Source organism: Strongylocentrotus purpuratus, unplaced genomic scaffold, assembly GCF_000002235.5.
Source record: "Strongylocentrotus purpuratus isolate Spur 01 unplaced genomic scaffold, Spur_5.0 spur5_scaffold_6, whole genome shotgun sequence".
Lineage (NCBI taxonomy): Eukaryota > Metazoa > Echinodermata > Echinoidea > Camarodonta > Strongylocentrotidae > Strongylocentrotus > Strongylocentrotus purpuratus.
In genome coordinates this window covers 45312407-45456585 of record NW_022145612.1, presented here as the reverse complement: position 1 = coordinate 45456585, position 144179 = coordinate 45312407, and the positions used below count along the sequence as shown (strand labels likewise).

At 37.2% G+C, this 144179-nt stretch overlaps 2 protein-coding genes and 1 non-coding gene across 13 annotated transcripts in view; 2 read left to right on the top strand and 1 right to left on the bottom strand.

Annotated features, from left to right (window-relative positions):
* Positions 1-7849, bottom strand: part of LOC580365 (mitochondrial-processing peptidase subunit beta) — an 11659-nt gene extending 3810 nt beyond the window's left edge. The window contains exons 1-9 of the mRNA XM_011680525.2: positions 7726-7849; positions 6159-6296; positions 5669-5755; positions 3976-4105; positions 3274-3365; positions 2686-2792; positions 1591-1783; positions 865-969; positions 10-48 (exon numbers count right to left, since the gene is read on the bottom strand). Of these exons, the coding sequence (XP_011678827.1) occupies positions 10-48; positions 865-969; positions 1591-1783; positions 2686-2792; positions 3274-3365; positions 3976-4105; positions 5669-5755; positions 6159-6296; positions 7726-7788 (954 nt within the window). The 5' untranslated portion in view covers positions 7789-7849. The remainder of the gene's footprint in view (positions 1-9; positions 49-864; positions 970-1590; positions 1784-2685; positions 2793-3273; positions 3366-3975; positions 4106-5668; positions 5756-6158; positions 6297-7725) is intronic.
* A 37370-nt stretch (positions 7850-45219) lies between these two features.
* On the top strand, positions 45220-45411 carry LOC115917698. The gene has a single exon (XR_004061905.1). It is a non-coding gene; the product is annotated as a U2 spliceosomal RNA (small nuclear RNA).
* A 3217-nt stretch (positions 45412-48628) lies between these two features.
* Positions 48629-136497, top strand: LOC115919156 (protein TANC1-like). 11 transcript variants are annotated; one of them, XM_030972135.1, is made up of 27 exons: positions 48629-48920; positions 69116-69323; positions 91187-91300; positions 92740-92856; positions 104290-104397; positions 105138-105305; positions 106044-107819; positions 108297-108644; positions 109488-109610; positions 111065-111343; positions 111698-111834; positions 111990-112781; positions 113459-113643; positions 114356-114412; positions 116076-116316; positions 117257-117493; positions 118194-118373; positions 118936-119029; positions 120242-120499; positions 121032-121207; positions 121961-122012; positions 122145-122225; positions 122660-122751; positions 123619-123765; positions 128067-128167; positions 128573-129505; positions 132579-136497. In XM_030972135.1, the coding sequence occupies exons 2-27, from the start codon at positions 69167-69169 to the stop codon at positions 132910-132912; spliced, it is 7287 nt and encodes a 2428-aa protein (XP_030827995.1). In that variant the 5' UTR covers positions 48629-48920; positions 69116-69166; the 3' UTR covers positions 132913-136497. The 11 variants fall into 11 exon arrangements, 9 of the variants coding, with proteins under 9 accessions (XP_030827995.1, XP_030828003.1, XP_030827997.1 ...); XM_030972137.1 differs by lacking the exon at positions 48629-48920 and adding an exon at positions 58073-58379; XM_030972138.1 differs by lacking the exon at positions 48629-48920 and adding an exon at positions 58374-58423.
* The last annotated feature ends 7682 nt before the right edge of the window (positions 136498-144179 follow it).

Below are 144179 nucleotides of genomic sequence, written 5' to 3'. Positions count from 1 at the left end.
GTTACTTACTGCTCCACCTCCGAATGAACGATCCCAACTGCCAATCAACTGAAAATAAACGAAGAAACGTTTCATCAAATCACGATCACAATCAAACCTGCCTTCATTAATTAGCCCATGTTAATTCAAATTAAGTACCTACACAAACAAATCTATGTTTATAATAATAATAATAAAACGTTACTTATAAAGCGCTTACCACCGAAGTCTCTAAGCGCTATGTACTTATGTACTTCTTTTTCTCAGAAAGCTTGCAAATTAAGGCTGGAGAGCCATGCAAGGGCATCATCGGACACACAATGGAGTTCCTTGATGCCTCCTGAGAAGCATAACAGCATGTAGTCATTGATATTTGGCCTAAATACCAGTTTCCAAGTGCTTTAGATAAAAAACCAAGTTGATTTTTGCTGAATAAAACATTATTTACACTGGATATTTAATGATAACAAATACATGACATCTGCCAATTGGTTTGCATAACATTATTTTTAAAGCTGACATTCGACAGTTTGGCTAGTACCGGTAGTCCTGACAAATACATATCATGCTGTTGCCTAATTTTGTTCTACACAAATGAGATATCACTTGATATATCTCCTACTAGAAAATACTAAGGCAACACTGACAATACATTTTATTTTTTAATCAGAAGCTTGCAGTCTGGTCAGCATCTTATAAGCCTTCATAAAACTAGATGGAACTTCGACTGCATGACCCAAGTTTGGCAGAAATCCATCAATCAGTTCTCGAGATAACGCGATCAAGAGAACGGGACGTACAGACGGACTGACAACCCGAAAACATAATGTCTCCGGCTACTTCGTAACGGAGGCATACAAACATAATGTAGTAAAGATGTCTTACCGTGTTGGCCACCATGAGAGGGATGTTATCAGGGTGGGCCCAGCCGACACCTTCAACACACAGGGCAATGTGGGCCAGTGGCATCTTGTCATCACGGACAGTGATCTGTAGGCACAATAACATATAATATATTTAACTGAAATTCAGAAGGGCCTTGGTCTGTGCTGTTCAGATAGTGGCAATATGATTTTCATTCTTAAAAAAAAGATTTCCAGTATAAAAATGAATAGCATCAAAGCATTGCAGCACAACACAGGCAGCACAACACAGGCAACTCAATGCAAATTCAAGTTAGCTGCAACTTCACCGAAATTCTAAAAACCATGCACCATGCTTTTTTGTGTATTTGTTTTGTTGAAATCTAAAATTCCTGACTCATGAAATGAGGGTACATTATACATTTAACATGCATTTAGTAGTTTCGGCTACACTCTTGTCATGATATCATTTTCATAAAAACTCATTGGATGTCACTTGATATTTTCAGGTCATAAGGAATTTGTACTGAATAAGTAAAGCAATGAGAAACATATGCTACATAATGAATAATCTATGCTCCATTTGAATGAAAGTGCCTTGCTGTTTCTATTAGGCTTTTTCATGTGTTTTTGAGGCAAATAGCCATCACTCTGTGTCCATGTTTTAGATGTTTCAATGCCTTCATGATCCTAACCTCATAGGAATTTTTATTTCAATACAAATTGTTCACAACGAAGAGGAACTTACGCCACTGCCGGTGAATCTGCATGGTGTCAGAGCTGGGATTTCATTCTCATATTCAGTTCCTAGGTTGCCAAAGTGCTTTTCAGCAAGTTTGACCAGTTCATCATGGTTGACACCACCGGCTCCTGAGAGCACGATGCGAGGCCCCTTGTAGTGAGTAGAGATGTAGTTCTGAAGATCATCCCTGTTGATAGACCTATTATGACATCACAGGAAAAAGAGTATGAATGTACCTTTTCAATAATTAATCTCATTAGTCATTTCTGAAAAACAACTCATATTTTGCATTTACTGGCTTTTATTATTTACAGGGCCCTGGGAGAATTCATTCTTAGTATATCTCCTTCACAAGTCCTCCACTACATCTGCATGAACGTATGTAAAAGGTATGATCAGAAAGGGTGCAACGTAACGGTAGCAAGAATGCATATGCTGGAATACTTTAATTGTCAGGCATCCCTTTCCTTTATTTACCATGTGACATCAATATATTTCATGTCACATGAGGGATATTTTTAACCAAAGTATCGTCTTCAACATATCTTTACACCGTTACTGACCACAAAAAAATGTAACCCCTTCCATGCCTGGGGCGGTGTACTCTACCTATGAATTATGGTAAGCTTTCCCAAAGCAGAAAAATATGACACATATTGAGAAGATTGTACTCAGAGACTAGTTACGCCTCATCTGGTAGAGGAACAATCATTTAAGTCCATCATTTAACTCATGCTAATTAATTTTGATGTATTAATGTTCATAACTGTATCGGCACAGAAGGGTATCAAGATGTAGTCATGCAAGAAATCATGTAGGCTGTGTATGCTGTCATCAGGACACCTGTTTTGAAAATAAGAACGATTGTTCTTTGGTGACATACCCAGGGGTGATAGTGAGCACTAAAAAAAAAAAAAAAAAAAAAAAATCCCCTCAACCACGCCCCCCTTGAGTAAAAAAAGAAAGAAGAGGATTCAGGGGGGAAAATGGCATCTAACAATGTCCCCCCCCCCCCCCTTTCGAGTAAGAAAAATTGGGAAATAATAGGGAAGAATAGAGAAAATAAGGGAAGATAAAGGGATTTTTATCAGGCCTGCATACCTGATGTTTTCAGTGGGTCCTAGGATAGTCCTACCCAGAGGTGTTCCTTGGTAGGCTGTAGCGTGGAGATGATCAAAGATGACTTCTTGAAGATTTGTTTCAACTTCCTATGAAAAGAGAATGATGAAAGAAAATTTATAAGATGTTACATATCTGTTTGATAAAAGTGAATCCATAGAACACAAAAGTGAGGGTGTTTTCATTTGGCTGTCTATGGAATGGTGGTACAATAACACCAAAATGTTAACTTTTTCCTCAAGCTAGAGATACGACTGCCTTGTGCATGCCACTGATGGCAACATGCCCTTTCTGACATTTTCTTGTTAAGTTTTAACTTTTAAACATATTTATCAAGTTTTCTCAAAATCAGGATATCTGTCAAAAAGTCATGTGACATTTTATCGTCCATGATGTCAAATTACAATATTCATTCACAAACACATAAGACATATCTTCTTTTTTCATCAATAATGCAAACTGTAACTTCAATATATAGTCATGTTTTACCTTTATCCATTTCCAAAAACAGAAAACACACAAATTTGCAGAAGACGTATTACAATGGAAGATACGACAATGACAACACACCTGCATTTCTCTGAGAATGACACCCCTCTCCCGCTCAATCTCAGCCTCTCCTAGAGTGCTGTTCTGAATGATGTCAGCAAGGATTTCAACAGCTGTTCAGAGACAAAAAAGAATACTTGTTATCAATGACACATTACACAATTGTTATAAGCTAATTAAATCCTTGCCTTTGGTTGGCTGTGAGCAGATATCAATAGATCTGTGGTAGTAGTAATTGAGTTTTATGAAACAGGACCCAGATTCACATGAATATGAACTTGTATCTCTGTCTCTGTATCTCTGTATTAATGGGAATAGGAGAATTGAAGATGATTTAATATACAAATCATCCCACTATGATCTGTTTAAGTCATCATGAAATGTCAGATTATTGAGGGAGTCGTCTAGAAGAAAGACATTCCCCGATATTCACTTAAAAGCTACTTTAAGTTATTAAAATTCCTACCAAGCGATTGCCAAGTTTCCTTACGAGGTTGGTATAATTTATACACTGAAATTCCATCAACTCCGCTAAAAATACAAACCCTCTCCTCAGTTATTAGCAACAACAAAATGTAAGAAATTTGATCGAATTTGGTACTTTCTTTCTTTTGATGATGTACAATATTGATATCCTAACCATCAATGAGAAATAAAGTCATCAATAACAGCAATCAAAACAGTCAGTTGAATGGTGACAGAAATCAACAATGGGATATTTACCTCTGGGGACATCTGACTCAAAGCATTTGGCATAGTATACTGTCTGTTCCCTCGAGGTGTATGCGTTGAGGTGAGCACCCATGTTTTCTATCTCCAACTCCAGCTCCATCTGTGTTCTGTTTGATGTGCCCTGAGAATGAGTCAGTCCAAATCAAGAGGTTAAAGGTATAGTCAGTTTTGGAAACTCTCAAAGAATGAAATGGAAGCTCTTATTACCAATCATGTAAAAGAATATGTTTTGACTAATACGTGGTGATAAAAAATTTTGACTGGAAACCGCCTACTAATTGATATATTTGGTAAATCATTATATCTATTATAGTAGTTGCATATACATCTTTCTGTGTACAGTGCTTGTAACTTTACCGAGACTTTGCCAAATTTCTGATCATTTTGATGATTCCAGAACCTTGCAGTACACACCAATACTTATATGCTAGAAGATCAACCTTTTCTGATCGATTCCACAACGTTTCTTTCACAATACAATAGCATGAACAGAACTGGTCTATACCTTTAACACTTGGTCCAGCATTGGCAAACAAAATTTTGGTTAAAGATGCGAAAGAACATTCACTGCCATACAGCAGAAATGCTGTCCAAAATGTATGTGATGTTTTAACACTTGTTATTATGTCAATATTTTAAACAGCAGATCCCCACTGAAATAGCTTGATTTTTTTTATTCATGTCTTGCTGAGTTTTCATCTACATTTGAGCAATAACAGACATGAGATCAACTGTATAAACTTTCATTTACAATCTTCAGTTTCAACCACAATGATCTTTCTGACCAACTTGAGAACTGTAGTTAAAATTAAAAAATTTAAGAGGCAATCAGTAACAAATTTGTAATCTGAAATAAGAATTCAAATTTTGTATAAGCTTGACAAAGACTATGGCATACCTGCCAACATTTGAAAATGAGAATTAAGAATTTTTAGCACGGTATGTCTTTGAAAATAAGAAATCTGTACCCTTAACAGGCGTTCGCACATGCAGCGGCAGTGTAATTGGCAATACGCGGTAAATCTGTGCAAAAAAGCGATTACAAATTCGCTGCTCGATCATGCAGCCCTTCAAGGCACGCAATACGCGAACTCTCACATCACGGCATATGATAAAACAAGCTTAATTTGGCTTAAGCAACACCAACAAAAACAAACAAAAAACAAACAAAATTGAAATTTTGAAAATCCGGGATATCCCGCATTTTGGGTCCTAAAAATCCATAAAAACAGGATATTCCGGATTATTCGGGAGGGTTGGCAGGTATGCTATGGTAGTGTCAGTAATTCAAACATGGATATTCCTGTCATAACATCTGTGTATGAATCAATTTCAACAAACCATAAGATGTCATTTATAAACAATCTGATTTCTAATGAAATTGGCCTATGGGACTTGGGGAAGACTTACGATTGATGGCAAAATTATATAAACAATCATAAATCCAGTTAACCTGGAATGAGCAATTTATTAAAAGCTCTTTTTGTTGATCTTTACACAAATCAAATGTACTGTAACCAGAGATCTGATGCATACAACTTTTGAATGGCTGCATGACATGGGTAATCATATTTCCCCCAAGATTGGCCCTAACAAGCCAGTGTTAGAGAGGTTTGCCACTGAACACAACTTCTTTTCCATCAAACACTGGTGTCGGTGTTACACAAGTTTATTCTATTGATACCTTGAATGCCATGTGCTCCAGGTAGTGGGCCACTCCATTGTTCTTTGCGTTCTCGTATCTGCTTCCAGCATCAATCCATAAACCAACCTGGTAGAGGTAAAAAAACAAGACAAATTATTAGTGAAAGCCAAACTACCTAAATATATTTAACTACCAATTAAATCAAATCCCATTACCTATTACTATGCATTTATCCCCCCCCCCCCCAGGTAAAATGGATACAATCTTACAGAAAAGGGAATAGAAGTTAGATCTATCAATATTTTTCTTCACAAATAACTTTAAAGCTGCAAATATCACACAAGAACATTTACTATATCTCTTTCTCTTACATGGATTTTTAATTGTTACTGAAAAAAAAACTTTGCTTTCATTGGTTTAATTAATCTTAATTTGATTTCTTAAGCCCAATGATACTACTTCTATCACATAAAATTAACATTCACACTGTCTTGTAAGAACTATATAAATCGGTAGAATCAGCACTTACTGTGGCTGTGGGGATTCCAGAGTCTTCACTGGATACACGGAACCCATTGTTGAGTGTTGTCACCCTTGTTTCCGGTACATTGACAAGGGTCTCTGAAGCTGTCTGCGTCGATCTCAATCGACTCCCTGCATTACGCCCCTGGAATACAATGCAAACAAAGGTAAATACTATATTTAAAAATTTTACGAGGTGAAATTTTTTACAAAACTTAAAAGAGTATTTAGAGGTCTAATGTGTGGCTTGCATGTTACCTTTGAAACCTAATCTCTGTGTAGATAGCTTACCAAGACTGCCCTAGTGCCTGTTGATAGTAGCGCAACACCTCCTTAGTACAGAGCATTAACAGTGTGAGGGAGCAAAAGTGCACGCATGAGCCGCAGAATCTAACAACATCGCTATGCAGAGAATTTTGGGGGGAAAAAAAACTGGCAAAAAACGTTTAAATGTTAGTGTGCTAATCATTTTTTCTGGGTACACACACGCTGAGCGAGTGACCTGATATCAGCGCACTAAAATTTAGCATCCTGCATGCGTCACATAGAATCCGGGCTAACTCGGACCAAAGACAACTCGCCCCAGCTGCAAAAACGGTCATTTTTTTTCATTCTACCCTAATTCTAACCCTAACCCTAAACCTGAACTTAACCCTAACCCTGCAAAATCTGCAGCTGGGCCGAGTTGTCTTTGGTCCGAGTTAGCCCGACTCCATCACATCACACATCACCACATTTCAGTGCTGTACTAACCACTCGACAGCACTTTCCGAAAACAAAAAGTTAATGCTTTTAATGTGCGCACCCCCTCATCCTCCTTGTTTGGTTTCAATCGCCAGCCACCAACGCGCGGGTCGGAAATCAGAATCGTCAGCAAAAATGTTGTTAATCCTTAAATTTACGGATGCATCTGTCCGCGTTTACGAAGACAGTCCTCGTTTGTGCAGATGATCCCGTTCTCGGACCAGCAGTCCAGCACCCCTACTGATAATTACCAAGCCCTTATTCAGGCTACAACTCTCAACAAAATAAAAGAAATATGGCATGGTATTCAGCAATAATGGTCAGAAACTGACCGATTTGCCTAAATTAAACAACAACGACAACATGTTAGTCAAGACTCAAGCTCGAGGAGTCGAGTCATAAATTTGAATCATGATGAATGTTTGGATTTGGGGAAAGTTTGATTTGTAATCACATTCACATTCATACTAAATATAGATCGATAAATGACTATAAAGTACCATTCAACAGGTTAAAAGCGCGTTGATAGGTTCAAAACTAAGACAAAGGAGCACCAGCACTAAACTCCCGAACTGGCTGAAATTAAAGAAGCGCTCAGGCCTGCGCCTATGCGATGCGGTGGGGTTTCGTCACCGCTTTACGCCACTACAGCTACCGGCACCGTTACCGTCAGCACGGGCATGTGCATATGAAGAATCAATTATGCAAGATTACCGGTGTTTTTATAACACATATTTTACCTGCTAAATGCATGTTAAAGATCATTAAAATACATCACTACATCAAATATTATCTATTAAACTATAATATAGAAGAAAAAAAATTCATACCGCATGTGATTTGGTTGCAAATCTGGATAGAATTCCAGAAGTTCGGGGTAGCCAAGACGCCATTTTGAAGGTTTCAATCTTCACGTAGTTCGCTCGATCACTTACTGACCTTTCTACGTATAGAATGTGTGTATACATAGCGGGGAGCAGCGAATGTGTATGAGCGATGGATACGTGCACAGACCTTTGGAAGCTCAAAAATCTTTTTTCTTTCCATATAGATTTCTAGGTCTAGTATTTGGCAAAAGTGTGTGTACATACTCTAAAGGTCAATAAAAAAATGCATCTGAAAATTGCTGGAGCAAGTCTTGAAGTAAACATGAAAAAGGCAGATCCTAGATTGTCCAACAGGGAGTCGAACTTGGCCGGGGAAATCATATGCATGAAGATCGACCTCTGAATTAAGGAATTTAGGGAAAGGGGCACTTTATTGCATCTAAAAAGGGGCACTTATGAGATTGAAAAGGGGTCACTTCTTACACCGACAAAAAGAGGAACTCACCAAGGATGAAAAAAGGCACTTATGAGAATTGGAAAAGGGCATTTATAAGAGGGGAAAAGGGGCATTTATAAGAGGGGAAAAGGGGCATTTATAAACAAGGGATATATTGCTCCCTTATTATAGAAAGGGGGAAAATGGCACTTAATATTGCTAAAAGGGAAATTATCAGAGGTGATAAGGGGCACTTATTGCAGCTGAAAAGAGGCACTCAACAGGGATGAAAAAAGGGCACTTATGAGAATTGGAAAAGGGCATTTGTCCACGGAAATGGGGTACCCATCAGATTTTGATAGGGGCATTTATAAGAAATGAAAAGGGGCATGTATGAAAAGGGGGTAGCTCCCTTATTAGAAAGGGAAATGGGGCACTTATTATTGTTAAAAGGGACATTATCGAAGGTGACAGGGGGCTTTTATGAGAAAAGTGAAGTGGCTCTAATTAAAAAGAAAAAGAGACACATGTTAAAATAAACGGGGAAATTATCAGAGATGAAAAGGGGTAAAAAAAAAAATAAGTAGGAAAAAGAGCATTTATTAGAAAGGAAAAGGGGCACGTGTTAAAATTTTCAAAATAAAAGGGGCATTTATTAGAGATGAAAATGGACACTCATCAAAGATGAAAAGATCAGTTATCAGGCGGGGAGGGGGCACTTGTCAAAGTAAAATGAGTATATATCAGATTTTATTAGAGGCAATCATCGGAGGTGAAGGAGGCACTTATCTGAAATGAAAAGTAGTAACTTCTCGAAACCTGAAAAGGTTCATTTGCCAGAGATGAAAATGGGCATTTATGAGAAGGGGAATGGGCTCCTTTTGACCCCCGTGAGGGCATCCTCTAAAATGGCTTGTTAAAAATGATCCTCACCGTATATATGAAATAGCGATAGCTTAAAAATACATAATTTACACAAAATCAAGATTACAAAATAAAAAGAGGGGAAAAAAAGAAAACAGAGAAAAGGAGGAAAAAACATTGCAGAAAGATTTGACATTATAAGTATAAGAACTTTTCAGTAAGATATTGCTTATAATTACGTTTAAATTAGTTGATTGTCTTATTATTTTTAATTGATATAGGAAGGTTATTCCATGAAACTGAGCCGTTCTAGAAGATGGAAAATAAATGAGCAACAAGATTACGAAGAATAGAGGCAGGAAGGTGGAGGACATTGGAAAGGAATTGCATAATCTTTACCTGTCATCCCTTTTCTCCTTCTCGCTTTATTTCTCCTTTCCATTATATTCATTTACATTTGTACCATTCGAAGGGAGGATGCATATGTCCACATAACTTCAACACACGCTGAATGAAAGGACAATATTCTAGTTTATTGATGCTCACGAGCATAGAGACGGGTTACTTGTATAATTTATCTGTATCATCCACTTAGCATAGCATTCATTAGTTGTTGTTATATCCTGCATCAAAATGTATGGTTTTTGATTGGTTGAGAATTCTTCACGTGACCAGAAATATTGCAACCATTTTAAGGTGGCTCTGAAAAAAGTATCTGGGAGTACTATTTGGGAGTACTATTTGGGAGTTCAATTTGGGAGATAAATTTTAAGATTTTACCAAAATTGTAAAAATGTTAAAGGTTATGCAAAGTTTTGGAAAATTTGATGAATTGGATGGATAATAATTCTTTCAAAATTTGATACATTTTGGATGACCCTGTGGATGTATTATGAGCAATAGAAAACCTAATTTAGTTGAATTTGTATACAATTTTTTTCTTTTTAAATTTGATAAATTTTAGAATGTTAAAAATGTTAACAGATTTGATTAAACAAATATAACAAAAAAAATTGCAGGATATAAAACAAATATACCTTGCCTTCTTTTCGAGGTAGTAGTTAAATTATGGGCCTCGGTGACCCCAAAAGTATAAAAAATATATACGGTCTTGAGAGGTTCAAACTGGTTAAAACTATGGGCAAGACGTTAATAGTACCATTTGCTGAGGGGCACAGCCCCGAAGTAAATGGTATTATATCCGGCATCAAAAATGTATTGGCTTTTGATTGGTTGAGAGCTCGTCGCATGAACAGAAATATTTAAACTATTTTAAGGTTGCTCTGTAAAAATACTAATTGAGAGTACTATTTGGGAGTACTAGTAGGGGATTTAATTTTTTTAGATTTTTTTTTTTATTTGATATTTTTTTTCAAATCTTAATCTTAATTTATTTTTATTTTTAATTCTTTTTTAATAAAAATTGTCTAAATTTCAATAAAAATTTCACCCCCCCCCCTTTTTTTTAAATAAATTTTTTGATGCAGGATATTAAACTAACAAACCATGCCTTCTTTTCGAGGTACTGGTTAAAACTATGGGCCTCAGTGGCTCAGCAAATAGTAGTACTATTGGAGTCCCCATTTGCGCATAGTTTTAGCCAGAACCTCTAGACAGTGTATATTTGTATACTATTGGAGTTTTCAAATATCCAGAAATGGACAATAAATACTAAATTGAATTGAATTGAATTAATTTAAAAATTGAATATTTTAACGATTTAAAAATTCATTCTATAAAAAAAAAATACAAAACATTATTTAGAGACAAATTTAAAATTTTAACATTTTAATAACATTTTAAAATGTCAATAACATTTTAAAATTAAAAACTCCCAAATAGTAATTTTTTCAGAGCAGCCTTAAAAGTTCGAAAAATTTCTGGTCAGGCGAAGAGCTCGCAACCAATCAAAAACCCACATTTTTTGTGCAGGATAATAATACCATTTTCTTGGGGGCTGCGCGGCCTGTGTCCTCATCAAATGGTACTATTGGAGTCACCTCTTGCCCATAGTTCCAACTAGAACCTTTCAAGATATTATATTTGTATTCTATTTCGAACAATCCTCATAGATATTTTTGGTTCGTCAAGTTCACTAGATAGAGCAGAATAAATACGAAAACTTGACAGACTGGAGAATGTTTGGAATAATTCGGACCAAAATTAAAAGAGCTATGAATGATTGAAAAATTAAATCACTAAATCTGTAAGAATCTCAAATTGGCAATACGGTCAACGGATTGGGACGTAGTCACTGACATCTCTCCCGTTTGTCGTGTAAACAAATATCCATTATTTCTAGGTTTGGTTTCTCCTAAGTGTCTTCTCAGTGGGGGCGATACTCTAGATATATTATGGATAGCTTATTATTTTAGAACTCCAAAAAGAAAAGAAGCTCTCTATATAGTCATACATCAAAATCACATTAGGGTAATTCCATGAATTAGTGACCAACTTTGTAACATTTTTGGTTTTCCTGTTACATAAGGAGCCCACACGTATTTTTGGCTCTGTCCTTACTCAGAGCCACAAATACGTGTGGGTTCCTTATGTAACAGGGACACCTAAAATGTCATAAAGCGGGTCCCTAATCATTTTATGGAATTACCATTACCGATTCAGCCAATTTGAATTAACCATACGTACAATGATTTTAACTTTGTTATTTTTTGTCCCGCAATTTTGATTCACACTTTAGTGACTCTCCCCAGTCTGCTTTTCTGAACTTTCCGCTTAAAAGAAATATTTAAGAGTAGATGTCTATTAAAGTTGGTTTTTCCTTTAAATTTTGTTTGAGGGGTATGTACAGTGAACGGGTGTCGGAGAAAAGGAGGTAGAATAAGAACAATGGGGGAATAGGTTCAAGTAGAGCCGCGCAACAAACCAATATGCGAGGGACAAAATGGGTATAAACTCGATGAGGGGAGCGTGTGCCCCGTCAAATCTGCTTACGTAGAAACACGTATACACATTAAACGTGATGTAAATAAGAGAGAATAAGGAGTTTGGCGGTAAGGAGGAGAGTTAAAATATAGGCGACTTGCAGACAAACGATGGTGTATAGAGAGAGAGAGAGAGAGAGAGAGAAGGGGGTTAGAATGAGTAAGTGATAAAGTAAAAAGAGATAAAGAGAGATAAAGAGAGAAAAAATAAAGATGGCTGGGAGAGAGAGAGAGAGAGAAGGATTTGTGGTTTTGCATCGCAACCGATGTAACATGCAGCGGTACATGTACACGATTTTACAAGCTAGACATACACAAGTGGTACTCAAGATTTTATATTCACGGATGAGGCTCTCTACCTTGACGCCATAGAACGTGAGTTGTTCTTCGATGGAATGGCGTCTCTCAAGTTGCATGTCGTTTTGCCTCAGGTACGGTTGTCTGCATGAAATGTATTTTCACTGGGTGTTTTTTTTCTTCTCAAAAGTATACCCTTTCCTACACTCTAAAAACTGAAATGTTAAATCTCAATTTAAAAGGGCCGAGGAGTGACCACTCTTTCAAAATGTCAGATTGTAACTTTTAATATGCTGGATTCAATAGTGTTAGATCCAGCATGTTCAAAGTGTTAATCTACCATTTTAAAAGAGTGCTCACTCCTCGGCCCTTTTAAATTGTGATTTAACATTTGAGTTTTTAGAGTGTTTCATAAATTGTATCTAAAAAGCTTATATTGCTACTTTTTCAATGCTTGTCGCCTTTTCTCCGTAGCCTACATATTTTTGAAACTCAATCTAGTCTTATATTCCTTTTTTTCCTTTTATGATATCTGAGAATATTCTTCTAAACCCGGTTTTTTCCATTTACATTACGTTCATCCCAAGCATCAAGAGTTCAGACTACGGTGTGTACTTCCTCTCCAAGTCCAGGATTTAGCCCTTCTTTCTCTCCCTCTCTCTCTCTCACACTACCCTTTTCTCTCTGATTTCACTCTTGTTCTAGCTTCCTTTGTATTTCTCCTGTCTCTCTATATTTCTCCCCATCTCTATCTCTCTTTTCAGATCCTCTCGTTACATTTAGCAATCAACTTACTTAACACCATCAAACACCACTTAATACCACCAAACACCGCCAAACGCTGGTAAACACCACTAAGACAACCAAACAATATGAACCCAATACCATTCAACACCTCCAGATCCCTCCTTAGCCTCCTAACACCACCTAACACCACCAAACACCACTTAACACCACCAAACACTAGCAAACCCTATTAAAATAAAAATCACCAAACACCACTTAACCCCTCCGCACATCCCACCATACGCTATCATGTCCTTCGTTAAAATCTCAAAATCTCTTTTAAAAAACTGACAAAAGATATCACGAACTACAAAATGTTCATGATTTTATCAAGTAACATCGTTTATTTGGATCACAACATATTCAATATGAATGGTTAATCTTGTTCAAAACAAAACGTACACAGTGTGGACTACTTATTTTCTCAGTCATCATCCACTATCATAAACACGTGTATATTAGAATGACAATAAGAATACATTTTATAATATCTTTTCATGTATTGTAGAACTATATGGCTGTCCTCTTATTATGTATTTTGTGTGAGTAATATACAGAAGTGTATTCTACTTCATTCTAATCATTGTATATCTGAAAGAAGAAGAAAATCTTGCAAGATTATCGACCCAACAACGAACCATCCATCCTATGGATAACCTTGTGATCGATTTATACTAGCCTATGATATTGTCAGTGCTATACAAAGTGTATCATAAAAAATCGGTTTGACCGAATAATCAAGATTCACTTACTGCAGTGCTTTCGGACGAAATGAAGAAGAGCATATTATCAATTACGAGGAAACCTTTATGTCACACACACCTTCTAATAATAATTGAGGGCATGGTGTTTCATCAAATTAAAAGAATATTCACAATCCAAACTACTTGTCTTTCTGAATTAGATTGGTTTATTATTCACACTGTAAGCTCACCGATCGTATTTAAAAACGTGTGAAAAAAAGCAGAAAAGATTGTGCGTTTTGTTACAGCGATAGGAATAAACCATCTATTGTTATGTCCACAGCTTTAACCGATAAGATTATCAGGAATCGTAACAGATTTCGTTGGATTCCGCTCTCGTAAAAAAAGGAGAAGGAGAAAGAGTGGTAAACAAATGAAATAAACCATTTAAGATTCCATTTTTTTACTCTAATGCTTAACAATTTACTCGGTGATATTTTCGATACACGTATGTGAGGCAACTGAAATAAAAATGCTAGCTTTTTATAAACATCATTAAACAAAGATCACGATGGTATTACATGTAAACAAGCAAAAATTTATATTCTTGAAAACAGATTACCCTATTATCAACTATATGCAAATGATCAGGACACAATCGTATCAAATGCAATGTGTAGTAAAATATACATAGGTATTACAAAAATCTCAACCATGCGATAAATTATTGATATTGTTGCCATAGCATTTGCATAGATAGTTGGCTAATTATAATAAAGTGTTCTTTGTGATTCTATATCGAAATACAATCGACTTAAACCCATTTACATATAAGCGATATTTTTTAAACGAAATATGAAAAACAAAACGAAACAAAAAAAAAAAACACGAAATCATTAGAACGACGTAAAGTAGCATATGGATTGGCGCAAAAAACTTATTTCTACTCCAAAAAGAAACATTTCTGCCTGTAAAATCTGAACAAAACTGGTTACATTAGAGGACAGCAAGTTCAGGTAATTCTTACGTAAGAAATGGCCCTTGCTGCACCTCATAGGGAAATACAAATAAAAAACATTAACATGAAAACGTAACCACGATAAAATGACATATATTTCATGATGCAAAAATATACATTAATTGTTTTTCAAATACTGATTAATTGTGTTAAAAGTAGGCTCATAACGTTTGCAAATCATTAGTGACTTTATTCTGAAATTGATCAAAACAGGTAGATACAATTTTTCTTTCTATTCTTGCATTTTCTTGAGGATGTATAGCCCAAACGGCATGACGTAGACAATTCTAGACTTTAAGGATAAGAGGGCCATTAAATAGGACCCATGTGAACGTTTAACAGCTATGAAACTACATTAATCGAGAGGGAAATATCCTGATTCACCTAAGTTCCCGATGGGACGATTATAAGTTGGAGAAGAGCTAGTGGGAATAAAGCTACAAAGGGGGAAAAGATAAGAAGTTATTTTACTTTTAAGAAATTTCCCTCTACACACCACATTGAGACAGTACCATCTTTTTAATGATATTTTAATATTTGTTCGATGACTATCTCGACGAATTAATCTTGAATGTCATAATTGTTTCTGCAAACAGCTTCGAATCAAAATGTAATGTTTCATTATTCAAATTATGTAATTGTTGAGGGAGGTGTTTACCAAACTACGCACTGAATAAAGAATCAGTGACTGGGTATAGGACTTGATTGATACATTTATTTATCAACGATTCGCAAAAATATCAATAGGGACATTTTCTAATTAATCCAGTTGACAATTACGAATCATTGAATGACGACATAATATACAAAGGTTAGTTCAGTTTGTTTTTTGGTTAAATCTCAGTCTTGAATAGAAAAAGGTGTAAAATGAAATTAATTTTCAATACAATTAAGCCCATCAAATAGATCATCGGGCCATTTTGAAAGAAAAAACTTTATATATAGACTTCAAGGTCTTTAAACAAGCCGCTTCCCTTCTGTTCCGCAGTTGATTATCAAGGATATATTTGTGTGCATAGAGTGTGCTTGCGTGTGCGTCTATATGTGCGTGTCTGTTGTGTTTGCGTATGTGGCGTGAGTGGATGTGCGTGTGTGTATGTGTTTACAGTTATTATCCTCACCTAAAAGAAACTGCACTTATTACGTCTTCATTAGATGTTAACTTACAATTAATTTAAGAACAATGTTGTTTCTGTACTCCGGTCGTAAAATTGGCGGTTTTATCATGTTTGTTTCAGAAAGGATATACATGGCTCACAGCGCACGAGAAACGCAATTTTGCCTCCAGGCCCTATACAATCACACTACATGCATGGCTCCTTATCAGATATATGTCTCCCATATACTGTGCACCCCATACTGTGAAAGGTCACTCTTGCTATTCTAAGGCCGGATTGACAATTAGTCTACACCTCACCGAGACCCGCTGAGAGTCTGATTAGACTGAGTAAATCACACTTTAAAAAACCTATTTGCAAAGGTATGGCTATAGGGTAAGAATTTACATGAAGATCTTCAGAGAAGATGTGAAATAAAATGAATAGCCTCAAATGTTCTTCCTTGAAAGTACTATAGAAAGTAATTTAAGTGCAACTTCGTACATTTCTTGTAATATGCTATTTATTGAATAGGATATTTTGGTGCGTGTGAGTGTGTGTGGGGGGAGGGGGGAAGGGATGGGTGCATTTCATCTAGTGACGTGTGGCATCAACAGTTTCAGTCTTGTGTCCATGTTATACAGAGACAGTCATGCCAAAACCTTAACATGTTCCAGCAAGCATTAATTTTACTATTGAATTCTGCAGAATGCAGCTAAACCAGAATATCTAAATGAAGCCTGCAAACCGCACGTCTATAACTTAGGACATGGGTATGTCTGTCCTAATTAGCAGCTGGCCGCTGAGTTGTAGCTAGATATGTCTAGGCCTTCAGACAAAAGGTCGATTTCCTTTCCGCTTGGATACCATTCTACAAGCCATCTTGACTGCTGAGAATAATATGTGGTGCATAAGAAAGGATGGGTACTGCACAAACATTAGTTCAAGGTACAATGTATAAATTTGGCAGAATTGAAATGAATCCATCGTTACATAATTTTTGTTTCTTATACAGCGCATGGATTTGCCTACAGGCCTATCTTATTTACTCTGAGGACGGATTGCCATTATTTATGATAGACTGTTGTTTTATGTTTATTTTGTTTGTTTGTTTTGGACATATTTGGGGTTGTCTCTGTTCATGTACATTAATCATTGCCACGCATAATCTTATTTCGAAAATCTTCAGATGAGATCTGGAAAATTAAACCTTGGACTACGTCAATCCCCAATGAGCGTATGCCAAAAGAGCTTGCCTTTAGTTTCACATTGTTGGCCTTGAAAATAAATAAAAAATCCAATATCGTGATGCTAAATGAAGGCTCCTTTTCTAGTAATAATTTTATTTTACTTCTTCAATGTTACAAAAGGAAGATATAACATTCGTTACAGAGTATTTCCTTTTTTTCTTCTTCATTCTGGGGCATAAATCATATCTTTTTGTATATAGGTCTAGAAGGCCTTTTCGATTCCAAAACGGTCATTCTCCTTTAAGATTACTAGCATAGCGCTACAGAGTGCAAATACGACATGTTTAAGTCATTATATTATTACAGAAATAGCCGCAACGATTTTGACCACCAGTTTACTAGCATAGCGCTACAGAGTGCAAACACGACATGTTAAAGTCATTATATTTTTCCAAAAATAGCCGCAATGATTTTGACCACCATTATATAAAATTGTTGTCAATTTGAAGGACGTCTTTTCCATGTCTATTCCCTAAGCTCTAAAGTTCAGGATAGTACACCCAATGTACCAGTTAAATAATCAAGAATTGCAACACACCCTCGGTTTAATTTCTATTCCACACTGTATTTCGTTTTGTGCTCATGCTTGTTTGTGCAATGTACTTGTTAAAGATTACTGTTTTGAAATGTACTTTTTGATCAAATAAACAATTAATCATTTTATTTGATGATGCAAAAGCAATGCGGTAAACGCCATAATAATATTGTCTCGTCAAAATGTGACTTAGATAGGCCTACCACATTTCCGCAGGGAACCATGCATTAATAACAACGTTATTTAATTTATTTGAATTTAAGATTGAATTTGATTATTACGAGTTAAGAAATATGTTTCTGAAACGAAATCCTTTCACGGCAGTCAAAATGTTTTCACATCTCCAGTAGACGAATATTGCCATCAGGCCTGTTTTGTGGAGACTAATGATTTAATATAATGACCCAAGGACACGAATTAATCACTATAACAAGCACTAGATAAAATTATTAGTTCATAATGGACCTTCTATACAGACTGTAAAACGTCTCATCCTTCAAGAGTATACCTTTGCTAAGAATTCCCGGGATAAACTAACTGCCCTTTAAACTAAAAATGAGGCTATACTATTAATTTTGTTTCAATTTTATGATCATAAACCTCGTCTCTTTGACACATGTCAATAATCTAAAGAAGTGCTAGTGGTTTGCTCCATCAGAAGCATTATTATTCAACCTCACACTCGGATACCGCCCCCCCCCCTCCATCACGATCAACCACAATTATTGGCCTACATACATAAATCAGCAGTCAGTTTCGTGTTAGCCAAGTGCTTTTCGCTGAGCAATTGGCCTACCACGTGCAATACTAACAGGGCGCAAGACATGTGTACTTGCCGCTGACATGTTCAGAATTACCCGTTGGATCGAGAGTGGAGTTGGATGCGACGACACAAATGTATCTTTTGTAGGCACAGTGAATAAAGCTGTACAGGGTGTATCAACAATATCCCACGATTTTTTTTCAGTGCTGTGATGTAGGCCTACTTCAAGAAATGTTTGTGCATTCGCAGCACGAGTATACTTCACCCTATTAACTGAACAATAATCAATGAATGTTACACATCGATAAATGCATTAAAGGAAGATAATGTTAGCATTATGACTTAAGCATGATGCCTTCTTGAAGTGTTTGATTTGATTTTGATAATTTTTGAAGATACTTTTCCAGCCAAGTTCATGACTGCATGCTTAATCAAATATCTTCAGGCCAGGTTCTTTAGGCTGAGATTAGTGTCGTCTTGTATCATTACAGGATCTAAATTTATTTTTGAAACCAGAAATCTGTTCTTAACCTGAAAAGGGTTCCGAATGCAATCATTCTTGAGATATAGTTTAAAGGAATATGGATCATTCGAAATTGATGGGATGCATAGGCCTACCGTTCAATAAAGAAATATGAAAATCTGCATTATTTTACAGGAGACTGCGAACAGACCTTAGATATGCATCATGTAAGATGAATGTACCATTTTGTCTACAGATAATTTGCGATTATAATCGATTGATAACAAAAATGCGTATGACCACGTTGTGATCATAGACAATCATTTTGAATGCGATTGGAACAGAAAAACGGAATCATCAAGTCCCACAATTAATTTTTTTATAACATGCCCTACCACATAGCGTGTCTGTTTTCCAACCCCTGGGGGCTCCGTGCACGCAACGGGATGGAAGCTGAGTGATATACAGCGGGAGTGAATACGAATGATGATATGTACCGTCGGCAACAATGTTCTTCGTAGCAATCTGATATTGTATACAGCACTGTGGCTGGAATTCATAGCCTAGGGAACCTAGTGGGGGATGAAGGGTGGTGGTACGACTATGGATTTTCCCACTTAACGGGTTGCTTTTGAAGATGCATTTATCATGTATAGGACGGCGTAGTGCGTGTATATAATATAGGAGTAAGCTTATTTTGTGCAAGGGTTTGGCTAATTAAAGTATACACTGATAAATTATAGCAGAGGCGATCAACCCCACCCAATTAACCCATCTCTATTTCCATCGCTTGTATTCCCCAGGGCTCCTAGATAAATTGGATACATGCCTTTACTGAATTTACGCTTGAAACTGTATAAATGTATATCATACCTCATACACACATGAACGCTGATGTGACCATTTCATTCATCATTAAAGCATCGATTATTTACATGAGGTACAAGAGGCATAAATTGCAAATAGGTATCGATAGCCTGAACCCGAACGTTCGGAAATTGTATAATTCTCCAGACTCCGCAAGTGCTACTAATTCAATATGTCCTCCGTCGCAATTACAATTCAGGTAATCCCTTTTAAGTTTGTTCAACGAGTTAAATTAGAACGGACGCAATCAGTGCTTGATGAATGTTTTAATTATAATGTTTCCTTCGGGGTCTACATTAAGGCAAGTACGGGTTGTCCTACTAATGAAATGCAATCGGCCCATGGGCATATCTTGTAATTAATGTATGTATACATGGAGATGTAAGTAGAGAGCTGCTAATGAGGCAGTAGTGACAGGTTCTGCGTGGGTTAAGACCAAGTAATAATGTCCAAAAGCAGAAAGGAGATTCAAAATCTAGAAGGATAGATGTGTATTGGAACGGTTGGCTACAGACTATAGAAAAGGAGCCATTCAGTGGATGGAAATTGACAAGCAAAGACAATTTTAGACTATAAAGGACTATAAAGGAACCTGAATCCCTTTTTATCAAAGAATTCGGGGCATCAAGAAGTTCCATTGTTTGTATATAAAATCGTGGTCCCCTATATTAAAAAAAAACGACTCATGTATAGCTATGAACCCATAACGCCTCAGTAATGTTGCATATACCATACTTGTGATGGGATGTTTAGTGATTTGCAGCGTACTTCGAATGCAGATCTTCGAACTTTTTGCTGAGCACCAAATTGCATAAGAAAGCTATTTTCATGTTGATAACATCAGGAAAAATGAACTCCGTCAGACTAGAACAATCTATGTAATTCAGTCTTAATTACCAAACCTGTAATCTACTCTATTAATCTGGCATGTTATGATGAAATTTAAAATTTCATATTCTGACAAACGCAGCCCCTTCCCCAATTTCCATTAAGAGACCAACTAAGAACAAAACCTTAAAGTCGATAAACTTGTTCATTTTTTACAGATGTCTTTGAAAATAAGCGAAATGTTCGTTGTCATGAAAATCACAAATTTACGTATTGCATTGATTTTATTTTTCATATTAAAAAAAATATACGAGTAGTCGACTTTGATGTCATTACCAACGCCATTTTACTTCTTTCATATTTCAACCACAGCTTCTTAATGCTAGCAAATCTGGTAAAGTAATCTACTGGTGATTTCTTCGAAAGTTGTCTAGGTCTACTGCTCGTCGTTCTGAACATGAACACGTGACCGAGACGAACAGCAATGGCAGCTTTGATGTACTTTGACCTGTCAATGCTCGGAAAAGGGCTTTGATATTGATTAGTGCATGTTCTGTGGCGCCTTGGCCTATGGAAATGCGTGTCCTGAGACATGATGTACCTTAATAATGTCACAACCCGGATGGGGGCGTGGGAGGCAATGGTCTAATAAGCCCAAAGAATGTCAACATCATTTCATTCCATTGGTCTTTTCGTAACACTTTCAAGATAATAACCTGTGTGGTGGTGTAATGAACTTTAGGGAATCTGTAATATTTATACAAATTTAGTTTAATTACATGAACTGTTACACAGTCATCTCAGATAAAGCCAAGGAAGGAATGGGGGCACGTCCCCCGGAAAAACGATATCTGCATGGAATACGTTAACTTCCCGTTAAAAAAAAAAAAAATTAAAATCTGTCTGCATGTCCCCCCCCCCCCCCCCCCCCCCCCCCCCCCCCCGTACCCACGGGTCCACATAATAAGGGTGAAAAGATATTAGTTATGCATTTGAGACAATAAGGGTTCAAAGTTGAACCGCTATTTCTCAGGTTTTACATTTTATAAAGCGTGGAAGTAAACGTAGATAAATAGGATGTGCTATACGAGATCCAATAGTAACTCTACAAACATGTATTTTGAGATATTCCAACTGAAAAGCATGTTCAATCTTGGATATGGGGATCTTTCTCCCCAATATGAGTGTTTCATTAATCGCAGGAAAGTACGAAATTTTTTCTTTTAGAAGCATAAAATGAACACTGCTGCATGTAATATGATACAAAGCAAGCAGTAAATTTGTATAGTGACTCTTCTTCTTCTTTTTTAAATCATTTCATCCTCTTCTAATTTTACAAGTGAACTTGGCATCGAATGAATGCGTGATCATACTACAAAGACAACAACCTCATCATGAATAATATATGCCTCAATATTTACTCATGTAACCATTTACTCGACTTGTGCCAAAAAAGAAACTTTATGATACTTATGTTTTGATAATCATGTACATTTGATATTGAGAATAGTACCAATAATAATATCATGTCAACCTTTAACGTTTTGATAATATATGTTGCAATCTGTTATACGGTAGCGCTTTTATATAAGTAGTATTTTTCAAGTACATGTATTTTTCGATAATAGTAGCCCTATCGATGTTACAATACACTCTTAAGCGATTAGATGTATGTTCTATTACTGATTTTATCATTATTACGTTGACATATACAACATCATAACTAGTACCATGGATAACTCACACAAACTAATTTGCATAGTGATGTTGGCATATGCCATCACAAACGATGTATACATCAAGTTTCCTATACATGAAATAAACACTCAATGTGCCACGAAAATGTTATAGTATTGTGGGTTATGTACTTTCAATAATACAATTATCGAATGCAGTAATGAGAAAGAAAACGTACAGTAACAAAGAAAAGAAAGAAAAAATAAACTAACTTAAGCAAATTATCAAGACTACGAATGGAGAGTCAACAATATTCATGCCAGGCACTTGTGTGCATTTCTTCATACTCGCTCTCATTAATTTCCCCGCTTAATACTATATAATGTGACTGTAAAATCTGGGCTTATATTTGTAGCGAGAGACAGTAAAGTGGAATCTAGTATCGAAAAGTTGTCACTCGTGCTAATTTATTATTTATCAAACAGTCAAGAAACGCTTTTGCCGATTTAATACGATGTTTTTCTAGCAGAATATTTTAAACGCTTCTTAAGTAACGATTCTCGATTTTATTAATTACCCCATATTGTATATACAAGATTTTGTTTCCGTCAGAAGTTTAATACTCTGTCAGTTAACTATACTTGCAGAACTGCTCATCACCCTTGACCTATTGATGGGGCAAGACTTTGTGAAACTCCTATCTTTTAATAGTACTCCATTTTTGCAATTCATTTCAAAATCCGTATCAGGGCAATTACCCCCTAGACAATCAACCCGGGCAATATAACCTCCCAGAAAATTGCCTCCTAATGACAATTATCCCCTTGGAAAATTACCCTCCCCCCTCCGGAAAATTACCCCATAGGACAATTAACCCCCAAGAACAATTACCCCTTATTAAAGACAATTGCCAAAAAAACAAGATATCATGTGCGACTTCCCCCCCCCCCACACACACATACGGGGTGATTGTCTTATAGGGTAATAACCGGAGGGTAATTGTCCTCCGGATGTAATTTTCATAGGGGGTAATTTTCCGGGGGTGATTGTCGTCGGGGGTGGTTGTCCTTGGGGGTGGTTTTCCCGCTGATAAATGACCGGGTGATTTTCCAGGGGGTAATTGTCCTAAATCAACACTTATACAATAGGGTCCACTTTATTGACCTCCATAAAACTAGAGTTCATTAACCTTGTCAAGACAGCCCTACATGTGTAATCCTTAGTCTGAATGATATCCCATTTCATCTCATATCAGAGTCATTATCAATGATTATTGCTTCGTCTGAAGAAGATAGTCAAACTATCTACATTAAGATGTAAACATCGTGTCATCACCATTAAAAAAGACATTCGTCAGTCTTTCTCTTCTCTCTTGTTCCCCTTACTTTCCTGTTCCTTTCCTTTTAATCATTCAATCACCTTTGACATGTTTGACACAGCAAAAGATATGTTGGTGATTGGTGAAACGATCCGCAAAAAACGAAAGACACTTGCAGTGAGGAAAAGATCATGGTATAAAACATCTATAAGCATGTTATTTCATAGGTAACAAACTTGGATTAAACGGTGTTTGTTACTGTACTGTAAAATATTGTTTTTATATTTTGTGCTCTAAAAATTAACACGAACCAATTGAATCACAGCCTCTTACATACTGCTGTGACGCTAACACATTAGACGCAGTCATATTCAAATCGCTATAGAATCAACTTTATAGAATAACGACAAATCCATTTTCACATTAATATATGTTTTAATGATTATACCGATGCAATTCTTCTGCTGAAGAAATCTACTCTACGAATCCAAATCACGCGTTGATTCGATTCAAAATGTCCCACTCTTGTTCTGTGGATATAGTATTCAAAGGTATCAGGCTACAAGTAGGGTATGCATCTGTTTCATCTTGCCACTCCCCATTCAACATTGCCATCATACTGAATTCAAGTACTTCTAGATGGCTGCAGGCTGGCGAATTCTTCGCCCTGAACGCGTTTGATCAGTTTAAATATTGAAAAGGAATAGCAGCGACTTGTCCTTGAACCATTCACATTTGCCAATCTATTTCAATTTCCAAGTTGTCCGCATGCAGAAAGTAGAAATCCCTTATAGACGGATTGCTATTCTATCGAATATGGAAGTAACATTGTGAACGGAAGTTATGATATTTCCTCAAAAGAAGTAACACATTATCTAATAAACACGAAGTCTACTCCTATTGCATACACACAAAATGTTCATTTTGGAAGTCAATGGTAAAATATTGGTGTACAAAATCGGGTATTTTCATCAATTCAAAGGATAAGGTACTAACAAAATAAAACTCACGACACGTTGGTGATAAATGATTTAAACGGATGTGCTATAACAATACGTCTTCCTGCTCACGTACTCCTTTCCGATTTCGACTACCACATCGTTCTCGATGCCCATTAGTCCAGTGGTATGATTGGCAGTCCTGACTACAGTACATCACCAATCGGCAGCGCGCACAAATCTTCAGTTTTTGACCTGTGGATTCTTCGGAGAGAGCACAGTTTGGTGAAGAACACCATAGCACCATCTTTACTTGTGAGCAGCGATAAAGAAACGACGCTTTCTCCGATTTTGAATGGGCCCCATGTTGGCTCGGGGCAGCAGCTGCAGCAAATCCGCTGGATCCAGGATAACCTTTGCTTCCGTGGCGAAGATATTCACTGAGACGTGCGATAAGTTCAGCGATATGGAAGCCCGATTTTGTGACGAGATCGTGCCTGAGCATAAAGTGCCAAAGGTTAGCCGCCTCGCGCATGACCTGGTGATCACTAAGCAGTGTCCGCGCCATTGTACCACCATGCTCACAGGCGAGGTCAAGGATTCGAAGACAAGCTTCACCAACCATGACCTGACGCGTCCGCCTGAGAAGTGACACGATGATGCCGAAGATTCCCGTTTGGCAACAGTATTCCATCACGTCTCGATTGTGGACCATCATCAAACTGTTGTAGAGAACGCTGAGAGTACAGATGGCAACACCCATCACGCTGTCCTTGCTTACAAGGGCATCACCATCGCTATTCAGATCACGACTGTATGTTCCTGACGTGGTCGTTGAGGAGTCACTACATGTACTAAGAGAACGGCGAAGGGCACGGCAACATGCTAACAGGATACCATGGTAAGGTATAAGAAGCTCCCGGAAGTATCCGGCAAGATGATGGAGAGCGGGTGCGTACAGGCACGACACCCATAACAATCGTATAACATTGTAAAGTTTAACGTCCAGGTGTACACGACCAACACCTGTAATTGTGCTGCACAGATATTCAATGCATTCAAACAGCAGTTCCTCGGCTAATTTCTGAACAAGTCTAAAGTAGGAAGATTTTTCACGTGAGCTAAGAACGTCTAAGGCGTCCAGTAACAAGCACAGCTGTGATTGGTCCTCCGCTCCGCGAGCGCCATTAAGGTGCCGCGCGAAGTTTTTGGCATGCGCGTCCAAGTCACCATTTAGGAGCGCCGCAACGACTTTTTCCGTAGGTGCACGCTTGTGTGGCGGTTGATACGAGAACGAATTTCTAGCTCGTGCCCCATGTCGGCTTCGGGCACCTGATGATGGGCTGCTACTGCTGCTGCTGCCGGCGGCGTCTGGGGCCACCACCGGTGTCGATCGGGTCGAGTCCATATTGGAACGCTGTCTGGCATGTCGGAACCAGGGGCGCCCTACTAGGGAGAGAGTGGTTGCATCTTCACCCTGTAGGTAGAGATGCATTTCGAGGTTAGCCCATTATAAACTTCAACGACTTAAGAAAATGTGGTTCTGGGTCGTTAACAAGAATATAGCTGGCAAATTTGTGTGGCAAGAACGGCAAGTGCGTGAAAATCAAGTTTCTTTGCTTATCAAACTTAAATCGTAGCAAATACGTTGAAGAATTTAAAGTATACCAAGAAAATGTAAAAGATATCTAGCACATTTATCCCCCAAATACCTTAGCTTGGTTACAAGGACCCTTCTATAGCGATCAGATTTCAACAATTAGGTGTCAAAAATATTGCAGCACCTAATGACAAGATGTATTATTGGTATCTGTAATTCAGATAACCCCGCGTATTTCAAATTCAAATTGCCCCCAAAGATGAACAGAGTGAACGAGCCTGCGAGGCAAGCTGCCAGACGGTGAAGCAATTTCTACTCCATATTTACATTCCATGCGGCGAGACTATTTAGCTGTCACATGCTATCTTATCACCATTAACATGGCCCGCTATACCTTGCACACTGTGGTATTCCACTAGTGACAAGACGACAAGGCGCTGTAACATCCGTCCTCGAATGGTGTATGCAACCTTCCTAATCAATTCGTTGTCGCTATTACTCCAACAGATACGCACACACGATTGAGATGTTGATTGGAGTCTGCAACACTCTTGATCGGTTACATTCTACTGAAGCCAATCGCCTTCCACTTTTTCCCTTGGTAATTAGGCAAGGGTGGTTTTCTTGACTCACAATTTTACGGAGCGATGATTAACCCACGCACTCACCCTGTTCCCGACAGACCCTGTTCTCCATGAAGAATCACAACATTGAATTCAAATCAGCAACGTCGCATAGTCCGTATCCACCCAATTACTTAAACATAACACACAAGGAACAATCATCGAAATTGGCGGGAACAATATGTTGTCGATTCTGTGCGATTGTCGGTGAACTCGTTACCGTTGGAGTTTTTTCCCGCCAATCCTGATGGTCGGTGTCCAATGGAATGAACGTCTGTCACATGAGTAATGGAGTCCTGCATGTGAAGAAAAAAAAATAATGATCACTTTAGCACGCATGAGTTATTATTTGGCGACAAATTGAAATGACAGTTATGAGACCAGCCGATGTCAAGAACCCATGACCGTTTACTCTTGTTATGACATCCGCTGGACTACCATTCCAATTTGATTACATCTCGTCGCTGTTTTCACGAAGTGACGGTAGTGAAAAAGAATTGCATTCACTTTGCGTGACGATTTTCCTCACTACCGTCACTTCGTGAAAATGGAATTTCATTATCTATCCCTGTCACCGCTTTGCAATAAATGATATCTTTATACTAGTTAGAGGTGAACTAGATATTTGTTAAAGGGGGTAGATGAATCGGTATCTTTGATGTTTTAATGCAAATAATTATGATGTGTAGGACGGAGGATATTGTTGTAAAACAATCCCAACAATACACATCAAAAGAAGAATAATCATGATCCGGGGAGGCTTGAATGAATTAATTTGTTTAATACGTTGATACATTACACATGTGTATATGACATTGAACAGCTAATCGGTATGTTAAGTTATAATTTCAGACCAACAAAAGTCAAAAATTATATTACTGCTGGGAAACATGAAGGAAAGTTTATTATATACATGTGTGTATGTGTGTATCATATATACATACATGTATTGCACGAGTAAATAATCAAATAAACCAGGTCTTCAGATCGATAAAAGGAGCAGCCATGTGTCATCACATAATTACACATTAATTCTTTATCAACCGCATCAAGTTACAATAATATTTCAATGTTACACTTTCCACTTTCAAATTCATGTCAATGAATAAATTGTGAAAAACATTCTGGACTACAGTGTCATAAATGATACCTTACTCTGACGGATGTTGACCAACTATCGCCTCATTCATTATTTATAAGAAATTGTGAGAATGCAGACATAGGTGTTTCGAGGTTTTGCCTGCATCTTAACGTACCTTACGTAATTTATCTAAATATCGATGCAGCTACAAATTCGAAAGGCCAATTTTTATTGTAATGCTTTGACATTTTTATATTTCTAGCCCAATGGAGCCTCACGTCAAACACGCATCATAAACATCTGTGGAAGAAAGTAAGCGTGGATTCATTCAGCGCACAGAATAAGTAATGCTTTCCCCGTATATACTCACATCCGATATACGTCATTTTATTGCATATAAATTGTGCGCTGGGGATATGTAGGAAAATCCCTAATCCGAGGTCAAATTCTGACTACATCATTTTCTTCCATGCATGCAGGGCGAACCTATTGATGTCATCTCGAGTCCCGAGATACAATATTTCCACGATGGTGAGCCTGAAGCTCATCCTCATGTCGAATCCAATACATCGTACTTTGGCGCCATACAATGGAACGTCGAATCTTGGGGAAGTGACGCCATGAATGGTTTTGGGTGTTCAGCAGTCAAAGAGGAGGGGGCATAAAAAGTGTTTTAAAACGTCTTAAATGTAAGTAGGAGGGCTATAAGGCGAATTTTGGAATATGGAGAATTAGACAATTATTCATGTTTTGGAAAAGCTGGGCACTCACATAAATTCAAGTAAGCATAAAATAAGTTTTTTTCTTTTCTTTTCTTTTCTTTTTTTCTTCTTCTTTCTTTCTTTTTTCCTTTTTTTTTTTTCCTCAAAGCTTGTTTAGTGGATTCTAAAAGCACAATATCTTCGACATCTCAGGAGCCTCGTAAGCACATTGATGCAAACCATAGATGACACTGATATTATTTTGTTGAACAAAATGGTAATATTCTGATTTTAGTATATCAATACTACATGGGATGAAATGGAATAATGTAAAAGACTATGCGTAATAGATTTTATTCTATAATCATGATAACATATGGTTTACCTAGAACCTCCGAGTCCTTGAAATGTCTCGGTTGGAATAAATTTATTTTCGTGTCGTATATGGGTCTAACGTAAAGACCTATATATGAAACTGAAATTGCTTTTGGTACACGATAAAATTCACTTCCAGATAAAGGCCGTGTAAACACAAATATGAAATACGGAGAATATTAATCATGTCAGAAAATCACATAGTATAAGTGAATCTCGAGTAAATTACATGGCGATAGGGACAACTATCCATGCTTTGATCGCTTTGGGACATTCCAGGGTCCTATTTGTCAACTCTTCTTAGAAAACACTTCTTCCTTGACTCGGACCAGTCTTCCTGCGTAGCTCAAGCTTTAACTCACACGTTATGTTTATCTAGCAGTAACTGGGCGATGGTGATGCGCAGTATGAACGCTGGTCGATGCAGGCGTGATTCTTTTTTTTTATCATGAGGCAGAATGATATAAGGCGTCGCGTGCGCCATCTTAAATCCGCATACCACCCTTCGGCAGAACAACGTATGAAGGATCTCGTAGACTTGCAATCGGATTTAAAGTGAAATGAATTCCATACGTGGAAAGCTTTTTCCTCTGAATCGGATATCATAGTACATACTGGAGGAACGGGTCCTTATAAGTTCTAGTGACTTTCAATACCTATGAGAAATGATCGGAATACACAATTTTTTATTTTTTTTAATCATAATACTTTTTTTATTTTTTATTTTGTTAAAGTCTTTTTAATATCTACATGTATATAAAGGAAACATAAACGTAGCAAAAGCAAACGCTAGTTTTATGTATTGAATCAAATAAACATGCCAGTAGAGGAATCTCTTTGGCGGGAGGATTATTTGTAACTTTGTGTTAGAGGGAGAAAACTTTTTTTTTTTTAGCAAAATGTGAATACAGTGACAACAAGAAACCGTTAAATCTTCTAATAAACACTTCGGAATTATTCATTGTTCACGGTATGTATGTATTCCATCTCACATTATTATTTTTATTGAAAAGATAATTTAGGCGATGTGACAGATTAGATGAATAAGAAAACAATGCTAACTATCTTTAACTTCATTTGTTCTGCCTCCCTCATCATTGACATATCCTTGTCTTTGGTTCACATAAAATCCTTACACTACAATATACCCAAATCCTTCAGACTGTACGACTGTTCTCTGGCTATGTCACATCGTTTTTCATTTCGAGAAAAGCAATAGGAAATCGAGGGGACTTGTAACTGTGAATACAGAGGACGATTCATAATTACACCTGAGCGAGCGAGACAAAAAAAGGACGGCACATAACATTGACTCGTCGTTGACGCGTCTCGTTCGAGTGAGAATCACCCCCATCCTATCGCCGTAAACATGCATGTATGCGCTCTCATGAAAATGTCGAAATGTCGTAATGGGGTTATGCGTGCATTGCTAATGTGTCCAACTGAGCGTGTATAACGCACGGGGGTAGCCGGGTGCGATAGAGAACAGATTGGCTGTCATGTACTGGGTGATAATTATGTTCGGTAGGGCTATGTGCCATGTTGCATGTTTCTATTGACATCGTGGAGATGTAGGGTGTCTCCATGGCGTTTGCATAAGCTGGCGGGGCGATTGCGAAAGCGCGCACCCCTTTGGCCCCATCATGCACTTGGTCGTTGCGTGCTCGGAGAATAATGTTAGACGGCTATTGATTAGTACATGAGATGTGTTTCCTGAAACGGGATTCAGAATGATGCATGATGGATATGAATCCGTGAATTTCTCACAGGCGTGGATTCGTTTTTAACGGTGAATACACAAAGTTGCTGCAAAAATAAAACGGGACCTGTAGTATAGCGTAATGCTTGTGATGCTGAGAGGTCTAAGAGGGTGTATTTTCATGATCGTCATTGGCTGGATTGGAGTTTATTATGTAGAAATAGTATAAAAATGCCACACGTACACTCAATAATTGAGGCAGACGGGGTGAGGTATAGAAGTAGTATGTACTAGTGACAATATTACATGTCTGAAATGTATTAAAAATCATTGTTCATACTATGAACTTCGGTCACCTTATAGTACTATAGTGTATCCTCACAAATATATGAGACACTTTCATTAGGAAGAAACAGAAAATAGAGATTTACATTCGGTCTAAGTGCAGTTTTCTGTTTTAACTCGACGATACACTGATACTAGCATTAAAAAGCCCGTTTAAGTCCCTGTATTTTACGCGTGCACACCCACACGCACATACGCAAACCTCGCCCACAAAGTCATTAGCAATACAAATATTCGTAAGGAGATACATGCATATCATTCTTATGAAGAAACAGATAATATAGCTTTAAATTCGGTCTCATTACATTTTTGGGGTATTAAATCGACGATACACCGATACAAGCATAAAATGCCTGTTAACATCCCTATATTCTATGCGCGCACACCCACACGCACGGATACAACCCTCGCCCACACAAAATAATTAGTTATACGAATATTCGTCAGGCGGTACGTTCATATCTTATGAAGATCTTACACCTATATGTCAGCGTAGTAATTTCCCTTTATTTAACCCCAATACAATTACGATATTGGAGTGTCGGTGACATAAAGGTCTGCTGTATATCATTAAATATTAACTGCGCAGCTAATACGATTTTGCATGACATCAGCGTCTATTTTTAGCCAATATGTTATTTGACCTGATACATCAAGACATTTCCCCTTTTTGAGCCAAAGAAAGCTTATTATCCGCTCTAAGCTCTTGAAAGATTAATGACGATAAACAAATATTGTGTATAAATGAGCAAATGGGTAGACATTTAAGGCCAAATTTCTCCGTAATCTTGAAGACTAGGTTTGTTATTCATCTTAAGACGAGCAATAAACTTGTACATGTACATGTAGTTTAACGATGCCGTCCGCTGAACGGCGCTTAATCGGTGATTAAGTGAGCAGTCGTTTTACAAGCTGAGGCATAATTACTGCTTTTAATTACCTAGTCTAAACCTTCTCTTTTTCTCAAATTATCAAGGCTTTGCAGTGTGTTCAACTGAAAATGATTTAAATCACGTTATAAAACAAAATTTCACGTGAGGGAGGACCATACAGTAAAGTCTAAAATAAATGTGTGACGTATTCTCCGACCTACTTCAGATATACGACTCATGGAAGCATTACCTTTTCAACATAATGGCTTGACAAAAGAGATATGGGGGAATGGTATGGATAATGCACAGGTTGGCTAAACACTACCTGCCTGGTATTTATAAATACATGTGTTTGCAAATAAACAGCTAAAGTATCATCATAAAACCATCTGCTTGCTTCAGTCAATAACACCGAGTCTCGTGTTTGCTATACGAGTTGGAATTAAACCACCCATTTGTGCGACTAATTGCCTCGTTAAGGTTCTGTATATTTTGTTCCATCACGAATAAAGGACCTAGAAACGGTTAACCATCTTTCAATTTCTGGCTTCGGTAACAACGAAGGATTTATCAATCAATTTGCACAGTCGGGTAGAAAATGGATTCTTTTTTGTATCTCTACTTTACTTTATTAGATCAAAGGCATAAGAATGTCGATCTATTTAAGAGGAAACTGGAGAATAAAATTCCTAGACAAGCATTATGAATAATGTGTGTATCAAGAATGAGAAGAACTAAGACATTCTAATGTCTAATGATTAATAATCTCCTTAAACTAAACTAGATGGCAAACTTTACAAATAAATTCAATTAATGCTAACATATACACTGTGCAATGATGTGGACGGCATTTATTTTCAATTAATATGAAACGTCACACCGCACTCGTAAATAAATGATATGCAAAGGTCTACTTTCGTGGTAACGTTCCCTCAAGTCCCCATAAACTGGAAATCATACACACCCGTTATGTCTTCCATTGCAGGATAGACTCACACCAACCTTATCTTCTTGGTCACCTGACACTCAATGCATATTGCATAACTCGTCTTGGTACTTCACGTGAGTCAAGTGGGTCCTGATCATCGTTGACATCAATAATGCAAGGTGTTAGATGGTGGGCAGAGAGGTCCATTAAGGGAATAGAAATTGAAGGGACCATAAGTGGCACCACAGGTACATGGGACTGTATTCCACTAATAGCCAGACCCACGGGGGCAATCCTAGCAAGAAAGTGTGTCACGTGTTCAATCCGAAAGGAATTATTTTGGTCTACTGTGTCTCTTACAAGTGAACGTCCCCACTCTTGTTGAATACTAGATGTACAATGTGTGAACACCGTAGCTAAGTGTGCTTTCTATATAGACAGGTTAGGTGATGACTATAGTGGTTTTCATAAAAAGGCAGTTATGATGGCAGAGTTTGACATCATTACGTTTTAAGTATATCGAGGCAATGAACCAGTGTAGGTCAATTATTGTGTCACCGCCAAAAGAGAATGAAGATGAATAGTGAAGCAGTTAGTTTTTAAAATCTTAAAAAGAAATAGATGTACCTTGAAAATCATTGTCTTTACTTGATTTTGTGCTTTGGCACTAAACCAGCACCTGTACCAGTGTGATTTTTTACACGTGTATCAAATCATATAGGGTGTACCAATACAAACGTCACTCCTGAGCCCACAGCATGACTTTTTCGTTCCATTGAACAAGAACACGCGGTTTAATTGACTGTCGACGATATGGCTTGGTGGGAATACATGACGTCATCGAGGAGATGATCCCATTATTATTATGAGTTATATGACTAGAACATAAGATGCAGAACGTCTTCCGGTTATAGCTCGCAAAGTAGAGCACATCATACAGCTGTAATAATCCTCAGTAAATAAACATTGAAAGAAAAATATTAAAAATACCATTACCATAACAATCATGATAATAATTCTGTTTTCTTTTAAAAAGTTACGGTTCTTGATGCAAATTGTACATAGGATTTAGGACACTGTATGTCTACGTAATGTACTGTTCCATTGTTTATTGTCAATATATCTCTTAGGACTTGATGGTTGGACACGTTGCCCCCTTACTGAATCCGTTAGAAATTCTTGATATATTTTGTTGGTATTCATCTCCCAAACCGAGTGAGTGTAATATTGTTTTAGACTGGGAGAGAGAGAGAGAGAGGGGGGGGGCATACTCTCTGAAAGTACGTCAATGCTAAATCAGAAATAGAAATAAATCAAGAAGCGCACACAAATACCAACCCCTCCCCCTTCTATAAAAACACCAAAAAACTCTGGATTCTCCTCTGAAGAATTCGATTTTAATTAATAAGAATGAACAATGACAAAACTCACAGTAATTTTTTCTCACTCTATTTTAAGACTCGTTCAATGTACCTCTACTGCGGACTTATGAACTACTCTATGTGGTGGGTGTTGTTACTGCACAAACTAAAAATACCCCCATAAAACCCCAGCAATACGAATATTTTGAATGGCACAATATTCAAGCATAACAAGGCATCGGCATTGTCGAAAGAGCAAGCGAAGGTTTAAAATGTACATCTCTGTACCGTCCAATTTCATCTGCAAATTGGCAATTTCGTTGTATTACCTCCTAAATGAATGCAATCTCGGCACGTAGGATATGACCTCTTTCTCAAAACTCATCTGATATCTTCCACAAATATAGACGAGGGCATTGTAGTTGGTTGGGATATCCATAACATTTCGTATAATGCTTTATGCGATCAAACCTGCTACACCTTCATGAATTTTGATTCCATCTTTATAGAAAGTTAAGATGATATATTGGAATATACTTTTGGGAACAATTCAATAAGGCGATGGTCTTTGATTAGATTCTATAAACAAAAACAAGAAACTGTGACAGAATTATATTTGCAGCTTTGCTTTTCAATCAAAATAATGGCTAAACAGGAAAGCACCTCAACAGATTTACAGAATCTATGCCAAGTCTATGCAAGCCAAAATATAGTGGTAGGCATACAGGACAGGAGTGTACTTGGAGTAGAATCGGAAGGTCCCGAGTTCGAATACATGATAACATACCTTCATCCCTTTGATAAAACTAAGCATAAAAGGCCTAAAGTTAATCACATACACACATACACACACATACATATATATATATATATATATGATACTTTTATGAAGATAAAAAGCGAAATTCATTCAAGATTATGTGTATGTAACCTTGCTTAAATCAATTCAAGGGTAATATGCCAATTCCATGTGGGATTGTCTACAGAATTAATGTTGGGATTACGGAACATGCCACTGTAATGTAAAGGCGGTACACAGGATTATTAAAATAAACTATGGTTATTTTGTTAAAGCTTATGTTGTTAGTTTTCATTTTTGTGTTTGTTTCTTTACTTTTCTTCGCGTCCTATATATAGAGAGAACAACAATAATAATTGACGATTCAACCTTATTAAAGATTGAAGATCACAAAATAGTTCTTAAACATATTGTTAACCTTTCATCCATCCATTCCTCTCTCAGCTTAATGCCAAAAGACAAATAGCCAATTTCGCACCCATTTACACTAAACAAAATCCACTCTCGACACACATAACCTTCCAATCGTGTCGCTTTAATGTTCACAATTTAGCAATCTGTCGGCAATCTGTCGCTCGATCGATTAAAATGAGGGTTCATATTTTGACTAATGTATACTAGGTAGTTGATGGTTGAAATGGAAAATGGAGTGTGGGTGGTAATTACACACGACCGTGATGGAAAGTGCATTAAAATGTGTTTACAGATCCGTGCGCTGGTGTTCACAACCCGTTTGGGTCACCCATGCATGAGCCGTGCCTGTTTGATTATGTGCGTTAATATTGCATGGTTTAGGTGGGTTTAGGTGGGTTTACGGTGGGGGAACAACTAAACCCATCGCTGGAATTTGCTGTCCCACTCAAAACGCCTACGCGCTTGACAATGGTAATTTGTCAGACACGTGCGAAAACGAAAATCATTTATTCCTTGAAGTGAATACACCTCGTTGTTAGAGTAAAGTTTTTTTGTTGCAGATTCAGTGAAGGTCTACTTGTTATCTCGAAAGCTATGTTTACAAAAACGAAATCGTATTTTTGAAACACTAGAAATTACCAACAGTGATTTAGATCTATTTTGGTATATCCACAAGTTATCGTTCATGATTCATGTCAACATAATGTGAAAGCCCTTGGTTATTGTGAGTCCATATTTAGTAAAAAATTTAAATAAACATTTCTCTACCCACCACACCCTCCCCCTCTCTCTCTCTCTCTCTCTCTCTCTCTCCCTCCCAGCAGAAATTAGAACATTCTGACTCTCCAAGACACCCCTCAAAGGCTGCTATTGAACGGAACCATATGAAGAAGCACTCTGGAATCATTATCTGAACTGTGAACTTTCAAGAACAGATTCCTAAGAGGCATTCTGATGAACATGTATGTCCAATGTCTTCCACAGTCGTCCAATGTCTTCCACAGTCCAGCATGGATGTATATCCATAAATGTGCTGGAGGACATTTAATAATAGCATTAGAACCGAAGAACTACCAGTAGCTAAAAGTAATTGACGATGGGTCAAAGAGGGGTACCGTTAACCTGCTTAAAATGCCTGGAATTCTATCATATCCTTTACTTCGAATAGCCTGGATTAACTTAACAAGATTTGTCTTAAATATTCAAACACTTATCCAGATGATGGAGGAGGAACAACATAATTTATTTTAAAAGAGAAGCTCTTAGGGTTCAAACATTGATAGGTCAGCTATTAAAGAGAATGTTGAGTTCTGGGAAAGGTGAAAAATAATTTGTGGGATTTTGTTTTCATTCTTTTTATGTTAGCTTTAAAGAATATCATAGAAAAAAGTCCCCTGTTAATTAGGATGGCTCTTCAAATGCTCTCATATTCGAAATATGACAATTGACAGCTACAGGTCGTGGACCGTAATTTCATGCCACAAGTTTGTGTAGGCCCATATACACATTTCTGTGTGCAGTGCATGGGAATTCCAGCAAGACTGTGCCAATTTCTTATCATGTTCATGATTCTAGAACCTCACAGTATACACCAATACTTATGTGCCACATGAACAACCTTTCCTATATAGTTTCCAGACAGGCTTTTTAAAACAATGCTATCAAATGGCCAGACCTAGGCCTGAACAACCATATTTGGGACGAACTGCATCAAAAATTGACTCCTAAAACACTCACATGGAATCATTTTATAATGAATTCAGAAATGGTAGGAAACCGGTATCAGGATTTGAAAGAAAGATAGGCACATATTAACTATTATGTGCCTAGTTGTATTAAAATGGCTGTACAAGCTGGAGGTAGAGGTAAATACAGATAATCTACTAAAATCTTGGTAACATGGTCAAATGGTGCTTACTAGTCTGACAATACCCAATTACTTGACTGAACAACCAGAAGTTGTGGTAATACCTAAATAAGTATTGATGAATTTATAGAACCACATTAGAGTTCAAGTAAAGTATTTCGATCAAAAACAAGTAAATGCGTGTTCTTATTTAAAAAGAAAAGGAATTACAATATGTAGAAACATTGGTTAATCTCGGTGTGGATACTAAAAGAAGGAATGTTTGAAAAAAATCTCCCAAACAAATTTAAGATAACTTGTTACAGTCTCTATGTGTCACTGTGATAGACTATTGTGATTTGTAAATTACCGTGTTTAAACAAATTACTGTCTTATCAAGAATTCTAAAAATAGAATTCTGTCTTCTATAAGACCTATGTAGACCGTGGACAGTGATACTGGGAATAAATCAGCCCCAGATGAGGAATGGCTAACGTTACCCTTTTAATGAGCACCCATATCATCATAACTGTCATCCTTGTAACTGCATCGCCCGTCATGCATATCGGGATCTTAAAACAATACCACCCGATGAAATGTAAACAGTTCAGTGACAAATATAGCTCCACTGTCAAAGTCTGGTCGAGAGTCAGAGTAAATATAGCATGACGTCACGCTGACGTCATAATGGGTTGGGGGAAATGAGTATGATTTGGAAAAGGGATGGTATCTGGATCATGTGACCGAAACAAAATAACGGATGAATTACCTGAAGATGTTGAGTGAAATAAAATAAACAAAGAACTAAAACCAAAATAAATTTCTCCCATTTCTTCAGCAGTATACTCCTTGCACTTTAATATTTTAATGTTCTCTATTATTTCGGAAGTATACCTTGATGTTTACAAGATTAACATAAAACACCGAATTTTATCTTTCATGAAATCTTACATGTACAAGTGTACAATTATCACTATCCTAATTTTAAAATCATGGGAGGTGATCTAACTGCAAAATCATTTGGTGGGAATATATAAATAATACATGTTAGCGAGTGCATTAGTGAATATACATTGTACGTAGATGAAGTCACAGTAGGATAATGAACGAGACTTAACCAAGTGCAGTGCATATCACTAATGCACGAGCTTAAACCACGTATTATCTGTTTTAAAAGATGGTCTATAATATGAGTATAAAGTCGAGAAATTGACGGTTGTTATCACCATTGACACCAAAATGCACACACCGTTAATATTCGTTCCTGTTTTCACGAAGTGACGGTAGTGAGGAAAATCCGCACGCAAATTGTATGCGATTTTCATTCACTACCGTATTATGGTGAACATTAATGGACGCACACGTGAGCCATTTCGACGCTTCTCATTGGCTACATTCTTTAACTCATTTTATACAATAGTTTATATACTCCATGTCCAATTTGGGTTTCAGAAGTAAATTACTTGCAATTTTCATTCTGTATTTTCAAAACATAATGTTTATACTTTTTCCGTCAGGTTTTTTTGTGTGGATCTTACCGATCAATTCAGTTTTATTTTATCCAGTCTCAGGAATTTTGGACCACCCCTCGATTCTTATTGAGAAGAAATTGGTCTCACAAAATTAGCAATCCAAAAAATGTATCCAGCATTACTGGTAAAACTCCAAAGCTGACGATAATTTATCGACATCAGTGGTGATTTTCTTTTTAATTCTTTATAGATACATAAGCAATGTCATTTATGTACAGTGTGTGCCACAATGACCTTTATAGTGAGCTACTACTACATTGCATTTGAATATTAAAGATGACGTACTCTTTAACAAAAAAGGACTAGGCAGATCTAATGACAAACAAGGTTTTCTGGTGAAAATTGTCAACGACTTTTCTAAAACTGTTCATAAAATTTGTAATCTATTGGCCAAAGTTTTTGGTCGTTAGCTCATATTATCAGGTCATAAAACTGTTTGCATAATATTTTCCATTCCGTTTCATGTTGTTTTCTTAAATTAATTCGCCACTACCACTATATTTGAGCACAGCTTTTCCTTTGCATTTATATTGTACTTTGATTTGTTACAATCGCTTACGTTACAAGCTTTCACTCATTTGTTTACTTTGTACTTTTGATGAAAATCAATGAACTCATAAACTTATGAACTTACGTTTGAACCAAGATCAAGGACATGTTAACATTTTATAAGAGTATGGGGGATTTTAAGGAATTGATAAAACCATCTGTGGAATATAATTGCATCTATCAAAACCAATTAAAACCTCCATTATAACGGTAACACAAATTTGGTGAATATAATCATCCTTTCATAGATATATTTTATACTTTTTGTTGGTATTGTGCATCCATTTCGTTGAAATTCACTTGTCTGAACTTGCCAAATTATACTGAATTTTCTATAAAGATCACTGTTATATTTTATTCAACGGCTTCATTATTTCTTTAACTCTATTCAAACGTAACATTTTTGAAACAATGTCATCCTTGACTGAGTAGACACTTTCTTATCTTAAATATTCTCATCGCTTCCTTTTCTTCTCTTTCGCTTTCTCACCTCTTCCCTTTCTTCTCTGTCTCATTCTGAATTCTCCCTGTTTTGTATTGCTCTTGTGTGTTTGTGTGTGATTGTGGGTATGTGCGTATACGTTGGTGATTCCTGCAGATAGTAGTTAATGGACGGTCTCTTTTTCTTCTTCTAAATGTGAGTATATACGCCTAGTAAGTTTTATTTATTTGCCTTTTTAATTTGACATTGTGTTTATCTTTTTAGGGTCTTCATGTACAAGTACAAGTTACTTCTTATAAGTCCTAGCCTACTACTTATTCTGTATTTATGATTTGTAATGTTTTTTTTTTTTTTATGATGCTAAATAACTGAATTGAATTACCATGCCTAACCCATATTACCCGCAATTGCCTGACTATATAAGTACAAATAATCATATTTTCTACAAAAGAAATCTTGGTTTCAACTTCCACGACCACAATAATAATCTATCGCATACCTCTAATATATTATATTCTATTTTGTAATAAAGTCCGATATGCCTTGTTTTTATTTTACGTGTATTGGTCTGCCGTAAATGGAAGTCAGTTCAATAAAAAAAATCAAAATGAAATCATTGAAGTGACACACAATGGATCGATTTATATGCAAACTATCTGCTTTGCTTATTTTGAAATGGGTCTAGAGAAAAAATTACTCTTGACCCCCCCCCCCCCCTCCTCTCTCTCTCTCTCTCTCTCTCTCTCCCTAGTCCCTATACTTCCCTTCTCTCTATCTCTCTCTCTCTCTCTCTCTCAGCCAGCTAATATCTGTATTTTCTGGAATTTCTAAGCCATCAAGTAGCAGAAATAATTCTTCACCGTATAATACAGCAAACATGATGACGCATAATATGCCTATATCACAGTGCTAGCAACATCACGGGCTAAACGCCTTGCAGCTAAAAATCATAAACACGCGTATGAGAGTAGAGGGAATTAAATTGCGATATAGGGCGGCATGGGTAGAATATATCGCAAGCACTTCTCTCATTCACATACCGGCACATACATTAGCTCGTTCCATGGAGGATGGGTTGTGCAAATCCTAGGCCATCATTTATAATGTATGGGATACACTCACGCCTACGCGTAAATTTGAGTACAGGGAATTTAAATCGATAAGGGCCTGCACAGCTTTACTCGTGAAAAATGCACGTTTTTCAATTTCTGTCAAACAAAGTAGGTTTCTAATAGTGATTGAGAGGTCGCAATAAAGTATCTAACTTGGCAATTGTGTAAAAAGATATACTGAACATACATACCCAATTTGTGAGCTCGATATGATTCCTCCTATCGTTTGTTGCATTTATAATATCTGCAAAACACACGATGGGTTTATTGATGCAATACAGACGAGATAAGCCTGCAGACGATCTACGGTAGATTGTAAAGTATAGTCGAACAAAAAACATAGGGCGGGCAAGGCAGTGGCACTCACACACAAATGGAAACGATCTCGCTCAATTCCTGAATAATGTAATCCAAAATTGTTGCTGTGCCTAGCCTGTGCATGGAATGACAGAGAGCGTGCCTCGAGTGCAAAGAGGATGAAGTATTTATCGTCCGATGTTGCGTCGCGAGATATAAAGCTCGGGAGATTTGCTCAGCGGTTGGCTGCGGAAAAAATCTGGTTATTCCAACGTTTGGCGGAAATAAAGTTCCAAAGAAGCTTTGTGCTGGGGAATGCGCGATACCCTGCCGAAATTCTGACGATCGTTTCGATACAATACCAACAAGGTTTGCCCGCTTCCTCCCCTACCGCTGCATTCCGGGCATTTTACCCGGCAAAGCGATCGATCGTCGTGCCAGAGCGCCGTAACGCTACACTGAGTTGGTGGCATGAGCGCTATGCTGCCACGGAATGTCTGACATTTTGCACACATGCATGGATGAGTCGAATCTGCTCAGGGGATTCTCAGTTTGAAGTGGATGAGGATCTGAGCGAGATCAAGGGATTTTACAAATGCAAAGGGGTGGAGGAACCATACTCTTTTCTGTCAATGTGGAACGCACCACCTCTGATTGCGATGAAACTTCATTATATAATTCTCCTGCATATTCAAGTTTCAAGTCTCAAGTTTGTTTTTTCCACATCTCATTTTTAAAAACAGCAAGTAGCCACTATAAATGTTTTGAGAATTAGATCTGAAAGCAGTTCACAGTGCATTTTGCAAGTTGGCCGATGTGGGGGTATTTTCGGGCTTTTTCATGCATACTTAATAGCCTATTGTAAGGCCCACATGCTTTTAAATTTCTTAGTATAAGTATAGGCTTATATAAATGTGTATATATATTTTTTCCCCACCATTGCTAACATTTCCAAGAAGGAGGACAGCAATGGGAACTTTGATTTAAGCTATACAACCATTAATCTCTCATTTCCTCTCGCAGTATTATACTCACATTGTGACATGATAGTAGCAGATTAAACATAAACATACTACCTTCAATATTCGATTTGAATGAAAAAATGAATGAATAAGGTCCCACCGATTCGACAACCAAGTGTATATTAAACTGAAATTCTTATATACAAGTTGAAAATCTTTTTGGCAAGTTAAACAAAAAGGAGCATTGTTGCGAGGAACTTGATGACTACAGTCCCCAATCCCACCACACCCCACTACCACACCAGAGTAGTAACCCAGAGATTGAAAAAAGAAACCGATATTTCAGGTGATATAGTCAGTTTAATTGGTTTTACAGAGGTAGAATATATTTTTCATATGAGCATAAATACATAATGATCTGAGATTAGGAAATTTCCAAAATATAGACTGTATTCAGCATTTCGGAAATTTACTTGTAAGGTTATTATTTTATCAAGAACGAGACTGGTACTAGGAAATACATGTATGTCCTGAAAAAAATAAAAATTGAAGAAAAACGAGTAGCCTATCTTAATTTTCTACTAAACGAAAAAAAAAAAATTTAACCAATAAATAAAGAGGCATGACAGACTAGTTTTGCAAAGTGGTGTAAGAGCGGGGGAGGTGGGGTGGGGGGGGGGTACCACCCTTATTATGTGATGACCTTAGGGATTGTGCACATACCTTTGTTGTTGTGTTGTAATCGTATTTGTTATTTGTAATTTCAAACCTCTCTTTACATGATCTTCCTCAAAGAACAATGCTACACACAAGATTGGGTTATATACTATTAGGTGTTTCATTTTTAGCACGAGATTGATCAATACAGTTCTAAGCTGGTTATCGTGATCATGCTACCCCACTATTTGTTAAACTGAAATGCTTAAAGGTTGACGATATTAACTTCCTCCAAATTGCCGTATTTATGTTCCGTTTCAATATCAAATTGTTACATAATTCATTATCTTCAATGTTCCAACCTAATAACATGGTTCATTCGTATTCAACAAGGCAGTCATCGAATTTACATGTGATCAATCCTCACACTACATTAGCCCAGAAATCGATCAGACATAGGGGTCCAGATGTATGAAATTCTTTACCTAACAATATTCGAAATATAAAGTCAACAAACTCCTTCAAAAGAGCACTCAAATATATTATCATTTCACAGATTTAAGATATTACTTACATAATATTCTATATATTAGTTCTCATTTTATCGAACATAATTTTTTTTACTAGACTTAACAATATACTTTTGTTGTTTTTTCTGTTGGTTTTTGTTGTTCTTTGTACAAAGTGTAAATAGTCCACTACTAAAGGTTAGGAATTGTATTTGTCCTATATTATATATTTGAAAGGTGTTGTAATGATTCAAGCTCTATTTGCTTATGTTTCATCACCTTTGACGAAATTTCAATAATTTATAGAAAAGAGTTGCTTAATATACCAACATAAACGAAGATTATCATAATATGCAGCCCCTCCCCCCCCCCCCCCCCCATAATTAAGATGGGGGCTCGAGTAACCCCGGAATTTGCCCAAATTAACTGACGCTATACATTCGTGTAAGAGGGAAAACTGTCAGAGGTAACATTATCCGAGGTCAAAATGTCACAGGTCAAAATATCAGGGTTTAAATAATTTCTGAGTGCACATCATAACCTCTGACATGTTCACCTCTTATATTTTTACCTTTCTCGTATTAACACCGAACCGCCAAAACCATATATTCTCCGTTGTACACCTGGCATACCCCTTGTTCGAGTATTCTAGTCCGCCCCAGGCTGCCAAAGATATCAAATACGATATCGAGGGTAGGGCAAATAGGACATATGCCGTGCACCATCATAAGGGGGCGCCATTACCAAGACTATGATGGAGTTTCTGTCTGAGGCAGCAATCATGAGTTAAGATAAAGAAATTTGATTTCAAACGTTTGAAAAATCGTTGAACAAGGAAAAAAAATCAAGTTCACGACTATCCTACCCGACAGTCGTTTTCCGATCACCTTCCTAGAACGAAAACACGCTTTGCTCAAAATACAGTTCTGGAATTCTCTCGATTCTGTGATTAAAAGGTCTGTAATTGTTTATGTATTCAGAAGAAAATTGAAATGTCATTATTTGAATACATATTGTAGTTCCTGATTCCTGCCTATTTTTGTCTCCAAACTGTATATTTTTGTTGATTACAATCCCTGAGTAAATAAAGGTATGGCCATGCCATCTAAGTGTTCTACTTATTAAGAACAAACTATACTGTTTCAATAAGGCAATGAATAAGCTGCAGATAAATTCCCTTTCCTTTCCCTTAGTAGTTGATTGTGGGTATCGGTTTATGTATACCTGTAATCTCCATTTCCCTGTTTTAGCGTGTATTTGTATTTTATAAACCTAACTTTACTTAAGTATGTGATTTGTATTTTATGGAGCATAATTATCGCCATCAACAAGCTCCGCTTTTAAGTTCAACTGAAGGACAATTTTTCTGAATAGTGTGTACCAGTATCGTATGTATATAATAATAATTGTTCAATATGTTGTTACACTCTTTGTAAAATGAGATATTGTGGAAACCAATAAACTATCTATCTGTCTTACTCTGTCTACATTTATGTCTGGGATCTTGATCGTTTCCTCTTTGAGTGCAGTACGAAGTCGTGGCGCGCACGCTCGGTCTCTGCATAGCTTTACATGTAATCGACAACCAATCATACGGTCAATTCCATGACCTTTGTTCTGCTTGCTAAGGTAATTCAATTATGACGTCACATGCGAGCTTTTGAATCACAAAGATATATTGCCCATGCATGCATGAACCTTCTTTTGTCATCGCTCTGCTAAACGTGTACGTACATATGAATATTCATGTACATTGCGTTTCGATGGGATTGTGGTTGTGTTTTCTCACTGTTTCCATATAAAATTGTACGAATTATGAAATAAGGAAGAGTTTCGTTCAATGTGGTATATCTCATCGAATAAATCATTGTAACAGCTTTTTAGTACGTCCGCGTCATTTTGCCGTTTATCTCGCCGATTTTTAGATATTTGGAAAAATGTAACGTTATTTTCGGTTGCCCGGGAATTTACTCACCGTCATGTGCGATACAAAATAAATGGATAATCATTCAAAATTTACAGCAATCGGGTATCGCTTCTCGGCCTTTTGGCTAAGATCATGTGTAGTATCTGTTCTTTTCAGCTTAATATCTGAAACGCGACTCACCGAGTCGCTTGTATATTAAACTGATTTTTGAATCTAGACCATGGAATAGGGGCTTGCTCCATCCTGGTCACGGGTTGGCCCGGTATTGCAGTACCTCCGGGATCGGCCCACCCCTCAGGGGGTAATAATCGAACCAAAGTCAGAACCTCTCTCTAACCCTCCTACTATATTTCTTTGTACAAATTATCTTTGATTTACACAAAGATTAATGAAAAATATGGAGAAATACTATATACTAGATGGTGGGTGTACCGTGTAGGAACAGATTGGAGGAGGGGCCGGGGGGGGGGGGGGTTCGGAAGGGGGGCTTCTGAAGGTATATTTTGGTGCATTACTTCGGCGCGTTATTATTCTAAATATTATTATTCCGAGGTTTTGTTCATCCACAGGATTATTATAGGTCCGAAAATGGAACAGAGTTCATTATTTCAAAGGTTCGTAACTGTTCTAGATACAAAGTACACCAGTGCCGCGGTGGGACTCGAACCGTGAACCATGACGATCCACAGTCCGGTGACGCCCACTAGACCACCACACCTCTCCGTGATAATTACGATATAGGATTCTTTTTCATTTTCGGAATAATTAACCTATTTTAATTTTATTTTCTTAAATTACTCTGGATCTATTAGTAGTGCAAAATAGAATGCTTGTTTTCTTATATAGAAGCTCCGATTAATTGGGAAAAAGAATTTCCATTTTCGGTTGATAAAATTTGGAGTGGACTTTAAAAGATTTTTATTAGTATTAGTATTATAAACTGTCATTTATTAAAGAAATGTCTTCATGCTTTTCTGCTCACTCTCTTCGCATTGACCAGAGAGGTTTATTTATGAATTTATTATTTCAGTTGTATACTTTTGAAGAAAAACCCAAACAAAACAATTAAAACAAACATATTAATTCTAAATGTATATTCGACATTTTTTGCAAATGTATAGTGACAACTAGCCTCTTGTCGATGCCCTCGCGCTGTTGGAGTCTCTAAATTCTGACGAGCGATCGAAGCGAGTGAGAGAAACCGAGGCGCTTGCGCGGAGGTCGATGCCCTCGCGCTGTTTGAGTCTCTAAATTCTGACGAGCGAAGCGAGTCAGAGAAACCGAGGCGCTTGCGTTTCGGTTTCTCTGACTCGCTTCGCTCGTCAGAATTTAGAGACTCCAACAGCGCGAGGGCATCGACAAGAGGCTAAGTGACAACCGACTCGAGTATAATATTATATCGAGAAGTCGCCCATAATACTTCCGACGTGCGACTTGAACGGTTGAACAGTCATCAGGTACAAAAATGGTCAAGCGCCATCTACGTCAATCTTCTTTCAACATTAAGCATCGCCCTTTTTGATTTTGAAAAACCTATATGCCGTTCTACTAAAAGTTGAGCCCCAGAATGGTCACCTAACTTCAGGCGCGGATCCAGGATTTCTTAAGGGAAGGGGCTCAACTCTTTTTTTTTTTGCTCCCGAAAATTTAAAAATTTGCACCCCCCCCCCCCCCCCCCCCCCTTTGAGCTCCAGGGGGCGGGGGAGGCCCAACCCCACTAAAACGTAAAAATCACGTGTTTTTACATGATTTTTTTTTCTCAAGGGGGGGGGGCGGCGGGTCCCCCTGGGCCCCCGCCCCCTGGATCCGCCACTGCCTAACTCACGACCCCCCCCCCCACACACACACACACAGACACCACCTCGTGTCCATTTTGTTGCATCCTTGATAAGAACATTGTCACTGTAAAAGGGGGGAAAAGCCTTTTCAAATATTGACATCGACTTTGGTTCAAAATAATGTACTGCATACTACATTTCCTATTCTATTCAGAACTTCAGACCTTAATAGTGAATAGGCTTATGTTACTTGTTAAATTAGGAATCTCTATGAGTCTATGCGCTCATTTAATTAAAGCCTTCAAGGTTTTGTTGTTCAGATTTGCATATCACCAATTTTAATTATGTGTATTTGGTTTTGATGTTCTTTTAAAGTAGTAATTAAAAGTATCATTCGATTTAACAAGGTCACAATAATGTTAGCAAATCAAATTTTATGATAATAAAGGGCAAAAGGAGATCTGTCCAAATAAAGGGTGCTCTCGAAATATCTGGAACTAAATTACTTGAAGTAGATAAGGCATATTTTGTAGGAATACAAATTGATAAGTATCTCATTCGGATTGAACAAATAAAAATGATACTGTCGAAATATTCGTTCACATATTCCCTGGACATTTTAGTGCTATTATACAAAGCGTTAATCTAGTCACATATTTTGTATGGAATTAAAGTATGGGGAACCACATACAAAACCAACTTGAATTGTATTTTCCTTACCCAGAAAATGATGATGGAGCGGTAACTTTAGCCCAAGAGGTACCCATTCGGAACCCCTGTTAAGAAAGATAAAAGTTTTGAATATTTACAACCTTCAATTCCTATCTGTCTCAACCTTCACCATCTATGCTTTGACTTATTAAATGGCAATCTTCCTCACTCCTTAACTGAATACTGTCAGGTAAAAAACATGGACAACTATATCTGCCTAAATGCAAAACCACATTTTAAATAACATTTATGGGTGTGAAAATATGGAATAGTATATCATATAAACATATAAACAGTGGCAGATCCAAGAAGGGTACATGGAGGAAACTTCACATGGCCATACACAATTAAGCATATTCAAAGTAGGCCCCGAAAATAATTACTCAAACTTTGGAGTCTTCAGATGAAAAGGGGCACCTGAAAAGATTTAAATTTCGGGGAGTGAGCACTAATTTTTGTTTTGTTTTGTTTTGCCCTCGAAAATGTGAGAATCGCACCCCCCCCCCCCCCCCCCCAGGCACGTAGCCAGAGTTTGATGTTTGGGGAGGGGGGCACATACAGTCGATCGAGGTAAAAAAAAAGGTGTCAAAAATGTTCAACCGATCTTAGAATTTTTCGGGGGCCACGTGCCCCCCCCCCCCCAACCTTGAGCAGCAGGGGATGGGGCCCGTTTCCAAATTAAAGGTAAAATTAATGTGTTTTTACCCGGTTTTTCCAAGGTAAGGAGGCCGGACTCCTGCTTCCCCCCCCCCCCCCCCCCCCCACCACCACCCCTAGATCCGCCACTGGCTTGTGTTCCAGATGTATCCTATACTTGACAAATAAGGAAAAGAAAAAGGAAATCTGTAGACCATCATATCCCCTACTCTCTGCTTTTGACCTCCCCTTAGAATTATCGAATCGTCCTCAACATCAAACCGGAAGTATTACAAGTCCACGGTAATGGAATGATGAACCTTTCTCAATCTCTTCGGCGGATTTTGCTGCTGTATAGACCTGTGACTGTATGTGTGCGGAGCGAGCAAGCCGCGCCGCGCCGCATCTCATACGATTCGATTGCGATCGAGACTAGTCGCCTGCGCCTCGTACTGTTTTGAATCTAGTGGTACCAAATCCGTTTGTACAAATTCTAATTGGTGATGAAAGATGCCCAGTCGCCCGAGTTCTTTTCCAAGTTTGAATTCTGTTTGAGCGTGTGTCTATAGACGTTTGATTGTGACCGATAATCATTTGTTACCTGGGAGCTGGAGCAAGAAAACGACCTCTCTGACAGTCAGAAAAGGCGTTCCCATCTTCTTCTTTTTTTCCGAGATAAGGTGAGTCCACTGCATGCATATGCATGTAGTAGTACAGTGCAGTGCAGTGCAGTGAATGTGTGAGCAAGTGAGTAGACTCTAGATCTAGTGAGTGTTTATGAGTGTTCGAATTCGAATGGATATCAACAACATAAAAAGTGAAAAAATAAATAGCCTTAAAGGCTTAATGATAATCATTACAAAGTTGGCGCAAGTACCACTGCCAGTGCACGTACTTTCGCATGCCATCAATGATTCATCAGGCATCAATGGCATCAGGCATGCACTTGTTTTGCACGGGGTGCCCAGCCCCAGGGTGCGAATTTTTTTTTACACGCTAGCCTGGCCAGTTTCGCCGTAATACTCATAAAAGTGCGCTGGTGGTAAAGCCTACATGTAGGCATGCACTACCGCAGTTTAACTTGGTTGCTCTCTAGCTGAACGTTCGTTCGTTCGTGTCTCCTTAGATCAAGATTAATGTAAAGTTCCTAAATTAAAATAAATTAAGTTTTTGAATTCCATCGCCCAATGGCTGCGATGGCCGTCTCATTTACAAGGGCCAGCTATGTCTTTATTTGAAGATTGTCATGCATGATGTACATGTGTATCATCATGCACCTCGCATGTAGGCTGCTAGACTAATATTAGTCGTTTCCATGGTGTTTATCATAGAAATGGCCAGGCTAGCGTGTTAAAAAAAATTGCGCCCCCAGGGTGCCTAGAATTTAAAATGTGATCTGTTCATTCTGTAGTGGCAGTCCATAATTCATAAAGCTATATACAATTAAAGAAAGGCATAGACCCTAGTTCTAGATCTTTAAAAAAAGGTTCTCTGCTATGCCTGTCTACGTACTTCTATGAGATATGCAATTTCTGCATTAACATCAGTCTTTTCTTTGCATTTCATTTAATATAGTCGACTCTAGACTCTAGTCAATTAATGAAATCACATTTTTAGGCACCCAGTAAACTTTGGCATATTTTCATCACTACAAAAAATGTCTAAGCTTCACATTTCGAATTCTTAATAAAGTCTAAACACAGCTAGAATACGCATGGGCACTTGATTTACTTTTTTTTTTACCATGTTATAGCTGAAGGAGCTCTCAACTCATTTAAGGAGTCTTAATTTCAAGACCTCCATGATTTTGTACTGCCAATCTGTGGCTGAAATGATGAAAATAATCATGAAAATAGTGATAAGTTTAGTGCATTAAGGCTCGGGAAGTGTCGCTGAATGTTGGCGAATGTTAGATCTAGACTCTTTGGGTGTAACGTTAGTTTATATGCTTTCATGATGCAGGGCAAAATTCCACGCTGTAGGTCATTTAGGTCCAACTGATGGCGAATACAGATGAATGCTTCTACAGAGCAGTAGGACATAAAAAATACTAGATATGAAGGATGAAAATAAGAATAGCACATGCACTACCAGCACCTTTGGGGGGAAAGTCCCTGTCTGTGGAGTTTGGCATTTAAAGCATTAAATTTTGCACAGGTATTTCTGAAAGGAGATATTGTCACTTCCTATGTGATGCTGATGTACTGTTGTTGCTGAGTGAGAAAAACTACATTTGAAAAAAAATAGTTGTTGGCAATAGTAGAGCAGTATAGACGGCAGCAAATTATATTAAGTTTCACCATGGCCATCACTTGGGGAATACAAAGTTATATCATAACCCTGTACATCAGATGTGTGGCAATACTCCATTGACTGTCACTGCATACAGCAAACCTTGTGTTCACCCTTTATTTTCATTGCATCTCCTTTGTCTTCATACCAAATAACCCACACTGTACAGTACATGCATTAAAGTACCAGGGAGGGGGAGCAACATGAATCTTTTTCTGAATAGACAAGGCTGCAATGCGAAATGTGGGCAAATAACAAACAGTTCATGAAGACAGTGAGGCGAAAGAATAAACAAAAACATGCGGGAATAAAAGATATATGCTCTACATGCAGTTCAGTGAGTCATATACATTTACCCAGCCCACACAAGGCAGAAGGGTCTTTTCTATTTTTGAACAGCGGGGTGGGAAATCTAGAAGCAGTCCAGCTAAACACCCCCAGCTGTGCTAGCTGAACCTTAGGAAGAAAGACAAAAATTCCACTAATGGTCTTTAGTCTGGTATCTAGACTTGGTGCATTTCATATTTCAATTTTGTAAATCGGTTGTAGTCACGTTTGTTCTGGGTCGTTCATGTTGTAGACGACATTCAATATTTGACAACATTTTTCAACAATTACAGGACGTTCTTTCATAGGATGTCAATTCTTTTAATTTTACTTTGAAAGCTTTATCTTGATATACTTTTAAAATAGTGCTTTTATTCATTAATTTTCATTTGATTTTCATTTCTGCTTTTTATTCATGTCACTTTCGGAAGCAGCAGTAAAATAATAAACTGGTGAAATGATTGCAAATTTGAGACATGCTTACATTTTCAGGAGGGAGGGGAGGGGGGGGGGTGTCCTTCAATAAGGAACCTGGAAAAATGTTATAAATATACTCAGTGTTGTATGCATAACTGTACATGAAATGAAGCAAAGATGTTTAAACAAATTAAGTTGATAATATTAAAACAAATAAGGGAATTGTGGATATTTTTAGAAAGTGGATTTTTCCAATAATTCGTCGCTGTTTTCACGAAGTGACGGTAGTGAAAAAAAATTGCATTCACTTTGCGTTACGATTTTTCTCACTACCATCACTTCGTGAAAACAAGGACGAATTATCAATTTGCATTATTTGGTATAAACATTCTATACATTCTCTTGCAGAAAACACATATTTCTGTGGAAATGAGGAAGTATACATGTACATAATATTGTTTACAAATAATAACCCAGTGTGCGGGTAGCATTCTTGATGTAAACATGAGATCTGATAGATACCGTAGTTACCTTTGGATAATTCATAATTGTATGCATGTAGCATAACAAATGAATACTTCCTCTGTAGCAAAATAAGCCTACCGGAAAAGAAAAATGTACATGTATTCTATTAGTACTTTAAAGTTAAAGAAAATATAACAAAATATTGAGGAATTCATTTGAATATCAAATTAGCCACTCGGTATTTTGCTGTTACAGAGATAGCAAAATGATTACAAACGAATAAAGCAAATGTTTTGTAAAGCACAACAAACTTTTAAAACTTTTATTATTGTGATAAAATTTGATTCTAAGATTGGTTGAATGTTGTTTCATAAGTTGGTGAGGTGATCAAAAAAAAATTGTTTTAATTGTTTCAAAGTAGAGTATTCTCTGTTCAGTTATGCAGAGGTACATTTACATGTAGGTTCATTTACTGATTTAAAAAGGTTCAAATACTGGAAAAGTTTATTCGTAACATTTGAATGATTCTATTGTTAAGATTTGAGTGGGCTCTGGATTATCACAGATAAGAATGTTGTTTGTCACATACCACAATTCATGCCGAGCCTTTGTTAAGGTGTTGGTTTTAAGGTCACACCAGCTACATGTATATAGAAAGTTTTCAGAGAAATCAAAGTACCAGTATTTTTTCCCTTTTTTATTGGGGCCCTTTTTCAATTATCAACAAAGAGATGGCATAATGTTGTAGACTACATGTATGTGTCTCAAAGAAGCTACCATGTACACATGTAGGCTTTATATACATCTATACTTTGGAAGTCTGTTTTTTTCTGTATCGGATGGAATTAGATTTAATTTTTTTTTTTAAATGCAAATAACAAGTATAATTTTTGTATAGTGATGTACGAAAAAGATGAAATTCTGGAGCGATATTCACACATTTTATTAGGGTAAATGAACACAAACTATTCCAACATAACACTCTGAAAATGATTTCTACCAAGTTCTCCCATGCATCTAAATTTTGCTTGTCTTAGAATCCTTTGTCTCTTACTGAACCTAGTTAACTTTGGAATAGCCTGTTGGTCTCACTTTCGCCACATACATGTACGTGTAGAAGTACATTTTGCTTTTTAGCTCAATTTTGAATGCTTGCTCTATCTGTGTACATTAATTCAAAGCGAATATCAAGCTAGAAGCTTCCAGAAGAGTGTTCGTGAGATGTTATGTGTGATTTTATTTTGTAAAAGTCTTCTTAGTAGGATTAATAAATATAACTGAACTGTATAATTAATTTTCTAGCCATAGTACAATATCTTATATATTGTCAACTCAAGAGTAGATTTATGGCTAACAAGGTTTCACATGACACTAATGAAAATAAATTGACACATACATGTACTGTATGCATGCCATATAAACAATAAAACACCTCACTGTAGAGTGTACATACATTGTAAGTACATTTGTGTATGTAGATGTGTTTTCAAATCAAGCTGGGGCAGTAGACTTTATATGTTGTGTACAATGTGTACATGTACATGTATTATAAACGGAGGCCCCTTTAATGCATGCAATTTCTTATATTTTCCTTTATTGATTATACATTAAATGATCAAATGTTATTGAATTGTTCTGGTGTTTCCAGTATGGTTCAATAATGATCCATTCTGTTGCAGTCTTGCAGATCATTAATATGCTGCAAGCAATGAAGCTTGAATATATGGTTATTTTCAACTACGGTAGTGCTCCTGGATTATGCACCAGGCTTATGCACCAGGCTACCCCCCCCCCCCCCCCACCCTCCTTCTATTTCCACAAAGATAATTCCAAATCACAATTATGGCATTAAAAATTGTCATCAGGTTCTTTATTTTGATACTAATTATTTTTAGTGTGCCCAGGCATTCAAGTTCATGCAGAGTGTGTTGAGATTATGCTCACAAGAGCGCAACATCCAACCAAGCATGCATTATATGAAATTGAATTTAACATGTTGGAATGGCATGTGGAAGTACATGCACCAAAATGAGTACAAAATGTTGAAGTACATCCACATGTGTAGAATATTTACAAGTAGGCCTACTGTACATTGAGTACATGTTGCTTTCTGCAGGTCTACTGCACTGTGGTGTAAGGTACCATACAGGTCCATACATGAAATGGAACTCAATAGAAAGGCAGTCCCTCTCTTTTGTTCAACATGAATGGACCTTAAACCACAATTCATTCACTCCGACCAGTCAGTGCATTATCAAGATTGCGTGTGTGTGAGTTTGGATTGAAATTATACAAAAGCATGAATCATCACTCTCCCCCTTCTCCTCAGATGTCAGTTATTCCTCCCGTAAAGATTTACACATCCAGGGGCTATTTTTCCATCTGATACCTTATACTTATTACAATTGATTCCCCCTGCAAACTGTACTGGCTCGAAATTATTTCAGCTTTGCGGGGCAAATGGGGGAGGCATGCTGTGAATGATTAAAGGGCTGCTCATGTGAAATGCTCACCTTCATTTTGGAAATTGTGGGTTATTTCAGTGAGCTGCGAAAGAAATTCCAGAGAGAAGTGCCGGGTCGTGGATCAATATGCTCTATTCACTGTGTGCACTCGGTGGAATGTTTGCCTAAAGAATTTGATGAGAATATGACAAAAATCTGAATGGTGGGCCCTAATGGGATAGAATGTCACCTTTTTTGTGCAAGGTTTCAGTAATTTCCCCTTTCTATTTTTGTGTTTTGAGTAATAAACATTCCTTGATGGAGACAAAAAATTGATATTTTGATGATGAGTATTCTTATTTTTTTTTACTTGACTGGAATGAGAATGCTGAAGACAAAGGATCCGAGAGACCATTGGCTATACGTTTTTTCCAAGGGACTTGGTACAAAATAAAAATGTAGTTGAACATATTCTTCATTAAATGGCTTTGTTTTGAATCTGGGATCTCCTGGTTATAAGACAGCTGCTCTACTAGAAAGCATAATAACTTATGCTGGTTTGCACATCAGTAAGTTCATCCAATTATCACTTGAATTGACGAGACCGGGAAAGCTACATGTAACGCCACACGTACACGTATCATAAGACTTGACCTTGAAACGAAAGGCAGAATAATCCACATACATTATATGTAGATGTAACAGTTTTCGAAATACATTACATGTATCATCGTATGTCACTTTAAGTGTATCATTGTAATTACCATTATTGTCTCATGCTTTACACTTTATATTTCAAATTTTTCACTGCAAGATTTCAGTGCAATAAAAGGTCTTCACAAAATTCAATTGACCAACTACTGATACAGTATCCTTAGTCTAGGGTGGGAACTGCTGTGGTACCCAAAAGTATTTCAGAGCTTACACTGTTTAAGAAAAGAAGGCTCCAAAAGCACAGAGCTGAATAGATTAGAAGCATTTTAGGTATTTGTCAGTATTTGTCAATCTTTGTGCAATATTGAATAGCTTCTGGGATAATCTTGTTACGCATGGTAAACTTTATACATTGAACCTCTGATTGAAATCGAAAATGAAAAAAATGTTCAACTCTTCAACTTCAAGTCAATAGCATGACCTCGAAAGTGAAATAAATATAAACGTGAGAATGTGAATACAAAAATGTCATTTAGGCTGCCCAGTTCTGTTGCATTATTTGCAATTGTTGCATTTTGTGTGCATGATCACATAGTATTGTACATCTACATGTACAAGGAAACTTACCACCAAAATACCAAGAATAGGTAGGCTTTCAGAAGGCAGGAGCATGCTGAAGTTACTCGTCTTGTGGGTAATAACCTTTACCACTGCATAATCAGTTTGGTATGCAAAGACATCAGAGAGCCCAAGCCCTTGGCTTTGCTATTCCTGAATTTATTTCACCCCAGTGAAACTTTGCCCATGGCTGTTTGTATGAAACTGACACATAGCCCCCCCCCCCCCTTCTATCTGCTATTTTTGTCCTTGATGAGGCTTTAGCCATCTCATGTACTCAAGTTTATTATTTGTATCTCTGCAGGTCTTCCTCTACCTCTGGTAAGAGGGTAAAGTACCGCCCCTGATTTTCTTTTTACTCTCATGCACAGAAAACACACAGAAAACTGCAGTGCAGGTTGATAACTGTGCTTCAGGTCATTTGAGGTCGCCAAGGTCAAGTAATCGATACCTAGCTTACAGCAATTCTTATTCTGGGCAGGGGGCACTGATCCTACAGTGTAATAAGGTTGTTGGTAGATATCCCCATCTCTCTCTCTCTCTCTCTCTCTCTCTCTCTCTCTATCTCTCTAAAAATCAAGTATCGGGGGGGGGGGGGGGGGGGGGGGGGGGGAGAGTGACACTGCTGTACTAATGTAGACCCCTGATGGTCATTGGTTCATCATGTGCCCAGTTTAGTGGGGTTAAATCTTAAATATGATAATTAATGATATACCATGGGCTAACTGAAGATTTGGTCATCATTGCATAGACTGGGAATGGATGTTAGTACATGTATCTCCGTGGGAATTTTACTTTTATTTTAAAAACATCCAGTTGCTTCTAATTACCTTATCAAATGTAGAATGTGATTTGTACTTTTTGTTTCTGAATGTCAGGAATGAAATGGAGAATTCTCAGTGGTAGTGCACTGCATAAATTGGTTTCAATTGGTCGATCAGGTGCCTTCTGTCTCTCTCAGTCCCATAGGCATTGATGAATGTAGTGTTTACAGAAATGCTTTGAACTCTTGCTCCCCAATGTACATACCGTTCGAAACTTCAAATACCCCCATGTTCATGCCTTTCAACAGCCAATATGGTGCCTTTCGACATTGCAGCTTTTCTATTGTAAGTGCAGTAGTGCAGGTATACAGTTTTGTTACATTCTCCCCCTTCGAGAGCATAACTAGGATATTGTGCCATATGTCACTTATTTCACAAATTGTTGGAAATGTGTTTTACATTGTACATTGTATCATTGCATATGAACATATTCTATCATAAAAGGCTGAATTACAGTACATGTTTTCCAGATTTATGGCAACAATGAACATTGTCCCTGTCAAACTGTAATAAGAATTTGCTTACGAATCAGGCTAGTCAACTTGGGTTCAATCATTTGATGACATTAAACGTATTCAATTTCATGAAGTTTTATTTTACAGTTGTTAATCCACTTTACTTGTAAGTTTATATGTGGATTAATTCGATTATTGATTCATATTAAATTTATTTAAACAAAAAAAGTCTGTGTACAAGTCCACTTCAGAACGGCAGATAATTCAAAGGCCTGTCAATTTGATGCGTCTGTTTATTTTTCTTACTCTGACCAAAAATATCCTTAAAATTGCAATTACATGTAGTTCACCATGTAAACATTGGTTAAAATTCAAACACCAACCCTTCACAATCTACATGCACATGTTATGTAGCACTCCAACCTTACCCTTCTTCCACAAACTTCAATTCATTCATTCGCATTATGTATACACTCAAGTTTTCTCCACAAAAAAAGGAGGCACACATTGCACTCTCTATGCCCCCAAGTTCTTTCTCCTCTGTTCTCCTTGTTATAAACCTTTTCTTCCACAGAACAATGCAGCCAGACCTTTCCCTCAACCTTTTCCTTTGATCTCTTCATTTGCATGATAAAAGGGGGCAGGTTTCTCCTTTCTTGCCTTCTTAGAACTACTTGTTGCCCATTCACTGGTTCTCAATAGGGTCTAATAAACTTAATCAATCGTCTTTAGCTAAGCTGAAGTCCTTCAAAGCTATGAATGTTGCTTATGGATAAAAAAAAAAAGGATTGTCAGATTATCTTTATTGTTGAAACTATTCATATATATATATATATATATATATAACATATGTGGAATAGTAAGTGGTTTGATCATTTTCATCACAAATGCAGAATTACACAGAATTTTCTGATTTACCAAGCCACTTGAAAGGCTAACTTGAATGTTATAAAAGGAATGGGTTAATACTTGACTACTTGTACATATCATTATAAACAAAGTACACGTTTGTGTATATTTTTCCCATTGATTTAAAACAAAATTCAAAGTCACATGGCAAATGATTTCACAAGAACATCTCTGATGCTTTCGGATGAAGTGTGGTAGAAAACTGCATTAATGTTGGTGCATTGTATTATAAATACATTCTATGATCCTACAGGTTTATGTATTTTGCTTTACAAACTCAAATCCTGAACCCTGAATCATACAAGAAAACTTGAAATAAGACTAATGTCCATGTCCAGCCAAGTAATTCTTTGTTCATTTTCCCATATGAGTCTGTGGTTGGACAATGAACTATACCATGAATGACTCATAAGATGACAAGACCTGTGTTTACATGGCGGTCTTACGGTCAGCCCTCCTTTGAATGACCATCGATTACAGAACCATACACTCACTGACCCAAAAGCATGCATGCATGTAGGGAGGCATTAATCATTCAGGAGGAGGGGTGCTTTAATATCTTGTTTTTAAAAAGAATCATTGATTAGTTTTTACCAAGGAGATGTAATCCTAGTTTGACCGATTAGAATTATTCAGGAGGCATGGCTTAATAGTGTGTACTCGTGAGTTCTCAATTGCACCTGCATTGAAAATGATTTGTATGCTGACTGTACATGTACTCCTGGGACAAAATAGTAAGTGGTCAACTTATATGTATATCTTTTGCGACATGTTCATGGTATGTACAAGATCACATTTTAAAGAGTGAGACATTTTAAAGTTTATAGTTATTTTCACATCCCCCATACTTTAGAAGTAAATGATTATTATATAAATTTGAATGTTGAAAAGACATTCCGTTAAACTTCATTGAGAAATGAGATTTTGCATCATGATCAAGTCAATTTATGATGACAAGAGGAGTAATTTAAAATAAAATCAATAACTATATCAGTACCCATATAATCTTGCTTTGTTTACTTCGTATCGGCCTACAAAAGAGATACAGGCTCTAATCAGAGTTTCAATGTACAGCAACTTATGCTTAAAATATGAATCTGTACATTTCAAAATGGCAGATGGCAAAATTCCTTACATGTAAGCTTGTAGATAATAGTACTGTAAAGGCAATCAGGTATTAAGTCATATTTATGATAGAAAATATACAGAATAAATTAATACTGGCCGATCATATTTCACACAGGTGAAATGACAATGTGCATTACGAAGGAAATGGCTTGCAGCATGGCTTTATTACAATGCAGATTATGCTAGAGTCTTTCGAGCTGTTCATGACCTTGATATTTAATCCCAGCCAGGAATAAATAGAATGAACCCCCCTGATCCTCTCTCACCCTGTTCAAGTCTACATTCCATTGATGCCATGAGCTTGCACTCACAGTCTGTAATGGCTCTCTCTCTCTCTCATTCCATTTTAATTCACCCCCCTTTTTGTCTGCCATTGTCTGTCATACCACATACCACAAACATGAATGCATTCTTAGGAGGGGTGTATTGGCATTTTGATTTATCATGAGCACAAAAGACCTACTATGTCACTGTCCATGTTATTGTCAAATATATGACATAGGATCATTAGTGTTGACAGTCAAGCATAATGTTCAATGTAGGCCTATGTGTAGGTATAGTTACATTTAGATTTGTTTGACATTTCTAATGGACCATTTTTATGCCTCCGCTACAAAGTAGCCGGAGGCATTATGTTTTTGGGTTGTCCGTCCGTCCGTACGTCCGTCCGTACGTCCCGTTCTTGTGATCGCGTTATCTCAAGAACCGATTGGTTGATTCCCGCCAAACTTGTCTCATGTATGTATCTCACAGAGCCAATGAACTGATTAGATTTTGGGGTCACGAGATCCAAGGTCAAAGGTCACAGGGCTCATTATGTATGCAAAAAATGGCTCGTGATCGCGTTATCTCAAGAACCGATTCATGGATTCCTGCCAAACTTGAGTCATGTATGTATCTCACAGAGCCAATGAACTGATTAGATTTTGGGGTCACGAGATCCAAGGTCAAAGGTCACAGGGCTCATTATGTATGCGAAAAATGGCTCGTGATCTCGTTATCTCAAGAACTGATTGATGGATTCCTGCCAAACTTAAGTCATGGATGTATCTTGCAGAGCCAATGAACTGATTAGATTTTGGGGTCACAAGGTTGAAGGTCAAAGGTCACAGGGCTCATTATGTATGCAAAATAGCTTGTGATCGCATTATGTCAAGAACCGATTGATGGATTCCTGCCAAACTCAGGTCGTGTATGTATCTTGCAGAGCCAATGAAATGATTTGATTTTGGGGTCACCAGGTCAAAGGTCACAGGGGTCTTTATGTATCCAACAATAGCTTGTGATCGCATTATCATGAGATCAAATAGACAGATTACTATCAAACTCAAGTCATGTATGTATCTTGCAGAGCCAATGAACTGATCAGATTTTGGGGTCACCAGGTCGAAGGTCAAAGGTCACATGGCTCATTATGTATGCCAAAAATAGCTTGTGCATGCATTATCATTAAAACCCACAGATGGATTACAATCAAACTTGAATTTAAAAATTGTTTCTGTTTTGGTTTGTAAAATTGCTCTATGGCGGAGGCATCATTTTTGACTGCGCGCAGTCAAAGTTCCATCTAGTCTTTCTTGTTGTTGCTGTCATGCAAAATTAATCTAAAGTCATACAGACAGTCACAGTCATGATCTAGGAATAAAAAATGGCACCCAATGTAGCATGAAGCAAAGATGTATTTGCAATAATAAACTTTGTAATAAATCAGGACATCTGTCTCATACAATTGTCAAAGGGATATGCAAGTGTAGATTTCATGTACATGTAGAGGCACACAGAACAACTGTGATATGGTCTTTAAACTTAAGATTTTCTCAATAAAAAATATTATTGTTCACCTTCATTTATTTTTCACCACACAGGGCACCTAATGAGGGTGTTTCTATATAACAGTAATTAAGAAATCATGGGAATCCTGATGTTCCTGATGTACCAGTAAAGGCATCTTGAGAGTGTACATGTATTGTTGGCATCGTCAGGATGGAAGAAAAGAATCTCAAGTACCCTTTTCCTTTAGGAAATAGATTACAGATGACTTCCATATACAGTAAACAGTATAGCTCACTCTCTTGAACGTGACTGACATTCCTATGTTTTTTTAAATGATTGAAAATGGCTCTTCAGAACTAACATTACAGTCTAAATTAATCAAAAGTCATTTTGAAAAGAATCAGTCTAAAGGTTTTTACATAGATTTTGTACTTGGATTACAAATATAGAATTACTGATTATCATCTTTATAAATCAACATCAATTTGTTGACTTTTTTTTGGTCTTATTCTTGATTTTTTTTCCCAATTTTTTTCTGAACGTATTTCTCATCTTATATTCCGTCCGTTGAAAGTCAGAAGGATAATGTTTTTGTAGATGATTGAAAATGGCTCTTCAGGGCTAAGATTACAGTCTAGCTTTGTCAAAAATCATAATGAAAAATCAGTCTAAAAGTTTTTTTTTCCTTATCATAGATATATTTTCAAACAATTTTTGATCTTATATATTCCATCTGTTGAGAACTTTTTCATCCATTTTTTTCATTTAAGTTTAATGTTTCATTCTTCATTTTCAATTTTTCTTTTTTATTGAAGAAAAATCAAAAACAATCTAACTACATTGTGCCTTTCTAAACCATGTCATTATGTTAAAATAATACAGTACCTTTACAGGTGAGGAGAGCATTAGTAAGGCTGCCAGAGCTAAAGCTAGGGTAATAAAGTCCAACGCTCTTTGGCAGCGCATAGAGATGTTATTTCATAACGTGTTATGCGCTATACAAGAACTGAACTATTCTTATTATTATTATTGAATATCCACAATTACATGTACATCTAGTATACCTACATTCAAATGTTTGTGTATGGAGTGCATTTTTGCTATTTTGTTTTATGACATACAGGGTATTTTTTAATAGTCCAGAGGATATTTTGTAATTCTTCACAACATACTGTGAAAACTGATTCATGTAAATTTTCCTGGTACATGTACATGTACTTCAGAATTCTCATTGTGGACCATACCAAAGCGACTGTACGCCTAAAACCTACATGTATCTACATATGGCCATCGCAATATCCATCTCAGTACTTCCACACTGTAGCATTCAATGCCAAACAAATATTTGTAGTGAATAATGGGTAATGTATGCAGATTGCTTTTTCCTGAGGAAATTGTACATGCATCTCATGTTATCTTTAGGATTCTCATTTAAAGTTCTGCTTTGTAAAATGTTGGATATCCTACCCATCCTCCATGTCTTGTATTTTATAAGCTTGAAATTTCAGAAATACAATCAATTTGGTTGTGAATTTCCTTAGATTATGTGTGTTTTACAAATGGCAATTCATATGTATGGTATCAGGCATAGCAATAGGCATTAATGCAAATATCATTTTGGAAGAATTGAATACATTCAAAAGAGGGGAGTATATGAGGTAATGCTGTTTTTGATAGTGCATTGTTCCTTTGGAGTTACATAATTACATTGTAGCATATCGTTTGGGTCCTCATCTCAAATAGCAAGCAAGTTGACAGGAGTCAAAGGTCATTTCATTTTTACCCTTCAACCTTTTTGAAATGTCACAATGAAGAGAAAATAGCCACCATCTCTAATAGCATTTCTGTCAATATGCCTAAGTTTCTAATTATCACTGCCCTTCACTGGTAAAAATAAAATCACCTTTTTTACATTCAAATGTTTAATAAATTATTGTGACACTGACACACAAAAATGATATGGCCAGCCTTGTTCCCTGACCAGCGTAACGACTGTCCATCAATGATTAAATGTTCATTTGGAGATAGGTTGTATTGAGTTTTGTCCTTTGTCCTTGGGCTTTCCAGCCAGTTTTGATGAAATTTGAGCAGAGGAACTGTAGGTATTGGGGGAGTTCATTAGATATTCTGGTCAGCTACACAGCCTGCAAGGGTACACAGAATATTTCAATTTTGTGAAGGGGTGGTAAACCTGTTGGGTACTCTGTGATACAGTATCGGCATCAGTAATGTTCAACAAACAAAAGGAGGAAGAGATTTTTCAGTGACATGTACATGTAATTTTTTCAAAAATGGTATGTGAATTTCGCCAAGTGAAATCTAATGTATTGTACTTTGTGAGACATTATATTCTAAATTATACATACATGTATGTTTATATATGTGTTAAATTTGAGGACTATGCTTTCTGCTTCCAATATTTATGCAGGGACATTCTCCACTCTCAAGAAAAGGGAGGGGGCACACAGTATGAAGACGAATATAGGTCTACACTACCATATGTAGGATACAATTTATTCCTTTTTGTGTAGTTTTGGATGGGGGAGGAAAGTCCCTGATACACCCAAAGGCCAATACCCCTGTGCGATAAAAAAGTTCCCTTGCCCCTAAATATAAAGAATAATGTTATTGAATAATACTGAGAAAGTGATAATAACCTTGCTTCAGAAAAGTGCAACAAAGCCTCAAAAGTAGGAGCCTGCGTTCTCAAGAGATAATGTGGAACACATGCAATACATTTCCTCATCCTGAATAAGTAATTCCCTATAATGGCACCCCATGATGAGATTTCGTAATGCAGTCAAATAAAATAAGGGAGGAAATGACGAGCAAAGCAATCCAAGATTGATAACTGTTCACGGTTCCATGCCCAAGAGCAAATGACAGGCATGTTTTCACCTTCACCCCCCCCCAACCTACCCTTCCTCACAATGTAGCACTGTGTAAATTCTATTCAGATAATTATAATGGTTCTATTTCGGTGCCGTGGTTCTGCTTGCATGCAATATGAGATCGAGATGCATTCATCTTTGCTGGCAAATTGGTCATTTGATGAAGGTGTCATCCACACTGCCTGGACACTCGTAGCCTGACAGCCCGCAAGGGGATCTCGTTGCATGGTTTTACGTAGGCTTACGCGTGTCTCACGGTTGCCATCTGATCCGGGTCGTCTCTGATTGATTCGTTCTTTCATGGGGTTCCATACGAAAGGGAGATGGATTGTTTGTGTGCAACGGGAAAACTGGGAGGGGTTTTCATATTGGGAACACTGCGCTTGCTTGAAGAATCCACCTAAACGTATGCCTATTTAATTGAGCACAGATGAAAAAAAGTTTGAACACACAATGAGCTATGAAATGATAGGGTTGGTTAACAAAGATACACAACATTAAGGAAGGTGGGAGGGAGGATAGGAAATACAATGAGAATATATATATATTTCATTATTTACAGTGTAATAAATGTAACTTTTTATTTTTAAATCACTAAAAAAATAAAATAAATAATAAAAATAATAATTTAAAAACATACATTTGTAGTTTCCTATTTCATTTAGTATCTTTTCTATAAACAGTATTGGAACTGATAATAAAAGAATGTTGCACATTAAATTCTCGAAGCATATTAGTTGAAGAAAAAACAAAATTATAGAGTGATATAAAATGTGTATGTATTTATCATATTCCATGTTGCCGTTCTAGGCCTACTCAGTCTATACATTATCTTCTATCAAATTGATGACATTGATCTTGAAGTTTAGACCATTTTCAGTACCATTATTTGGTTTATTGACGAATATGTACTTGGTCAGTGACAGTGTCCTGGTGTAACCCTTGGCAACACTTCCTTTTTTAATCGGCCCAAGTCAACCATACCTAAATGTACATGTAGGTACCATTTGACCGTTACAAGACAACCTATAATAGCCTATACTTTTTTTAGACGAACTTGACAGAGCGAGAATGAGGCAAACTGATACCACAGGGAGAATAGACGAATTGGATCATGAATGTACAGTACATGTAGACAAAATAGACAAAGGATGTTGGATCAAATGGCTGCTGTACCATGCATATCATGAAGGCCTATTGAAACACATGCTGAAAAGAAGAAGAGATACATGTAATTGAATGATTCCATCATTTCTGTGCTGTAGGAAATTTATGCTAATTCAATTCATGCCTTTCCTGCGGTTTATTCCCACGTTCATGCATCTGTTCATGTGCATATGTTCATATACTGTGCATGATTACTTTGCACAGCTGGTAAACACATCGTGGCTTGTGAGACAAAATGGAGATTGATATTAATGTGGCTTGAAGCTTGTCACTGTTGATACGATTTCATATCAGTCTTCTTAAGTAGTTCATAATTCCATAGGCTCACCTTAACATGCGAGCTTGTATTCATGATACACATTAAAAGATAATCAACAAATGAAATATAATATATGTTCCCAAAATTGTTATTTATAGTCTTGTGAATTATACAGTTTTCAAAGCCATACTGTTTTCCATGTACTTCATGTCAAAGGTTTTACCTTCTAATCTAGACCTTTGCAAACTTAAATTATACATAGATCCAACAGAATTCTCTTAAATATTCCCATCATTTTAATATTTGTAAAAATCACTTATTCATTAAAAAATGAGTCCAACATCGATTCCTATTCAGTGGAATCTCAAGTAATGTTATTTTCTAGGTCCTTTATCTTGAGGAAATTCCTTTAATCCCACTTTCGTACATTCTGAGCAATCAGAAATATTAGCTCATCATCATTATAATTGAGACTGTGTAACCATGGCAACCTGTTCACTGACGACTGAGATTATATCAGCCATAATCCCCTCCCCCATATTAGAAAAATCCTCCATATAGACCTATTATTTTGAATATGAAGGTAGTATGCCAGTACAGATTTTTAAATGCAGGCATAAAATACTATGAACACTATTCCCGTACATGTGTACACATACACAGTATCAAATGCATATACATGGAGGAAAAAGCACATTGTACAATGCCTAGCTAAGGAGGGAGGCATTCATGCGATTCCTTGGTTGTGAGCATGGACCTACTGCGATCACTCCCTCCTTCCCCATTCAGTTGCTCACTACATGTGCTGGAGTGAGGAGCTAGCTTGTACGACCCCCATCCGTGAAATTTGATTGTGAGTCGCTGGTGCCCAGAGAGCGAGTGATATTGCCCATTTCCCCCTCAAGGAAACAATCGGCGGAGGTGATGTTGCGTTGATGATGATGATGGTGGTGGTGGTGGAGATGGTACTGGTAGGATGAATCTGTAATGCTTTCTGGGAATGTTTACATGCATGAGGAGTGCTACTGAGTTAAGCGGAACACACTTGGAAGTCTTGAACCCACAGGAGGATTGAGGAAAAAATATACTTTCACAGTGATTACTGGTCAGTTGTTCTATTGTGACTTCTTATAATATTAATGAGCTTGTACTTTCATAACGATTGCATTTGTGGAAAGGATTAGGACATTATTAGGTCTCTTTTAAGAGGGATCACATGAAAGCTTTTTCTACATGGACATATATCCATTTAGTGAATTTTCTTATATCTTTGGTTAGATATGGAAGACAGACATCATAATACTGGGAAACTTCAATAATGTGATAGAGTATGGATTCATATGCATTTGAATACCAAGATGTATACTATTGGGTTTTTAATGATATACTGACCCTCCATTGAAGATTAGTGTAAAGGCAGAGAGTATTCTAAGTACACACCGAGCAATAAAGAGCCTCACAGAATACTGGTATCGAACCATAGCACATGTATGTGTACATGTATGGACACACAACCGTTTTGCACTTGACAAGAGTGTACATTTATCTTCACCCACACAAATATACAGATGTATGCACTGTTTACACTGAGTCAAGAATTTGAGGAATTTGTCATCACCTACCCAAATTTCGTGCCCTTGGGGGATTGACTATATTCCCCCAATACTCCTGACCTCAGGTAAGGACAGAAGGTCAATTAAGGTCAGATGAGGTCAAATAAGTTCATAGTCTGTGAATTTTTAGTGATAATGAATATAGGCCTTTTGTTATTGTTTTGCAGTGCTTGACTGAAAACAAGCCGCTCCTGTATTGATACAGACATGTTTGTGCCTGTCGTGTTTACCTATGCATGTCCCTCAGTCTGGTAATTTGAGAACACATCGGGATTTTGTTTCTCCTATTTGTACTTGTAATCTTAGAATGCCTCAGTTCTCAGTTTCATGACAAAGCGTTGGGGTAGAGAGCCCATCTTCTTGTACGTGTAAGCTGTAGGCCTATGCGTTGTGTTGGTCTACCTACATGTATGTAATACTGTATGGTATATATTCAATGCTGTTTGTACAATTGAGAGAATATTAATATACTCTTGATAGAGCAAGTTTTGCATATAATAGTATGCCTACATTCAATTGTGAAGGTACTATTGGAGGAATATTACAATGTCACGTTCATTTAGCAGATGACATCAAGAACCTTGATAGAATTTCAAATTCTAAATGTAAAAAGAACCTTAGAAATGAAGGTTTAGAATATTTTAATGCCCTACAATTCTTTTATAGTATTACTATTGGGTGTCTCCCACTTCCAGACTACATACAGACAATGACATTGTGCTCAAATTTATTCACTAAATTGCCTGGATTGTTCATTGTATGGCTGCTGTGTTAGTAGTGAGAGAGAAAATAGAAAGAGAGAAAGAGAGAGAGAGAGAAGAAGAAGAAAGGGCCATTTCTCTATGCAATATCAAATCGATATCATACTAGACTAAACACACACACTGCACAGAGGCTGCTGATGCTGAAACCTATTTTGGTTGGTAAATGTAAATGGAGAAGGGTTGGCAAGCGTTTTGTCTTATTTGTTGACGAGGATGCATGTTACTCCAGTTGCTGCCAGTGGAGAAAGCGTAGCGCACCGAGGTCACGTTCAGTGGCGTAGCACGGTGGAATCAAGGAAGGGGTAGAAATATTGAAATCCGGTTACCATAGATTTTGCTATTTTCTTGCACAATTATTCCTATCACTGTTAAACTTAAGCTCTTTATGCTTGTTCAATGCCCTCTTTTGTAAAATTTATGTTGTGACTATGGTATTTATCATGATTAAAATAATATCCTTGACATATGTTTACATTCATCTCGAGTCGCATAAATCTACGCTATTGATTTGCTGTAACCCAAGTAATTCTATATTTGGGAATGCTCTTTATCATTTCAGCCTTGGGTATACCCGGTGACTTGGGTCACTTATCTGTGTTGGACTATTCATTATCTTTCAAACCTGATCTCTCTGTCTGTGCATCCCTGTATCAATATGTATATCTGTGAAAATGGTGAAAAACACTGGTTTTGACTTGAGTATCTAGTTGATGTGGTCATCTTCTTTCTATGCATCCCTGAATCAATACTGTGAAAATGGTGAAAAACAGTATGGTTTGACTAGGATATCTAGTTGATGTGGTAATCTTCTTCTATATCTATGCATCCCTGAATCAATACTGTAAAATTGGTGAAAAACAGTATGGTTTTGACTTGAGTGTCTAGTTGATGTGGTCATCTTCTTGCTGACTCAGTCTAAGTTACTTGCGGCATTTGCGTTAGGGGAAGTTAACGGTATCTCCTTGGTGAGAGTGTGGATAATGTATTAACCAGCTGATGGGATGTGATCTGTGAATGTTTAGCACGCTGACTCACCACTCTATAATGTCCCCCTATGCTCATTAGGTGACTGCATGCGGCCGAATAGCACCCTCGGCTGGGACGGGTAAATATAGCAGAATTAATCTGATAATTTGAGATGAACGCGTAGCAATGTGGCATAAATAGTGATTACAGCGTATCCCGAACGTGCAACAGTTGAAGTTGCTGCGGGGAAAAGAACAGCAAATATATACAATTGTCTCGTTACTATTACATCCGACGTTTAATTTGTTTTTACGGCAATGACGTAGCGCATGCAATTGAAGTGAATCATTATAATTAATCAGGGATGATTATTATCAAGATTAAACTGATTTAGCTAGTCAGCAGTCTAGGCACATTGTACATAATGTACTGTACACGTACATCTATGTAAACTCACATACACGTCAGTTAACTATGTGTTTGATTTAATGCTGCTGCGCTAAACTAAAATATTACAAATATAGCTTTTATTCCATCAAGCACGTTCAAACATACAATTTAAACTATGGTGAGTTCTACCAAATCAAGTCAAAACAATGGTTTCAACTTGTTCAAATATTTCATGCAATACATGTAGCTACATGTACATGTACAAGTTCACCTGCATGTACATATAGGATGACAATAAAGTACATTGTTTGAACATTTCAAAGAATGTACAGTGTAGGAAATAGAAGGAATTAATATTTTCTGAAGGATACTTGGCTCAAGTGTACATATAATGGACATTGAACGTAAGCTTTAGCTAATATTTTTGCAATGATTCACTGATTAAATTCTTGATGAATGAAACAAAAGATGAACAATATTTCATTATTTTTTCTCTCCGTTTCCCCTTTTTCCTTGAAGGACTATGATGTTGCCCAAATGCAGGTGATCTGAGTCACCATTGTAATCGCCATGGAGATGGATACTAATCACACTACACAATGCCCATCCTGCCATCAGTCTTACGACAAGAGCAAGAAGCGCAAGCTGACAGATGCCTGTGGACACTCCCGATGCTACACTTGCATGTTTGCAACCGAGTCCTGTCCCGTCTGTCAACATCTAAATGGTATGTTTCAAGGGGGCATGTACATATTGACTATCCAGAAATAAGAATAATCAATCCTTAACCCGTGGTAAACTGCCGTAGAAAGTGCCGCACATGTATGCCAAAGATGTGTGGACATGAAAGGCAGGCAAGAGGCAATATTTTGATGGTGAAACACATAGCTACCTTCAACAAAAGCCACCGTACTTGCTGACATACGTAAAATAATAAAATCCAGAAGTTATGTGAGGAGTATGGTGCTTTTCTCGATTACATTTGCTGTGGTCAATTTTTTAAAAGCAGATTACCATATTTTGTCTGAAAGTTCCAAAATCATATTATTTTTTAAACACATGGGGTGGTATTCTCATAAGTGAAGCCTGGACTAAGTCCAGACTAAACAAGAATTTTAGTTCACACTTCTATGGAATGCTAGGTTTCATCTTCCTCCTTCAATATTCATGACGAAAGATAATCTACCAAAGACTTTGTTGAAATTCAATTCATACTCATATTATCTTTTTCTTCCCATTTCATTGCAAAATTAATTTTTTGGACACTTTTCATTCAAGGATTAAAATAATCTGTACACAGGGTAAATTAGTTTGCAACAGGCACTCCATAAAAGTGTGAACTAACTAAGTACGCGCTAACTTAGTACGCGCTACCGGAATACCACCCATGGTAAGCATACAAATTGCACACTTGTACACAGAGATGCCAACCAGTATGATTAAATCGTATTTAGTACGATAATAAGAGTGAAATACGATGATACGATATCATCTCTTAAAGATGAAGTTGAGTTCCGGTCATGCGATTGCATTGTGAAAGAAAGGGTGTGGAACCGACCAGAAAAGGTTGATCATCTAGCATATTAGAATTTGTGTGTATTGCAAGGTTCTGGAATCATCAAAATGATAAGAAATGTGGCCAAGTCTTGGTCAAGTTACAAACACTTGCACAGAAAGATGTATATGGGACTACACAAACAGGTGGCGTAAAAAGCCGGCCCCCCGATTTTTACGATGTTACATGCATATTTAGAATATGAAGGCATTTGAAGAGCCATGCTTTTCAGGAAACATGTCTTAACTGATTTTCTTCCACACTTGCATAATAAGAATGAGTAATGCTCACAAATTATTTTTCACCTCTTCCCAGAACTCAACCTTCTCTTTAAAATACAATTTTTCATCTTTAATTTTTTTTTTTTTTTTTTTAATAATAGAAACATGTACCGACGGGCCAGTGGTAGTGTCGAGTTTACAAGAAAATTTGATTTTCTCACCAAAATCTGATTTTTTAGGATCCTTAGTCTGTTTTTTTGTGTCAAGAGGTTGGCATCTCTGTATGCTCACTAATACATGTCACTAATTGATGGTCACCGTAAGATGTCAGTTTGACATGACTAAAAGAAGTAAATAATTGAGATTCGTTCAGGAATCTTGACAAGTGTTCAAGAAGTTTGACATCCATGAAAGGAGAGACATCCGTCTCATAACCTAACAGTACATGCCATATCTTAGGATCTCGACAAGTGGGTGAAAGATGCAATTGTGATGTACACCCTAGATGATGGCAAAAGCAGGTAATTAGGAAGTTAGGCCCCTCAGTGATCCTTGATACGTGTTGACTCGCTGCAGGAATCAAGAGGGGATAAAGGGTTGGAGTATATTGTTTGCAATTTGTCAGAATCTATTGAAGATTCCTATCACACGTAATTCACTGATGCATTTAAAAAATCAAAATATCTGTTTTATTGCCATGAGTGTCAGACACATGCTGTGTAAATCGCAGTAGGGATCGATGATGCTTGTTGAAGTGGAGACGAAAAGGGAGAACATTCTTTGCTTTTCACCCTGCTGATTTTTGTTTGAAGTGCCCTTGTATCCAGCAACATTCTGAAGTATTTATTGTGATGCAGTCATACCTTCTGGCACTGATAACAATGACCAACATAACACCTTTCCAATATGACTCACACTAGTATTAGTACATGTAGGTGCTGCAGTCAGTAGCTCTACTTTCTCTTTGATAATGGAGGAGAATTTGAGTGAGTTCTTGCAGAATTTGTTAATTTTCACGCTTGATACGGAAGTCAAGTTTCATGTTTAATGCGGAGCCTGTTGTTGACCAGTTGAGTTTGCGGTGGCGGGCTTGGAGTCTGTAAGTCTGGCTTGTTAGTAGTCGAAGCCCTGACGGCCCCTTGACACCTCTCATTCCCTCTCACTCTCTCTCTCTCTCTCTCTCTCTCACTCTCTCTTTCTCTCTCTTTCTCTCTCTTTCTCTCTCTTCACTTCCTCAGTCTCTGCATCTCTGTCTCCTACCTCTGCCGCCAAACATCTTCACTTACATGTACCTCATTCTCTCTCTTTCCCTGTAATACTATTTATCGATCATTGTCTCTTATTTGTCCATTTTGTAACTATTTTTTTTAAACCTCTAAGAGCTTACTAAATTTCTTTCTTTTTCTCATAACATATATATTTTTTTTGGTCTTCAATCCTCTGTAACTCTTGAATTACTTCTTGTGTTCTTGTATAAATGAAAGGTATCTGTTATTCATATTATGTTTTATCTGTATGTCTTATGAGATGATTTGGTTTGTTTCGTGGTGATCGTTGAGGATTTAAGGAATCCCTTTGAGGAGAAGTGTGAAAATGGTTGCACGGTGCCTCCAAAATTCATGAATTCTTCAGGAAAGGGAATCCCATGTCAGAGTCGATCAAGATAGGTGGACTAAGTAGGAGCCACCAAGTCTCGGATTTGTTCCACAAACTGCCTTGCGGTCTCCCTGTGGGTCTGTACTGGCTGTGATCAGCTGTACATCTGGGCACATTACCTCGGTGAAAACGATCCAAGAAAGGGAGATGGGTGACAGATCAAGGGCTGATCCCCACAAGGCTAGAGATTAATCGCTCGTCCCACACTGCTAGACGCGTGAGCGGGACTCTTCAGATGAGGCACCAGGGGGTGGTGTAGGTTATAGGGTAAGGGTGGGATTAAAAGCTGATCTCCTGGATTAATGGGAGATATGGGATTAAGAATTAGGAGACAGGGATTGCAGTTGAATGAAGGGAGGAGTGGAGAGTAGGAGATTGGTTTTCTGCGGTTGCGAGTAAAGTAATGTTCCAGTAATATAGCTATCAGCCACATATTCTGACATTTGCTATATCATTTATTGTTTATTGTTGAACATATAGGATTAGGAGAAAGCGTTGTGATTGGAGTTTTAGGTCATATTTAAAGTTAGGTTTAGATAAAGTGTTTTGCCCAGGGTTGAAACTTGGACTTTGGTTAGTGGTCAGAATTGACCACTGAACATTTCTCGCTGGATCATGTGTAGTACCATCAGTTAAATTGATGAATGGTATTATGAATCATTAAGCACTTGTGAAAAGCTACATGAAAATGCTCAATGGGGAGAGGCGTCCATGATCAGTCACTGAAAAGATAAATCTGTGGGTGGATGGTGAAGGGATAAAGGAATAATCAGTCATGTCCATGTTATGGTTTTATGTTGTCAAATGCATGCTTAATTAAAGTAATTATAAGAGTGATCTCTTGGATGTGTGGAAGATAAATGGCTCATGAAAACCTTAATGTTCTATGAAAAGAGATACTCAGTGATCACTCAAGGAGAGGATGAAAACATGGGGGAATGGTGACAGGATTCAAGAATCATTTGGTTTATGTCAAATACAGAAATGATCAAATACAGATTTGCCTGGGGATATATAAGATCAGGGGGGTGTTTCACAAAGATCCTAAGTAGAACTTAACACTAAGTTGGACTTAAAAATTATGGAAAGCCATTAGCATCTTTGAAAATATTTTGTAAAAGTTATTTTGAAAGGCATTAATTGTTTATTCAAATCATTCATATTGTCTATCATCAAGGAGATTTCATGTTCTGGATGTTGGATTTATAAAAAGTCTAAAATACTTGAATTTCTGCTTTTGAATATATTTCATTTTAAGACTCCAATGGCTGTCCATAATTTTTAAGTCCAACTTAGAGTTAAGTTCTACTTAGGATCTTTGTGAAACACCCCCCTGGGGTTTGTGAAAGCAATGTTTTTAAACCAGGGGGAATACCAGCGATCATTCGTAGTGATGATATATTCATGGATAGATGGTAATGAGGTAGAGAGATTAAATGGACATGTCAGAATGTATGTGTAGTAGTATTAATCACAGTCTGGGAATTATGATGAATAAGTCATCTTGAGGAGATTAATAAAGATGGATCCTAAAGACATGAAAGACTGACTAGCTTTCTAGCTTTCAAACATAGGTGGATACATGCAGGTTGGGTCTAGATGGTAAAAAGTCATCTAGGCTATATAATAGCAGTGGATTAATGTGATCATGATTCACAATGTTCACTATTGATAGTCACGACAGGGGTGTACGCATGCATGTGTCAATTATAGGAGGTATCACCTACTATAACAAGACAGCAAATGAGACAATCACTGTACAGTGCAGGAACAGCACAAAAGTAAGATATCAATGAAGATAATTAGATAGTCATCTACGTGTAGACTGAGGGATGATGCAAAGAAAATAAAAGCACATGTTCGTGTATCTGGCACGTATAAAGATCTTGTTGGCTTGGCTTTTGAGGTGGATGCATTTCATATCGAAGGGCTGATGCAAAGATATTAAAAGCACATGTTCATGTATGATCTGGCATGTGTGAAGTTCTTGTTGACTGGGCTTTTGAGATGGATGCATTTCACATCGGAGGTGGCGTTCACCCCAAAGGAATGATAAGAAACAGAGTGCAAACCTGTCAAATGTGGAGGTGAGAGAATAATCTCTCATCGTGTAGTTGTACACGCCTTAAATAGGCCACTTGGAATTGGAGCTTTTATTTTTTATAAATATATAAATACTAATAGAAACTAGAAATTCTATTTGTAGAGTGTTTACAACATGGCTGACTTTTATTGTTTACATTGAGTAATTTTGACATATACCTGTAGTAGACACAGTAGTTTCTATATTAAAGAGAGAAACCTGAAGCCCATTCTGATGGCAATCTAAAGAAAAATATTAGTTGTAACCATTCAATACAATTTTTTTTTTTAGAGCATGCATGTTTGTCTTAGTGTTTGTTACAGTACATAATGTTAAATCGTATACAGAAAGCTCTTGCACAAATACCGCCTCATTGACTTGAAAATATGATTTTAAGAATGATTTATAAAAAAGAACAAACAAGAACATATAAAATATAATTCAAGGCCAAGAGTTTTCCTTGTATCGTGTGAGTTTGTCGACCCACAGACAAATAATTTGTAATTGCATGCAAACTCACGTGGAAGCTACACGTAATTGGATGGTTGTAACACAATTTCATTTCGCCAGCCTCCAAGCAAAAACCCTATACCCTGTCAGAATTTGATTCTGCCTCCCATATTTCATCTGCAAAACAAAATTACAATTGCTATGACTTCTGCATCCCTGGTTGTATTCTTTGCCCTGCTCTTGTGTCCATTGCCCTCTGTGTGTGCACAGATTTGAAAGCCTATAAATAGAATCCTTCTCCGAAGTAAAAATGGGGAGTGCTTGGCGATGGAGGAAGCAAGCGCAGCATTGTGTTTGCTTGTCAGAAACAAAGCTGTGTTCCATCAATTCAAAATATGGTGTACATCAGTACAGACAGCAAACTGGTGCTGATTTTATGGTATTGTTCTTACTGTGGTGCTGTCAATTCATGTTCAAGTAGGCTGATGATTTATGCCATGTTGATTTGAAATTGATCTGTATTCCTTGATATGCTTGTTATAAAAAATAATGATCTTGAATGTGATATATATATATATATGCTACCCAGTCACAAAAGGAATTGGCCTATCTTGGTTAAATTATGTGGTAAACATTGCATGGCAGTATCCATATCACTAACTACTATGGTGAGCATTGAAGGGAGAGTATTTATCAAAAGATACAAGGAATGAACAGAATCTTTCTTCTGTATTCATTTTGTTCTCTGTAACTTGGCAAAAGATTGAAAACACTGAAAAAAACAAGTGCAAATGAGAGGCTGCTTTGGCGGTAAAGACTACAAAAATTGAGAGCAAGGTATTATTGAGTTCCACTTCTTAGCCAATTTGCCCTACTCGGCTCCCCTGGTCTCTTTACCTGTGCCCCTCCCGTTATGAGGCAGAGAAATTCTGCTTTGGCGGTAAAGAGGCTGCTTTGGCGGTAAAGACTACAAAAATTGAGAGCAAGGTATTATTGAGTTCCACTTCTTAGCCAATTTGCCCTACTCGGCTCCCCTGGTCTCTTTACCTGTGCCCCTCCCGTTATGAGGCAGAGAAATTCTGCCATGTAAATGATCATTTGAAACCCTCGTAGAGTGTCGTCCTCGCGGTGCAATCAGATTTGTCTGGCGCCAGCCAACACATTTACCGATCGTCCTATAAGCGGCGGCATCAAATGGCGATGACCCTCTCCCGCAGTCTTCATTAGCTCTGTGAAAAAGTTATTGCTTAATTCTGGTTGTTTTGTGTCGCAAGCTTGTAGATATATAATGACTGATAAAGCATGCGAGATGGACATTTATGTAAGCTCAAACGGCAGGTTCCTCATTGTGCTCTTGTTAGCATTGAAATCATATCCATGGCATCATTACATGTAGTCGATACTCACTTATAATACATTTTTCTCCATGAGGCAACCAGTTTCCATATTGGTTTGTCCTTTGTAGATGCCCAGAGTGAGTTTGACGCTTACTACCCCCGCCCCCTCCCTTTCCATCCAAAAGGTCTTGCAATGCCTCTGCATGTCAAGAGGCCTTTTAGGGGTAGGTGACATGGGGGGACAACCAATGTACTTTGGAATACGCAAGATTTACAAAGAATTAGGAATGTAGGACGTATAGCATTTTAAAGTATTATAGAAAAAAGATTGGAAGATTTTCACATTCTCCAAATCTTTATCCAGCTTTAGAGCAGAGATCTCAATCTACCTGACTAGTGTACAGAGAGAGAGCGTGGGCGAAATTCCTCGAGTTAGCTGCTTCCCAAATGAATATTGATGGATGATGTGTGGAATTTTTCTGTAAATCACAAAATATTTTGTGCCATAAATCTTTGTCCTCTTCATATTAGAGAAGAGTCACAGTGCATGCCTTTTAGCTTTGCCTCTCGAATATCAAGAGAAGCCACGACATTAATGCCTCTTTCCACACTTAAGATTTTTTAAAGAAGTAAATAAGATGTACCTTTACCCCTAAGAGACAGGGCTTCAAAGAAACTTATTTTTTATTGGGACTCTGGATTGCAATTAAGGGTCTTCGTGCATTACAGTGTAGGTCCCAGTTTCAATTCATAAATAATTAGGGGGCTCCACAGTTAACATTTTGGGGCCCATGTGCCCTGGGCCCTGTAATAAATAATAGTTGCAACTAATCGCAACTATTCATAAAAGATAGGAGACTGTAAACTTGCGATTGATTAAAGGACTTGCTATTGAATCGGATCAATGGCAACCTTTTTATAAGACGGGACCCAGGGTATAAGGTATCCCACAAAGATTGATGGCTCGTAACATGTAGTTTAATACATGCATGTGTATTAGTCCAATGATAAAACAAATGCAAGAGTATATAGGTTACATTATAATTGCTCCACTTTGTTGTACTGTACATCATGAGGGTAATCAATTTCATTTCTTTTCAAGCCATGACCCCTTTTCTGGCCCTCACTATTAATTAATATAATCAACTCTGAAACAGACTAGCGTCGCCAGCAGGTTATGCATGCTTACAAGTAGATCAGGTACCGAACAACGGAACAATGCACTTTGAAGCTGTGGGTATGGAAATCCCATTATAACAATTCACTTCTGTGAGGGCTGCGCTTGTTAGTGTCAGCCCGATAATGATTCCATATTGGGGAACACTTTTATTATAAACAGCAACCCAATTACATGTAGGAATGCCCCTGCTTGGTTTTGGTGGTTGGGAGGGAGGGTTGTTCAGGTTCTTGCCCCCAACTCCATCCATAATCACCAAGTTCTGACTATGCCCGAAACTCGTCAGTAGAATCTGAACCCTTTGTGTGTCACGGATGGCAAGTCCTGCCCAAGAACCAGAATGTTTTATTAAAGTTCTTAGAATGGATTTTTTTGTGGTACCTTTAACAGAAACAAGTACCTTTACATGTCCTTGCCTTTATCATTTATGAAATGTGATTTGCCTGTGTGACTGCTGAACTGGCCTTCCCCTTCTCCCCTTGGTCCAATATGCCATCGTTGGGATGTATTTTTTTTTTTTTTAATCCCCTGAGGAAGGAAAACTAATAGTTTATATTTTACTTAATGGGTGCTCTAATTTTCTTAGAAAGACACCATCTTGGCAGCCTGCCATTTGAAATTCTGTTCTTCGGATTCGAGAAATCCTCCTCAACCATGTGTACAGTGTAGCTCATATACGGGTATATACTTTTGACCTCTAGTTGGATGCATGCACTTTTTTGTCAGGCTATATTTAAACATTGGATGTTAATTATTCACTACATGAAGCGATAGGTTGGTTAGTGTAGCTGAACCCATGCTGTAGATCTAATTATTATTTAGAGTGAGTTACCAGGAATGCACTTCATGGACCTGTTCGCATCACACATATAGTATTTGGAAAGTCTACTAACAGACTTATTTTTTCTTGATTGCAAATTATGTATTGATACATGTACATTCCTTCAAGGAAATGTATTGTGAGCAAAGGCATAAAATACATACATATGTACACTGCATGTACAGCTATGAATTTTTAAGTTTAGAAGTTTCATGATTTCATCCAAGAGATGTAGTCTTGAAAACATACATTTGCAGTTCATATTATCTTCTTGCTGTAGTTGTATTAGCCGAATAGCATCCAATACAATTTTCACTACATTGTACACTTTCTATTGAATACTACTAATACCTAAATTGATACCCTATAGCAACTCTTACCTATTTGACAAAGTAGCTTTTGGAGCAGTTGTTGCCAGGGTATGTTTTGGATCATCGATCAAGTATTTATTGTAAATCATGGGTGTACATCTTCTGCTAGGTTACTGATCTTGAACGTCTAGAGCCTAACAACCTTTATTTAGTGCCCGCCTGTGGAGAAAGGCCAGGGATAGACCTTGAACTTCAAAGAATGAGACAGTTTTTTATGCCTCCGCCACCGAAGGTGGTGCCGGAGGCATCATGTTTTCGGGTTGTCCGTCCGTACGTCCGTACGTCCGTCCGTACGTCCGTACGTCCGTCCGTACGTCCGTACGTCCGTCCCGTTTGACCGTTATCACAATATCTCAAGAACCATTTAAGATTTAAACTTAAGACTCGGGAATAGTATTTATCACCATAGGAAGACGATCTGATTAGATTTTGGAGTACGTAGGTCAAAGGTCACAGGTCACAGAGGTCAACTTATGAAATTCCTTGTATTGAGTTTGTTAGCGCGATATCTCAAGAACCATTTGAGATTTAAACTTCAAACTTAAGGATAGTATGTATCACCATAGGAAGACGATCTGATTAGATTTTGGAGTACGTAGGTCAAAGGTCACAGGTCACAGAAGTCAACTTATGAAATTCCTTGTATTGAGTTTGTTAGCGCGATATCTCAAGAACCATTTGAGATTTAAACTTCAAACTTAAGGATAGTATGTATCACCATAGGAAGATGATCTGATTAGATTTTGGAGCACGTATGTCAAAGGTCAAGGGTCACAGAGGTCAACTTATGAAATTCCATACATTGAGATTGTTATCATGATATCTCAAGAACCACTGGAGATTTAAACTTCAAACTTAGTGATAGTGTGTATCACTATAGGAAAACAATCTGATTACATTTTGGAGCACGTAGGTCAAAGGTCAAGGGTCACAGAGGTCAACTTATGAAATTCCATACATTGAGATTGTTATCATAATATCTCAAGAACCACTGGAGATTTAAACTTCAAACTTAAGGATAGTATGTATCACCATAGGAAGACGATCTGATTAGATTTTGGAGTACGTAGGTCAAAGGTCACAGGTCACAGAGGTCAACTTATGAAATTCCTTGTATTGAGTTTGTTAGTGCGATATCTCAAGAACCATTTGAGATTTAAACTTCAAACTTAAGGATAGTATGTATCACCATAGGAAGACAATCTGATTAGATTTTGGAGCACGTAGGTCAAAGGTCAAGGGTCACAGAGGTCAACTTATGAAATTCCATTCATTGAGATTGTTATCATGATATCTCAAGAACCACTGGAGATTTAAACTCCAAACTTGTTTAAATTGCTCTATGGCGGAGGCATCATTTTCGACTGCGCGCAGTCAAAATTCCATCTAGTTTTGTTATGTGGTACTTTTACACTTTGACTTAATCATGAAAGAAGTTGAACTATTTATTACATTGTCTGTAGATTTTGAGAAATAACATCCCTGAAAATTTGAAATATGCACAATAGTATGGGGGGAAAAATTAGTTTGATTTTGATAAGAAGTATAACATTTCTGCGAGCTGAAATGGCTTGATTTTTGAAGGCAAATGCATCGTGCTGCGCTCGTCCATTTGCTGCTGTAGTTGGGAGCAATAATAATAAAATCAATACAATTATGATCATGTATCTAGGCCTATAGGGCTTTCTGGTCATTGACTTTGGTTCATAATTAAATGTCAAAACTAATGCTGTAATCCATCGTGAGGCCTTCTTTCTGTAGCATAATTTATATTTCAGCCGTATTAATCACAATCCAAATTTTGCCAATGAATCTGCACAAAGGACAATAAAAACCAACTTCATATACTACATGTCCACCAATCTCTCTCTCTCTCTCTCTCTCTCTCTCTATCTCTCTCTTTGTCTCTTTTTCTTTCTCTGTTGCTCCTGTTTGTATCATTGAAAAGCTCTTCTATCTAATTAGTGTTGCTTTTCATTAGCCTGTATGTACACTGTAAGTTTGAGTAGCAACGTATATAATGTCAACTCCATGATGTGATTACCCATGGACTCAAGCGTACATCTGGTACATTGTAGGACTAGGAGGCATAGCTGGCCGCTTGCCTTTGTTTACGTTTGGGCTGGTGTAATAACACCAACACAATTTGACCGTGTAAATGGAGCTCTTTGCTTGGCCAGTCAGCTAGCTACCCAGCCAGCCCGCTACCCCTGAGTGGGTGCTGGTCACTATAATATCTAGAGTAGATCTAAAGCAACCTGCTTTGTAGTGACAGAGTTGATTGGATATGAATATTTAACCCTTCTTCTGCTCTTAGAAGGTGTGTACTAAAATGTACCCATTGCTAAACATGGGCTAGGGGATAGCGTTGTGAAAGAAATATGATAAGAAAATAGGAATACAAAAAGTACAAAAACTGTAGCTTTTACGTTTAGGTCTATATCCATGATAACAAAAAGTACATGTATTGGATTCAGATAGGGAACTTACAGCCTTTTCACACACAGCTAAAATTCTATAAACGTGACTAGTATAAACGTGTTTCGAACGTGTTTAAACTAATCACGAGCCTTTCACACACAGAAATTTCGTTGCGATCGTTAATAGTTTCGTGATTAACTACTGCTCGTAAAATGCGCAGTAGTGCCATTGCGCATTGAAGGTCATGTCATGTCAATCAAAGCGCACGCTCCATCCAGTTTAAACACGTTTAAACACGAATTTCCTTTCACACACAAAATGTCAAGCTCTCTATATACGAACTTCGTATCTGCAGCCTGCTTTTAGGGGCGTATGGATCGCGACTTCGTATCTATCCCAACATCGTATAAACGATGTTCACACTGGGAAATTTTGTCTATAAACATGTTTAAAACTGTTGAGTGATTCTAATCATCTCTAGATACGATGAATTTTAGCTGTGTGTGAAAAGGCTGTTAGTAGTAGGTACTCTGCAATCAACATCAAATATGTATGTGATGCAGTGGGGTTTTTCTCAACGGTTTCCTTAAATAAAAATGTATGTATCAGTTTGAAATTCATCTGAAGCAATATTACTTCAAAAAATACATTCTGTTACAAATCAAACAAACTCGATTTGTTTAACATTACTCTTTAAAATCAACATTTCAGTAACATTCTTGTGAGTAAAATTATTGCATAGCATCCATATATCATCAATATCTCAGGTCTATGCACAATTGACATTCAATATTTCCCACTGTAAAATTCCCTTTGTGAATTCCTTCTTCTTCCTGTACTTTGATACATAATTTCTGCAAAATTTCCCATTAACAACAATGGCAAAGTTTCTTTGGTATGAGTCATCACATGTTCAATTGTGCATGGCTTGTTCTGTGACCTCAAAAGGTGTTATAAATGTGCACATGTGCTTGCATACTCGTACATGAACGTGGTGAAGTACCAATGAATTTCAATAAGGGGATTGCCTTTTTCCACTACTAGGTGATAAAGGAATGTTAAGTAAAATTGCCACACCCTCTAACCAGGCAATATTGTTTGTAGAAAGGAATTATCTATTCAGGATTTCAGGCTACCCCCACCCAAAAAACAACAAAAAAGTTATAATAATGATTTTGTAAGCAGCTTATTTTTATAGGTTACATGTATCTACTGAGTAAAGTATGTTTCAAGTTTGTGCCTATATTTTGGTTATATTAATCTAAACCGTTTAATCTAAACAATGCAAACACTTATCAAGGACCATTGATAACTTATTTTATATACAAAATAAGCATTTTATTTGGGTATGAATTTTGCAGACTATCAACAAAAAAAACACTAACAAATCTCATCTTGTTGAGGTAACTTAGGTCAAGCAACCCCTGGATAACTAGGAGTGCATTGATTTACCACCTTGGTGTGGCTGCAATATATGACTAAATTAGGAGGGGATAATGGAAATGAAATTCGATAAGGGCTAATTACGTTAAGGGTAACCATCTTATGGAAATTTCATCCTGTTAGCTAATGATTGTAAATATAGAGGATATGGTACTGTCATATTTTGTTTCTGAATAATATAGTGAAACTCTTCATCAGGCAAGAAAAAGAGTAGCAGATGCCAATTTGATGTTGATCTACCCAAAGTTTAAATGTCATACATTAGTGTTTGCAAACTAATGGAAATGAAACTATAATGCCACAAATGCAGGAAATATACTTTTTGAATGCTCCAATAAATTTTGACATTAAAATAGTATGATCTGGATCAGTAGTTGTTTTCACATTTCCATGAGCCCTGTTGACAGCATGGAATTATATTTCAGCATGTATGGTAATATTTATCTCAATGAACTATAAACTATTCTGTATACCTTTCAATTATCTAATTAGTAAAGTTATATTTATTTCAGATTGGGATAGAATCTGGATCGAAAAAACCAGGATTACACAATGGGATGTACAGTACATTGTACCATCAAAATATGTACAGCAATGCAAACTGCAAGATTACTTCAAGATTTTTCTCTCAAACCAATTCTGTTTTAACTGCATGCACATGAATTTCTGGGACAGACTGCTTCAGTTGCCCGCATGAATTTAAGCAGGCTTTTAATCAAAGATGCACCCAAGAGTCTCTTCTGATTGAGGAGCTGTCAAGAGAAGAGAAGAGAAGAGAAGAGAAGAGAGGAGAGGAGAGGAGAGGAGAGGAGAGGAGGGGTGATGAGGAGGATGTGTGCTTGTTATATGGATGAAGGACTGATGAGATAATTTAGAGATGAAATCAGGCCAGAGACACAATTCGTCTGTTGCTCTCCAGATGTCAGCTTCTAAAGCCTCTCCAGTTTGTTGAACTTGCATACCTGTCCCAACTGGACCATCTCCTGCCATGCTTTGAGTGAAGTTCAGATTCAAATTCAAATGTTTTTATCAATTGGCTTATAATTTCTCTGTGTTCTACCCTTGAACATTGGTGTTTCCAAAATAGATTGATGAAGAAAAAAAAAATTAAAATCTACACATTGACCCTGTTGAAATATCCACACACTGTATTATCTTGTAGGGATTAAAGTAAAGGTGATTCTACTTTTTGTGTTTTTAGCCAATCTCAACCTACGTGTACATGTGTGTGACTGCTTCACACATGTTATTTGTATTGAAATGCCCACATGTAGTTCAGTGCCATTGGTTTAAACAAAAAAGTACATGTGGGTGAAAAGTGCACAAGTATATAAGATAATACTAGTGTAACTTTGATTTATGTGATAATCATCATTATAGGATATTAGGATATTAGGATTGATAGTGTCTGTAGCATAGGAAAACTGCATGTACAGTACATGTATATCAAAGATGACCATTTTCCACAGTAACCCAACTAGATGTTAGCATGCACGTGCAGATGCAGAATTATACACCTGAACATGCTCATGCTGCCCTTTTTATCCACAAGCTGTATAATGAGATTTAAAACTGATTGCTGTAAACTGCATTTCCTGAGGCATTAATAAGTAAGCATCCTTTTCATCTTGCCACATTCCTTCTTTTTTTCTGAAATAAATTCTGCCTATAATAGAGAGGATTTTCTTTTTTAATTTAAAGAAAAGTTCCTTGTAGATTTGCACTTTCCCAGTTGGATTCATAGGTGAGTGCACTTTCAAGTTTCAGTCTTTTGGAAAAGAAGATGAAAATGGTAGAGAGATGCTGCGAATAGTAAACATATTTTACAATAGTGCGCTATCCTAAAGTATTGCTATTTAAGATACTAGACCGTTGCATTAGTGAAATATAATGAGATAATGCCATTTAAAGGTATCACATTAAGCAGGATGGATGATTGTCCATTCATGAAAGAGAATTACGTGCAGCACAAGAAATAAAATAAAAAATGAAGGAGGGACTCTAATGAGCATGTACAATAATTGATATATACAAGTAGAATTTAAAGATAAAGTTGAGTTCTGGTCATGTGATTGCATTGTGAAAGAAAGGGTGTGGAATCTATCAGAAAAGGTTGATCATCTAGTATATAAGTATTCGTGTGTATTGCAAGGTTCTGGAATCATCAAAATGATAAGAAATTTGGCCAAATCTTGGCAAAGTTACAAGCACTGTACACATAATAATGTATATGGGACTACACGAGCACATGGCGAAAAAACCTACCCCCCCCCCCCCCCCCCCGATTTTTACGATGTTTCATGTCATATTTAGAATATGAAGGCATTTGAAGAGCCATGCTTTTCAGGGAACATGTTTAATCTAATGTTCTTCCACCCTTGCATAATAACAATGATAACGCTCACAAATTATTTTTTACCTCTTCCCAGAACTCAACCCTCTCTTTAAACTACATGTTCACTGTATAAGTATCAATAAATAAGAAAGTATTACTGAAGTGGCCTAAAACAACACAAATAATTTCACATTTCTTATATGATACATATTATGATTTTCTGTAAAAAGTAATATAATAGAACTCACACTGTATATATGCAAACTTGTATACAAGTCAACAAGTCAACAAGTCAAAAAGTCAAAGAGATTACTTTATTCAAATTTCTGTCATAAAGATTACAATGGATAATTTCAACAAAAAAATCGTCATGACAATAACAACTAGATTATTTATGCAAACCTTATCTGGATCTGGGCATATTAAAAGAAATATATCAAAAAGTAAATCTCTGCCCACTCAGAGAAGATGTATCTGTGAAATTGATGACATTTTCATTCATTCTGTTAATATTATCTGTTTGAATCTATAATATACACGTACATGTACATTGCCAAGGTATACATGTATGTACATTAGCATGTTCATGTCGTTTTGTGAAAGAAAAGACTATGGAGTTTGTGTGTATCTATGTGAGTATACTCTTGGAGATGTACATGCATTTATGAAGCCCAATTTCCAATGTTCATTAAACCTGATGAAGCTTAAATCATACATGCATTATCACAATAATGGGTTACTAATGTGTTTTTGATCACCAAGTACTAAAGTTTTGCTTTCAATTCCTTTATTGTTCCTTCTTTGTTCACGTACATGGCTTAATTTATCATTGTCATGAGACAAAACTTTTGTTTGAGCATTAAAGACGGACATTAAGGAAAGAAAAAAAAAGGAAGTGGAACGAATATGCTTAAAGGGTTACATACTTTATAATATCTTGTTTTTACAAAGGTTTTGTTCTCGCGAATGTGGTGCATTGTGGGTCGTGAATTTAACAACATGTGTAAATGGACTGGCACTGTTGGGGTAAAACCTTTGTGAGGATCGCAGTTTACCGCTGTATGCTCATACATGTACATTATGTCTGCCTCAATGTTCAAGCGTGATCCAGGCTTCGTTTTGTCAAGGATATCGGGTTAGGATTAGGACGGTGACTGGTGATTTGGTTTAATGTTAGGTTTAGGGTTAGGGTTATACTGTGGGTTCAGGGTTGAAGTAAGGAATTGGGTTAGTGTGAGCATGGACCTACATGCAGGTTCATAGTGTTGAGGAAGCGACTGCTGAACAATCCTTGTCAGAGCATGTTCAGGTCATTCCTGGTCTATCACACATGACTTGGTCATTGATGGGCTGGAAGAATGTCGGTATGGATGACTGATTAATTGATTCGTTGATTGGTGGATTAACATGTCACAGCAGAGACCTCCCTCCCTTAAGGATCATAGTCAACATTACAGTCCACCTTAATGACACTAATTGCTCACTAATTGGTACATATTTCATGGCCGAGCAAATATGGAGGTAACATTGTTGCCCTACTTTGATGGAAGGAGCCAACTGAATATCGGTTTCTGACGATCAGAACTGAATGTGCCCCTAGCAGTAGGTTAGTCATCCATAGCTAATTCCTTCAGATGTAATACATGGACATCTTTGTTTGGAGAGTAGATTTGGGGTCTTTTATTGTCTGATTTTTGTAAGTCGTATCCAGAAGAATAAGGCTGAACGCATGCATTTTATTTATGGAAAGTAAACACAATTTCATGTACGTATCATTATCGATCTGGCCAGCATACAGGGAATAAACCTTTAATATATATATATATATATAAAGCGCCATGAGCATCAGAACCTAATATTATAGATAACCATATTATTATATATATTGAGGAAATGTGACAAAGGAGAATATGGGGTTGGACTCGATATCATGTCCATACTTATCCATGTATAATAATATCAAAGCATATCTTTAAATACATCATAAATGTACTCATTTTCTCACAGTGTAAAATGCGTCAAATTCAGTACATTAAAACACAAATCATGCGCTTGTGACATGCATAGATTTGCTCTCTCAGTGCAGTTGCGTGTATACTAATTGCACAGTTCGCACCAGTGCAGGATTTCATCCCGAACTGGCATGCAAATATACACACGTCCATTGTGGTAAGTCCCACCTTGCCTGCTCGGAAGTCCCCTTTTGTTACATTTATCCTCCATTCCCGGGGCCAACGGTCATTGGTAAAGACGTGAACCCATAGAACAGCATGTCAATGCAAACATGCTCTTTGGCCTCATGTTACACCGCCAATGGATGACTCACACAAGATTCAAAATTAAAATCAATATCTCATCCTTCAGTTTGTGGACAGATTGATACATTTTCCTAAGTCTTCTAACCCAAATGCATACTAAACATGCCACATGGATGTGGTGGTGTATGGTTTCAGAGGAAACTCAATAGACTTGTAGCAATTTGTTGAATGGATGGAGAGCAAAGTAATTTATACTGAGGTTAAATCCATTATGGACCTTAGGGAGTTATACTGTCAGCCATTTGTGTTTACATGGTAAAGATTAATGCATGCTTCATACATGTACATGGACAAACCTATTGAACGGAAGACAGACTAATGAATCTGCTTCTCAGATAAAAAGATAACAGCTTAGGATTTTGTTGTGCAATATTATGATCAAACAAGCCATATGTCTGAGCTTTTTGTCTGAGTGTGGCAAGGACTTTGTGGATAGATGTTTCTTTATAGGAAGCGAGGAATGAATTATATGTTTATAATAAAGATATCCCTCACTTTCGTTGATAATTATCCAAATAGAAACTTTCAGTTTCATGTGAAAAAATCTTTTAGTTTCTGACATAGGAATGACTAATAAGAAGCATTAGTATTTTCATTACAGAGCTTCTAATGCTAAATGTACATGTAGGCGACTTCTACATGTAAATTGTGCCTTTGACGGTTTTCAAAATTAATCTCACACATATTGGTTGACATGTATTTTGGCATCTTAGTGGTGACTTGTTGCATTCACTTTCATATTGGTACCCTTGATTTGCTTTCTAAGGTTTCCTGTCTCCCTTGTCACTCTTCACATCCACAAAGATGAACAAATAATGATTTCTGTTTCTATGTTCGAAAGAATTATCTACATGGGACATTTTATTATATAAATTATGAGCAAATTGATTAATGACTTGTTTGGTTGTTGTGATCCCTTGTTTTGCTTTAGGTTTTCTGTCTCGCTTGCCAATCTTCACATCCACAAAGATGAATAAATAATGATTTTTGTTTCTGTATTGTGAAGAATTATCTACAGGGACATTTTTATTATATAAAGTATAAACGCATTGATTAATGACTTGTTTGGTTGTTGAGAAGATCCCTTGTTTTGTTGATAAATGTCACGATTAACACTTCTTTCATTTTATCATAACGGTTCTTAAACAGAGAAAATGTAGAGATGGGCATTCTCATGAAAATGCTGTTAATTCTGTCTTGTAGCTTTGTTAGTTTTTGCATTAATTTCACACAGATTTGTGGACATTTGACTTGTCTTCAACTCTTCATATTTGCAGTCATTCCATTGATTTCATTTAAGATTTTTGTCTCCCTTGTCAAGCTCCTTTATCAAACATATGAAAAAACAAAAGTCAGAAATATCAATATTTGAAGTTGACAGACTTCAGAGATTCAGCGGAAATCAATACAATCAATTTCCCATCAACTTTATAAAGAACAAAAAAAAATTGCAAAATGATGTCATAGACAAAGTCAAAGGCATTTATTCTCAAACATTTTTGGGAGGATTGTAACCCAGCCACACCCGAGCCATATTCAAGTTCATTTTATTTTGACTACTAAATACATGTATTGCAGCTCATATTTGAACAAAATACAAATGACATGCAAGTATTTGCAGAACATCAAACAAAAATATAAGAGTGTATACAAAATGTTACGGGTCTGCTTCTTTAGATATTTCTAATTTTAAAAATATTTTCTTCCACAATGAATCTAAACTGAATGTAGGTGTCTACACATTGATACTGTAGCAGACCTTATGCTCTCCAGTCTCGATCCAGACTGATTGATTGTAGGAATGAAGTGAAAACAAGGTCCTTCGGGTACCTAAGACCATCAATCGTCACATTTCAGTTGGAGCAGCATTTAAACTAATAACTACAAATTGGAGTTCTGAAGATCCAATTGAAGTAAGGAGATCTGTGTCAACATACCGGCCTACTCGTATCACATTCTGTTGCATGCAAAGTGAACAGGAGAGGGATTGTAAGTATAGATGGACTGAGATTCTCTCCTGACCAGTCTTGGATAAGAGTTAAGACAAAACTCCTGGAAGGATATACCCATCTCCATAAGGCATGATATGACATTAAAGACAAAGAACATATTTCATGAGGATATGAAAGACTGTGAAAAGCCTTTTTCTTTTTCTAGAAATGTTACTGATACTATTGCTTAATAAGTAGGCCTACATGTTTCATGGTTTTTCCATTTCTTTGGTCGCTTCACATACACTTACATTATATACATGTATGTATGCATCTTAGCCTGTGTCTTTTCTGTATATGTACTGTAGGCCAACTATGACATAGGTGTAGCCACAACATATTTGTGACTTGTGAGTTTCTCTCTTAATTTCGAGACGCACTTCTTTATGCCATAACCAACAGCATACTTTAAATGATCAAGCTGGTACATGGACTAGAACTGCTTGCTAATGTACGTTTAGAAATATAAACAGGATATGAAACTATACTGTATGAATGAATACTTTCTTTCCATTCAAATAAACTTGGCCCATGCCTTTGAGCAGAATCATAGAGGCCAATAGACCTATACTGCTATTTATACCTATTTGTAAGTCGTCATAATTCCATTCGCAGGGAATAATCATCATTAAAGATGGAAATCCGCCATTCCATTTCCCATGTTTGGTGAAATTACAGCTTCAAAAAATGCATGGTATGGCTGTAAATCTCCTCTGCTTTATGCTGTACATCAAAGAAGAATGTAGTAGCTCCCAAGTGCATTTGTCAGTGCAAAGATGGGCCTGTTCACATCACTCAAAATGCTCGTGAAGGATCAAGTCAAATGCTGAAAATAGCCTGTGTGAGGGCTCAGCTGAACAGTGGTAGTGCATTTTGCATCTCATTAAACCCACGTTTAATTTGTATTTAGGACATGAGCCTAGATGTAGATTACCCCACCCCCAAGTCGTATGATAAGTATAACTCTTGCTCATGAATCCATACCTTATCATTTTATCAGAAACCAATGTTTTCCAGGTATAAAAGCCTGTAAAATTTGAATGACTGTTTCAGTTTTAGACTTATCTAGGCAAACATTAAATCCCTGTACCGGTAATTAATTGATCTAATCACTTTATTATTCAAGTGTATTTTAAGCATGGCACCTAACATTGATCCCCCTTTAGTCATTGATTAATCAAATCATGGAATTTTTTCTTATTATTATTAGTTTTATTACTATTAATGTTGTTATTGTTATTATTATTTTTGTTAACATTTTTATTATTAATTTTTGCAAAATGTATTATCATTATTTGCAAAATTTAAAAGAGAACTAGATTTATTATCAATATTTTCAAAATTCATAGTAAGAACCACTCTGCTATATATATATATATATATATATATATATATATATATAGATGTAAATTGCACAAGTATAGGATTGGTGTGGATGTGTAGATGCGTGCTTAGCTGTGAAACATGGTGTTTACAGTGAGTATACAGCCGAGCTTGCAGGCCATTGACCTACCCCATTAGCACAGCCTGATTGAATATTCAGCGGTTAAAATTGCCATTGTTGGTAAACGAGGGAATAGCATTCATATTTCGTTGCCCCAGGTACATTTGATATGCACAACCGTTTTGGGTCTGAGAGATGGGTATACAGAGCTTTAGTTTGCATACATTGTGTTTGATAGGAAGTCATTTATATCTGACATTGATAGTAAATAGGCATTGAAAGAGATTTGGAATGAAGATTAACCGAAATGGAAGTGAAAGATTATGAGCATTATTATACCACTACCTAATTACCAAACCATTCCTTTTTTACCCCCCAAACCCTATATGATGGCTAGAATAAATATATATTCTGTTTCAGTAGCAAAAAATGTAATGGTAATATTGTACTTTTGTGAGATTTTTTTTATTGCTTTGTCTTTACAGTATGAGGCATAATTCATATTTCCAAATAATGATAGCTTTAATCCAACCTTTATCTTGTGATGTATCAATTTTTTCACCGAAAGTATATTATCTAGCTATCTTAAATTGAATTTATTTTTACCAGTCTAAATAAGATTTATTCATATTCTGATATATATCTGTATACCTGTGCAGTATTTCTCACCATATATATTTAACCTTTTCCCGCCAACAAACATGGGGATGAGACAACACTTTCTTACTTCACTCTATTATTCTATGTACGCTTGCGCTCTCCATTATCTTATGCCTTGTCCATATCTCCTGCATACCTGTACCATTTCCCAATCCTGATCTTGAATTGCCAGGTAATGCAAGAATGAGTTATACTCGCAGATTGCACTCGTCCATTTTCTTTTCCATCAATTGATATCACATAGACAGGTGTACTCTTCATCTCTCCCAAGATTCAATCCATGTATGTCCATTTGTCATCTTCTGCAGGAAAGGCAAGACAAATTGTACCTAAGGAGGAGGAACGTCCACCCACCCCGCCCCCAAAGCCCAAGGATCTCCCGCAAAGGTCATCGTCTACTTCAAGTGCAAGTGACATTAAAGGTATGGACAGAACCCCTCAGAGACCACAGTATGCATCGTCTGTTGAGGGTTAGAAGGACGTTGACTCCATGTCAGAGTGTAGTAGTAAGGGCCTTCTTGCACTCAATAGATCACATGGTGTATTTAATTACCAGGGGGAACATGGACTGCATCATTAGATAGAGCTGGAGAAAAGAGATCTGCAGAGAGTACAGTTTATGAATTATGTAGAACGTTACAAAGGTATCATGTTTCATATTAAAGACTGTATAAAGATTTAATTAAGAACACAAGTCCTCGATGAAATAAGCGCTACACGCACTGGCACCTTGAAAACAAATGTTATATATGGGAGAAGGGAGGCCATTTTGCACGAGTCATGCAAGATTTTAGTATTTTGCCCCAAAATTTGGGCTCATACGTATGATAAGCAAAATGATGAACAACATGATAAGGGAATAAGCCCCCCCCCCCCAATAAAGAGGTTGCAAACAAATCCACCCTCACCCCTTCACCTCTCTATTTAAAATGTTTTTTTTTAATAGATAAACCAAGGAGTCCCTGCTTCCCACATAATCCATGTACCCTGTGTTGAATGACATCAAGCTCAAAATACTTTTTTTTAAATAAAATTTCTGGTGGTCAATCTAATTATGTTTTTGGATATTACCAAACCATATTCAAGGTGCATATACTTCTAAATTAGTTTGAGAGAAAGTACCATGTTGATTGCAAAGAGATGAACGAAATTAAGGACGTCGTTGTCAATATGTTCAGCTGGTAACTAATAATAATAAATATTTAGCTTTTATATAGCGCTTAATACAAATGTCTTTAAGCACTTTACAAATATACTATTACCCCGGTCATTGGATTCAGTGCTTGCCCGCAGACAATGTGTGCACAATCTCCACTCCCTGGGGAGCATTCCAGCCAGGCGTTACATGACGCTCAAAAACTGTTTGACCAACAATGACGGTCGCATCCTACCGATTACCCATTTAACGGCTTGGTGGAGATTAGGAAGTGCAGGTTAATATCTTGCCAAAGGATATTAATGCCATGTCGGGATTCCAACCCTCGACCTTCGCATCTACAGTCAATTGCACTTATTGTTTGCTACATTGCCAAAAGAAAACTGAATTCTTTCCAAATCAGATTAGCTTCAATATTTGCATTGTTTTCATTACCGGTAATCTAAAACTAAATATTATAACATCAGCTTTATTCAACTTTTAAAAAGACCCTCATTATTGTGCTGATTTTCCCTCTTGGATTTCTGTGGTCAAATATGTTGTGAATCAAGTGTAATTTCGGCCATGAATGATCAGTACCAAATTATATATCATATTCATTTAGGTGTGAGTGGGAGTTATGAGGATTATTTCCAACCATCTGCCCTTCATCCATGACCAAACACTACCAAATTATGCTTTATTTGTTGATTATTATCCTTTCAGGTGTGAATGGGGGCTCTGTTGAGGAGTTTCCTGATATCAAGCCCCCTCCTGCCTTTCCTCCAGCCCCAGCTGCGGGTTTGAAAGGGGTCGAGACATCGAGTGTAGCCTCAATGCCAGGTACGTCATTCACACAAGAAGCGATACTTGAACCAGAAAGAGATTAGTTAAAGATTGAAGTTGAGCTATCAGTTTCTCTGTCGCATATCATTCTTTTCCGGAAATTGATTTATTCTCCCCTTTCATTTTGTTTTAAGAAAGTACTGTCTTTCTTGGTTTTGAGCTTCAAAAACGATTGTTTGAAAAAGTGAGGAAGTGTCCATCTTAAACAGCTTGCCTTTCTGAAATTAAAAAGTTCAATTGGAGCATCTTCATTGCATCTTAATAGCAGCAATGTCAGACTTCTCTTACAATGGGTAAGATAATAGTGGGACTAGTATATTGTTGGACTAACTATTATATCACTTTAATGTCTTTAACGATGGTTTCTCTGCGATATTCTGTTAGTTTCATTTTCATATTCCTTGTTCGAAAAATCGCATTTATTGCCCATTCATTCCATTATCAACAACAGAGAATAGGTAGAAACAATTCTCCAAACATTTTCTTTCTCTTGAAATTTCTTTTCCATTGGCTTTCAACGCACCGTCGGCATTGCATAATGTATTTAGTCAGACCCAGTTCCTGAAAAAAACCTTCTGAGAGGAAACCATACATCAATAGAGAGGATGATGATGGTTGATTCGCCATCGGGATATCATTTTAATCCTGGAGCGGAGCAAAATGTCAAGAGTGATTAGGGTCTGCTGAATATTAGCTTCGAAATGAGCAGGCATGGCATGATATGATCATCGTACCCTGTAGTGGTTTAGTCATGAAAACCACTTCACAGTTGATGTAGTAGGTCATTAATGCCTTAGAAAACAGTTTCTGTCTGTGAAATTGTACTCATCCAATTGATTTATTTCATTAGTAGATCAATGTTTGAGTGCTTGATCTTCACATAAACAGCATGAAGGAATTCCTTCTTTCTTTTTTTTTTTTGGGGGGGGGGAGGGGGGGAGGGGGGGAGGGGGGGTCCAGTAGCACTAGCAGGCATAAACCCATTTCCTTAAACGACGAGTCAATCCCTTTTTGGCTCCCGGCGGATGACTTTGCTCAAGAAATGAATAACATTCTTCAAATGAATGTACATATTCATAATCATATTTTATTTTATATGGTCATGCATATAGAACAAAGAGCCTCGATCACTCAAAGATCACTCTACAGGAGGACTGCTTGTGATGCGTGGAAATATAACCCAGTCCCTGAAACAAGAGAACAAATCAATATGGCCTGCCTGTGGCCGGTCCGTTCGTGGAGATAATTACCCGATGCTTTCAAAATTATTGACTTACCAATTTGTGAGGGTCTGTCCAAATAACTTCCCCTTGATAATTTCTCTCTTGTGGTATAGATACACTTATAGATGTATGTTTTCTCTATTTTTTGTTCTGTCTGCCATATTATTTGTCTTGAGAAGCGAGGAAGTGGCTCATTATTCTAAAGAGTTTTTTTTTAATGTTCTACTTCTGTTTCAATTTTCCAGTGGAATACTGCTTTTGTGAGAGAGAGAAGTTGCTTCTAGGAAACTTGTGTTGAACCCCCCCCCCCCCCCACACGCACACACTTATCTTTATGTACAGGTAAAGCAACCTTTAGTTTACTAGGCACAGAGTAAGAAAGTGTTGACTGTGATTTATGAAATGTAGTACAAAATGTGAGTCGTGAAAATGTGAGTTGTTCTACGTTTTGAGAGTAAAGGTTTATAAGACGAGGCTTTTCTTGAAGTAACATGAGCCAAGGTTAATACCACTTGCCCCCTTCCACCACCTACCTGCACAGTACATTGCTGAGTTCGCAACACATAGGGCGCGTTCATGCTTGATTTTGACGGCCAGAATCAGGCATCTGTTACGCGTTTAGTTTAAAACACGATTGCGTTCATGCTCACTTTTGTAGAATCACCGAAAAACGGGTAAAAAGTGGGTCTACGTAGCATGCGCACACAGGTTTGCGAATCCAGTAGAAGGCCACCCAAGGAGAATTGCCTGGAGAAGTGAGCATCAACAGTGCACCGTGGAACTGCGATTACGATGAGCGTTTACGATGAGCGTTACAAATCGCTCATTCTGCCTTCAAAATCAAGCATGAACGCGCCCATAGTCAATACACATTTGGATGTTTACGTTGTTTGGGACACCATATAGCAGGCCTATTGTTTGCACTTGGACCACCTGCTGAAATGAAACTGTGTTGTAATCTACACTGTATGGTGTCTGGAGAAGGTAGGCTTTACCCCCCCCCCCCCCCCTTTCTCATCCAGGTAATAATTTCCCTTTTCCAGATTTGGTATATTTCAGTTTTGTTGACAGCATTAGAAACCCATTAAGAATGGGAGACAGGCGTGTAGCTTTAAAGGGGATACCTTACACAAAGTATGCACGGTCTATAAGATACTAAACTTCTCATATTAAAGCTATCCAGCATAATCTGAAAATCTTCAAAGTAGGCTAGGTCATGGTCTTGATCTATTGACTACTAACCATGGACGCTCTACCATTGACCCGCTATGGCACTACCAAACAACATGTATAAACACTCACAGATACTTTCTTCCCAAGACTAACCTCCCCCCCCCCCTCCCCCACCCTCACTAGTAAATCATATTACCTCCAGAAACGGCCTGGCCTTGACACTGGAAGAGGTTTATATTGTAGCTGTGGTTGTTACAAGCAAGGAGATATGCTAAGCATTTAGTCGTTGAATGTCTGTGCTAAGTATACACTAATTCAATATTCACAACTTGCCCCTCACTATCAGAGCTTTGGCAGTTATAATTGAATTCATTAGATGAGCGAGCTGTAGAGCTGCTACAGTCTTGGGGTTAAGGAGTCAATCCATTTTAACTGGAAAAAACAGGTTTCTTTTATCTTTCATGATGTTCTTTCAATTTGAAAATAGAAAATGTTTGTTATTTATTTGAGGAAAATTAATTATTAGTTACTGCTTTTTATATCATAAGGCTTTACATTTTAGTTCATAATACTTTATCCACAGAGAATACAGGCCTATATTTTCATGTTGGGGAGGGACCGGGGGGGGGGGGGATCTCTTGAGAAGTTGGTATTACAAGGTTTTTTGGGTTTTTTTACTATTAGGTGAGAGCAAAATGAGTATGGGACATTTATCAGTTTTGATAAATGAATCTATAAGTTTTATTTAGAGGCCTAAATAATGTTTTAAGATTTAAGATTTAAATGAGAACATGTAATTCCTTTATTTGTACCTTTGAATCCAAAATATATTACTATTCTAAATCTTTTTACCACAACTCATACTTAAATATATTGTATGTACATGTAGGTCAGTAGAAGAACGTGTGTGTATGCAAGAGCTCATCATGCCCACTCAATTTGCCTTTTGTTTCTAGTCATATGACACGATAGAAAGAACATACAGTGTATATAACTTATGTGTTATGATGCAGTCTTTCATACATAGCCACACAAGCTTGTAGAAACGCTCATAAAAATCCAAATCATGCAATTACGCAAGCATATCTCCACGTAGATTGAGGTGATGCCTGATGATGATGGTGCAAACATATCTGCAATTTTTCCCCATCATTCCAGATGTTTTTTAGGTTCATTAGTGATTTATGTGGCATAGTGCCTGTTACAGTCATCTCGGGGTATGAGGTGAGGGATTCATATATTATGCTGAGCTATGGTAAGGAGCAGGAAAAAATTATTGCATGAAAATGTTATGTGATAGATTGAGGAATGGTCGGAATTAAGAAGGACAAGATTATTTGATCAACACCCCGTACAACTTTTTGTATGGGTTTGGTTAGAACTAAAACTAATTTTATCATATTTCAATTCAAAGGAGAAATGCCAGATCATCTCAATCTCTTGTGATTCATATTACATGTATGATCTAAATATCGTTGTTATTCAACAATTTTCTTTCTAACTTCATTCTACATATTGCTTACACTGTACATTTTAAGTAGCTGTTAATGGAATATTATTTGTCAGTATCGCAATGTCAAAGACAGATATGATTGCACTTTTCATTTTTTGTTTTGACCTACAAAGCATGCCACGACTGTACATGCATGGCCCTTTAAAATGGAAAGAAAACACTCAGGATTTCCTGTAATGCCTACTACTTCCTTTGATGATTTCAATATTGGTCTAAAAGTGTGGAATCCTAACCCCCTGTTCCCACTTTTACTGATCAGAATTGTAACTTGTCGTTCAGAACAGTAAAGGGTATCTTGCTAGGTAATCTTGCCTTTCAATTATGGCCCAATTATCACTTCAAACTAAGGCCTCTATCTGTATGCCTATCTGTTTCTACTTATCTGTTGTAGCCTGTAGGTCCAACAACGGCTCATATAGTTTTATGAGCCATCCAGCTCCACTGGCACTTGCCCTGGTCAAGGAAATTGATTGACTGCCAGAATTAGCTGCCGATTGTTTTTACTGGAGTGACCAGTTAAAGGACATGTTCATTGATTGATTGGGAAGGCATTAGGCGATGATATATGGCCCAATATATAGAGCAGTTGATCCCATAGACAGGTGTGATGGTGAAGTGATAGAGAGGGAAAAAAAGTTTGAGCAATCCCACTTAAATTTGATTGACCTTTTTCAAAATTGATGGGTTTATGTAGAATTCGGACACTGCTCTACTAAACTTTGTCTAATGAGCCAAGCCATTTACATGTACATGGCAATCATACAAATAATCCTCTTTTACTCCCTACAGTTGTAGGAATTTCATTACAGCATTTCTATGACACAATTCTCTAGTCCCATCCATATCTATTTTTGCTGGAAACAAAGCTAGCCAAAATATTTTTAAAGTTTTATTCTCATTTTGACATCTTATGCAAATGGATAGTCTTGATCTGCTTGTTCTTGCAGCCACTTCTTGCTCTTGTGATCCTTGAAAAGACAATGTTTTTTAGCTTTATTTCCTTTCAATTAAATACCTGCCTAGTATTCCGAGAGATATTGCATGGGTCATCCTTGAGTCATCAATTGAAATTTGCTCTCTTCTTTTTTATTTGACATCAAGCTTGCTCGGAAGCAAATTGCTGACTGATTGCTATACATCACACCCAATATCCTTTCAATCTGTCAAAATATACTTCCACGTTTCTGTATGGCGACTTGTGGCTAGGTGTATTTTATTTTCATGGTCATTGCTCGGAATTTAGATTAGTTCTCTCAAATGTTAATCCTGAATACCCCCAACGTTCATAAACCAGTGGTTTAAATGTAAGTCTTAGCTCTAGAGATATTTGATGTGTTAATCTGAAGGTTCATTCTGAAAAATCATCCAAAACTGTCAAATAAAATGGCTATTTATAATGAAGTTTTATTGAATTGTTCTGTTACAATAATTCTGTCAGTCTCGAAAAAAATTGCTTTAATACTCAAGAAATTAATTATTTGTAAAATTTCATAATGAAATGTTGCTTTATTTCAATTTTTTTTTTCAATTGAAGTAATTTGTTTTATAGAGGATGGAGCATTCTTTTAATTGTTCATTTATGATGCTAGTTTTTGTGTATGTCTACTGATAGGAATTTTCTAAACTAGTAATAATTGTTGGGTACATTTCATCTTCTACATACATACATCATTCCAAAGTAACTGCATGAATGACATAAAACAGTAGCCCCCACCACCATGTAGATGAAATCCTAACTTTTCTTAGCTGTCGCTGGCTGTGAGGGTGTGAGGATTCCAGTTTGCACCCTGTGTAGAAGAATTTGCATGAATATCAGCCCCCCCCCCCCCACACACACACACACACACACACAAGGGAGAGAAATCCCAATCATGAATTACAAAGTTTACATCTGTGCCCACTTCAGCACGATCTTCTGAATAATAGCAAATCAGGTACAGGTAGTATACATTGGATTCCAATTTCTGGTAATATGCATAGGGGATACATACTCCTCTTCAGCTCAGGTCAATGGCTGGAGTGTGAGTCACCACACATATGGCCTTCCTATTTGACTTGTAGCATTTTGTTTCATCATGGACCTTTTTCCTCTTTCTTGGCTCTCATCCCATTCATCTCATTCTCGTTTCTAGAGGGGATGGATATTTAAATGAGCAGTCTGTATAGAAGAGTGCTTTGTACAAGCTTTCTGAATAGGATTGCAATTCTGGGTGTACGTGTGTGTGTGTGTTTGTGTTTGTTTGGACTGCTCTGTCAAGCCAAAAGACAATGTTAAAGTAGAGTTTGATATTCCTTTCTTCAGTTGTAGAAACCTCAAAGCTCTCTCAAAAAGAAATCTCCAGAAAAGGAAATAAACAAACAATGTATCTACTGTTCTTTTAGGAAACACCCTTTTTCTTTCAGAAGAAATGGAAAAAAATGGTCCATGTGTCCCTGCTCCGAAAAAAGAAAATTTGATACCAATTTTGTCTTTTTGTTGTTCTGACTGCTAGTTCTCAATTGTGTGTTCCTGAATAAAGGAATAGAGAATTTTTATTATGGTCTTTTAATTTGCCCATGTGTACTTATGTAAATTTTATACGTAAATCCTCTGCTTCATTTTTCTCTCTCTCTCTTACACTCACTCTCCTTTTCTCTCCTTTTCTCTCATTTTCTCTTGCTCTGCCAGTCTTTATCCCTCACCCTGCACTACACATTATCACACACTCATCACCCCACCCCTCTCTATTTCTGATCACAAGTAGTATGCATAGGTTGCCATGGTAATTTCAGCTCTTGAAAGGTTGCCTGAGGAATTGATGATATTGTAATGATTCTCTGAGTAGGTCAAGATAGTGATGGGTCAGTGCTACCGGTATTTACTAGCAAGGGAACAAAATTCTCACGATACTCCCTGGTTCAACGAACCAAGTAAGTTGTACATCTTGGATGACCTGACCTAAAGTCCTAATGTCTAATAGATTTTGGGGGAATGTGAAAGGAAATGTAAATTCATCGACTTTGGAATTGACTTAGAAAATTGAGAAAAGTAGTATGTAGGAACAATTTTGCATGGGATATTAACAGTGCTCTTTTGTCTGTGACCAAAGTCTTCAATGTGTACTTCTACTGGATCTACAGAAGTATTCAGAGCACGTGAAAGTTGATGCATGGTGCGTCAAAAATGGTTTCTCATATTGAGCAAATTCACAAAGAATGCTGTGCCTTTTGAAATGCATACAGTAGGTCGAAGGATAACTGTTGCGCTCATTTTGAAATTTCCAGGACTTAGTCATACCGTAAGATCAAAGACCTTGGTGACTAGAATCGATAAGTGTGGGGAGCCAGCGTTATTGAGAGTAGGGATTTTCAGTGTTTATGTCTCTGTCAACGATTCACAACATGGCTCTCCCCCTGGGGCTGATTGATGACTTCAATTAGCTGCAGCATAACAGAACTGAGTCTCACAGATTAGTCTCTCTCCTTCAAACGCAGTATATTTGTGGCTAAAAACCTCGTAGAATTCATAATTTGATTGGTTTAGATGAACATACATGTAAATGTGCAATTTGTATTCATGAAGTTGAAGCATAGCTTACTAGCTTTGTATAAAACTTTTTTGTTGGCAATTGAAATGAATATTTCATCAGGGTTACCGGTATAAGAATTTTCCTGAAATGACCTACTCAGATTATGAGCACCTTTCATTCATGCAGTGGTTCCCACGCACCATATAATCAAAAGCATGATCACAAATTGTAAATTGTTATGGGCAAAAACCTTTAATATTTTGTGAGCACAAACGCATACCTTCACATTGTGAAATTATATTCATTCACAAACAATATGTTTGTAAGCCACAAATCTAATGTTTCCTTTAGTCTATTACGGTAATATCATTTAGTGCTTTTTCTGGTGCATAGCTACAAGGCTATGATCTTCAGCCCAAGTTCCTTGTCATTGTATATCTATTTCATTGGACAAAGTGTAGATGACCTTTTGCAAAGAGAGCTCAAAAGATATATTATTCAATAAATGGTACGTTGGAGGTTTACTTCTTTTCAAGATAGTCCAAGTGTGTCTGCATTTCTCCTTTGAAACTATCACTAACACAGCTAAACAAGTCGGGAAGGATTTATTATAAAAGCTTTATTAACAAAACAGAAAAGGAACATCTGTGAGGAGGAAGTGAATGTAATGTGAGGAATAAACTAAACGAGTTTACACTAATGAACAGTTTCTTGTGAACAGAATTGAATATCTAGTGGAAAATACAAGGGAATATTTACTTTATTTATTTGTTATTGAGCATCCTGAAAGAAAATCACATCTAGAGAATCTGGTGTAGTATTGTGATATTGTCTTGGTATTTGATATTATTTTTGTTTACATACATGTACAGCTCCAATCCAAATGAAAGCATACACGTGTATGTATATCCTACATACACTATACTTCTAATGCGAGTTACTGGGTTAGAGAGTGAGAGAGAATAAATGAGTGGGTTTATTTATAATTCAAACAGAGTATTATGGAAATGAGTTTCAGTTTTGATACTTATTCTGCTAAGTAGACCCTACTATGCATAAAACACACAACTCTTTATCATCGCAATCAGCATGTCCTTGATCATAATTACATGCAACGACTTTCTTGCATTTTTTTATTTTTATCGTGTTACAAAACAAGCATAATTCAAGCCCCATCTCTGCCCCCAAATTATGCTAAGTATGCATGGATGCCTTCAACCAATTTGATTTGAAACTCATTACAGTGTGGAGACCCACCCATTAAATTTCCATCAGATATGATATGGGTTAGTAAGAAATAATTTATCTCCCCAGAGCTTGGTTTAGCTTAGCTGGCTGTGTCAACGCTACCCAAGGATGCTATTTGAGGATGTCATCCGGTGGGATGCGTTCACACACATGCTCCGGAGTCGGAAACCAGTTTAATTGGTGTCTTTCCCCTCCAACGGAACATTGAGATGTTAAACATTACTGTTAAACATGTTTCAAGATAAAGTTGATTCCATTCGTGCAATTGCATTGTAAAAGAACATTTTTTTTCTCTGATGTTCTTCCACTCTTGCATAATAACAATGATAGCGCTCACAAATTATTTTTCACCTCTTCCCAGAACTCAACTAGGATTCTATTGTGGTTGAACTCTACATGACTTTATTCTAAAATGTTGGAAAACAAACATAGTAGGAAGCTCAGAGCAATAATCAATAAATTATTTGCTTTTGGTTTTGTCTTCTGTTTCAGGTCCACTGTACAAAATTGCTCAAAGTAAACAGATGTTAGATTTGCACAGATTTTATCTTTTTGATTGGTTTGAATGGATTGGTTAATGTACTGTTTGTACTCTTGAAGTGATTTTGCAAGGTTGATTTCTTCATATTTCCTCAAGTGCTGTAGTACAGGTCAATATAGCAATGATATTGTTTACCAGTGACACCCAAAGTTTGATTTAAAAAAAAATTAATACAAAGAATTTCATTATCTCATATATTTTCAGCTACCCAACATGTAACAACTTAATATTTGAGGAAATCGTATACATTTGATATTGTTTCCATGACATTTTATTAGTGGGAACACATCGATAGACATTTTACCTTCAGCCTACATGCATGTAGAGTATGAATATAGTTATCGGGGATCCTATACCTCTTTAGCTGCCAAGGGAAATAGTATATAGCCTAGTCCTCCTTGTTATTCAGGTCAGCGAAAATTGCATGCATTAGACGTTTTTATGGAAGGGCCGCTTACGTAAAAGAGGGGGGTAAATATGAGTGCGTTGCTGTAGTAACATCCTAAGTAGCATAATGCCAGCAATATAGATGCCATTATTTGAGATATTGCCAATTTACTTGAAAGTAACCTTTGCCTGGGAGAGTAGTAAATTGTTGTGCAGTTTCATCAAGACATTTGAATATGGAAATGATCAAATGTCAATGATCTATCGCAAGTATTTAACCTTAAAGTACCCCCTTCCTATCTGTTTTTCCTCAAAGATTTAGAATAGAAGTCAGATCAAATATGATTCTGTTGAATCATATTTTTCATTTATGGACCTTTTTTTTTAATGAGGAGCACTTCCAATATATTAATCATGTGTTAAGATTGTGTTAAAGACAAAAACAATAAGAAAGTGATTATCACTAGTCATTCTATGTGTATGAGCAAATATCTTTTTGCAGCTTTTCATATACGATGTCTTCATGAAAGAAAAAAGTAATTGATAGTTTAAACCACTTTTAGAGCGCTTATTAGCAATTGTGTCACGATTTGTTAAACAGATTACTGTAGTTTCTTAACACTGCATATATCGTAGATGCTTTCCCTATAACAAATCTATAAATATCTGGCATTTGACTTGGGTTTAAATCCCTTCATGATGCCTTTTCCTCTTTTATATCAGTTGGGGATGATTGAAGATTAAATATGATCAACCCAGCTTAAGACCTCTTCATCGGTCACAATGTATTTACAGGCTCTGAAGAGCAAAATTGATGCCTTCATCAGAAACTAATGCAATCATTTCTCACTCCACCATCTTTGTTATTTGTGATCACGCGATGGAATGCATGTACTTGTAGCATTGTTCCCCCCCCCCCCTCCCCAAGGATGGGGTGGAGACTATCCCCCATCTTCATCATGAAGCTAGAAGAAGGAAGAAAATCCAAATTTATAACTCAATTATTTTGGTCATTAAGTTTCTAATGATTTCTTATTAATCACAATCTGTCATTCAGAGGACTGTATTGTATGAGTACTGCAACCCCTTGCATCGTACATGAACAAGTGAACTGTGCATCAGCAGTATTCGCCCTGTTCCCTCCCTTTTCCAAGGCAGGAAAATAAATCTTTGTTTATTAATAACATCAGACTGTGCGGGTAATGAATTTTCCTGCTGTCTATGACAGTGATTTGTTGAAATAGTCTGTTTTCCTCTCCGCTCCTCTTCAGCTCAGAGTTTTTCAGTCCTAGAGATATTTAGTGGTAGCATCCTTTTTATGACAAATAGTGTACTCTTGATTTTCATTACAGTTACTCAGACCCCTACTGTACCACATGATTGCAAAGGTAGAATATGCCGTGAATGTATAATAAAATGGATATTTATATAGCGCAGGTATCCCCCAGGCTTTGATGCTCACGGCGCTTTACACATATTACCCTGGTTGTAGACGAGCTACCAAAGTAACTAGGGCTCAAGCATATCAGGCACCCATTTACACCCGAGTGGAAAGTGGCAAATGTAGATTAACGTCTTGCCAAAGGACATTAGTGCCGCGATGGGACTTGAACCCCATACCTTGTGATCTGCAGTCTGATGACTTATCCACTAGACCACAACACCTCCAGGTTGAAGATAAAGTTTGGCATAATACCATGACTCTCTACAGATGGCATTAGGCATCCCAAATATTTTTATCATTTTCATTACTGGTATTGGAAAAAAAATGTTAAAAGAATTTCATATTATAAACAATGATTTACAATTTTCTTTTATTGCATTTTGTCTTTTCAGTTTCAACCACTGGAAGTCAACGTGGCAAACGTTTCTTTGAGGATCCTCATGTAAACACACCTCCTATACCATCATACCCCATCCATAAGCAAGATACCGGTAGACCAGGTAGATGTCAATCGATATTGCATTATGTATCAATATATCCATGTACTTATAATATACATTCAGATGCTGTAACTTATTTTAATTTTTTTCTGATCCATATCTACAGATAAAATCATTGTAACTGTCATGAAAATTTTGCTATTAAATTCTTACATGCATTTTTTGTATATATGTTATTCTATATAGACTTGAACATTTTTATTCCTACTGTTATTTTGTTTTGTTTATTTGTTCAAATCAAGAATCATTTTTGGTTCAGTGAACCCTTATTTAGGCTTTCAAAAGGGGATCGGTGCATGCAACAATTTTGTTCCACAACTTTATCTTGTATGTAGTAACCCCTTTGCATGAATCATCTCATTTCGTCAGTAGGCTGGCAGAAGGGCGTTAGCTCGCAAGCGACTCTTTAAATAATTTTCAAATTATTCGCATTTAAAGATTTTTTTTATATTTAAACTGCTTTCCGTCCAGAAAATTGGTTTAAATCTTTTTAAAAAATGAAAGAAAAAAATAGTAAAACACGGCCTCAATTTTTTTAGGGGAAATAAAGTCAGGTTTATAAAAGTTTGAGGCGATTTAGTGCTGACGCCCTTCTGCTTGACGCTTCATTTTTTACCTGAAATTCGAGCTAACGTCGTTCTGCCTGCCGGGCAACGATTTCATTTTCTCTATTTATGATTTGTGTTTGTTCCTTTTTCATCATTATTATGATTTCACCCTTGCAACTCCTATAATTATAGATCTACCCTTGAGCAAGTCATGTGATGGCCCTCCCCCCAAACTCTTCGTTCCTCCTCCTCCTCCTCCTGCAGCTGTCCCACCCTCTTCTGTTCCCGCCTCCAACATTGGAACCGATTCCGACTACGAGGACATCCCGGAGAATGCCAGCCTCTGTGACTCATGTCATGGTACAGTATACCTCTCTTTTAAAGATAAAGTTGAGTTCTGGTCATGCGATTGCATTGTGAAAGAAACAGTGTGGAATCGATCAGGAAAGGTTGATCATCTAGCATATAAGTTTTGGTGTGTACTGCAAGGTTCTGAAATCATCAAAATGATAAGAAATTCGGCCCAGTCTTGGTAAAGTTACACGCACTGTACACAGAAAGATATATACAGTGTATGGGACTACAGGAACATGTGGCATAAAAATCTGTCCTGATTTTTATGATGTTACATACCATATTTGGATTATTTAGGCATTTGAAGAGCCATGCTTTTCAGGGATCATTTTTTATCTGATGTTCTTCCACACTTGCATATACAATGATAACGCTCACAAATTAGTTTTCACCTCTCCCCAGAACTCAACCTTTTCTTTAAGTTGGCTGTCATTGTAACACATTCACTTTGTATTTGACTTATTTTTACTATCAATCCTAAATCTTTATATTGAGGCTTTTTCATAGTGCAGGAGACGTCTCTCTTTTTGTTTGCTATCTTTCATATATATTCATATTTCTCCTTAAGTTTGTTTCATCTTCACTCCTGAACTATAACATATATTGAACCTCTCATCTTGCAATATTTATATATCTTATGCATGTATTAATACTTTGTTTCAATAAATATGTTTTTGATTTTATGAGATATTTGTGATTCCTTCGAGGGGTTTAAAAATGTTTCTATTGTTGTGATATCAACAGGAGACACCAGCACCCCTCCACCAGCTCCTTCTGAGGCTGCAGAAGCTCTTATCAACAGACTGGGGTTCCTCTTCAGCCAAGGCCCTCGGACAGGACCACCACCCCCTCCTACCGGTCCCGAGCCTCCAGAGCTTCCCCCTCCCAGACAACCCCAGCCCCCCAGGAATGTGCTTCCAGACCCCAACCAAGAAAACATTAATCCATCCCTTAGACCTGGTGTGACCGCAGAGGGGGATGCTCACAAGGCAAAGATGATGCAGGGCAAGGACATGGCACATGGCGTTACCCAACCGCAGCAAAATAGACATCCAATGCTGGGAGGAATGGTAGTCATACCAGGACATCCTGGAAGAACTCAAGATGGTGATGGGGAACCTCTTTCAAAGGTCCCTCGTCATCCTAACGATAACCAGATCAGCTATAATCAGCAGCCGCCTCAGCCTGGCTTTAACCAGACAGGACGCGGGAGTGGACGTGGGGGAAATCCACCTGCGGGTTTCAATCATAGTAGGAAAGGCAGTGGTAGGGGGAAGAATCCTCAGACTGGTTTTACTCAAACCGGTAGGGGGAGTGGGAGGGGATCTGAGCGGAAAGGTTCTGGAGCAGGATTGAATGAAGGAACTGCTGCTGTTAGTGGAAAACATATACAACAAATGACTAATGTACCATCTCAGGGAGCACCACAGGTGCCAATGCAACAAGTACCACATACAAGAAACCAAATACAGATACAGCAACTACAACAGCAGCAGCAAATGCATCAAATGCACATGCAACAACAGCAGTATCAGCTGAAAATGCAGCAAACTCATCAACAAATGTACCTCCAGCAGAAGCAGCAAATGCAGCAGCTTCAACAGCATCATCAAATGCATCATATGCAGCAGAATGTATGGCAGCAACAGCAGAGATTCAATCAGCAACAACAACAACAGCAGCAGCAACAACATCAGCAGCCACAACAGGCTCATGGGAATGGAGTTGTTCAGGGCAAAACTCAAACGGTGACGGACCAAAGATTTGCAACCGTGCAATCGATACCGACCAATGCATCGCGGAAGAACAGGGCCGACCCACAGCAGCAGCACTCTGAACCACCACCATTGCCAGGAATGCAAGATAGAGTAGGAAAGCTTCCTTCAGACAATCCTTCTCAAAGGCCACAAGAACAGAAGTCTGGTACTGGCTATGCCAATGGTACAAACCACAACAGAACTGGCCTGGTTGCAGGCGTGCGTGCCAGTACATTAGAGTCCCGCAGCAAGCAGAACAACAGAGGCCAAGCACCGAAGACAGGTTCTCAGGGTCGTCCTGCCAGCTATCAGAGCCCAGGTAACGAAGGAGGCCCTAGCCTGGAGAACAGACTCCAACAGTTACTAGAGGGTGGTGTGAAAGGTAGACCTGGTGAAGCAGTCACCAATGGCAACACTGCACCAAACATGCAGAAACCTTTTATGGGCGGACCCAATGACTCTAATGGAAGAAGTACAAACAATGTGAACAAGCCTGTGTCAAGTCATATGCGCCAACAGAGCGTGGACATGATCAAGCCAAAGATGGCCCACCCTAGAAAGATCTTGAACACTAGTCATCAGCGTGGAGCTTCCCTTGATTCCTCTGCCAATGATACTAGTAATATTTCCTTCAATAGTACTACATCTTCAGTAGGAGATACATCGTTCACGAGCGTGTCCTCTATGGAAGGTTATGACATGTCATCTATGCAGGCCCCACCAACTCCTACAAGTCCAAGGGATGTGATGGCCAACATAGAAGGTAATTTATGCCATCATTTTTCTTGTATCTCCACATAAACAAGTTCCATTTAAATCCATTAATACCCCTAATAGATCAAGTTTAGGTCGGGGAAAGTACCTACATTGTTGCCAGTATAATTGTTTGATTAAAAAAACTCTATGACAATGAAGTAAAATTTCATATAATGTGAGCACCATCCGTCAAACATCAATACCATTGACATGAATACCGAAGTAAAACTATCAAGTCAAAATGTACTTGCATTCTTACAATATCCCTGTAACGCTAGTAAGTGCAGAAAATTTCATATTTAATTTGTGTCCATGACTTTTCTTCCTTTTTGACAAGGTTGGAAAGTTGTAGGCTGTGAGATATACACCAGTTTTCCAAAATCTTGATATCTGCAAACCTGGTATTAGGAAACGATTTATTTTCAAATGATCTTATTTTCAGAGTATATCAAAATAAGTCTTACATCCTCTCAAACCTTTGTAGGCAAACAGTTTAGACTAGGACAGGCACCAAGGACCAATCCCAAGACTCAAACCAATCCCCATCCACGTCAAAACCTGACCAAACAAGCACAAGCCAAACTGACCACTCAACAATCCTTACCCAATGGTCAACTCTCAATGGCACCCGGTGATAAGAGGACCAAGACAACCGACAGTTCAGGTCAGGGATCAGAGGTCATAGGCGAAGGTGAGAGGTCGCAGGAGAGTTCATCAGGAGAGAAGCAGGATCCCATTGTGGTGTCTGAGAGGGTGAATTTCACCAATCAAGAGGTACACCTGAGTGGGCGTGGCACTCTCGTCTCGCAGGCAAGGTTACGCTCTGCATCAAGTGAGTAATTCATCTTTCACCTTGTTCTTGTGCAGCACATATGCAAGTGTGATTGGCAGCCATATTTTTTTTCTCACCTTTCTTCATTTTTGTTTTTAGTTGCAGCACTGTGAGCATGAAGTGCTAAGTGTTGTGTGTCTTTTGATTTAGAAGTTTGTGCATAGTTTTTTGCTTTAGCAGACATTTTTCATTGCCAGCATTTCAGTCATGTGCCTATTCACTACATTGTGCACTAAACACTTTTTACAGTTATATCTTCAAGAAATGTCTTCAGTTTTTTTGTTCTTGAAAAATACAGTTTTAAAAGACTCAATTGCACAACTTGCACATACATATACCTGGAGAAATACCGTAGACAAATTAACCTGTTAATAAACGCTCAAGATAAATCCAGCTGGAATCTTCTGAAAATATGTGTTATACCTAAATCAAATTGCTCCAACTATGGTTTCAGCATATATCTCTATACCAAAAAAGAAATCTTGGTGGAAAAATTTGTTTCATGTTGCATGTTGCACTATTCTATATTGTTCAGAACAAAAATAAACTCTTGCTGATTTTTTGTTTTAACATTGAATTTAGATGAAAGATTTTTAAAGCGGAATATGGGATATGTCACTTTATTTCTCAACTTTGCCAGTTTTAATGTACAGCATGATAACATTAAAACATTTCTGATGTGCATGAGATCAATATTTCATCTTTCATGATCAATATTTTTCACCGTCAGCATTCCAAATTTGTATGCTTTGATCTTTCTTGATCACTGTTCCTACACTTTCTAGCATTCCAATTTTCCACTTGATTTTACTTTGCCCTCCCCATGGTGTTTGGTTTCCATAGCAACCTCTGCTTCCAGCCCAGAGGCCACAGATGACATGTCATTGCTTCAAGGTCGACGCACTTTCACTAGGAGGTCACTAAGAGACAAGGAGAATGGCAATAAGCTCAGTCCAGATTTTAAAGGTAGCAATCAAGTATTCTAAAGAAGAAATCCTTGAACAAGGATGTAGGCCATAGTATATGTACAGAGAGCTATGATAGGCCCAGGTCAAACCATTAGCAACAATATCCATACACAAAAAAGTAGGTTTATATGGAGTCAAAAATTGGTACTATGGTTTAATCCTTGACTAAGAAATATGGTACTTGCTCAGAATTACTGAAAGTATGGCGTCGTCAGGATACCAGAAGGCACCTTCTCTGCACAGCGTAATCTGTATAAAGAACACAGTTTCTTCAACATAGTGAAGTGCAAGCGTTCCGCAGAAGGAGCAGGCCTTTAAAGAAGCGCCGTCAGCAACCTGACAATGCCATCACTTTTATTTATTATAATGGGTGCTTTTTCATGTCCAGTTTCAATCCACTTCTGCTAAAACTCACTTTGGCTTCATAAACATATGGTTTGCGGTGCATCTATCACAATTTGCAAACTTTTATCTTCACTTTTATCTGAGAAACTAATCTCTATCTCTGTTTTGGGTAAGACAACCATATGATTTGAAATGCCACAAAGTACCAGCCTTTTTTCATTTTTCACATCAGCTATTCTTGTCGTATTTGCTCTCACATATTTGTTATTCCTTCATTCTTAGCCGCAAGATTGGTGCTGTTATAGTTGTAATAGATATTTTGCAGTGTTTTTTTGTTGGTATAGGGAATAGAATGCTGTATTCAGATATTCAATATCTACATCAAGCTGTTGTGGTGATAGCGGTGGCGGGGTATTACAAAAGGACTTTACTTTTCTAGTGTTTCTTGGTTTTTGTGAACTACAGATTTGAAGAAGGAGCACTTGTGATTAGGCAGCAAGTGTGTATTTCTTTGATTAAAGACACGGTCTCACTGTTTGAGTTATGAGACATGTAGACATAACCTGGTGTAGGTTCATTGAATAGCATTATTGGTGTGATGGGACCTCAAACACCACGTAATGTCACACAAATTCCAGGGAGCCATTTTACAAATTAAGGTAAATTTTATTGGAAAGGTGGGACCAGGCCATGATAGCATGCGACACAAATGCAAAAAATTATAAGTACAATTACAGCCTCATTCATTCAATTATTAGATTAATGAATTTTGGAACTTATTCATCATAAATCATTAAAATATTACCAATATATCAGAAAGTGATTAAAAAAATAGCAAATCAGCTGTCATTGGGTACATTCCAATGATTTAATCTTCCATTTATAAGACACAATATCTAATCAGTGTATTAAGGCAGTCGGAGGATTATGTAATTTGATACTTCTTTTGGTCTATATCAAATCAACAAAGTAGACAAATTTCTGTTGTTGAAATGGTATATTCGTACATAAGATGGAGTATTTATTAAAACGTGCATGTATCATCGTTTTATAATCAATTACTTATGAATGAAATGCTTATTAAAAGAACATATTCCATCAATTCAGCTCGCATGCAGGCGTTAAAGCCGACGCACCTGCTCCTGCGCCCTATGACCTTCGAGATACCAGGCTTCAGCCAGAAGTCTGCCTTCGTCGGCAGGGAGTGGCTCTTCCCAGAGATGGAGCGTTGCTTGGGCAAGGACCCCACCCTAGCGGCCAAGTTGAAGGGACTAGGGATCCTGGGGGATGTAGGCATGGGAAAGACTTCAATCATCGCCAAGATGGTGTCTCTTAGTACACTCGGTACTCTGCTTATCAACAGCAATATTCATGTCTCTGTAGCGGGTAAGTGCTGATGATAATGACAGTTGAAAATAGATTATTACTCATTTCCAGTTATAAGGAAATAAAATACTTTACTAGGGACAATGCTGTAAAGTGCATAATGATGTTTGGTCAGTGGATTCATAAGCTAAGCATAACAAGGTTATTTGTGTTGTTCAATCGCATTTTCAAGTGGAAAGAACTGTCTCATTTATCTTACTATATATCTAGAATTGTATAAATTCATATGTATTGGATTAAGGCATTTTGGTTCAGACTGGATTACGAAATTGTGTATACCCATTGATGTCAAAGTTTATGGATCAAACAAGTGCCTATTATGGTGTTGATCATCCTTTCTTTTTTTCCTTTTAGGTAATTCTGATGTGTCAAACACTACTTCTCAGAGCAACGTATACAACAGCAGTGGTACTATGACGAGAGCAAGGCAGCAGTCTGAACAGTCCCTCATGTCTCTAGCTTCACAAGTAGTTGCTTTCCATGTTTGTCAGGTGGGTTCAATGTTTTGATCCTTTTTAGAATTGTTATGTATATTTTGTTAAATAAGTAACCAAGAAAAATGAAAAGGTGGTTGTGAGTTAATGTACACTTTGGGTGAGTAAAAGCGGTTCGGATGACAATTATACCTTGTTCTCTTCCATTCTAGGCTGACAACAGCATCACCTGTCTTGTTCCGGAGTTCATCCACAACATGGCCGCCCAGCTCTCCCAGTGTCTCAGCGTTTATCGTGAGATGCTTCTCAATGAACCCCAGCTACAGACCCACCTCACCTTGCGAGAGTGCACCCAGAACTCCAGCGATGCCTTCATCAAGGGGATCCTGGAACCACTCAGTCTCCTCAAAGCTCAGGGAAAGATACCAATGGACAATTGCCTCATACTCGTCGATGGCCTCAGTGATGCAGAGTTTCACAAATCCGACTATGGGGACACCATCGCCTCGTTCCTAGCGCGTCACATGACCCGCTTCCCACAGTGGCTGAAGCTGGTCATCTCTGTCCGAAGCTCGTTTGCAGAACTCACCAAGATGATGCCCATCCAGAGGATATCTCTGGACAAGGTGTCCAACTCGGAGTTCATCCAGAAGGATGCAGAGCTGTACATCAGCCACAGGTTGCAGTTGAGCAACACGTTGAGGACTAATGTATCCCTGAATGGGAAAGTGGAGCAGTCCATGATCTCCAAGTTCAGAAGTCACCTGCAATCGCTTAGCCGGGGCTGCTTCCTGTACCTGAAGCTGACCTTGGATCTCATAGAGCAAGGCTACCTTGTCATGAAGAGTCCAAGCTACAAGGTGCTGCCCATCAACCTCTCTGAAATCTTCCTGCTACAGTGCAATCTCAAGTTCCCTACCATACGAGCCTTTGAGAGGGTCACCCCGATCCTCAACGTTGCTCTGGCCTCACTCTATCCACTCAGTGATGAACTGCTCTTTCAGGTGAGAACGTAAAAGAAGATAGATTTTAGAGCTGGACAAACTGGATGTAGAACGCTTGGCATTGACACATGCAATAATTTTTTTAAATATGCTATAATGTCATATGCGTGAACGGATTCGATCAAATAGCCGGGGCGGGGGGGGGGATGCAAATGAAATGCTAATGAAAAAGTGAAATGCAACACATTCAATGTATTCAGCCCCTCATCTCCAATCAATTCTTTAGTAGCTCTTGTTTTCAGTATGCCTTCTAATACCATGATAAATATATCACATTCTGTAGAGGGTAAAACATAGACAATCATAGACAATGTTTGTAGGCTCAGTAAATAAAGAAAAGATATGCTTATAGTGCCTGTTGGTAAGGCTTCCATCCTCTGTGTCCAAGTTCCTTTTGCAGAACTTTCAGGTCCCCTACATTTAGGTGCTTAATCCTTTATTTGTATATTTAGTCTTCTTTTATCAGAGTGGCTTCTTCAGTGATTTTGACACTGTTTTACAAGAACATGCTTTCCTGTGAGCACATTCTACAAGAATGGCTTATCCTTAGGCCCATACTTGTTTTTGGAAAGTGTAAGTGAAATGAGTGACCATCCACATCCACATCAATATAATTTTCAGTAGTCTTATCCTATGCAATGTATTACAAGATGAGAAATGCCCGTTTCCATTTTTAGGGTGCCAATGCCGGTTTGACCAAAGACTACATGCAGTGGGAGGAGTACCATCAGCGTCTCAAGCTGATCTCCGAGTTCCTGTGCCCGAGACGAGATAACTATCGCATGTTCTACCACCCGTCCTTCAGGGAGTGGCTCATCAGAAGAGACGATGGAGACCATCCGAAGTTCCTCTGCGATCACAGGTTAGAAGAATAGACATTTCCGTCACTTTAGCTCTTACTTGCTTTACTTGTATTCATGGTTCTTCATAGCTTCTCCTTCCCCTCAAAACCAACTCTGCCAAATGCTTGTTTTGCTCTGCAGCTCTCAGCTATTCTCTCTCAGCAATTCTCAGATTACTTGCAAAGGCTGTGAGGTTTGGTTTTAAATATTTGTGGAGAAAGGTGAAAATTTAATATTCCCAAAACTACAACAAAAACCATAACAACATGCTTTAGGCCTTTTCCTTTTAGCTTTCGTATGTGGCACTTATTTTTAACTGAATATATCCTTAAACATGTGCCATGACTTTTCACGATTAAAAAACAAAAATGATTATGCACTTGTTCTTAGAAATATGTTTTCTTCCCTAAAATGTTCTACTCAAGCATAACAAACCCTTCATTAGAATAACAGCATTCTTCTATCTATATTTATCTTCATGTATGTTCCTCCCCAATGCTGTTGCCATTCATATATCTCTATTTATATATTTATGTTTTTCAGTTCATACTCATTTAAATCATTCAATCTTTTAAACAAACTTATTATTTCTTCACACTGTGTGTTTGTATTAATATATTTTCCTGCTTCATTGCTTTCTGCTATATTTAATTTATATATATTATTTATTTGCTTCTTCTTTTCACCAATATATATTCATGTACCCTATGGAATCAACCATATTCTGTGTAGGGGTGAAACAAGTAACAATCAAGGAGGGAGTCTCCCTACCTATTTATGTGACTACAGGTAATATATTTGCCTGTATTGCTTATGATTTTATGCATGTGTTTTTGCATCTCCCTTGCATTACCTGATTGTCTATATCCTTTCCCTGTTTCTTCACATATATGTCTTGTTCTTGTGAGGCTTGTTTAGTGTAACACATACATTGTATCCACCTGGGACTCATTTCACAAAGCCTTTTTTCAATGACAAATGACAAAAATCAATGACAAATCTGCTGATAACCAATCAGAAGCAAGGACTTCACTAGCTATCATTTGTCAGTTTGATGACAAGTTTTGTGAAATGGGGCCCTGTTCTTCATTTTCGTTTGTTTTACATTTTTTATATTTTATTTCTCTTCCTTCTCCTATCTATCTTTTCTTCTATTTCCTGCGATATAGTTGTTTAGTATTTCTGTACAGTACTTACAATAAAGATGTAAGTACTCCCGCCACTCATCCTCTCCAAGCACTATAGTTCTCCTTAGAACTATAAGCTAAGAAAGATAACAAACAGTCTTTTTCATGACTATACCAAACAGTCCTTTTCAGGACTACAAACCCTCAAGAAAGATTACAGAGAGTGATTTTCAGGACTACAAACCCTCAAGAAAGATTACAGAGAGTCCTTTTCAGGACTCCTCAATCCTCCCTCTCACATGGTGCACCCACAAGCCTACTGTATAAGATGGAATCTTGTAGGGGGGGGGGACCTCTCCCTATTTTCATGCATTGCATATTTACTGTAGTTTAGTCTTGTTGAATGTAGAAGCCTAGTTTCATCTGTTCTTGTGTATAATCAACCATCATTATACCCCTGGAACATTAACTCACCATCCAGGAGTACTATTTCACAAGTGCTTAGTGAAGTTTGTTTGATTTTTCCTTGGGTTAAGCATGGTATTCCCTTACAGAAAGGTCATTAACATTTTGATATGCCAATGTTTTGTCCTTTTTTAGTACCCCTTGTATATGAAGTTTAATTGACTGTGTGTTGTGAAGCATAACAAACATCCATTTTTATGATATTATCAAGCATATTACGTCTCATTAAAGTAATAGCTTGAGTCGTAAATTTGAAAGATAATTGCCAGATAGTAGATACACATTCACACCCCGCATCCCCCTCTCCCTGGAAATAACAATGAAATGAAATGAAATGAAATAAAAAGTGAATGACTGTCACAAATTTGTGACATAAAATGTTAATGGTATGATATAGAATGCAGAAAACTAATGATTTGTTCTCTGAAACAATATTAGTGACTGTGTGAAATGAATGATTAAGTAATTGTAGATATAGATATACATGTAGAACAATGAAGACGAAACAAAACTTGTTTTAAAATGCGGTAAAAGAAGAAATACTTGAAAACAGAGTTTTTAGTTGGAAAACAAAGATGGAGAAGAGGGGTATGATTAAACCTCTTTATTGTTAAACATGAATATTCGTCTATACAATATTTTAAAATGTTGACACTAGTATCGAAATAATAAAATTGGAGTATCAGAAATTAAGTTAAAAGAGCACAATGTTCTGTTTATGAAATTTATATGAATCTCTGGCCTACCGTAGATCACATTTCATGCTCTTAAAAAAAAGAATAGGTTCATTTTAGATATATTAAAAAAAATTGTTATTCCAATGTCTATGAAACCAAAAATCCTACTTCACTGTGTTTCAGGAGTGGGCATGCCTCCATGGCCTTCTGGTTGAGTCGTCGAGGGCGGCGCCTAGGGCGTGACCAGTCCTTTGAGCTGGGCCATCACATCCTAAAAGCTCACATCTACAAGACCGTCGGACGTCATCTACCCGTGGGTCACTTCACGGCTCGGGAACTACAGGCTATCTGGATGAAGCTCAATGCTGAAGATCTCTCTGCTAGTCTTGTTATGAGGAGGAACATCTTCTTTCCTAATATCAAGGTATTCATATCTAAAATATGGTCAAAAAAAAATCTTTAGTAATGTTTTGTTAAAGCGGGACTGCACTACTTGTAGCTACTTGTGCCCTCTATATAGTACAGAGCTTCCAAGTATCACGCATTAGGCGTGACATCACGCATTTCGAGGGTCTGAAAATGCTCTTACGCACGACGCGCGTGCTAGATTTTGAAAAAACGCTATACCTTATACGTGTGTTATACCCTCGCACGCGCGCTAGCGCGTCAAATCATGAAAATGTCACGCATTGCTGATTTTGAACTTGGCGTCTCTGATAGCAAACAATGCCTAAGTGGTACCCGTTGGTCCCCCATGGTCCCCTTTTTCTTATGTTAATTGAGAGCTGATTTGATGAGACAACCACCTGCCAGTGACCACACAGGGAGGTCTAATCCCTCCTGGCCAAACTAGTGCAGAGGGGCTTTAAGAATCTTTGTTTGATCTTTTATATTTTCTTAAAAAACTTCATATCGCTTTAGCTATAGTATAATCACTAATATTCAAAGACTCAGCTGCAGAAATACAGTGTGGTGGCTAAATTCCCATAACCAAATATTTTTAATGATTAATAATTTTATGTCATCAACCTTTTTGATTGGTTTCTGTGTTCCATGATTAGCTCCTAATTTACAGTAATTTCAAAAGAAAGTGCATTAGAAACAATGCATTGCCAAGTTTCCATTTATCATCCCACATGTATATTTTTGCTTGTTTTTTTTTATCTCTAAGAGGCATTTAAAGTTATACTTTATTTGATCAAATGGCCAAGTCTGCCAAAGGAAATTCAAGAGGATCCATACAATAACCGTAACGAAAGTAAAATTGATAATCTTTTAAAATGGGTGAATGCACTTTAAGATCATGTTCTCAATTAATTAGATCATAACAACAACATCATTCATTCATTATCTTGTCACTTCAGGTTAGCCGATTGTTACTACTAGCCGGGGCTTCCCCTAACCAGCGAACGGACGTTCTCAACTGTGCTCCCGTGCTGTGCGTGTCTTCGAGGGAGGGGCATTCTGAGATGGTGTCCCTGCTACTGGAGTTTGGAGCCAACGTCGATGCCGAGTGTGACAGGGGTATGACTGCCCTGTGTCATGCGGCAGCAGGTGGACACCTGGAGATTGTGAGGATGTTATTCATCAAGAAATCTAAGGTAGGTCTGGAACTCATTCAAGTACTTAATTGTTTCATGGTTAGGTGTAATTGTATCTTGCGCAGCGGTAATTGATCTCTTGCTCTTTATACTGGTTATTTTTTTAGATGTACAGGAATTTTGTTGCTATGAAGGGTAATATCTTGTGCTTATTATCTGTTATTCTGGATAAACAGAAATTTTGTTGTAACAAAGTGTGAATACTTATCTTCTGTAGAACATGAATAGAAAAGAATTGACCATGAATAGTGTAATTTTTAACAATTAATTGATACAAGAATTTCTGTTTTAATTCAGTAGAGCTGTTAACATGTACAGGAATTTAATTGTTATTGAGCTAATTCTATATCTTCAGTAAATTGAGTAGAACATGACTTGGGAAATCCATTTACAAGGATTAGAATAATCTTCAGCATTTTATTTTATTTCAATTTGATTGTGGTTATGATTCAAAAGAGCTGTTCATTAAATTTTCTTACATGTCAATTATGATAGTGGTTACTGGATGATTTTTGCCTGTTTAAACTATTGAATACTTAAGTCCCAGATAACCTAAGCTGGAGTCTATAGCAAATATATGTAATTTCACAATACCATCTTATTCAATGGGTTAACATATACTCTAGGTCATTTCAACCTCCAATCTTGTAGGACATCATTGGAATTTATTTTACTAAGTTTCTATTGTCTTTGATGTTAGGTGGTCCATACTGATAAGAGTGGACGTTGTGCTATGGTGCATGCCGCTGACCACGGTCATCTACCTGTCCTGAGCTTCCTCCTTCAATGTGACTGGACAAAAGATGACCGTACACAGCTGACCCATAAATCGGTAGCTCAGCAAGCATTAGTCGCAGGGGCTGGAGCAGGCCATAAAGAGGTAAGCAAATTTCTTAATTAAGTTTGAAAGATGAATTTTCCTAATTCAAGATATATCTAACTGTTTAGGAATCATGATTAATATTTTTTTCATCGTAATCTTTACATAGAAAGGATTGAGACTAGCCTTTTAAAGTAATCAAATCTGCTTGAACTTGTATGTGTGATAATGTTAGTATATGTGCATTAAATTTAACCTTACATGCATGTCAAGTAGAAGTGAATCTTTTTGGGGTGCCTGTTATGGGATGCCTGTTTTAAACAGCACATCACTGAATAGAAGCTGGGAACATTTTTGTCATGAATTTTTTAATTCAAAATTATATATGCATACCTTGTATAAACAATAGGTTGTTTTTTTTGTTTAGTAAAAGTTTGTTCCTCAGCAATATGAGATTCACCAGTATTAAAGGGAGCAATTAGTCTGTTTAGAAATTCATAAATCGATGGGATATCAATATTAAGTGAAACAGTTCGAATTAGAAGATTTCATTTGTGTATGGTAAAGATGAAGCAAGTAATTAATATCCTTTTTGGGCTATGTGTTCTCTTTTTCCCCACAGGTCTGTACATACTGCCTAGATCTTACGGATCCTAACTCTCCAACCACAAGCCTTCTCAGTGTGGACGAGCCCGATACCCTTCATGGAGACACAGGTACAACTCATTAATGTTAATGACTGTCATTGCAGGGATTTTCCCTAATACAGTCAAACATGTCGTAGTGGCCACCTCTCTATAATGGCCATGCATTTTGTCACCATCGAGAGAGAAATTTATGTTGTACAGGCCTGATAAAAACCCGATTTAAATCGGTTTCCCGATTTTTTTGATTTTTCCCGATTTTTTCCCGATTTTTTTTTTCTTCCCGATTTAAAAAAAAAAAAAAAAAAATTTTTTTTTTTTTTTTTTTTTTTTTTTTACCAGATTTTTTTTCTTCCCTTTTTTATCCTGATTTTCCTGATTCCCCCCTTATTTTCTCTATTCTTCCCTATTTTGCCCTATTTTTTTCTCCCAATTTTCTTACTCGAAAGGGGGAATGTTGTTAGATGCCGTTTTTTCTCCGCGAATCGCCTTTTTTTTTTTTTACTCAAGGGGGGCGTGGTTGAGGGGAAAACAAAAAACCTATTTTTTTTTTACTGCTCACTTTCACCCCTGGTTGTAGACCCTGCCTAGAAAGGCCACATGCCTGCAGTGGCCACATTTTCTGTTTCCCTTGGGTAGCCTTTCATGGACAGGTTTGACTGTACATGTATGCGAGTTCCATTTATCATGCATGAACAAGAGAAGTTTGTGCCAAGACATTAGGGTGTGCATTTTCAAAGCCTTGCAAAGCCTTTCAAAGTGGTTAGAAGCCATTGTATCATGAAGGATATTTGAAAAAAATCTCATAACTATGATAACATTTTCCCATCACTTGATGTGTTGATATACAGGTTGCATATTCACAAAGGGGTTGATTGGTAACTTTATTGTATCTGTATATCAGGTTATTATCAGGATATAATATGTGGCCATCGATACAAGATTGCTAAGAAGCAAGTCTACTCAAAAGCTTAGATGTGGCTACTTTTCTCAGCGATGTACCAATGAATGGAACTATCTCTCCTCTGTAGTTGTGTAGAGCACGTCTCTTAATAGCTTTAAATCCAATTTTCCTAAATTTTTGTCATCAAGAAAAGATCAATTTGACCCAGAAGAGTCCTTCGTTTGTCCATGTGCGTCAACTGCTGTACAGCGCCACTAAACATGTGTCCCAATATGGATTCTTCATCCTAATGTCAATGAGAGGCAAATAAGTTTTCAACTTTAAATGCCTACTTCTAAGGTATAATATACATCTGATATTGATTGTATTTTGTTTTACAGCATTGACGGCTGCCTGCAGCCAGGGTCGCACCGAGGTTGTCAAGCTCCTGCTGAAGCGTGGAGCATCGGTCCAGAAGAGCAACCAGTCCCAGATGACCCCTCTGATCTGTGCGGTCAGGAAAGGCCGATGGGAGATAGTGGACATCCTTCTCTTCAACCATGCTTCGCTCGAGGACACTGACCGACATGGACGGTCACCCCTCATGCTTGCGGCTGGAGAAGGCCACTTGGCTGTCCTTGAGGTGCTCCTAAGTAAAGGTTGGTCAGGAATCCTTATCCAGCTCTTAAAATACATTATAAACTATGTTGTATTCAGGGTTTGACATGAAATGCTTTCATCTGGGACAAAAACCTCCTGGTCAAGATGGCTTCAAATAAATGAAATTATATTTCTCTAGTCATTTTTAATTTACCTGCAATTGTTAATGTGGTATGTGGTGCAAAGAAGTTTCCTTAATCATTTAGTATTTGCATTCATGTTTTATTTAGATGTTTACAGAAGTTCTTTGAGTGATTTGATCATTATTACCAAAATTCATTTCACATAGATACAACAGATAGATTTATACCATATACATGGACAAACTGAGGCAAAAGGAACAAACAAAATAGCATTATGCTAATCAAGATGAAACTGATGTACTGAAATATTGGATATCTTCTGATTTGAACTGCAATACAAGTGTTTCTTTATAGTCAAATAGTCGAGAATGGATTTTCGTTGATTTAAACGGTGCCATAATTGTTCCTTTCCATTTCCTGTACCCTCTTTAAACGAATCACAATCCAGGAGCTTCAGTGCACAGCTTTGACAAGGAGGGTCTGACCGCCCTGTGCTGGGCTTGTCTGAAAGGCCACATCAACATCGTCAAGTCGCTCCTAGAGAGAGGGTCAGCCATTGACCATGACGACAAGAATGGACGAACTCCCCTTGATCTGGCCGCTTTCTTTGGAGATCCACAAGTGGTAAGCTAGGTTTCTGTGACCTCCTGTCCTGCTGCTTGTATCTCACTCATGAGTTGTAAAGAAGGTGTATACTTTTGCTGTTACTGTTTTGTTACTCTTTACTACTTTTGATTTTAATTAAGAATGTATCAAATCAACATACCATATGATAAATGACCTCCATCGTATCTGAAAGGATTCTGATCAGGACAGTATTAAGATAGTTACATGCTTGCATCTATAGTAAGTAATTGGTTATCGTATGGAATCCCTGACTGCCAAAAAGGATGACTACAGCATGTCCAAAACACATGTGCAACACTGATTTGCGGTTGTTCTAAATTCTCACGGATCACCCCTTGTTAGAGAGATCTGCAATGGCCATCAGGATGCCAAAGAACGTAATGCAGGATTTTGTCTATTAAGTGCTTATCAGTCAGGCCCCTGGTTATATGAAGAACTGTTAAAAATCAAGTCTTGCAAACATTCTCACAATCTGTGCAGCTCCCAAGACACCCTATTATTGTAAACCCCATCTCAGAAAACAATTTTTTAAATATTTTTTCTCATATTTCTTCATCATGTAAAATAATTCTTTACAGATAATAAAATTCAGTGAGTTACATCAAGATATAATACATAGTAGGAACAGTGCATAAACAAAAAATGTTTGAAGCGCAACATCCCTTTATGATCTGACACATATGTGAAGGAGGCTTATGTGGACTTAAGTAGATTTATAATCATCCTTTTCATTCCATCCATCCGTCGCAGGTTCAACTGCTGGTTGAGAAAGGAGCCAACATAGAGCACATGGATAACAGCGGTATGAGACCGTTGGACAGGGCTATAGGATGTCGGAACACCTCTGTCGTCTCAGTTCTACTCAAGAAAGGTGCTAAGCTAGGTAAGTCAACAGTGTTTGATGCTTGAACATTGGCATGTTATGATAACAGTGGTATGAGACCACTGGACAGGGCTATAGGATGTCGGAACACCTCTGTCGTCTCTGTTCTACTCAAGAAAGGTGCTAAGCTAGGTAAGTCTACAGTGCTTAATGCTTGAACATGGCATGCCATGCTTGACACATACACTCACTTTCCAATTCATCTCCCATCTGACTTCAAAGAAATTGCAGCATCTATAGGTATGAAACTTTATTATTTTCTGTATTTTCCTTTTAATTTGGGTTCTTGAGAATCATGTGAATATTAAAAATCATAAATGCAGGGTAGAGGAAGCCTTCAAGTGGAAGAAAAATTAAGTATGTAATCCTACATTTGTGTGCTTTTATGTTTCTTTCGAGCAATACAGATTTATACGCTTATATTAAGTTGGAATCAGAAATAAATGATACCTTGATACTATACTTGTAATTTTGTGAGATACAACAATCTTACCCTTTTTATTGCTAGCAGTTTGAATGATGCCAACATTCCATAATGTTTGTGATGGTTGTGTTTATCTATTTAGGTCCAGCTTCATGGGCCATGGCAACCTCCAAGCCAGACATTCTGATTCTATTACTCAAGAAACTCATGGATGACGGCAATGCACTCTACAAGGTAACTCAGTCTGGACATACCATCATTTTATGTGGCTGCCGTGTTTCAAGCTATGTTTATCTGATGAAAGATAGTACAAAGATTTAAAGCCTGACTGCATTACTTATAGCTACTTGTGCCCTCTAAATAGCGAACAATGCCTAATCGGTGCCTGTTGGTCCCCCATGATCCCCTTTTTCTTATGTTAATTGAGAGCTGATTTGATGAGATAACCACCTGTCAGTGACCTTGCAGGGAGGTTTAATCCCCCTGGCCAAACTAGTGCGGATGGGCTTTAATAGATAGGAAATTATTTAACACCAGCTTATTCAAGTCCTAAGAAACCATAAGCTTGGTCAGTTAATGATACATTCATCAATCATATTCTAAATTAAGTCTACATCTGCTCTAGTTGACGATTTAACCAAACGATCGAGTGCCACAGTTGACTCTTGTCTCATGTACGATATATGTATGTACAGTATACTTTAAACAATATGGCAGTGTAGGATTTCATTTCTAACTTACAAAAATTGCCTCAGATTTTGATGTCTCTCCTCCAGCAGTAACATTTTGTAATTAAATGTTGAACCCTCTGATGGGAAACCTATGACTGTGTGACATTGGCCTAGTTTAGCTACATTTTAAATATTCAGCTTAAGTTGGCCAAGCATTTTGAAGAGATGTGATTGCTCTGAATGAATGGCATATGAGCTTGATTGTGACATTATCACAGCTCTACATATGACATACATGGTAGATGACTGTTAACGTTACAATCCAAATCAGTCGCGACTTTTGATAAGACGGGGCCCTGATTTCAATATCACTCTTTACTTTTTACAATATCTTGTAATGGTACCTCCATTTTTTTTTGTATCCAAACAGAAAGAGAAATGGAGAGAGGCTTGTCATAAATACCAGTGTGCTCTCAGGAAGTTTCCTTCGGAAGGTTTTGGTGAAGACATCCGGACCTACAAGGAACTCAAAGTCAATCTCTTCCTTAACATCTCAAGATGCAAGCGAAAGCTAGAGGTAGGTATCATCTTCCAGGATGATAATCCTCTTATCCTAAAGCCCACTGCACACTTTTAAGATTTGACTGCACTCTGATCTTTGAAGCCCCTCTAAAGTGTTGGGAGCCCCAAAATTTGGTTGGGAAATTTCACTTAAATTGTATCATAATGTGTAAGAGGATGTCATTTAAGGCACATTTCTGCAAGGATTTTCAAAACAAATGTGTTTGAAGTCGAACATTGATGAAAGAATACAAAATTTAAGTTTTCTGCATACAACAAAAACCCCAAATATGTATTCTTTTATCAATATTTGTCTTCAAACACATTTTTTTTGGGGGGGGGGGGGGGGAGGAATCTTTGCAAAAGTGTGTCTTAAATGACATCCTCTTTCACATTATAATATAATTTAAGTGAAATTTCCCCATCAAATTTTTGGCGAATTTGGGGCTTCCAACACTTTAGAGAGGCTTTAAAGTATCCGATCTCTGTAGAAAACACAAGTGTCATGAGATATGAATTTTGAATTGTGCAATATTATCCCTTTCCCTATTGAAGTTCCTAATTTGAATATAACGATTAAAATGAAAATGCAGCATTTGCAATATTATAGGCATTCTGATTGGAGGAATTAGGCAAAATTGGCTTTTGTCAAGCTATGTATTGGCATATAGCTTTGGATTAGAAGTTTTTTATATTGCAAAATATGAAAATTTGTTTCAAATAGTGATTATGGACAGTTTAGTTTTAACTGCATTTTTATACCAAAGAAATTCTTTAGATGACTAGTATCTATGGCACAATGTTTAGAGATTTTAAAAACTCTGGAACTGAAAATGTACTCTTAATTTTTTAAAGCTCAGCTCTTGTAACAGTTCTCTTGCCTTATGCACCCGTCAACCGGAGTCTTGAACCTACCCCCCTCAAGGATCGTCAAGCATTCGACGTCAACTCGACGTCGAATCTTGGGGTCGCCAAAATCTGAGCGTGGTGAATCTTTGACGTATTTTTGTTTGGCCGTAGTGAATCTTTACCTTATTATTTGTAGGAGAAGGTGAATCTTTGCCTCATTTTTTACCGAATGTTGTGAATCTTGAACGAATATTTTTCACATACAAGTGAACGAGCGTCGAGTGAAAAAATTATCGTGTGTGAACGAGCGTCGAATGTCTTTGACTCCAGGGGAAATGAGGGTTCAAGATTTTAACTGTGACGTGGAGCTAGCTACGTTCGAGTTCGGATTTCGCGCTAAATCCGGTGTCCACGAATATTAAAACCCGAAAATATGTACCTTCTAAACCTTCTGAATTTGGAGTCAGCAGGACATGCGGAATACCGCCCTGCTGATGAGTACCAAAAGTGTACCCCGATAAAGTTTTTAATTATTGAAGAGTTTCTAATATGTCTACACTCAACGAAGACTGCTTTGTCAACTGATCACATTTTGGGTAAATCATAATATAACCCGGCTATGCAGATGTGGGGGAAATTTGTTTACAGCTGCTGTCACGTTTTGTTTACTTGTATAGCCTGCGCCAACGAAAAAAATACACGATGGCGACGGGGCGATTCGCCTCTAAACCTCTGAAATCGCCACAGTAAATATCAAGACGAGGGCGAACAAAATTGATATATAATGAAAAATCGCCCCCGCCATAAATTGATATTCCCTGGGAACTAATAAATCAATTTATTGATTTGTCTGACTGAACTCTCCGTTCCAACTACCAACTCCAAAACTAGAAATTTCCATCAACATTTTAAAAGTGTTGTGATTGCAGCGGATCGGCGGTCGTACCTACTGCTGTAGCTAGATCGGTATCCGCCTAGCCTAAGCACGCGGCCAGGCCCGCGCCCCCGATGTAAATACGGAGTACAGATTCACAATACACAGAAACTAGCTACTCCAGTGCAGCGCGAGCCCGCACGCTTCTAGAGTATGAAGCAAATAAGTATTTGCGAGTGACGAGTGCTGAACTGCTAGCGACCAAATTGGTTCGTAATATGTTTATTTAGTCTTTTTTCCGACCCGAATTTTTATCATGGACAGTGCAATCCCATTAAAAATAATGTTATTCCGTCTCAAATTGTGTTATTTATAACTTAAAACCATTAAATGCGAGTATATTTTTACTGTTGTCCCACATACCGATATATTTGTTGTAACGAAACGTGCAAAATCAATGCCAGATTTTTTCCTGTAAAATCGGTATAAAGCTAATTTCGTAGACAGAAATTGAATTTTGTTATAAAAACCCCGTAAATAAATATATAAATGATGTCCCTATACCTCAGCATTTTTCTTACAACTGTTTAATTAAATTATATTATTTATATACTAGGCCCATTGTCGTTGATGCCTGCGACGCGCCTGAGTGATGGCATCAATTTCAGTCTACGAAATGAAACTAGCTTTGGCTTGGCCTTTTATAGATTAGAATTAGAGTCTTTACGGGGACAAAAATACGACTATGATTTTGCATGTTTCTTTATAACAATGATCGTTATGTGGGACAACAGTAAAAATATTCATTTATTGGTTAAGTTATAGAGTCTAGATCTAAATAACACAATTTTAAACGGAGTTACATTTTTTTTAAAATGGGATCGCATTGTCCATGATAACAATTCAAATTCGGGACAAAAAAAATACAAAATGACACAATATTACCTACCAATTTGGTTGCTAGTACTAGTAGCATGACGGCTAAGGAAAAACACAACTTATTGTTACAGCTTAAAATGAATTAGCCCCCACTTTTCTTAAAGTAGCCCCCATTAAAAAAAAAAATTCCTAGCCTAGCTGCGTGTCAGTGACAACATTTTCTTATATAAAAACAAGCAGTTGAACAAAACACTCCTTTTGACAAGTTTTAGCCACATGTATATGTAAATCATTAAGCCACACGTTTAACACAAAGTGAATAACTCATGGATACGGAGATCCAAAAATAATAATTATTGGCGAGACATCGTAGCCGAAGCGGAGACCCGAAAAAAATAATTAGTGGCGAAATTGTACCTTTTTTTAAATTCTAGCTACCATTTTCAGAAAACAGATTGTTTCCACAAGTACTCATGATCAATTTTATGTTTCCTTTACTTATAATCACTCTATCTACCATAAGTAGCGGTGCTGGTGAAAGGCCGGTGAATCTTGACCTAATAAAAATTAAGCAGGTGAAGACGTGTGGTGAATCTGCACCTAATATTTTTAGCGGCGAGGTGAATCTGCACCCTATTTTTCTTGGAGATGGGTGAATCTGCACCTTATAAATAATTTGGAATAGTGAATCTTGACCTTATTTGTTACGAAGCAAGGTGAATGAGAGGTGAATCTTTGTGTCGGACGTTCAAGACCAAAAGTGAATAAGAGTGAGGTCTTGAGGGGGGTAGGTTCAAGACTCTAGTTGACCGGTGCATTAATCAATGTTATACAGATGTATCCAATGCTATTTTGTTATGGTTGTTGGCACGTTTTTTATTTCTCTTTGAAAATAATCATTATGATCTAAAGTCATAAACATAATACTGTAGGTTATCATCATGATCATCATCCCACAAATAGTACCATTTAATCATTGAAATATTATTTTCCAAGAATTCTCCATTTCCTGATGTCATTGAGGAATTTTTTTGTGAGGTTTCATGATTTTATTTTCTCAATGCTGACGTCAAAACCATGTTCATTTCAATAACAAGAAAACATGACCAGTGCTATGACCTTTAACGAATAGACATTTTGTTACCGTTGACCCCGATTATGTATTTTATATGGTATCATTTTGTGCAACAAGTAACGTACATTGCCTCCGCACGGAAGTATGCATGCACAATGAATGCAGAAATTCATGGGAAGTTCAGCCATGGTAGCAAGTTGCTCTGAAGGAAAGATGAAAAATCAGAGATGCAGATTGGTAAAAGATTTAACAAAATCAGATAAAAAGTAAGAATGTTATACTTGTATACTTGAACATGTATGGGTGCTGGCTACCTGCCACACTGACAGCCCTTGATTGAATGGGCAGACAGGCAAACTCTCTTTCCACATTTCATATGTATGTTTAAAATATAGAAATCAATAAATCAAATCAAATCAAAATCAAACTTACCCTTCTTACATGATTCTTTAAGACCTTATAATCTTACGCCACCTGAAGAGGCTGTCGTCATTACCAGTTCTTTCAGTAGTCATACAAGTAGCTGTCGTTTTAATCACATGTCATATTTCTTATATCCCTCCTTTTTTCTCCCACCCCCCCCCCTCTCTCTCTCTCTCTCTCTCTCTCTCTCTTCCTCTCTCTCTCTCTCTCTCTGCAGGATATTACTGGTGCTATTGAATACTCTAGCAAAGCTCTTGAGATCAAACCAAAGTGTTTTGAAGCATACTACGCCAGAGCTAGGGCTAAGAGAGCAATAAGGTAAGATCTGATACTTGGGTATTTTTGCTCAAAGATAGTCTTCAGCTGTGCTTGAATTATGCTGAAAATTGTATTGAAGCTGTTTCCACGGTAATCTTGCAATAGCATTATGGTCAGATGATGGATTCAAAAAGTATAACAGATAAAAACTTGTGTGTGTCATGACTATTATATATAAAAGGATATAAGTTGTACGAAATTATTTTTTTTTATTAGATAAAGCTATTGGATTCGTTGTTGAGTAGGAGACATCCTGCTCACCACACCACAATGGTTATTTGATCAAAAATCTTCATGTAAACCGTCAAATGAAGTAACAGAAAATGGGATGTGTTACTTTCATGCTTTGGAATGTTAGGAAATGTCATAGTCTGAGCATGTTTTTAAATTCATGTTTGATTGCAGACAATATGGACCAGCCCTACAGGATTTGTTGGAAGCAGTGAAGCTAGCACCCAACAACCGGGAAGTCCGAAGACTGCTGGTGAGGGTCAAAGAAGAATGCAAAGAAGAGACCAAAAGACAGCGGGAAGCCAAAGAAGAACGCGAGGAGAAAGAGAAGGAGAAGAAGGAGATGACCCCAGACTCTGGCGTTGCCAATTCACAACCAGGAAGTGCTGAACAATCACAGGCAGAGGTTTCGGAACCTGAGGAATCTGGACGACCTGTCACCTCGACGGCACCCTTGCAGGCTGGACGGAGTGATCCTGCAGTGTCTAGTTCTGTCTCCTCTGTACAGAACACAAGCAGGGTACATGACTCTAGTGGCGATCTGTCCTCACTGGACAACAAAGGGTTAAATAGCAATAGTTTGAATTCTAGTAGTAGTTCAAGCACACAGTTAGGGTCTGTGGAATTTACCATTGGAAACGGACATGTGGTGCAAGGAACCGGTGTTTCGCTGAAAGATGAGAACCTGTCGGAGAAGCAGGTGATCACCGAAGTGCAAGATGGACTCAAAGCAGGGGACAAACCCATTCCTAGACGTGCTCAGACAGTCAAGATGCCACGTCCGCCATCCATCGAAGTGGCGACATCAGAGCCGGTGACGGCGGGAGTCGTGTTCTTCAACGCCGGAGCTACGGACAACTCTCTCATCTCACCCAGCTCCGGTCAAGCCACCCACCCCCAACCCTTACTGAACAAACCAAACAACTCCGACTCCAGGGAGAGTACTCCAGAGTCGTCCACTCCTGGCTCTGGATCCGCCTCTGGGTCTGGTGGGTCAGGGGCTCTCAACTCCCCTGTCCATAGCTCCGTCAGGCTCCAGGAGGTCGTCCCTCACACCATCATGTCCAACAACCCATCCAGTGTCCACCAAGCAGGGGTCACCCACAGGTGAGAGTCATCGAGGTGACACCCCCTGGGCCCCAGGGCTGGCTTCCCACCCCCCGGCCAATGGTAAAGGTAAAGGGTAGCATAGATAGATAAACAAAAAATGCAACTTGTCAGCAGTCAGTGTATCCTCCTTTTCCCCCGACTCCTACATTGGTGCGTCATTCTTCCTTCAAAATAAATCATTCCTTTTTAACCAAAATTCCTTGTCCAGGTTGGTCTGGGGAGATTTCTTCTCGTCTTTAATTGTTTCTAATTCTTTCTTTTTTAGTTTCATTAACTAATGATTAGCAAACATAATATTAATTGCTCTTGCACTATGAGTTCAACTTTAATACCTGCCAAAATACATCATGTAGAGTTTTAACAAAAATTAAATGTCATCAAAAGCCAGCAGCTATTTGCATATATAACAGTACCATCAAAGGCCTCACTTCTAATACAACCTTTTCCCATCTTTTCTGGGCTTAGAATACTTACTTACATTTAGTTTCAAAATTGTTCACACTAATTTGACTAACAGTAGTATAAAGTTGAAAGTTACCTGTACTTGGCACAATATATAATTGCAAGCTCTAATTCGAATTAATTTCATATACTAATTAGACAAAAGTACTCTTGCAAAGCTGTGGCAATATTCTAACCATTATATTGATTAATAATGAATCCACCTGGCAGCATGGAATTCACTCCTTCCTTTTTTAGCTCTAGATTTTTTATTTTTTTATTTTTGCATGACCTTTCTCGCATCTTTTGTTTGCAGTGGCTTTTTAAAACACTTTTTTAGGAAAGGCATCTGTGTTGTGTGTTTAGTTCTGCAATGTGAACTGGAGCTATTTCTGTTTTTTTGTTGCTTTTGCTATTGGCTTTTGCAATTTTGTTTCTTATTTTGACAATTCGTGTATTGTTAACTTTCATTTTGTGCTGTAATATTGTTTCCTAGCCTTCTTCTGATAACTTATGATAAACTAATCAGTGAAATTCTGCTTCTTAGATATATAAAAACCAAGAGATGCAAAGCATTATAAAGACTGGTTCATGGTACCGTGCGTTTTTTAATCAGGCATTTGATTTGGTGCATCCGCATGGCTTAGAACATACATGTAAACTAAAATAAACTAAAAGACATGTAATAACAAATATTTGTGCAGTTAACTAATTGTTTTGCGTTCTTTTCTGTTGCTGCTCACTCTTTTTCTGGGTATCCTTTTTGATTTATAAAAGTTTGAATTTGAACTATGACCTCCTAATGATCTGTGATAGCTCTTCTGTGCATCTACTTGGAAAGTATGAGCTGATTTTTTCTTGAGGACTATCCTGTAGTCACTCTTTTAAAAGGAGGGCTTGAATTGGAAAGTGGGTATTTTCAAAGCGAGTTTAATTTAGTCACGAGTTTACAGTTAAATAAAAAAAGAGGGAATTTTTTTCTTGTAAAAAGAATTTTTGTGGATAACCTGTTTTGGATGGTGAATGATAACAGACCTGACAATATTGCATCTCATGTTTAAATAACATGCTCCCTTTTGCCTTGACTGTTTGTCTTGTAGATGAGTTTTACTGGTTTTTATTAAAGTGGGAATGTTGATACGTCTAATCAAACCATTTGTTATGTGTCTACCAAAGTCATTTAAGCTCTATCTGTCACTAATTGTCACTTGGTCAATTTTATTGAATGAATTACAGCTTAATTCATTGAATGGACAGATGAATAACATCCAAAGCAAATCCGACATACTTCAAGATTTTGAATATTGAAACATCATGAACTGACATTTGTGAAAGCCATAATCTTGGATAAATATTTGTGAAATGTGCAGGCCAAACATGACTTCAGACTTTGTAGAAAGTATCTCTTTTCCCACTTTACATTCCAGTAAAATAAGTCCACTATCAATGTTCATGGTATCGATTGGTCTGTAGTTTTCAATCAGTTTTGATTTGTGAGGGATATAGGTAGTTGTGAAAGTTTGTCATACATGTTTATTAAAGGTAATACAAAGTTTTGGTATGGGGTCGTGAATTTGGTTAAAATGAACATATTGGAAGCATATGCGATCCTACGATATTCACTGATCGTTGTCGCGGTCGAAATCGACTCTAAAGTTATGAAATTGTAAATAATAAACACTTTATGTTGTATAGCTTCCTCTCAAGGTCAAGATATTAATTAAGCTATAAAACAATGTTTCTTGACTAAAAATGACCGATTAGCTATCCCCGTTCGGAAATTATATGCCACAACTACATATTCTGAGATTTTCATGGTCGCAGCTACCACTGTACGGCCGTAGGAGCTATTTGAAGTTCATCAACATTTACCAGGAGCACCGGTAAATTTTTAAATTCAATTTTTCTCGAAAGCAGAAGTGTTTTAGGGGCTAAAGATTCTAGTGTATTTAATACGTCCACAGGGGCATCCAAATATATCAAAATTGTAAAGAATCACTATCCACCCATCTTTCAAAATTTCCCAAAACTTTGTAATACCTTTAACTTCAATAGTTTATTTATGCATCTTAAATTTCAAGTTTTTTCTTTTACAGCCAAACTTTCCAAACTTTTAAATTGCTAATAACACATTTTCACTCTATTAATAGTTTTCTATATCTGTGGTCATCACCATAAATTGCATTCACCTAAACTAGAAAAAGAAATTAAAAAAAATGATAGAACTCCATTTTTATGCAAACGTGGCAGACAAAAACTATCATAGACTATTAAACATTGCTGATATTTTTGATAAAGTTCATCTGGCATACAATATGGCATCAAAGTCAACTCTTCTAAATATATTGCAGGTTGCGACTCTCAATTTTTTTCATCATAAAAAATTTCTAGGTTTTGGTATCATTTCATCATATTAGTTTATGTGGTTTAAATGGATATATGGAGTTCTTTTGAATATTTTCTGCTACCTAATACTGTCTTTTTAGTAGACAAGGGAATTTAGAGCACTGGAAGATTCCACCAAGGATCAGTGTATGGGTCATATTTTGGGATAGCATGCTTAACCAGGTCTTGTGAATCTTTAAACATGTACCTTTCATTGCTTATTTTGACTTCATTCACTGGGCAGTGTACTTCAGCAACCACCAGCACAACAAGCCACAATCTTAGAATCCAGAGGGCCTCCATCATCATCATCTAATACTTCGTCCTCCTCCTCATCCTCCTCCTCCTCCTCCTCCTCTGCCTCCCCCTCATCATCATCGTCTCCAGGCCAGGCTCCTGCAGCTCCAGGGGCGGGAGCCGGGGCGGTTGTTGGGCGTGGTGGAGGGGGCGGGGAAGGGGGTAACGCTGTGAACGCATCAGCCGTTCCTCCGCAGAACCCCACCCAACAACAGCTGCACCAGGAGTTCCCGCGACCCAATACAAAGCATACCATATACATAGGCCCCACCGCATTGTAACCATGGCAACTAAATGTGTATGGTCGTAACAGTCTTACAGGATTCAATTCTTAAACCATGTTCTATCATGAGATGATAAACCATGTCACAAATATGGCAGGTCAAATAATAATCACTTCACTGTAAATGAAAAGCACTGTTCATACACACAAAATAAATGTTGCAGGGGTTAAAATTCAGTTGCATACGTGTGGTTTGCATCTCATTTCATGGTTAGTCTATCACTTGATTATGGAAGATATCAATGTTAAATCAACTCATTGCCAAAAAATCACTAACATTTGCTAGCTGCAGGGGAGATGAACTGCATACTGCTAAAGGTATCATGTTCAAATGAAATAAATGAGAAATTTTGCATTTATGAGCCAAGCATGGCAATGTAAAAGTAGATGTAGCCATGTGGCTGGGACAAAGATAATGAGCACAATTCAGGAGCACTTTCAGAGCACTTTCCTAATACTCCTTTTACTTCATCATACTCACCAATGGGTTAAACCATCAAAGTCAAAATATATTATATTGTTTCAGGTACATTTCCGATGCAATATCAATAATAATAAAAAAAAACAGAAAGTGGTGCTCTATCCTGCTGTAATCCAAATATTTAATCAGAGTAAATAATATCAAGCTACAGATCAAGTGCCGGTGGAAACAAGTTTTATGAATGAATAATTGTATCGCTCATTCCTATTAAAGTATATGGTACTTGTTCAACGCATGGTATATGGGTGTATAAATAAATATTCAACCAATTAAATTAACACCTGCATTGTATTCATGATCCAGCATAAAGAGTACTCTCTTTCCGTCCTCTTTTGCCTCCTGCTTTCATATCTCTATGAATTTCTTTCTTAATCCCTGTTCAATCTCTTCATCTATTGCTCAGTCCACTTTAAGATGCGAATGAATTAGATACGTGACTGTTAAAATCCTAGAAACTATGACTGTATTCATTCTCACATTGGCATATCCTACTTGAATTAGAATAGAAAAAGGTTTCACAATGAACTGCATCTCACAATCTTTCACAATGAACTGCATCTTTTGCACTTAAGTGATTATATAATATATATCACCCATAATATATGCCCGATTTATCAAAAATTGGGATAAAAACTGTACTGTCAGTAATATATATATATTTTCACACTTTAGTCCAGACTTTTGCTGCAATATATTTAAAAATGGCAAATCACTCTTTTCAGGCAGAAATTCACTTATTTACAAGATGATATGTACATGTATTTAAAACTTGTTTTCAGTACTATATTTTTGTCTCAGTGTTTTTTCTCTTCTGTACTGTGTGGAAGTGTTTGCACCATTCATCAGGTTAAGTATTTGATTGATATTTTCACGTGCATGTCTTATGATATGGCTAGGTGTAGCATGAAAAATATGTGCACTTTTTGATAAAACAGTGTGGTGTGTATTAAAGTATGCATTATTTTATTATTCCTTCTTTAATGTGAGGCTTTAATATTGCCAACTTTGTAGAGTCCATTCACTGCACTGTACTTCAACTATTTACAAAATACAAATTCACATATTGGTACTTATTTCATTGGAATTCAAGTGATTCAAGATTAGTATTCATATTATTAATTTTATAATATACAAAACAATACCCTTTGATATTAGTCCATGAATTTCAGTACAATTTAGTATGGAAGGTATTTCTTACAATATGTACACCATATACTTATAAAGTTTAAAAGCACATGCATTTTGAAGTGGAAGAGTGTACCAATATTACATTGCATTTTGATAGTGATTGCACATAATGGCACTGTTTATATAGTTCATGTTATGACGACTGAAAGTGTCTCGTGACCCTAGCCCTGATAAAGAAACCACTCGGTTCTTCAGATGCCCTGCTTCCACTGGCAATTTACGCCAATCTACTTATCAAACAATTGCCCTGTTCAAAATTAAAAATGAATGGCATTCACTATATTTATTTATCAAGAATATAGATTTGAAGAGGAGTGTTTAACTGCTTCCTTGAACGTGCACTGGTATTCCAACCTGAGCCCTGTTTCACAAAACTTGTTATCAATAACAAGCTACAATAACTGTTATAAGCTACTGAAATGGTAGCATCTGATTGGCTAGAAGCAGATTTGTCATAGAAATTTAGCATATGTTATCGATATCAAGTTTTATGAAACAGGGGGCCCAGGTTTCTTCACTTCACTGATATTATTTTCTGCATAGTTATTTGTCATTTATTACCATTATTCCTAAAAATTCAGAAATAATTTTTATTGTTATCTTGTGTATTAAGAATCAGAGAATAATAGTCGGGGAGAGAGTCTCTGTGCTCTATAGTTCTCATAGAAAAGTAAAAATTTCACATTGATAATAATAAGGGATTACAAAGCTTTTAAACCAATGTATTTTTGCATGGCATGGGAGAATTTTATGTTCTCGGTAACTGTTACCATTTTAAGATTTGATACACTCCTGTATAACACATTCTAGTACTAGCGAGGCTCCAACATCAAAAGAATATTGGTCAAGTATTTACAACTAAGTAGAAGCATAACAAGTGCTTAATATTCCGTTATGGTCCAACTTGTCACTATTTTAATTAGAATAGCAGGAATTTACCACGCCTTTTGTGAATATTAATTATTTAATCTAAATTACCTGATATTTTTAATCTTTTTTCTTTTATCTAGATAAGCCACAATTTTAGTTAATTTATGTGACTGAAAATAAAAGGAACCTCACTATTTTTATTATATTTCACCCATTATTTTACACATTATATAATTATTGTCCTGTGCCTGTGATAATTTTCCTTGATTCAATGAAATATAGCGATAGTAAGGCGGCAGTGTTCATTGTGAGCATATATTTGATTTAAATGAATTACTGAATTAGAAATTTACTTATACAGTGTAAGGGGAAGCCAAGTTATAATTCTTTGTTGGTGTTAAAGTGTTTTGTGATATGCGGAGGAAAGAATTGAAAGAGCTTGCACATGATCCATTCTTAAAAACTTAGAAACAAGAAAAGTACTTATTCTCACAGTTAAAAGAAGTAACAGGTCTTTTTGATAAAGAAGTCCTTATATTTATAAATGTACTCCTCTTTGGTAGCAGCTCAAGCATTGGTATGATGGGATTTTCATTTTAAATTTACACATTTTATTGTTCACATTGATGCATCTTCCCGTGTATTTATTATGGCATTTGAACATATTTATGATCAATGTCATATGATGAAATTCATTTTTCTTTTATCTTTATTGTATTTTGAGCCAAAGAGGAGAGAGAACAATGATTATTTGATTAAATTGATTTATGTAGCAGCTATAAATTTTATTTTCTGCACCAGGATTTTCTTAGGATGATTGTATATTTCTGATATTCGTGCTGGTGTGTACATGATGGCATACAGCTGCACTGGATACATAGGTATTTGTGTAATTAATGAATGGTATATGAATTTGTTTAGAAGATAATAATTGCTGTATGAATTTTCACATACAGATTTTTTTGAACTGGTCAATGTTGACTGGCATTTGTATATTAAAGGATGTGTACAAAAATAAACTGGCTAAAATATAAGCGTAACTTACTTTTTTGTGTGTGCTTTGCTCATTTATTTGAGAGTTTGAGGTGTGGCATATGACGGTTGATACTGATTACACTTTAGAAATAGAACTGGGATTGAATTGAATAAAATAGATGAATGAAAATAGAGAAAGAGAAAGACATAAAGAGAGATAGAGGAAGAGTGTTACTTATCCAGTCTTCAGTGTCAAGTTTTCTTTCAGTATTTGGAGCATTCCTCCAATCTGAACGTCGGATAAGAAGGATACGAAATAGGAGAATCACAATATCATATTTCTTATGCTTATCATTTATTTACTTTCTTTACACAAATTTATTTACAGTCAATAAATTACAATTATATGTACAAGATTACAAATCTAATAAAATGTTACAGTAACAACATACAGGTTTATCCTTCCAGATTGAATAACACATAAGAGGACAATACTTAAATGTATCTTTAAATCAGAATTTGGGTATAAAAAAAAGCTCCAATGTATTATTTAATTTTTTTACATGGAACTCGTATAATCATATATTTAACTATAGCAGCAATATTAAAGTATCTCTGAGACTGACGCCATCTACATAATCTTGCTTCCAATATTCCAGACTGTTGTTTCAACATTTATCTCAAAAGTGAAATACTACAGCTACCCCAACAGATAAACATAACGCTCTCAAAAGATACTTGAATTCTGGTAAAAATTGTCTACAAAGCAATCGTTTATTCAGTAATTATTGTAGGTTCTTTGGACTTGTGGAAAACGGCAAAAACTTAACCAAACCTTGCTGAAAATCAGATACACCTCCCACAACTATATTTCTTCCTTCTTTTTTTCATCTTTGAATTGAAGCAACTTGCATGAGCAATTCCAACAAGTATTTGCAAATTTGCTAAATTTCTTAAATATCTCTTTTCTTCACACAGATTTCATGCCTATATCAATAACGGGTGAACACTTTCAAAAAATATTGTTCTTAGAAATAGTGTGTCAAGGGTATGTTTTAAAGGGTTTCCATAAAAATTGCTGTTCTAAAATCATAATTGGAGACTTTGATCTCTTACATTTTGTTGCATATCTTTTTATGTTATTAATTTCATTAAGTTATAACTTGTAGAGATTCTGTTCCAAGGGTCACTAATATCTTTTTCGTCATGAATAGTTTCCATAGAAACTACTATTTTTAAATCATACACGTGTCTTTGCATGTGAAAAAAACATTTTCTTACAAGAATAAAAAAATTGTCCAAATAAACAATGCAAGTAAGACTCCAATGATAACGAAAGTGATATTGGACATTTAGGGGTGCTAGAAACAAAAGGATTACAGGTAAAGACACAAAAAAGATGAGAAATAAACAAAAACAAGTCATAACAACTCAAAAATAAAGACATTACGTACATTAGATTACTGAAAGAAGAGCATTGTGAATTTAAGGGATCTTTTAAGTACAAAGTGGAATGTTGTTTAAATAATTGTGAATCTGCTACAGAGTAGAACACATTTTCAGTTGTGAAGGGAATAAGTTCAGCCTGTTATCATATTCAGGTTCAAACGACAGAATTCTTAAGACATACAACGTAAAGAATGAATGGTACAGAGGGTAGCAGTAGAGCTCCCAGTCTACAGCAAAACAGGATTCTTAAGTCCACGGCCAAATTAATTCTTAAAGGCATTGTTTAACAATGTTAAATCAGTGTCTGTGATATCGTGTAATATTAAAGCCCTAACAAAATTGTGCTTCAAAAAAAGTAAAAATCTTTGAGTGACCGGTTTTACCATACTCATTTTCCTCAATAGACTGTAGTGTTATACAAACTGTTAGGAAAACGCAAAATTTGATTTCGACTTCCAATCATAAATATCTTGATAATCAGACAGGCGATACTAGGCTTGTAAAAGTCATGGGATTCCTGACTGACCTAAATCATAATGGCAGCATGAGCTAAATCCAGGATTTTGTTTCAAAATCTGAGGCAAGGTTATCGAGTCACTTTTATAGTGAATCGAGGAACAAAAAACAAAACATATACAGAGAAACAAGCTTTCAGCTTTATGTAACTTGTAGGGATTCTGTTCAAAACAACACTAATATTTTTTAATCAAGATTTTATTTTTACTTTTTTACAACATCAAAAACATCTATTATTCATGACCATTTTTTTTTAGGATTCTTTGTCGAAAAAATATTTTGACACAGATTTCCTGCTCACGTCAATTACAGGTGCACACTTTCAACAAAAATTTTGTTAAAATAAATAGCTGAAGGCTTAGTTTTGAAGGGTTTCCAAAGAAGTTAATTCGTACCTTGTAGGGATTCTGTTCAAAGATACACAATTATATTTTTTTACAACATCAAAAACAGATGTAATTGGCAATTTAAAGAAAATATCTGTACTGAAAAATGATTTATATGCATCATCGGAAAGCTTATAAGCCATAGATTACAATAATATCAATTATATGCCATTTTAGAGTCTGTCAGAGGAGTATCAGCTTTCTAAAAACTCAAAATCTAAAGCTTTGAAAATTGGAAGTTGTTGACATGATGACATCATCTTATGTGGAGTACGCATATTCACAATGACTTTGCATCGATTAAGCAAGGCCCATCGCCTCAACTATATAGGTGAATCAGTCGGTCCACATGTTATGTCGTCACTGTAACTTCAGCAAATGTGAACCCTGTTGACCCATAATTTGGAGGGGAGCGGAAAATGAGGTTTCGATTTGCTTTTGTGCAATAATGAAAGGGTAAATATTTGTTATTCCTTTATATTTTTAATCTAAATTCATTCAGTTTTCCATTAATATCAAGTTGTATTTTCATTGGATAGGGTCTTTAAAATCTGTTATTCATTATCATTTTTGAAGGGATTCCTTTTTTTTTTTAAAGGACAGTCCTCGTAATTAATTTAAGCCTTTTTTCTTCTTACAACACATAAAAATAGACACAATCTAGCAACCAGTGCTCAAAATACACAGGGGCGGTGGGCGATTCGCCCCCGTGAGCTACATAATCGCCCCCGTCATGTTGCTCACGGGGGCGATTGCAAAATTAAAAATCGCCCCCGTGGAATTATAAAATAAAGATTATCTTTTCTGTTATAACTTTAACAAAATATTGAGTTTCAATTTTCAAACCTTAAACCAATGAAATGGAACTTAGATTAGCGTGTAAGATTTCTCGTTTTATGAGTATAGGCCTATTATTGCCGATTCAGCTCGCAGTGCACAGTGCCGCCGTCAGCAGTGGTTATAGGCCTACTGCGCCGTTAGTAGCGGTACGTGTGCACGCTGCCGCGCCATGTCTGCTGGAGCTGGAGGCGATCGCGCAAGGGCAGAAACATGGTCATGGAGAATTTTTTCGTTGCGAAAGCGTTAACCCGCTGAAATCTGGTGATTTCAAATGACCAGCAAATAATGAACCTCGACCAGTAAATCAATATTAGGGACTTTTAGATTTGCACGATGAGAACGTGGACTGCAACGTGTGACCTCCTTTTAAGGCAGTGCCAGTGCTTAAAAGAACGTCACATGTGACTGCAAGTGCACGTCCACGCAAATCTAAAAGTCCCTATTGAGAAGAAGAGGAAGACCAAGATGTCGTGGAACGATATGGTAACATGGGCAGATCTACGGGGGGGGGGGGGTTAGGGGGTTTAACCCCCCCCCCTCCGTCTCCTTTGGGCTGCCAAGTGAAAATGTGATATTAAAGCGGGGGGGGGGGGGGGGGGATGCTAGAGAGGACTACTAATCTATTTTATTTTTTTCAGGGGGGGGGGGAGTGAAGCGCCGTTTTAGCATGACTTTCTTTTTAACTCTTACTTTCACCTATCTCAGATAACCCTAAGTTTTTGGTTGCTGCTTTATATGTAGTTGATAATGCATGATTAAAATAAAGAGAGAGAGAGAGAACCACCATCATTTTGCAATGGTTCATGCAGGGATTGTGTAATGTACATTTGAAACCATTTCTTAGCGTCTCAACCCTAAAAAAAAAAAAAAAAACTATTTTTGAAGAAAAGCATTATACTGAATTAAATAAAGAAAAATAGCTTTATATATTGGATCATACTAATACTGATACGGGCTAAAGACAATGTGGTATTTGTAAGGAGGTATTCCAAAATGACATTCTGATAATCAACATTTGTTCTGGTATCATAAATGTATATGCGCATAATACAACTGATCTTTATGATTTCTTAACGTGACATAGCTTCTTCTCCTCCTGCAAACAAAAAAGAAAACAAGGTTATTTAATAAAAGGATCATGCGACAAATAATTATTGTGATTCAAATTGATGCAAGGATTTTTTTTAATAAGCAATGCTTTTCACCAGAATCTTCTTTGTAAAAACGACTTTTACAAATCTCAGCCATGCAAATCTGCCACTGTGTTGTAAGATCACTTTCAGATTAGGAGAAGTGTATCCTTTAATGAGTATTTTACATTGAATGGAACGTCTCAACTCAGTAAGCATGGCTGAGATTTGTAAAAGTTGTTTTTACAAAGAAGATTCGGGTGGATAGCAGTGCTTATTCAAACAAATATTCGCATCAATTTGAATCACAATCATTATTCGTCGCTTAATCCCTTTTAATGACCTTGTTTTCTTTCTCGTTTGCAAGGGGAGAAGAAGATATGTCACGTTAAAGACATCATTAAAAATCAGTGTTGTATGCGTATATATTATATACACAGGCCAGTAACAGCTATGTAGCTTGTAAATTTGTAAGAGGGAAAATGCTGATTGAAATGAAAATGATGAAATAGCAAATAATTGAGGAGTATCATAGGTACCAATTCAATGGATATTTGTATAAAAAAGAGCCCCCGTCAGTACTAAACCGTGAGAAGGCTCACGGGGGCTCTTTTTTTGGGGGGAAGAGCCCCCGTGGACAAAAAATTAATTTGAGCCCTGCTAGCAACGCATATAAGCACAAATGTAATTTGAAAATTAGGATAACAGAACAAATTTGAAAAGTATAAATACCAAAAAAGATAAGCACTTGTGGAATAATATGTTGAAATATTTTAAGCAGACCAAATTTTTTTCATCAACATTTTACTTTCACTTTTGTTGAAAATTCCAGTTTTTTGAAGATTCATTCTCATCAAATTTCTCTGGCAAAGATTATTTATGTGTCTAAGTTTGTGACATTCATTTCCAATGTTGTTTGATTCTTAGAGCACTTCCTTTTTTGTAATTATTATAGATCTCAAGATTATTATTAAACCTGACTAGAACAAACACAATTACAGAAGATATGGGACTACATGTATGAAGTCTTTGACATATATTATTAAAGGGAAATTCCACCCTGATATTACAGTATCTTAATTTTAATAAAAGCAGAAAAACAAAAGAAACAAATTAATGAAAGTTTGAGCAATATCCGATTACAAATGAGAAAGTTATGAATGATCCACCTTCAAATATTCTTATCAATAATCATTTTTTTGCTCAAACTTTCACTGACCCGTTTCTCTCATTTTCTACTTCTATTAAAACCAATTTAATATCGGGTGGACTTCCCATTAATATTTTGGATCTCAAGAGATTTTCATTTCTTTAAAATCTCTATACTGAGACCATGGTAAAACTGGTGGAAGAAGTATTTTCAAGGAGCGTTTAAATCATTGAAAAATTTAGAGAATTAGTCTTTCTTATTTCATTGTCTTTGCTTCTTTCTGGTGGAAAATTTGTATCATTGTGTTCTCACACTGGGACTGGTTATTAGTTCTGTTTTGATGCGATCAAAGACCATGCCCAAAGTTTAGAAACTTACAAAGGACGAAATTTAGTTAACATCCCAGCGCTTAACAGCTTTAGTTCAGCTGTGTCCTGGATGCTGATGACTTTCACATCTCACAGAGTACATGCAACCCTGGCCTCCATCATGAATCGTCTGTCTCCTCATACCGGCACTCTTGACCAGAGCTGTTACTAGGCTTCGCACTTTTACACCAACAAAGACCCTGGCCCTTTCACCTTTGACCTTGAAGAAGACTTGCCTGAAAAGCACCATAAAAGTGGACCAATTTGACCGCAGGTGCACCAAGCTACGTGCTGGGGCTGAAGTAAATCCGTTAGTGCTCCATTATGACTGTACATGCAGGTGCACAATGTTAGGGCTGGGGTTGGTTTGTTAGTGTCGTCCATCGGTAGACCACTTTGACCGTAGGTGCACCAGGAATGGGCTGGGTCATGGCTCTAGGAGAGCCATGAGACGACAACTTACGACCTAAGTGCATCTGGTATTGGCTATGACCGATACAGTCTTGTCTGTAGTTAAACCATTAGTGGACCACTTTGACAGTAGGTGCGCCAGGGATGGGCCGCGATTGATACAGTCTTGACTCTCATAGAACCATGAAAGGATCACTTATGACCTAAAGTGCATCTGGAATAGGCTATGAACGATACAGTCTTGTCTGTAGTTGAACCATTAGTGAACTACTTTGACCGTAGGTGCACCAGGAACAGTATGGGACTGCTTTCTGGATGCCATACTGCTTCCACCTCTAGATGACACACCGCTAAGATGGCTCGGCAAGCTCTGGGTAGTCGTCATCGGGTACCGTGCTGCAGTGGCATGACCAACGGTTTGCTGGAGAAAAGAAAGAAATTGTAAAGATTACTATTACAATAGTGCGCTGTTTGTTGCCATTTACCTTCAACTACATGCATTTTTGATATTCAGATTTTAAAACACAAGTCCTTGGTTTTGAATGATGTTTAAATTAAGTCAAATTAATGAAATCTAGATTCCCAATACTCACTATAATGGTATTCTAAAATAGTGAACAGATTCTAAATTGAGTACATAATTCTCTATTTTTTTATTCAGAATCAGAATCCCTAGGGAACCAATTACTTTGTTTGAAAAAGGGGGAAGACTCTACTCCCTAATTTCATTTCAGGATGAGAGCAAAAGAATCTATCACCATTGTTCTCAACTTTTTCTCAAGAATATTTGAACAATATTTTCGTGAATATCAATTCCATTTAGAAATAAATGGAAAAGAATTTTATCCCATACCAACATCCTAATTTAGGATGAAAAAAAAGAGTCTTTCATTACAACCTTATTCTGAACTTCAACTTGGCTTTAGACACCAGGGCCCCGTCTTACAAAGAGTTGATATTAATCGCAACTGATTTTTGCAACTACTGGTATGTACATAAGAGATAGGCGAATGAAAACTTGCGATTGATTTGCTCAATCGCAACTCTTTGTAAGACGGGCCCAGGTTATGGAAATAATTTGACCTTTGACACATGTTCACAACTTCATTTAGAATTTTCAACAGGAATAGGTTGAACATGATGGTTAAGAATATGAGCCAGCTCCCTAGTTCCTTCTTTGTATTTGGATTAGGATTAAAGAAAGAATCCAGTAATGGAAAGAATTTGATCTTTAAAGGTAAAGTCCAGTTTTGGAAACGCCCCCCTTTCAAAAAGTGAAATGGAAGCTCTTATTACCAATCATGTGAAAGAATGTTTTGAGTAATACATGATGATACAAATTTTCCAGAGAAACCGCCTACTAATTGATATTTTTGGTAAATTATTATATCTATTTGGACCTGATAGATATCGCGCACGTGTCGCACCGCGTGTCACGTAGTCCCATATATATCTTTCTGTGTACAGTGCTTTTAACTTTACCAAGACTTGGCCAAATTTC

Excerpts from the sequence above, each read along its gene's own strand:
- LOC115919156 (XM_030972135.1), top strand. The coding sequence starts at position 69,167 with ATGGAGATGGATACTAATCACACTACACAATGCCCATCCTGCCATCAG. Across the intron at positions 121,208-121,960 it reads TCTTTGGAGATCCACAAGTG|GTTCAACTGCTGGTTGAGAA; the intron begins GTAAGCTAGGTT and ends CATCCGTCGCAG. Across the intron at positions 122,013-122,144 it reads AGAGCACATGGATAACAGCG|GTATGAGACCACTGGACAGG; the intron begins GTATGAGACCGT and ends ATGATAACAGTG.